General features: G+C 44.6%; 4 protein-coding genes and 2 pseudogenes across 4 annotated transcripts; 3 read left to right on the top strand and 3 right to left on the bottom strand.

The window, feature by feature from the left end:
- Positions 1-68,833: 68,833 nt before the first annotated feature.
- Positions 68,834-71,215, bottom strand: LOC129379956 (snake venom serine protease Dav-PA-like). Its single transcript, XM_055060918.1, has 6 exons — positions 71,167-71,215; positions 70,748-70,940; positions 70,480-70,665; positions 70,105-70,166; positions 69,879-70,003; positions 68,834-69,783 (listed from the first exon to the last, which is right to left on the bottom strand). Exons 1-6 carry the CDS (start codon positions 71,198-71,200, stop codon positions 69,628-69,630), a joined length of 756 nt encoding a protein of 251 aa, XP_054916893.1. The 5' UTR covers positions 71,201-71,215; the 3' UTR covers positions 68,834-69,627.
- Positions 71,216-74,736: 3,521 nt separating this feature from the next.
- LOC129380044 (kallikrein 1-related peptidase b22-like) lies at positions 74,737-76,739 on the top strand. Its single transcript, XM_055061015.1, is given in 8 exon segments — positions 74,737-74,806; positions 74,969-75,138; positions 75,141-75,160; positions 75,239-75,421; positions 75,557-75,618; positions 76,090-76,137; positions 76,140-76,237; positions 76,338-76,739. Coding segments are annotated over 8 exon segments (789 nt in total). The 5' UTR covers positions 74,737-74,766; the 3' UTR covers positions 76,506-76,739.
- Positions 76,740-83,106: 6,367 nt separating this feature from the next.
- Positions 83,107-98,979, top strand: LOC129380028 (mucin-5AC-like). Its single transcript, XM_055060994.1, is given in 15 exon segments — positions 83,107-83,332; positions 86,233-86,295; positions 86,385-86,520; positions 86,595-86,721; positions 89,029-89,145; positions 89,380-89,494; positions 89,574-89,720; positions 90,650-90,761; positions 91,654-92,492; positions 92,495-94,903; positions 94,988-95,199; positions 97,231-97,342; positions 97,433-97,489; positions 98,056-98,178; positions 98,300-98,979. Coding segments are annotated over 14 exon segments (4,797 nt in total). The 5' UTR covers positions 83,107-83,332; positions 86,233-86,253; the 3' UTR covers positions 98,549-98,979.
- Positions 98,980-99,045: 66 nt separating this feature from the next.
- On the top strand, positions 99,046-102,443 carry LOC129380027 (ras-related and estrogen-regulated growth inhibitor-like protein; annotated as a pseudogene).
- Positions 102,444-104,408: 1,965 nt separating this feature from the next.
- On the bottom strand, positions 104,409-120,373 carry LOC129380005 (perilipin-2-like; annotated as a pseudogene).
- An 8,564-nt stretch (positions 120,374-128,937) lies between these two features.
- On the bottom strand, positions 128,938-137,806 carry LOC129351041 (synaptotagmin-11-like). Its single transcript, XM_055019811.1, is given in 6 exon segments — positions 128,938-129,989; positions 129,991-130,037; positions 130,039-130,187; positions 130,950-131,070; positions 132,818-133,758; positions 137,524-137,806. Coding segments are annotated over 6 exon segments (1,404 nt in total). The 5' UTR covers positions 137,558-137,806; the 3' UTR covers positions 128,938-129,877.
- Positions 137,807-144,179: the final 6,373 nt, after the last annotated feature.

Below are 144,179 nucleotides of genomic sequence, written 5' to 3'. Positions count from 1 at the left end.
TCAGTATTTCGCCAGTAGGTGTCAGTGTTCCTCCACCAATGACAGATCCACGGGCGGATGGGCGCGAAAACTTTGTGAGAGCGTTGCCATGAAATTTCTAAAAGGATAGAAATGTCTCAGATAATTTTTGTTGAATTAAATCATGCAGTAAATGTAGCGTTTTTTCTTACTTCTTACAAACCATTTCAGTAATTCGCCACTCTGAGTAAGAATTACTCCAACAATGAAATAGAGTGCTTTAGAAACACAGCTGAAAATGATGAAAAATGACAAACTGCAGTACTTCGCCATGTGCATATGATCGGCTGTAAATTACACGTGGATCTTCCGACTGACGCCAAATTGGATACGTATGACCTTTGTTGATCTCTAAAGAGAACAACAGCATTGAAATATATTTTGGCTCCACTGCGCGTCCTACATTAATCCGCCAGCTATATTTCCTCGCTAAACCAATGAATCTGCAACACATTTTTTGCATCGTCAAGGAGCGCCTCCGAACGCATCAGTGCGTACCGCCTGGTGGACGGGCGCGGAAACTGCGCAACAACTTCTGTGTTAGCACGTGGCAAGCGTTGATGGAAACTGAGCAACAGCTTCCGCGGTGCGGGCGGAGGAGCTGAAAACTGCGTGAGAGCTTCTGTGGTGGCTGACGTGAGGCGACGGTTGCTAGTACCCCGGGGTGGCAATAGGCCGGAGCGGCGCTTGGCTGCGAGGGCCGTTCGAGGCTGCTTGCAGCTTTAATTAGGCCCGAGCAGCTAAGCGCTGCGAAGGCCTATTGTTTTCCTATTGTTTCTTATTATTATTAGGCCCGAGCAGCTAAGCGCTGCGAAGGCCTATTGTTTTTCTGTACTGTTTCTTATTATTATTATTATTATTCTGCCCCCCTAAAGAGGGGCCTTTTTGGGGGCTTTATCATTTTCAAAAACTCACCAAACTTGGCGGACGCGTAAAGGGAGTTTCAAAATTTTGTATTTAAGGTCATTGCAAAAATCCCATAAAAAATGGCTCAATAGCGCCACCTACAAATTTTCAAAGGACCCTTTGCTATTCACTTACTTTATCCTAGAGACATGAAATTTGGTACACTTGTAGAGCTCCCCAAGATGCTCAAAATTTACAATTAATGTCATAGTGCAAGTATCACAGGAAGTCAGCCATTTTGGATTGAAGGTCCAATTTTGGGGCCATTTTTGCCGTTTACAGCCTTCGTATTTGATCGAACTCCTCCTAGGGATTTCGATTGATCGGCTTCAAACTCGGTCAGTCTGTTCATAAGGCATGTCCCATCTAAAGTTATCAAAACGGTGAGTTTTTGAGTATGCTGAAGGGGGGTTAGCAGGGGTCAAAGTTCACCTACTCGCCATAAAAAAATAAACTGCTATATCTCTACACAGAAACTCACAGAGGCACCAAAGTTTCTGTGATTGATCATTATCGGGTCTCCTACAATACCCTATGGTCGAATGATGACATCACTTAGGCCACGCCCCATGAGAACAGGAAGTGTCATGTTTTACTGTGGACGGTCGCTATCTGACCCCTTTGACCTCATCAACATGAAACTGTGCCCAGACACAGAAGACATGTTGGTGTATTGAGGATTCCAAGCCCGACCAGCTTCAATGGAGCAGGTGGGCGTGGCGGCGTGGCGAAGTGACCTCTAACGCCATCGCCATACGTTTGGCTCTCAATTCCACATTTTCGGGCCCAACTGCTCCAAACTCACAAGGATGGATCCTCATCCACTCCCCGACAGGAATCCATCACAATATTTGGTGGGCGTGGCCTAATTTCTCTATAGCGCCCCCTAGAAAACTTTAAATGATCAGCCCCAAGCCATGCTTTAACCTACAATTACGAAACGTTGTACACATGTGTACCATGTCAGGACTTACAAAAAGTCTCTTGGAGCCATGGTCTAAACCCCACAGGAAGTCGGCCATTTTAGATTGAAGTTCAAATTTTGACCCCATTTTTGCCATTTACAGCCTTCGTATTTGATCGAACTCCTCCTAGGGATTTCGATTGATCGGCTTGAAACTCGGTCAGTCTGTTCATAAGGCATGTCCCATCTAAAGTTATCAAAACGGTGAGTTTTTGAGAATGCTGAAGGGGGGTTAGCAGGGGTCAAAGTTCACCTACACGCCATAAAAACATAAACTGCTATATTTCCTACACAGAAACTCACAGAGGCACCAAATTTTCTGTGATTGATCATCATCGGGTGTCCTACAATACCCTATGGTCGAATGATGACATCACTTAGGCCACGCCCCTGAGAAAAGGAAGTGTCATGTTTTACTGTGAATGGTCGCTATCTGACCCCTTTGACCTCATCAACATGAAACTGTGCCCAGACACAGAAGACATGTTGGTGTGTTGAGGATTCCAACCCCGACCAGCTTCGATGGAGCAGCTGGGCGTGGCGGCGTGGCGAAGTGACCTGTAACGCCATCGCCATACGTTTGGCTCTCAATTCCACATTTTTGGGTGCAGCTGCTCCAAACTCACAAGGATGGATCTTCATCCACTCCCCGACAGGATCCATCACAATATTTGTAGGGTGTGGCCTAATTTCTCTATAGCGCCCCCTAGAAAATTTTAAATGATCAGCCCCAAGCCATGCTTTAACCTACAATTACGAAACTTTGTACACGTGTGTACCATGTCAGGACTTACAAAAAAGTCTCTTGGAGCCATGGTCTAAACTCCAGAGGAAGTCGGCCATTTTTGATTGAAGTTCAGATTTTCATCCCATTTTTGCCGTTTATAAACCATTTCAGTAATTCGCCACTTGGGGTCAGTATTGCTCCACAAATGAAACAGCAGATAAACAGGATGAAGAACAATATCAGTATTTCGCCAGTAGGTGTCAGTGTTCCTCCACCAATGACAAACAGATCCACGGGCGGATGGGCGTGAAAACTTTGTGAGAGCGTTGCCATTAATTTCTAAAAGGATAGAAATGTCTCAGATAATTTTTGTTGAATTAAATCATGCAGTAAATGTAGCATTTTCTTACTTCTTCCAAACCATTTCAGTAATTCGCCACTCTGAGTAAGTATTACTCCAACAATGAAATAGAGTGCTTTAGAAACACAGCTGAAAATGATGAAAAATGACGAACTGTAGTACTTCGCCATGTGCATACAATCGGCTGTAAATGACACGTGGATCATCCGACTGACGCCAAATTGGATACGTATGACCTTTGTTGACCTCTAAAAAGAACAACAGCATTGAAATATATTTTGACTCCACTGCGCGTCCTACATTAATCCGCCAGCTATATTTCCTCGCTAAACCAATGAATCTGCACCACATTTTTTGCATCGTCAGGAGCGACTCCGAACGCATCAGTGCGTACCGCCTGGTGGACAGGCGCGGAAACTGCGCAACAACTTCTGTCTTAGCACGTGGCCAGCGTTGATGGAAACTGAGCAACAGCTTCCGCAGTGCGGCCGGAGGTGCTGAAAACTGCGTGAGAGCTTCTGTGGTGGCTGGCGTGAGGCGACGGTTGCTCGTACCCCGCGGTGGCAATAGGCCGGAGCGGCGCTTGGCTGCGAGGGCCGTTCGAGGCTGCTTGCAGCTTTAATTATTATTATTATTCTCCCTCCAAATGAATTGGCTTTTTGGGGGCTTTATCATATTCAAAAACTCACCAAACTTGGCGGAGGGCTTAAGCCTGTTTCAAATTTACGTATTTTAAAGTCGTCGCAAAAATCCCACAAGAAATGGCTCAATAGCGCCACCTAGAATTTTCAAAGGACCCTTTGCTATTCACTTACTTTATCCTAGAGACATGAAATTTGGTACACTTGTAGAGCTCCCCAAGATACTCAAAATTTACAATTAATGTCATAGTGCAAGTATCACAGGAAGTCGGCCATTTTGGATTGAAGGTCCAATTTTGAGGCCATTTTTGCCGTTTACAGCCTCCGTATTTCATCGAACTCCTCCTAGGGATTTCCATTGACCGGCTTCAAACTCGGTCAGTCTGTTCATAAGGCATGTCCCATCTAAAGTTATCAAAACGGTGAGTTTTTGAGTATGCTGAAGGGGGTTAGCAGGGGTCAAAGTTCACCTACTCGCCGTAAAAAATAAACTGCTATATCTCCTACACAGAAACTCACAGAGGCACCAAAGTTACTGTGATTGATCATCATCGGCTGCCCTACAATAAACTATGGTCGAATGATGACATCACTTAGGCCACGCCCCTGAGAACAGGAAGTGTAATGTTTACTGTGAACGGTTGCTCTCTGACCCCTTTGACCTCATCAACATGAAACTGTGCCAAGACACAGAAAACATGTTGGTGTATTGAGGATTCCAACCCCGACCAGCTTCGATGGAGCAGATGGGCGTGGCGGCGTGGCGAAGTGACCTGTAACGCCATCGCCATACGTTTGGCTCTCAATTCCACATTTTTAGGCCCAGCTGCTCCAATTTCACAAAGATGGATCCTCATCCACTCCCCGACAGGAATCCATCACAATATTTGGTGGGCGTGGCCTAATTTCTCTATAGCGCCCCCTAGAAAACTTTAAATGATCAGCCCCAAGCCATGCTTTAACCTACAATTACGAAACTTTGTACACGTGTGTACCTTGTCAGGACTTACAAAAAAGTCTCTTGGAGCCATGGTCTAAACCCCACAGGAAGTCGGCCATTTTGGATTGAAGTTCGGATTTTGACCCATTTTTGCAGTTTGCAGCCTTCGTATTTGATCGAACTCCTCCTAGGGATTTCGATTGATCGGCTTCAAACTCAGTCAGTTGTTCATAAAGCATGTCCCATCTAAAGTTATCAAAACGGTGAGTTTTTGAGTATGCTGAAGGGGGGTTGGCAGGGGTCAAAGTTCACCAACTCCCCATAAAAAATAAACTGCTATATCTCCTACACAGAAACTCACAGAGGCACCAAAGTTACTGTGATTGATCATCATCGGCTGCCCTACAATACCCTATGGTCGAATGATGACATCACTTAGGCCACGCCCCCTGAGAACAGGAAGTGTAATGTTTTTACTGTGAACGGTCGCTATCTGACCCCTTTGACCTCATCAACATGAAACTGTGACCAGACACCGAAGACATGTTGGTGTATTGAGGATTTCAACCCCGACCAGCTACGATGGAGCAGGTGGGCGTGGCGGCGTGGCGAAGTGACCTGTAACGCCATCGCCATACGTTTGGCTCTCAATTCCACATTTTTGGGCCCAGCTGCTCCAAACTCACAAGGATGGATTCCCATCAACTCCCCGACAGGAATCCATCACAATATTTGGTGGGCGTGGCCTAATTTCTCTATAGCGCCCCCTAGAAAACTTTAAATGATCAGCCCCAAGCCATGCTTTAACCTACAATTACGAAACTTTGTACACGTGTGTACCTTGTCAGGACTTACAAAAAAGTCTCTTGGAGCCATGGTCTAAACCCCACAGGAAGTCGGCCATTTTGGATTGAAGTTCGGATTTTGACCCCATTTTTGCAGTTTGCAGCCTTCGTATTTGATCGAACTCCTCTCAGGGATTTCGATTGATCGGCTTCAAACTCGGTCAGTCTGTTCATAAGGCATGTCCCATCTAAAGTTATCAAAACGGTGACTTTTTCAGTATGCTGAAGGGGGTTGGCAGGGGTCAAAGTTCACCTACTCCCCATAAAAAATAAACTGCTATATCTCCTACACAGAAACTCACAAAGGCACCAAAGTTTCAGTGATTGATCATCATCGGGTGTCCTACAATACCTTATGGGTCGAATGATGACATCACTTAGGCCACGCCCCTGAGAACAGGAAGTGTCATGTTTTACTGTGAACGGTCGCTATCTGAACCTTTTGACCTCATCAACATGAAACTGTGACCAACACCGAAGACATGTTGGTGTATTGAGGATTTCAACCCCGACCAGCTTCGATGGAGCAGCTGGGCGTGGCGCCGTGGCGAAGTGACCTGTAACGCCATCGCCATACGTTTGGCTCTCAATTCCACATTTTTGGGCCCAGCTGCTCCAAACTCACAAGGATGGATCTTCATCCTCTCCCCGACAGAAATCCATCACAATATTTGTAGGGTGTGGCCTAATTTCTCTATAGCGCCCCCTAGAAAATTTTAAATGATCAGCCCCAAGCCATGCTTTAACCTACAATTACGAAACTTTGTACACGTGTGTACCATGTCAAGACTTACAAGAAAGTCTCTTGGAGCCATGGTCTAAACCCCAGAGGAAGTCGGCCATTTTAGATTGAAGTTCAGACTCCACTGCGGGTCCTACATTAATCTGCCAGCTATTTTTCCTCGCTAAACCAATGAATCTGCACCACATTTTTTGCATCGTCAAGGAGCGCCTCCGAACGCATCAGTGCGTACCGCCTGGTGGACGGGCGCGGAAACTGCGCAACAACTTCTGTGTTAGCACGTGGCCAGCGTTGATGGAAACTGAGCAACAGCTTCCGCGGTGCGGGCGGAGGAGCTGAAAACTACGTGAGAGCTTCTGTGGTTGCTGACGTGAGGCGACGGTTGCTAGTACCCCGCGGTGGCAATAGGCCGGAGCGGCGCTTGGCTGCGAGGGCCGTTCGAGGCTGCTTGCAGCTTTAATTATTATTATTATTATTCTCCCTCCAAATGAATTGGCTTTTTGGGGGCTTTATCATATTCAAAAACTCACCAAACTTGGCGGAGGCCTTAAGCCTTTTTCAAATTTACGTATTTTAAAGTCGTCGCAAAAATTCCACAAGAAATGGCTCAATAGCGCCACCTAGAAATTTTCAAAGGACCCTTTGCTATTCACTTACTTCATCGTAGACATGAAATTTGGTACACTTGTAGAGCTCCCCAAGATGCTCAAAATTTACAATTAATGTCATAGTGCAAGTATCACAGGAAGTCGGCCATTTGGGATTGAAGGTCCAATTTTGAGCCCATTTTTGACGTTTACAGCCTCCGTATTTGATCGAACTCCTCCTAGGGATTTCCATTGACCGGCTTCAAACTCGGTCAGTCTGTTCATAAGGCATGTCCCATCTAAAGTTATCAAAACGGTGAGTTTTTGAGTATGCTGAAGGGGGGTTAGCAGGGGTCAAAGTTCACCTACTCGCCGTAAAAAAATAAACTGCTATATCTCCTACACAGAAACTCACAGAGGCACCAAAGTTACTGTGATTGATCATCATCGGCTGCCCTACAATACCCTATGGTCGAATGATGACATCACTTAGGCCACGCCCCCTGAGAACAGGAAGTGTCATGTTTTACTGAGAATGGTCGCTATCTGACCCCTTTGACCTCATCAACATGAAACTGTGCCCAGACACAGAGAACATGTTGGTGTGTTGAGGATTCCAACCCCGACCAGCTTTGATGGAGCAGGTGGGCGTGGCGGCGTGGCGAAGTGACCTGTAACGCCATCGCCATACGTTTGGCTCTAAAATCCACATTTTCGGGCCCAGCTACTCCAAACTCACAAGGATGGACCTCATCCACTCCTCGACAGGAATCCATCACAATATTTGGTGGGCGTGGCCAAATTTCTCTATAGCGCCCCCTAGAATACTTTAAATGATCAGCCCCAAGCCATGCTTTAACCTACAATTACGAAACTTTGTACACATGTGTACCATGTCAGGACTTACAAAAAAGTCTCTTGGAGCCACGGTCTAAACCCCACAGGATGTCGGCCATTTTTGTATTGAAGTTCGGATTTTGACCCCATTTTTGCCGTTTACAGCCTCCGTATTTGATCGAACTCCTCCTAGGGATTTCCATTGATCGGCTTCAAACTCGGTCAGTCTGTTAATAAGGCACGTCCCATCTAAAGTTATCACAATGGTGAGTTTTTGAGTATGCTGAAGGGGGCTTAGCAGGGGTCAAAGTTCACCTACTCGCTGTAAAAAAATAAACTGCTATATCTCCTACACAGAAACTCACAGAGGCACCAAAGTTTCTGTGATTGATCATCATCGGGTGTCCTACAATACCCTATGGTCGAATGATGACATCACTTAGGCCACGCCCCCTGAGAAAAGGAAGTGTCATGTTTTACTCTGAATGGTCGCTATCTGACCCCTTTGACCTCATCAACATGAAACTGTGCCCAGACACAGAAGACATGTTGGTGTGTTGAGGATTCCAACCCCGACCAGCTTCGATGGAGCAGCTGGGCGTGGCGGCGTGGCGAAGTGACCTGTAACGCCATCGCCATACGTTTGGCTCTGAATTCCACATTTTTGGGCGCAGCTGCTCCAAACTCACAAGGATGGATCTTCATCCACTCCCCGACAGGAATCCATCACAATATTTGTAGGGTGTGGCTTAATTTCTCTATAGCGCCCCCTAGAAAATTTTAAATGATAGGCCCCAAGCCATGCTTTAACCTACAATTACGAAACTTTGTACACGTGTGTACCATGTCAGGACTTACAAAAAAGTCTCTGGAGCCATGGTCTAAACCCCAGAGGAAGTCGGCCATTTTTGATTGAAGTTCAGATTTTCATCCCATTTTTGGCGTTTATAAACCATTTCAGTAATTCGCCACTTGGGGTAAGTATTGCTCCACAAATGAAACAGCAGATAAACAGGATGAAGAACAATATCAGTATTTCGCCAGTAGGTGTCAGTGTTCCTCCACCAATGACAAACAGATCCACGGGCGGGCGTGAAAACTTTGTGAGAGCGTTGCCATGAAATTTCTAAAGGATAGAAATGTCTCAGATAATTTTGTTGAATTAAATCATGCAGTAAATGTAGCGTTTTCTTACTTCTTACAAACCATTTCAGTAATTCGCCACTCTGAGTAAGTATAACTCCAACAATGAAATAGAGTGCTTTAGAAACACAGCTGAAAATGATGAAAAATGACGAACTGTAGTACTTCGCCATGTGCATATGATCGGCTGTAAATTACACGTGGATCTTCCGACTGACGCCAAATTGGATACGTATGACCTTTGTTGACCTCTAAAGAGAACAACAGCATTGAAATATATTTTGGCTCCACTGCGCGTCCTACATTAATACGCCAGCTATATTTCCTCGCTAAACCAATGAATCTGCACCACATTTTGCATCGTCAAGGAGCGCCTCCAAACGCATCAGTGCGTACCGCCTGGTGGACGGGCGTGGAAACTGCGCAACAACTTCTGTGTTAGCACGTGGCCAGCGTTGATGGAAACTGAGCAACAGCTTCCGCGGTGCGGGCGCAGGAGCTGAAAACTGCGTGAGAGCTTCTGTGGTGGCTGACGTGAGGCGACGGTTGCTAGTACCCCGCGGTGGCAATAGGCCGGAGCGGCGCTTGGCTGCGAGGGCCGTTCGAGGCTGCTTGCAGCTTTAATTATTATTATTATTTTTCTTCCCACCTCTTTGGGGGGCTTTTTGGGGGCCTTATCATATTGGAAAACTCACCAAACTTGGCGGAGGCCTTAAGCCTGTTTAAAAATTTTGATTTTTAAGGTCATCACAAAAATCCCACAAGAAATGGCTCAATAGCGCCACCTAGAAATTTTCAAAGGACCCTTTGCTATTCACTTACTTTATCCTAGAGACATGAAATTTGGTACACTTGTAGAGCTCCCCAGGACGCTCAAAATTTACAATTAATGTCATAGTGCAAGTATCACAGGAAGACAGCCATTTTGGATTGAAGGTCCAATTTTGAGGCCATTTTTGCCGTTTACAGCCTTCGTATTTGATCGAACTCCTCCTAGGGATTTCGATTGATCGGCTTCAAACTCGGTCAGTCTGTTCATAAGGCATGTCCCATCTAAAGTTATCAAAATGGTGAGTTTTTGAGTATGCTGAAGGGGGTTAGCAGGGGTCAAAGTTCACCTACTCGCCGTAAAAAATAAACTGCTATATCTCCTACACAGAAACTCACAGAGGCACCAAAGTTTCTATGATTGATCAACATTGGGTGTCCTACAATACCCTATGGTCGAATGATGACATCACTTTGGCCACGCCCCCTGAGAACAGGAAGTGTAATGTTTTACTGTGAACTTTCACTATCTGACCCCTTTGACCTCATCAACATGAAACTGTGCCCAGACACAGAAGACATGTTGGTGTGTTAGGATTCCAACCCCGACCAGCTTCGATGGAGCAGGTGGGCGTGGCGGCGTGGCGAAAGTGACCTGTAACGCCATCGCCATACGTTTTGCTCTCAATTCCACAGTTTCTGTTCCAGCTGCTCCAACCTCACAAGGATGGATCTTCATCCACTCCCCGACAGGAATCCATCACAATATTTGGTGGGCGTGGCCTAATTTCTCTATAGCGCCCCCTAGAAAACTTTAAATGATCAGCCCCAAGCCATGCTTTAACCTACAATTACGAAACGTTGTACACATGTGTACCTTCTCAGGACTTACAAAAAGTCTCTTGGAGCCATGGTCTAAACCCCACAGGAAGACGGCCATTTTAGATTGAAGTTCAGATTTTGACCCCATTTTTGCCATTTTTCAGCCTTGGTATTTGATCGAACTCCTCCTAGAGATTTCCATTGATCGGCATGAAACTCGGTCAGTCTGTTAATAAGGCATGTCCCATCTAAAGTTATCAAAACGGTGAGTTTTTGAGTATGCTGAAGGGGGGTTGGCAGGGGTCAAAGTTCACCTACTCCCCATAAAAAATAAACTGCTATATCTCCTACACAGAAACTGACAAAGGCACTAAAGTTACTGTGATTGATCATCATCGGCTGCCCTACAATACCCTATGGTCGAATGATGACATCACTTAGGCCACGCCCCCTGAGAACAGGAAATGTAATGTTTTACTGTCAATGGTCGCTATCTGACCCCTTTCACCTCATCAACATGAAACTGTGCCGAGACACAGGAGACATGTTGGTGTATTGAGGATTCCAACCCCGACCAGCTTCGAAGGAGTAGCTGGGCGTGGCGCCGTGGCGAAGTGACCTTTAACGCCATCGCCATACGTTTGGCTCTCAATTCCACATTTTTTGGCGCAGCTGCTCCAAACTCACAAGGATGGATCTTCATCCACTCCCCGACAGGAATCCATCACAATATTTGTAGGGTGTGGCCCAATTTCTCTATAGCGCTCCCTAGAAAATTTTAAATGATCAGCCCCAAGCCATGCTTTAACCTACAATTACGAAACTTTGTACACATGTGTACCATGTCAGGACTTACAAAAAAGTCTCTTGGAGCCATGGTCTAAACCCCAGAGGAAGTCGGCCATTTTTGATTGAAGTTCAGATTTTGATCCCATTTTTGGCGTTTATAAACCATTTCACTACTTCGCCACTTGGGGTCAGTATTGCTCCACAAATGAAACAGCAGATAAACAGGATGAAGAACAATATCAGTATTTTGCCAGTAGGTGTCAGTGTTCCTCCACCGATGATAAACAGATCCACGGGCGGATGGGCGTTTAAAACTTTGTGAGTGTGTTGCCATGACATTTCTAAAAGGATAGAAATGTCTCAGATAATTTTTGTTGAATTAAATCATGCAGTAAATGTAGCGTTTTCTTACTTCTTACAAACCATTTCAGTTATTCGCCACTCTGAGTAAGTATTACTCCAACAATGAAATAGAGCGCTTTAGAAACACAGCTGAAAATGATGAAAAATGACGAACAGTAGTACTTCGCCATATGCATATGATCGGCTGTAAATTACACGTGGATCATCCGACTGACGACAAATTGGATACGTATGACCTTTGTTGACCTCTAAAGAGAACAACAGCATTGAAATATATTTTGACTCCACTGCGCGTCCTACATTAATCCGCCAGCTATATTTCCTCGCTAAACCAATGAATCTGCACCACATTTTTTGCATCGTCAAGGAGCGCCTCCGAACGCATGAGTGCGTACCCCCTGGTGGATGGGCGCGGAAACTGCGCAACAACTTCTGTGTTAGCACGTGGCCAGCGTTGATGGAAACTGAGCAACAGCTTCCGTGGTGCGGGCGGAAGAGCTGAAAACTGCGTGAGAGCTTCTGTGGTGGCTGGCGTGAGGCGCCGGTTGCTAGTACCCCGCGGTGGCAATAGGCCGGAGCGCGCTTGGCTGCGAGGGCCGTTCGAGGCTGCTTGCAGCTTTAATTATTATTATTTTTCTTCCACCTCTTTGGGTGGCTTTTTGGGGGCCTTATCATATTGGAAAACTCACCAAACTTGGCGGAGGCCTTAAGCCTGTTTAAAAATTTTGATTTTTAAGGTCATCACAAAAATCCCACAAGAAATGGCTCAATAGCGCCACCTAGAAATTTTCAAAGGACCCTTTGCTATTCACTTACTTTATCCTAGAGACATGAAATTTGGTACACTTGTAGAGCTCCCCAGGACGCTCAATTTACAATTAATGTCATAGTGCAAGTATCACAGGAAGTCGGCCATTTTGGATTGAAGGTCCAATTTTGAGGCCATTTTTGCCATTTACAGCCTTCGTATTTGATCGAACTCCTCCTAGGGATTTCGATTGATCGGCTTCAAATTCGGTCAGTCTGTTCATAAGGCATGTCTCATCTAAAGTTATCAAAACTGTGAGTTTTTGAGTATGCTGAAGGGGGTTTAGCAGGGGTCAAAGTTCACCTACTCGCCAAAAAAACATAAACTGCTATATCTCCTACACAGAAACTCACAGAGGCACCAGAGTTACTGTGATTAATCATCATAGGCTGCCCTACAATACCCTATGGTCGAATGATGACATCACTTAGACCACGCCCCCTGAGAACAGGAAGTGTCATGTTTAACTGAGAAAGGTCGCTATCTGACCCCTTTGACCTCATCAACATGAAACTGTGCCAAGACACAGAGAACATGTTGGTGTGTTGAGGATTCCAACCCCGACCAGCTTTGATGGAGCAGATGGGCGTGGGGGCGTGGCGAAGTGACCTGTAACGCCATCGCCATACGTTTGGCTCTCAATTCCACATTTTCAGGCTCAGCTGCTCCAAACTCACAAGGATGGTCCCTCATCTACTCCCTACATGAATCCATCACAATATTTGGTGGGCGTGGCCTAATTTCTCTATAGCGCCCCCTAGAAAATTTTAAATGATCAGCCCCAAGCCATGCTTTAACCTACAATTACGAAACTTTGTACACATTTGTATCATGTCAGGACTTAAAAGAAAGTCTCTTGGAGCCATGGTCTAAACCCCACAGGAAGTCGGCCATTTTGGATTGAAGTTCAGATTTTGACCCCATTTTTGCCGTTTACAGCCTTCCTATTTGATCGAACTCCTCCTAGGGATTTCGATTGATCGGCTTCAAACTCGGTCAGTCTGTTCATAAGGCATGTCCCATCTAAAGTTATCAAAACGGTGAGTTTTTGAGTATGCTGAAGGGGGTTAGCAGGGGTCAAAGTTCACCTACTCGCCATAAAAAAATAAACTGCTATATCTCCTACACAGAAACTCACAGAGGCACCAGAGTTACTGTGATTAATCATCATTGGCTGCCCTACAATACCCTATGGTGGAATGATGACATCACTTAGACCACGCCCCCTGAGAACAGGAAGTGTCATGTTTTACTGAGAACTGTCGCTATCTGACCCCTTTCACCTCATCAACATGAAACTGTGCCAAGACACAGAGAACATGTTGGTGTGTTGAGGATTCCAACCCCGACCAGCTTTGATGGAGCAGATGGGCGTGGCGGCGTGGCGAATTGACCTGTAACGCCATCGCCATACGTTTGGCTCTCAATTCCACATTTTCAGGCCCAGCTGCTCCAAACTCATAAGGATGGACCCTCATCTACTCCCCGACAGGAATCCATCACAATATTTGGTGGGCGTGGCCTAATTTCTCTATAGCGCCCCCTAGAAAACAGCAGCCCATAGGTTATGTATTTATTAATTATTTAAATATACATTATTATAACTTTTTATATATATATAACTTTATTTTGTGGGTTAAAGTACAAACATTCATTCATTTTTGCTAGAAATAATACCAACAAAGTCATTCAGCAAAACTTATGACACAGAGAAGTAAGAACACACTGGGGTCAGTGTTGATGGAGTACCACTGGCACCTTGTGGCGATATACTGGTACTGCTAGTGCAATACCAGTATTGCCCCAGCAGGAGGCAGTGGTACTCCATCAATGAGAAAACAGATCAACGCTACGTAATAACAGTCAGCCGGCGACAGCTGGAGCTGCGAAGTTTTCCTGAACATTTTGCCTGCTTTTTGGAGCCACAGAACTGGACTACGCTCAACATTTTGCTTGGATTTTGGAGTTGCAAATCCGAACCACGCTTTTGAGCAAGAAGGCTCTGTTGGACCGGAGTTGGAGAAGTTTAAACTGAGCAACAGCTTCCGCGGTGCGGGCGGAGGCGCTGAAAACTGCGTGAGAGCTTCTGTGGTGGCTGGCGTGAGGCGGCGGTTGCTCGTACCCCGCGGTGGCAATAGGCCGGAGCGGCGCTTGGCTGCGAGGGCCGTTCGAGGCTGCTTGCAGCTTTAATTATTATTATTCTTCCACCCAAATGAATTGGCTTTTTGGGGCTTTATCATATTCAAAAACTCACCAAACTTGGCGGAGGCCTTAAGCCTGTTTAAAATTTACGTATTTTAAAGTCGTAGCAAAAATTGCAACAGAAATGTCTCTACGGCGCCACCTAGAAATTGGAAAAACACCCTTTTTTACCCTCTGCTATTCACTTACTTTATCGTAGACACATGAAATTTGGTACACTTGTAGAACTCCCCAAGACGCTCAAAATTTACAATTAATGTCATAGTGCAAGTATCACAGGAAGTCAGCCATTTTTGATTGAAGTTCCCATTTTGACCCCATTTTTGCCGATTTTTGCCGTTTACAGCCTTTGTATTTGATCTATCTCCTCCTAGGGATTTTGATTGATCGACTTCAAACTCGGTCAGTCTGTTCATAAGGCATGTCCCATCTAAAGTTATCTAAACGGTGAGTTTTTCAGTATGCTGAAGGGGGGTTAGCAGGGGTCAAAGTTCACCTACTCGCCATAAAAAAATACTGCTATATCTCTTACACTGAAACTCACAGAAGCTCCAAAGTTTCTGTGATTGATCATCATCGGGTCTTCTACAATACCCTATGGTCGAATGATGACATCACTTAGGCCACGCCCCCTGAGAACAGGAAGTGTAATGTTTTACTGTGAACTGTCGCTATCTGACCCCTTTGACCTGATCAACATGAAACTGTGCCCAGACACAGAGAACATGTTGGTGTATTGAGGATTCTAACCCCGACCAGCTTCGATGGAGCAGGTGGGCGTGGTGGCGTGGCGAAGTCACCTGTAACGCCATCGCCATACGTTTGGCTCTCAATTCCACATTTTCGGGCCCAGCTGCTGCAAACTCATAAGGATGGACCCTCATCCACTCCCCAACAGGAATCCATCACAATATTTGGTGGGCGTAGCCTAATTTCTCTATAGCGCCCCCTAGAAACTTTAAATGATCAGCCCCAAGCCATGCTTTAACCTACAAATACGAAACTTTGTACACATGTGTACCTTGTCAGGACGTACAAAAAAGTCTCTTGGAGCCATGGTCTAAACCCCACAGGAAGTCAGCCATTTTGGATTCAAGTTCGGTTTTTGACCCCATTTTTGCAGTTTACAGCCTTCATATTTGATCTATCTCCTCCTAGGGATTTCGATTGATCGGCTTCAAACTCGGTCAGTCTGTTCATAAGGCATGTCTCATCTAAAGTTATCTAAACGGTGAGTTTTTGAGTATGCTGAAGGGGGGTTAGCAGGGGTCAAAGTTCACCTACTCGCCATAAAAACATGAACTGCTATATCTCCTACACAGAAACTCACAGAGGCACCAAAGTTTCTGTGATTGATCATCATCGGGTCTCCTACATTACCCTATGGTCGAATGATGACATCACTTAGGCCACGCCCCCTGAGAACAGGAAGTGTAATGTTTTACTGTGAACGTTCGCTATCCGACCCCTTTGACCTCATCAACATGAAACTGTGCCCAGACACCGAAGACATGTTGGTGTATTGAGGATTCCAACCCCGACCAGCTACGATAGAGCATGTGGGCATGGCAGTGTGGCGAAGTTACCTGTAACGCCATCGCCATACGTTTGGCTCTCAATACCACATTTTCGGGCTCAGCTGCTGCAAACTCACAAGGATGAATATTTATCCACTCCCCGACTGGAATCCATCACAATATTTGTAGGGCGTGGCCTAATTTCTCTATAGCGCCCCCTAGAAAACAGCAGCCCATAGGTTATGTTGTTATTAATTATTTAAATATACATTATTATAACTTTTTATATATATATAAATTTATTTTGTGGGTTAAAGTACAAACATTCATTCATTTTTGCTAGAAATAATACAAACAAAGTCATTCAGCAAAACTTATGACACAGCGAAGTAAGAACACACTGGGGTCAGTGTTGATGGAGTACCACTGGCACCTTGTGGAGAAATACTGGTACTGCTAGTGCAATACCAGTATTGCGACAGCAGGAGGCAGTGGTACTCCATCAATGAGAAAACAGATCGACGCTACGTAATAACAGTCAGCCGGCGACAGCTGGAGCTGCAAAGTTTTCCTGAACATTTTGTTTGCTTTTTGGAGCCACAGAACTGGACTACGCTCAACATTTTGCTTGGATTTTGGAGTTGCAAATACGAACCACGCTTTGGAGCAAGAAGGCTCTGTTGGACCGGAGTTGGAGAAGTTTAATGGGCTCTTTGCACCTCAGCTTACACGTTCGGGAAACACGGCTGAAATGTTTTTCCAAGGTAACAATTAATAATGTACATCGATCCGAAACCCCAACAAGTAAGGCAAAGAAAGGTTTTAAGATGTTCGCCTCGTTATACATTCACAGATATGAAGGTGAGTTTTATTTTCTTTAAACTGCTAGCACAAGCCTGCTAGCTTTCTAGGAAAAATCTGCTATTTAATTATCTAAAGATTTCTCAGCCATTCTAACGGACACTGTTTGTGCCTTATTTTCAAGCATATTACGTGTGTTTATTGTTAACGACAATAAAGCAGCGGGGAGGGGGAGGGGGAGCAGATTACAGTTCAGACTTTTTGCTTGAAGTATGACGAAGAAAAACGAGCACAGAGCTTACTCTGGTATCGGAGTTCTAGTTCAGCTGACTGTTCAGATGCAGAGTTATTACTTTTAGAAAAATATGGGCGTGTTGCTTAAGGTTTCTGTGTTATTTCGTTTTATTACTTTTGCATGCTTGTTGTGAATGGCTCATTAAGACGGTGTTTAGAGCGGTGTGTACGGCGTTAGCTTCAAGTGGTAGCTTTAACTTGTAGCAACGAATATTTACAAGCTCTCTTAATTGAGGGTGGCTTGGAAATCCATGAAAACTTAAACAAAGTACATAGTATTGTTTTATTTGTGTCTTAAGTACGACTTTGTCTTTTATAGCAGTCATAGTTTCTGAAAGTGGAAAAAAGACCCAGCATTCGGGTATACAGTTGTGACGTCAGCGGCAGGTGCAAAGAGCCCATTGCTGTTCGTTTACTTTAAACAGTCGTAACTCGCGGTGCGGTGAGTAATTTATTCCTTCCTGCTGGTTCTGGAAGCCGTCATGTTTGGAACAGTTATTCTGAGGAGGATGCTAACCCAATGCCTGAGGCCTGCAACGTTTTTAATGCTAACGAAGCGCTTTACTAATTCAATAAACTGAATAGTGTGTTTGATACATCCAGTTTCATACATTCAGAGTTGTTTGTTATTATGTATAGAAGATGTTTAAAATGTCGTTTGAAAGAGCTCTGAGAAAATGCTAAGTATCTTTTTACAGATCCATTGGGGTTGTAATATTTAGTGCAGCACTTCCTGTGATTAATACCTAATTAATGGATGGGATTCAGTCTGTGCTATTGTTCTAAAGTGCTGAAAGTTAACTGTGCTCTGTTATTGTGCATTGCCCTTGGTTTATTACTGAACAGTGCGGTTTATTAAACTGATACATCTTAACCTTCACCATTTTCCTGACTCATTTCACGATAACGTTAAAGTTGCACTGCATTTACATCTCAGTTGTAGTTAACATCAAGCATGTGGGTGTGGCTTAGTGTAAAACTTTCACTATTTACCATGAAACATCAACATTAAATGACTTCCAAATGCAAGATCACAGCTGCATCATCACACTTCCTCTGTCTTTCTAGAGAACAGCCCTGAACACATTTCCATGGTCACTTGATGACCTCACTGTAGCCCCGCCCACTTTTAAGAGCAGTCACATGTTTTTTCTGCTGTATGTTTTACTGTTATTCTATAATTTATATGGGTTTCATCATGTGAATACTGACTAAAAACGATAACATGATGAACTCTATGAATGCTGGCTGCTGACCGAACCGCATTGGGGTGTAGAAATGACGAAATGCATTACTTCGCCATGTGCATATGATCGGCTCTAAATGACACGTGGATCATCGGACTGGCGCCAAATTGGATACGTATGACCTTTGTTGACCTCTAAAGAGTAAAACAGCATTGAAATGTATTTTGGCTCCACTGCGCCCTACATTAATCCGCCAGCTATATTTCCTCGCTAAACCAATGAATCTATACCACATTTTTTTGCATCGTGAAGGATAGCCGCCGAACGCATAGATGCGTACCGCCTGGTGGACGGCGCGGAAACTGCGCAACAACTTCTGTCTTAGCACGTGCGCAGCGTTGATGGAAACTGAGCAACAGCTTCCGCGGTGCGGGCGGAGGCGCTGAAAACTGCGTGAGAGCTTCTGTGGTGGCTGGCGTGAGGCGGCGGTTGCTCGTACCCCGCGGTGGCAATAGGCCGGAGCGGCGCTTGGCTGCGAGGGCCGTTCGAGGCTGCTTGCAGCTTTAATTTATTATTATTATTCTTCCCCCAAATGAATTGGCTTTTTGGGGGCTTTATCATATTCAAAACTCACCAAACTTGGCGGAGGCCTTAAGCCTGTTTAAAATTTACGTATTTTAAAGTCGTAGCAAAAATTGCAACAGAAATGTCTCTACGGCGCCACCTAGAAATTGGAAAAACACCCTTTTTTACCCTCTGCTATTCACTTACTTTATCGTAGACACATGAAATTTGGTACACTTGTAGAACTCCCCAAGACGCTCAAAATTTACAATTAATGTCATAGTGCAAGTATCACAGGAAGTCAGCCATTTTTGATTGAAGTTCCCATTTTGACCCATTTTTGCGATTTTTGCCGTTTACAGCCTCCGTATTTGATCTATCTCCTCCTAGGGATTTTGATTGATCGACTTCAAACTCGGTCAGTCTGTTCATAAGGCATGTCCCATCTAAAGTTATCTAAACGGTGAGTTTTTTGAGTATGCTGAAGGGGGGCAGGGGTCAAAGTTCACCTACTCGTCATAAAAAAATAAACTGCTATATCTCTTACACAGAAACTCACAGAAGCACCAAAGTTTCTGTGATTGATCATCATCGGGTCTTCTACAATACCCTATGGTCGAATGATGACATCACTTAGGCCACGCCCCCTGAGAACAGGAAGTGTAATGTTTTACTGTGAACTGTCGCTATCTGACCCCTTTGACCTCATCAACATGAAACTGTGCCCAGACACAGAGAACATGTTGGTGTATTGAGGATTCCAACCCCGACCAGCTTCGATGGAGCAGGTGGGCGTGGTGGCGTGGCGAAGTCACCTGTAACGCCATCGCCATACGTTGGCTCTCAATTCCACATTTTCGGGCCCAGCTGCTGCAAACTCATAAGGATGGACCCTCATCCACTCCCCAACAGGAATCCATCACAATATTTGGTGGGCGTGGCCTAATTTCTCTATAGCGCCCCCTAGAAAACTTTAAATGATCAGCCCCAGCCATGCTTTAACCTACAAATACGAAACTTTGTACACATGTGTACCTTGTCAGGACGTACAAAAAGTCTCTTGGAGCCATGGTCTAAACCCACAGGAAGTCAGCCCATTTTGGATTCAAGTTCGGTTTTTGACCCCATTTTTGCCGTTTACAGCCTTCATATTTGATCTATCTCCTCCTAGGGATTTCGATTGATCGGCTTCAACTCGGTCAGTCTGTTCATAAGGCATGTCTCATCTAAAGTTATCTAAACGGTGAGTTTTTGAGTATGCTGAAGGGGGTTAGCAGGGGTCAAAGTTCACCTACTCGCCATAAAAACATAAACTGCTATATCTCCTACACAAACTCACAGAGGCACAAAGTTTTCTGTGATTGATCATCATCGGTCTTCTACAATACCCTATGGTCGAATGATGACATCACTTAGGCCACGCCCCTGAGAACAGGAAGTGTAATGTTTTACTGTGAACGTTCGCTATCCGACCCCTTTGACCTCATCAACATGAAACTGTGCCCAGACACCGAAGACATGTTGGTGTATTGAGGATTCCAACCCCGACCAGTACGATAGAGCAGGTGGGCATGGCGGCGTGGCGAAGTTACCTGTAACGCCATCGCCATACGTTTGGCTCTCAATACCACATTTTCGGGCTCAGCTGCTGCAACTCACAAGGATGAATATTTATCCACTCCCGACTGGAATCCATCACAATATTTGTAGGGCGTGGCCTAATTTCTCTATAGCGCCCCTAGAAAACAGCAGCCCATAGGTTATGTTGTTATTAAATATTTAATATACATTATTATAACTTTTTATATATATATAAGTTTATTTTGTGGGTTAAAGTACAAACATTCATTCATTTTGCTAGAAATAATACAAACAAAGTCATTCAGCAAAACTTATGACAGCGAAGTAAGAACACACTGGGGTCAGTGTTGATGAGTACCACTGGCACCTTGTGGAGAATACTGGTACTGCTAGTGCAATACCAGTATTGCGACAGCAGGAGGCAGTGGTACTCCATCAATGAGAAAACAGATCGACGCTACGTAATAACAGTCAGCCGGCGACAGCTGGAGCTGCAAAGTTTTCCTGAACATTTTGCTTGCTTTTTGGCCACAGAACTGAATTACGCTCAACATTTTGCTTGGATTTTGGAGTTGCAAATACGAACCACGCTTTGGAGCAAGAAGGCTCTGTTGGACCGGAGTTGGAGAAGTTTAATGGGCTCTTTGCACCTCAGCTTACACGTTCGGGAAACACGGCTGAAATGTTTTTTCCAAGGTAACAATTAATAATTTACATCGATCCGAAACCCCAACAAGTAAGGCAAAGAAAGGTTTTAAGATGTTCGCCTCGTTATACATTCACAGATATGAAGGTGAGTTTTATTTTCTTTAAACTGCTAGCACAAGCCTGCTAGCTTTCTAGTAAAAATCTGCTATTTAATTATCTAAAGATTTCTCAGCCATTCTAACGGACACTGTTTGTGCCTTATTTTCAAGCATATTACGTGTGTTTATTGTTAACTGGAGAGGGGGTGGGGGCAGATTACAGTTCAGACTTTTTGCTTGAAGTATGACGAAGAAAAACGAGCACAGAGCTTACTCTGGTATCGGAGTTCTAGTTCAGCTGACTGTTCAGATTCAGAGTTATTACTTTTAGAAAAATATGGCCGTGTTGCTTAAGATTTCTGTGTTATTTCGTTTTATTACTTTTGCATGCTTGTTGTGAATGGCTCATTAAGACAGTGTTTAGAGCGGTGTGTACGGCGTTAGCTTCAAGTGGTAGCTTTAACTTGTAGCAACGAATATTTACAAGCTGTCTTAATTGAGGATGGCTTGGAAATCCATGAAAACTTAAACAAAGTACATAGTATTGTTTTATTTGTGTCTTAAGTACGACTTTGTCTTTTTATAGCAGTCATAGTTTCTGAAAGTGGAAAAAAGACCATTCGGGTATACAGTTGTGACGTCAGCGCGGCAGGTGCAAAGAGCCCATTGCTGTTCGTTTAAACAGTCGTAACTCGCGGTGCGGTGAGTAATTTATTCCTTCCTGCTGGTTCTGGAAGCCGTCATGTTTGGAACAGTTATTCTGAGGAGGATGCTAACCCAATGCCTGAGGCCTGCAACGTTTTAATGCTAACGAAGCGCTTGACTAATTCAATAAACTGAATAGTGTGTTTGATACATCCAGTTTCATACATTCAGTTGTTTGTTATTAGTATAGAAGATGTTTAAAATGTCGTTTGAAAGAGCTCTGAGAAAATGCTAAGTATCTTTTTACAGATCCATTGGGGTTGTAATATTTAGTTGCAGCACTTCCTGTGATTAATACCTAATTAATGGGTGGGATTGAGCCTGTGCTATTGTTCTAAAGTGCTGAAAGTTAACTGTGCTCTGTTATTGTGCATTGCCCTTGGTTTATTACTGAACAGTGCGGTTTATTAAACTGATACATCTTAACCTTCACCATTTTCCTGACTCATTTCACGATAACGTTAAAGTTGCACTGCATTTACATCTCAGTTGTAGTTAACTCAAGCATGTGGGTGTGGCTTAGTGTAAAACTTTCACTATTTACCATGAAACATCAACATTAAATGACTTCCAATGCAAGATCACAGCTGCATCATCACACTTCCTCTGTCTTTCTAGAGAACAGCCCTGAACACATTTCCATGGTCACTTGATGACCTCACTGTAGCCCCCCCACTTTTAAGAGGCAGTCACATGTTTTTTCTGCTGTATGTTTTACTGTTATTCTATAATTTATATGGGTTTCATCATGTGAATACTGAGTAAAAACGATAACATGATGAACTCTATGAATGCTGGCTGCTGACCGAACCGCATTGGGTGTAGAAATGACGAAATGCATTACTTCGCCACGTGCATATGATCGGCTCTAAATGACACGTGGATCATCGGACTGGCGCCAAATTGAAAACGTATGACCTTTGTTGACCTCTAAAGAGCAAAACAGCATTGAAATGTATTTTGACTCCACTGTGCCCCTACATTAATCCGCCAGCTGTATTTCCTCGCTAAACCAATGAATCTATACCACATTTTTTTGCATCTTGAAGGACAGCCGCCGAACGCATAGATGCGTACCGCCTGGTGGACGGGCGCGGAAACTGAGCAACAACTTCTGTCTTAGCACGTGCGCAGCGTTGATGGAAACTGAGCAACAGCTTCCGCGGTGCGGGCGGAGGCGCTGAAAACTGCGTGAGAGCTTCTGTGGTGGCTGGCGTGAGGCGGCGGTTGCTCGTACCCCGCGGTGGCAATAGGCCGGAGCGGCGCTTGGCTGCGAGGGCCGTTCGAGGCTGCTTGCAGCTTTAATTATTATTCTTCCACCCAAATGAATTGGCTTTTTGGGGGCTTTATCATATTCAAAAACTCACCAGACTTGGCGGAGGCCTTAAGCCTGTTTAAAATTTACGTATTTTAAAGTCGTAGCAAAAATTGCAACAGAAATGTCTCTACGGCGCCACCTAGAAATTGGAAAAAACACCCTTTTTTACCCTCTGCTATTCACTTACTTTATCGTAGACACATGAAATTTGGTACACTTGTAGAGCTCCCCAAGACGCTCAAAATTTACAATTAATGTCATAGTGCAAGTATCACAGGAAGTCAGCCATTTTTGATTGAAGTTCCCATTTTGACCCATTTTTGCCGATTTTTGCCGTTTACAGCCTTTGTATTTGATCTATCTCCTCCTAGGGATTTTGATTGATCGACTTCAAACTCGGTCAGTCTGTTCATAAGGCATGTCCCATCTAAAGTTATCTAAACGGTGAGTTTTTGAGTATGCTGAAGGGGGGTTAGCAGGGGTCAAAGTTCACCTACTCGCCATAAAAAAATAAACTGCTATATCTCTTACACAGAAACTCACAGAAGCATCAAAGTTTCTGTGATTGATCATCATCGGGTCTTCTACAATACCCTATGGTCGAATGATGACATCACTTAGGCCACGCCCCCTGGGAACAGGAAGTGTAATGTTTTACTGTGAACTGTCGCTATCTGACCCCTTTGACCTCATCAACATGAAACTGTGCCCAGACACAGAGAACATGTTGGTGTATTGAGGATTCCAACCCCGACCAGCTTCGATGGAGCAGGTGGGCGTGGTGGCGTGGCGAAGTCACCTGTAACGCCATCGCCATACGTTTGGCTCTCAATTCCACATTTTCGGGCCCAGCTGCTGCAAACTCACAAGGATGGACCCTCATCCACTCCCCAACAGGAATCCATCACAATATTGGTGGGCGTAGCCTAATTTTTCTATAGCGCCCCCTAGAAAACTTTAAATGATCAGCCCCAAGCCATGCTTTAACCTACAAATACGAAACTTTGTACACATGTGTACCTTGTCAGGACGTACAAAAAAGTCTCTTGGAGCCATGGTCTAAACCCCACAGGAAGTCAGCCATTTTGGATTCAAGTTCGGTTTTTGACCCCATTTTTGCAGTTTACAGCGTTCATATTTGATCTATCTCCTCCTAGCGATTTCGATTGATCGGCTTCAAACTCGGTCAGTCTGTTCATAAGGCATGTCTCATCTAAAGTTATCTAAACGGTGAGTTTTTGAGTATGCTGAAGGGGGGTTAGCAGGGGTCAAAGTTCACCTACTCGCCATAAAACATAAACTTCTATATCTCCTACACAGAAACTCACAGAGGCACCAAAGTTTCTGTGATTGATCATCATCGGGTCTCCTACATTACCCTATGGTCGAATGATGACATCACTTAGGCCACGCCCCCTGAGAACAGGAAGTGTAATGTTTTACTGTGAATGTTCGCTATCCGACCCCTTTGACCTCATCAACATGAAACTGTGCCCAGACACCGAAGACATGTTGGTGTATTGAGGATTCCAACCCCGACCAGCTACGATAGAACAGGTGGGCATGGCGGCGTGGCGAAGTTACCTGTAACGCCATCGCCATACGTTTGGCTCTCAATACCACATTTTTGGGCCCAGCTGCTCCAATTTCACAAAGATGGATCCTCATCCACTCCCCGACAGGAATCCATCACAATATTTGGTGGGCGTGGCCTAATTTCTCTATAGCGCCCCCTAGAAAACTTTAAATGATCAGCCCCAAGCCATGCTTTAACCTACAATTACGAAACTTTGTACACGTGTGTACCTTGTCAGGACTTACAAAAAAGTCTCTTGGAGCCATGGTCTAAACCCCACAGGAAGTCGGCCATTTTGGATTGAAGTTCGGATTTTGACCCATTTTTGCAGTTTTCAGCCTTCGTATTTGATCGAACTCCTCCCAGGGATTTCCATTGATCGGCTTAAAACTCAGTCAGTCTGTTCATAAAGCATGTCCCATCTAAAGTTATCAAAACAGTGAGTTTTTGAGTATGCTGAAGGGGGGTTGGCAGGGTCAAAGTTCACCTACTCCCCATAAAAAATTAACTGCTATATCTCCTACACAGAAACTCACAAAGGCACCAAAGTTTCAGTGATTGATCATCATCGGGTGTCCTACAACATCCTATGGTCGAGTGATGACATCACTTAGGCCACGCCCCCTGAGAACAGGAAGTGTCATGTTTTACTGTGAAAGGTCGCTATCTGAACCTTTTGACCTCATCAACATGAAACTGTGACCAGACACCGAAGACATGTTGGTGTGTTGAGGATTCCAACCCCGACCAGCTTCGATGGAGCAGCTGGGCGTGGCGGCGTGGCGAAGTGACCTGTAATGCCATCGCCATACGTTTGGCTCTCAATTCCACATTTTTGGGCGCAGCTGCTCCAAACTCACAAGGATGGATCTTCATCCACTCCCCGACAGGAATCCATCACAATATTTGTAGGGTGTGGCCTAATTTCTCTATAGCGCCCCTAGAAAATTTTAAATGATCAGCCCCAAGCCATGCTTTAGCCTACAATTACGAAACTTTGTACACGTGTGTACCATGTCAGGACTTACAAAAAGTCTCTTGGAGCCATGGTCTAAACCCCAGAGGAAGTCGGCCATTTTAGATTGAAGTTCAGATTTTGATCCTATTTTTGGTGTTTATAAACCATTTCAGTAATTCGCCACTTGGGGTCAGTATTGCTCCACAAATGAAACAGCAGATAAACAGGATGAAGAACAATATCAGTATTTCGCCAGTAGGTGTCAGTGTTCCTCCACCGATGATAAACAGATCCATGGGCGGATGGGCGCGAAAACTTTGTGAGAGCGTTGCCATGAAATTTCTAAAAGGATAGAAATGTCTCAGATAATTTTTGTTGAATTAAATCATGCAGTAAATGTAGCGTTTTCTTACTTTTTACAAACCATTTCAGTAATTCGCCACTCTGAGTAAGAATTACTCCAACAATGAAATAGAGTGCTTTAGAAACACAGCTGAAAATGATGAAAAATTACGAACTGTAGTACTTCGCCATGCATATGATCGGCTGTAAATTACACGTGGATCTTCCGACTGACGCCAAATTGGATACGTATGACCTTTGTTGACCTCTAAAGAGAACAACAGCATTGAAATATATTTTGGCTCCACTGCGCGTCCTACATTAATCCGCCAGCTATATTTCCTCGCTAAACCAATGAATCTGCACCACATTTTTTGCATCGTCAAGGAGCGCCTCCAAACGCATCAGTGCGTACCGCCTGGTGGACGGCGTGGAAACTGCGCAACAACTTCTGTGTTAGCACGTGGCCAGCGTTGATGGAAACTGAGCAACAGCTTCCGCGGTGCGGGCGGAGGAGCTGAAAACTGCGTGAGAGCTTCTGTGGTGGCTGACGTGAGGCGACGGTTGCTAGTACCCCGGTGGCAATAGGCCGAGCGGCGCTTGGCTGCGAGGGCCGTTCGAGGCTGCTTGCAGCTTTAATTTATTATTATTATTAGGCCCGAGCAGCTAAGCGCTGCGAAGGCCTATTGTTTTCCTATTGTTTATTATTATTATTCTTCCACCCAAATGAATTGGCTTTTTGGGGGCTTTATCATATTCAAAAACTCACCAAACTTGGCAGAGGCCTTAAGCCTGTTTAAAATTTACGTATTTTAAAGTCGTCGCAAAAATTGCAACAGAAATGTCTCTACGGCGCCACCTAGAAATTGGAAAAACACCCTTTTTTACCCTCTGCTATTCACTTACTTTATCGTAGAGACATGAAATTTGGTACACTTGTAGAGCTCCCCAGGACGCTCAAAATTTACAATTAATGTCATAGTGCAAGTATCACAGGAAGTCAACCATTTTTGATTGAAGTTCCCATTTTGACCCCATTTTTGCCAATTTTGCCGTTTACAGCCTTTGTATTTGATCTATCTCCTCCTAGGGATTTTGATTGATCGACTTCAAACTCGGTCAGTCTGTTCATAAGGCATGTCCCATCTAAAGTTATCTAAACGGTGAGTTTTTGAGTATGTTGAAAGGGGGTCAGCAGGGGTCAAAGTTCACCTACTCGCCGTAAAAAAATAAACTGCTATATCTCCTACACAGAAACTCACAGAAGCACCAAAGTTTCTGTGATTGATCATCATCGGTCTTCTACAATACCCTATGGTTGAATGATGACCTCACTTAGGCCACGCCCCCTGAGAACAGGAAGTGTAATGTTTTACTGTGAACTGTCGCTATCTGACCCCTTTGACCTCATCAACATGAAACTGTGCCCAGACACAGAAAACATGTTGGTGTATTGAGGATTCCAACCCCGACCAGCTACGATGGAGCAGGTGGGCGTGGCGGCGTGGCGAAGTGACCTCTAACGCCATCGCCATACGTTTGGCTCTCAATTCCACATTTTCGGTCCCAGCTGCTCCAAATTCACAACGATGGATCCTCATCGACTCCCGACAGGAATCCATCACAATATTTGGTGGCGTGGCCTAATTTCTCTATAGCGCCCCCTAGAAAACTTTAAATGATCAGCCCCAAGCCATGCTTTAACCTACAATTACGAAACTTTGTACACATGTGTACCTTGTCAGGACGTACAAAAAAGTCTCTTGGAGCCATGGTCTAAACCCCACAGGAAGTCGGCCATTTTAGATTGAAGTTCAGATTTTGACCCCATTTTTGCCGTTGACAGCCTCCGTATTTGATCGAACTCCTCCTAGGGATTTTGATTGATCGTCTTCAAACTCGGTCAGTCCGTTAATAAGGCATGTCCCATCTGAAGTTATCAAACGGTGAGTTTTTGAGAATGCTGAAAGGGGGTTAGCAGGGGTCAAAGTTCACCTACACGCCATAAAAACATAAACTGCTATATTTCCTACACAGAAACTCACAGAGGCACCAAAGTTACTGTGATTGATCATCATCGGGTGTCCTACAATACCCTATGGTCGAATGATGACATCACTTAGGCCACGCCCCCTGAGAAAAGGAAGTGTCATGTTTTACTCTGAACGGTCGCTATCTGACCCCTTTGACCTCATCAACATGAAACTGTGCCCAGACACAGAAGACATGTTGGTGTGTTGAGGATTCCAACCCCGACCAGCTTCGATGGAGCAGCTGGGCGTGGCGGCGTGGCGAAGTGACCTGTAACGCCATCGCCATACGTTTGGCTCTCAATTCCACATTTTTTGGGCGCAGCTGCTCCAAACTCACAAGGATGGATCTTCATCCACTCCCCGACAGGAATCCATCACAATATTTGTAGGGTGTGGCCTAATTTCTCTATAGCGCCCCCTAGAAAACTTTAAATGATCAGCCCCAAGCCATGCTTTAGCCTACAATTACGAAACTTTGTACACGTGTGTACCATGTCAGGACTTACAAAAAAGTCTCTTGGAGCCATGGTCTAAACCCAGAGGAAGTCGGCCATTTTAGATTGAAGTTCAGATTTTGATCCTATTTTTGTGTTTATAAACCATTTCAGTAATTCGCCACTTGGGTCAGTATTGCTCCACAAATGAAACAGCAGATAAACAGGATGAAGAACAATATCAGTATTTCGCCAGTAGGTGTCAGTGTTCCTCCACCAATGACAAACAGATCCATGGGCGGATGGGCGCGAAAACTTTGTGAGAGCGTTGCCATGAAATTTCTAAAAGGATAGAAATGTCTCAGATAATTTTTGTTGAATTAAATCATGCAGTAAATGTAGCGTTTTCTTACTTCTTACAACCATTTCAGTAATTCGCCACTCTGAGTAAGAATTACTCCAACAATGAAATAGAGTGCTTTAGAAACACAGCTGAAAATGATGAAAAATGACGAACTGTAGTACTTCGCCATGTGCATATGATCTGCTGTAAATGACACGTGGATCTTCCGACTGACGCCAAATTGGATACGTATGACCTTTGTTGACCTCTAAAGAGAACAACAGCATTGAAATATATTTTGGCTCCACTGCGCGTCCTACATTAATCCGCCAGCTATATTTCCTCGCTAAACCAATGAATCTGCACCACATTTTTTGCATCGTCAAGGAGCGCCTCCAAACGCATCAGTGCGTACCGCCTGGTGGACGGGCGTGGAAACTGCGCAACAACTTCTGTGTTAGCACGTGGCCAGCGTTGATGGAAACTGAGCAACAGCTTCCGCGGTGCGGGCGGAGGAGCTGAAAACTGCGTGAGAGCTTCTGTGGTGGCTGACGTGAGGCGACGGTTTGCTAGTACCCCGCGGTGGCAATAGGCCGGAGCGGCGCTTGGCTGCGAGGGCCGTTCGAGGCTGCTTGCAGCTTTAATTATTATTATTATTATTAGGCCCGAGCAGCTAAGCGCTGCGAAGGCCTATTGTTTTCCTATTGTTTATTATTAGGCCCGAGCAGCTAAGCGCTGCGAAGGCCTATTGTTTCTGTACTGTTCTTATTATTATTATTATTATTCTGCCCCCCTAAAGAGGGCCTTTTTGGGGCTTTATCATTTTCAAAAACTCACCAAACTTGGCGGACGCGTGAAGGGAGTTTCAAATTTTGTATTTTAAGGTCATTGCAAAAATCCCATAAAAAATGGCTCAATAGCGCCACCTAGAAATTTTCAAAGGACCCTTTGCTATTCACTTACTTTATCCTAGAGACATGAAATTTGGTACACTTGTAGAGCTCCCCAGAATGCTCAAAATTTACAATTAATGTCATAGTGCAAGTATCACAGGAAGTCGGCCATTTTGGATTGAAGGTCCAATTTTGAGGCCATTTTTGCATTTACAGCCTCCGTATTTGATCGAACTCCTCCTAGGGATTTCGATTGATCGGCTTCAAACTCGGTCAGTCTGTTCATAAGGCATGTGCAATCTAAAGTTATCAAAACGGTGAGTTTTTGAGTATGCTGAAGGGGGGTTAGCAGGGGTCAAAGTTCACCTACTCGCCATAAAAAATAAACTGCTATATCTCCTACACAGAAACTCACAGAGGCACAAAGTTTCTGTGATTGATCATCATCGGGTTGTTCTACAATACCCTATGGTTGAATGACGACATCACTTAGGCCACGCCCATGAGAACAGGAAGTGTAATGTTTTACTGTGGACTGTCGCTATCTGACCCTTTGACCTCATCAACATGAAACTGTGCCCAGACACAGAAGACATGTTGGTGTATTGAGGATTCTAATCCCGACCAGCTACGATGGAGCAGGTGGGCGTGGCGGCGTGGCGAAGTGACCTGTAACGCCATCGCCATACGTTTGGCTCTCAATTCCACATTTTCAGGCCCAACTGCTCCAAACTCACAAGGATGGATCTTCATCCACTCCCCGACAGGAATCCATCACAATATTTGGTGGGCGTGGCATAATTTCTCTATAGAGCCCCCTAGAAAACTTTAAATGATCAGCCCCAAGCCATGCTTTAACCTACAATTACGAAACTTTGTACACATGTGTATCATGTCAGGACTTACAAAAAAGTCTTTTGGAGCCATGGTCTAAACCCCACAGGAAGTCGGCCATTTTAGATTGAAGTTCAAATTTTGACCCCATTTTTGCCATTTACAGCCTTGGTATTTGATCGAACTCCTCCTAGGGGTTTCGATTGATCGGCTTGAAACTCGGTCAGTCTGTTCATAAGGCATGTCCTATCTAAGTTATCAAAACGGTGAGTTTTTGAGTATGCTGAAGGGGGGTTAGCAGGGGTCAAAGTTCACCTACTCGCCATAAAAAAATAAACTGCTATATCTCCTAAAAAGAAACTCACAGAGGCACCAAAGTTTCTGTGATTGATCATCATCGGGTGTCCTACAATACCCAATGGTCGAATGATGACATCACTTAGGCCACGCCCCATGAGAACAGGAAGTGTCATGTTTTACTGTGGAGGGTCGCTATCTGACCCCTTTGACCTCATCAACATGAAACTGTGCCCAGACACAGAAAACATGTTGGTGTATTGAGGATTCCAACCCCGACCAGCTTCGATGGAGCAGCTGGGCGTGGCAGCGTGGCGAAGTGACCTCTAACGCCATCGCCATACGTTTTGGCTCTCAATTCCACATTTTTGTGCGCAGCTGCTCCAAACTCACAAGGATGGATCTTCATCCACTCCCCGACAGGAATCCATCACATATTTGTAGGGTGTGGCCTAATTTCTCTATAGCGCCCCCTAGAAAATTTTAAATGATCAGCCCCAAGCCATGCTTTAACCTACAATTACGAAACTTTGTACACATGTGTACCATGTCAGGACTTACAAAAAAGTCTCTTGGAGCCATGGTCTAAACCCCAGAGGAAGTCGGCCATTTTAGATTGAAGTTCAGATTTTGATCCCATTTTTGGCGTTTATAAACCATTTCAGTAATTCGCCACTTGGGGTCAGTATTGCTCCACAAATGAAACAGCAGATAAACAGGATGAAGAACAATATCAGTATTTCGCCAGTAGGTGTCAGTGTTCCTCCACCAATGACAAACAGATCCACGGGCGGATGGGCGTGAAAACTTTGTGAGAGCGTTGCCATGAAATTTCTAAAAGGATGGAAATGTCTCAGATAATTTTGTTGAATTAAATCATGCAGTAAATGTAGCGTTTTCTTACTTCTTACAAATCATTTCAGTAATTCGCCACTCTGAGTAAGTATTACTCCAACAATGAAATAGAGTGCTTTAGAACACAGCTGAAAATGATGAAAATGACGAACTGTAGTACTTCGCCATGTGCATATGATCGGCTGTAAATGACACGTGGATCATCCGACTGACGCCAAATTGGATACGTATGACCTTTGTTGACCTCTAAAGAGAACAACAGCATTGAAATATATTTTGACTCCACTGCACGTCCTACATTAATCCGCCAGCTATATTTCCTCGCTAAACCAATGAATCTGCACCACATTTTTTGCATCGTCAAGGAGCGCCTCCGAACGCATCAGTGCGTACCGCCTGGTGGACGGGCGCGGAAACTGCGCAACAACTTCTGTGTTAGCACGTGGCCAGCGTTGATGGAAACTGAGCAACAGCTTCCGCGGTGCGGGCGGAGGAGCTGAAAACTGCGTGAGAGCTTCTGTGGTGGCTGACGTGAGGCGACGGTTGCTAGTACCCAGCGGTGGCAATAGGCCGGAGCGGCGCTTGGCTGCGAGGGCCGTTCGAGGCTGCTTGCAGCTTTAATTATTATTATTATGATTCTCCCTCCAAATGAATTGGCTTTTTGGGGGCTTTATCATATTCAAAAACTCACCAAACTTGGCGGAGGCCTCAAGCCTGTTTAAAATTTACGTATTTTAAAGTCATCGCAAAATTCCACAAGAAATGGCTCAATAGCGCCACCTAGAAATTTTCAAAGGACCCTTTCCTATTCACTTACTTCATTGTAGAGACATGAAATTTGGTACACTTTAGAGCTTCCCAAGATGCTCAAAATTTACAATTAATGTCATAGTGCAAGTATCACAGGAAGTCGGCCATTTTGAATTGAAGGTCCAATGTTGAGGCCATTTTTGCCGTTTACAGCCTTGGTATTTGATCGAACTCCTCCTAGGGATTTTGATTGATCGGCTTCAAACTCGGTCAGTCTGTTCATAAGGCATGTCCCATCTAAAGTTATCAAAACGGTGAGTTTTTGAGTATGCTGAAGGGGGGTTAGCAGGGGTCAAAGTTCACCTACTCGCCATAAAAAAATAAACTGCTATATCTCCTACACAGAAACTCACAGAGGCACCAAAGTTTCTGTGATTGTTCATCATCGGGTGTCCTACAATACCCTATGGTCGAATGATGACATCACTTAGGCCACGCCCCATGAGAACAGGAAGTGTAATGTTTTACTGTGGACCTTCGCTATCTGACCCTTTGACCTCATCAACATGAAACTGTGCCCAGACACAGAAGACATGTTGGTGTATTGAGGATTCCAACCCCGACCAGATTCGATGGAGCAGGTGGGCGTGGCGGCGTGGCGAAGTGACCTCTAACGCCATCGCCATACGTTTGGCTCTCAATTCCACATTTTCGGGCCCAGCTGCTGCAAACTCACAAGGATGGATCCTCATCCACTCCCCGACAGGAATCCATCACAATATTTGGTGGGCGTGGCCTAATTTCTCTATAGCGCCCCCTAGAAAACTTTAAATGATCAGCCCCAAGCCATGCTTAACCTACAAATACGAAACTTTGGACACATGTGTATCATGTCAGGACTTACAAAAAAGTCTCTTGGAGCCATGGTCTAAACCCCACAGGAAGTCGGCCATTTTAGATTGAAGTTCAGATTTTGACCCCATTTTTGCCGTTTACAGCCTCCGTATTTGATCGAACTCCTCCTAGGGATTTCGATTGATCGGCTTCAAACTCGGTCAGTCTGTTCATAAGGCATGTCCCATCTAAAGTTATCAAAACGGTGAGTTTTTGAGAATGCTGAAGGGGGTTAGGAGGGGTCAAAGTTCACCTACTCGCCGTAAAAAAATAAACTGCTATATCTCCTACACAGAAACTCACAGAGGCACCAAAGTTTCTGTGATTGATCATCATCGGTCTCCTACAATACCCTATGGTCGAATGATGGCATCACTTAGGCCACGCCCCTGAGAAAAGGAAGTGTCATGTTTTACTTTGAATGGTCGCTATCTGACCCCTTTGACCTCATCAATATGAAACTGTGCCCAGACACAGAAGACATGTTGGTGTGTTGAGGATTCCAACCCCGACCAGCTTCGATGGAGCAGCTGGGCGTGGCGGCGTGGCGAAGTGACCTGTAACGCCATCGCCATACGTTTGGCTCTCAATTCCACATTTTTGGGCGCAGCTGCTCCAAACTCACAAGGATGGATCTTCATCCACTCCCCGACAGGAATCCATCACAATATTTGTAGGGTGTGGCCTAATTTCTCTATAGCGCCCCCTAGAAAATTTTAAATGATCAGCCCCAAGCCATGCTTTAGCCTACAATTACGAAACTTTGTACACATGTGTACCATGTCAGGACTTACAAAAAAGTCTCTTGGAGCCATGGTCTAAACCCCAGAGGAAGTCGGCCATTTTAGATTGAAGTTCAGATTTTGATCCCATTTTTGCCGTTTATAAACCATTTCAGTAATTCGCCACTTGGGGTCAGTATTGCTCCACAAATGAAACGGCAGATAAACAGGATGAAGAACAATATCAGTATTTCGCCAGTAGGTGTCAGTGTTCCTCCACCAATGACAAACAGATCCACGGGCAGATGGACGCGAAAACTTTGTGAGTGTGTTGCCATGAAATTTCTAAAAGGATAGAAATGTCTCAGATAATTTTTGTTGAATTAAATCATGCAGTAAATGTAGCGTTTTCTTACTTCTTACAAACCATTTCAGTAATTCGCCACTCTGAGTAAGAATTACTCCAACAATGAAATAGAGTGCTTTAGAAACACAGCTGAAAATGATGAAAAATTACGAACTGTAGTACTTCGCCATGTGCATATGATCGGCTGTAAATTACATGTGGATCTTCCGACTGACGCCAAATTGGATACGTATGACCTTTGTTGACCTCTAAAGAGAACAACAGCATTGAAATATATTTTGGCTCCACTGCGCGTCCTACATTAATCCGCCAGCTATATTTCCTCGCTAAACCAATGAATCTGCACCACATTTTTTGCATCGTCCAGGAGCGCCTCCGAACGCATCAGTGCGTACCGCCTGGTGGACGGGCGTGGAAACTGCGCAACAACTTCTGTGTTAGCACGTGGCCAGCGTTGATGGAAACTGAGCAACAGCTTCCGCGGTGCGGGCAGAGGAGCTGAAAACTGCGTGAGAGCTTCTGTGGTGGCTGACGTGAGGCGACGGTTGCTAGTACCCCGCGGTGGCAATAGGCCGGAGCGGCGCTTGGCTGCGAGGGCCGTTCGAGGCTGCTTGCAGCTTTAATTATTATTAGGCCCGAGCAGCTAAGCGCTGCGAAGGCCTATTGTTTTCCTACTGTTTCTTATTAGGCCCGAGCAGCTAAGCGCTGCGAAGGCCTATTGTTTTCCTACTGTTTCTTATTATTATTATTCTCCCTCCAAATGAATTGGCTTTTTGGGGCTTTATCATATTCAAAAACTCACCAAACTTGGCGGAGGCCTTAAGCCTGTTTCAAATTTACGTATTTTAAAGTCGTCGCAAAAATTCCACAAGAAATGGCTCAATAGCGCCACCTAGAAATTTTCAAAGGACCCTTTGCTATTCACTTACTTCATCGTAGAGACATGAAATTTGGTACACTTGTAGAGCTCCCCAAGATGCTCAAAATTTACAATTAATGTCATAGTGCAAGTATCACAGGAAGTCGGCCATTTTGGATTGAAGGTCCAATTTTGAGCCCATTTTTGCCGTTTACAGCCTCCGTATTTGATCGAACTCCTCCTAGGGATTTCCATTGACCGGCTTCAAACTCGGTCAGTCTGTTCATAAGGCATGTCCCATCTAAAGTTATCAAAACGGTGAGTTTTTGAGTATGCTGAAGGGGGGTTAGCAGGGGTCAAAGTTCACCTACTCGCCATAAAAAAATAAACTGCTATATCTCCTACACAGAAACTCACAGAGGCACCAAAGTTTCTGTGATTGATCATTATCGGGTCTCCTACAATACCCTATGGTCGAATGATGACATCACTTAGGCCACGCCCCATGAGAACAGGAAGTGTAATGTTTTACTGTGGACTGTCGCTATCTGACCCCTTTGACCTCATCAACATGAAACTGTGCCCAGACACAGAAGACATGTTGGTGTATTGAGGATTCCAACCCCGACCAGCTACGATGGAGCAGGTGGGCGTGGCGGCGTGGCGAAGTGACCTCTAACGCCATCGCCATACGTTTGGCTCTCAATTCCACATTTTCGGGCCCAACTGCTCCAAACTCACAAGGATGGATCCTCATCCACTCCTCGACAGGAATCCATCACAATATTTGGTGGGCGTGGCCTAATTTCTCTATAGCGCCCCCTAGAAAACTTTAAATGATCAGCCCCAAGCCATGCTTTAACCTACAAATACGAAACTTTGTACACATGTGTATCATGTCAGGACTTACAAAAAGTCTCTTGGAGCCATGGTCTAAACCCCACAGGAAGTCGGCCATTTTAGATTGAAGTTCAGATTTTGACCCCATTTTTGCCGTTTACAGCCTCCGTATTTGATCGAACTCCTCCTAGGGATTTCGATTGATCGGCTTGAAACTCGGTCAGTCTGCTCATAAGGCATGTCCCATCTAAAGTTATCAAAACGGTGAGTTTTTGAGAATGCTGAAGGGGGGTTAGCAGGGGTCAAAGTTCACCTACTCGCCGTAAAAAAATAAACTGCTATATCTCCTACACAGAAACTCACAGAGGCACCAAAGTTTCTGTGATTGATCATCATCGGGTCTTCTACAATACCCTATGGTCGAATGATGACATCACTTAGGCCACGCCCCCTGAGAACAGGAAGTGTAATGTTTTACTGTGAACTGTCGCTATCTGACCCCTTTGACCTCATCAACATGAAACTGTGCCCAGACACAGAAGACATGTTGGTGTGTTGAGGATTCCAACCCCGACCAGCTTCGATGGAGCAGCTGGGCGTGGCGGCGTGGCGAAGTGACCTGTAACGCCATCGCCATACGTTTGGCTCTCAATTCCACATTTTTGGGCACAGCTTCTCCAAACTCACAAGGATGGATCTTCATCCACTCCCCGACAGGAATCCATCACAATATTTGTAGGGTGTGGCCTAATTTCTCTATAGCGCCCCCTAGAAAATTTTAAATGATCAGCCCCAAGCCATGCTTTAACCTACAATTACGAAACTTTGTACACATGTGTACCATGTCAGGACTTACAAAAAGTCTCTTGGAGCCATGGTCTAAACCCAGAGGAAGTCGGCCATTTTAGATTGAAGTTCAGATTTTGATCCCATTTTTGGCGTTTATAAACCATTTCAGTAATTCGCCACTTGGGTCAGTATTGCTCCACAAATGAAACAGCAGATAACAGGATGAAGAACAATATCAGTATTTCGCCAGTAGGTGTCAGTGTTCCTCCACCAATGATAAACAGATCCACGGGCGGATGGGCGCGAAAACTTTGTGAGAGCGTTGCCATGAAATTTCTAAAAGGATAGAAATGTCTCAGATAATTTTTGTGGAATTAAATCATGCAGTAAATGTAGCGTTTTCTTACTTCTTCCAAACCATTTCAGTAATTCGCCACTCTGAGTAAGTATTACTCCAACAATGAAATAGAGTGCTTTAGAACACAGCTGAAATGATGAAAAATGACGAACTGTAGTACTTCGCCATGTGCGTATGATCGGCTGTAAATGACACGTGGATAATCCTACTGGCGCAAAATTGGATACGTATGACCTTTGTTGACCTCTACAGAGCAAACAGCATTTAAATGTATTTTGACTCCACTGCGCCCCTACATTAATCCGCCAGCTATATTTCCTCGCTAAAAATGAATCTGCACCACATTTTTGCATCGTCAAGGAGCGCCGCCGAACGTATCGATGCGTACCGCCTGGAGGACGGGCGCGGAAACTGCGCAACAACTTCTGTCTTAGCACGTGGCCAGCGTTGATGGAAACTGAGCAACAGCTTCTGCGGTGCGGGCGGAGGAGCTGAAAACTGCGTGAGAGCTTCTGTGGTGGCTGGCGTGAGGCGGCGGTTGCTCGTACCCCGCGGTGGACAATAGGCCCGAGCGGCGCTTGGCTGCGAGGGCCGTTCGAGGCTGCTTGCAGCTTTAATTATTATTATTATTCTCCCTCCAAATGAATTGGCTTTTTGGGGGCTTTATCATATTCAAAAACTCACCAAATTGGCGGAGGGCTTAAGCCTGGTTCAAATTTACGTATTTTAAAGTCGTCGCAAAAATCCCATAAGAAATGGCTCAATAGCGCCACCTAGAAATTTTCAAAGGACCCTTTGCTATTCACTTACTTTATCCTAGAGACATGAAATTTGGTACACTTGTAGAGCTCCCCAAGATACTCAAAATTTACAATTAATGTCATAGTGCAAGTATCACAGAAAGTCGGCCATTTTGGATTGAATGTCCAATTTTGAGCCCATTTTTGCCGTTTACAGCCTTCATATTTGATCGAACTCCTCCTAGGGATTTCCATTGACCGGCTTCAAACTCGGTCAGTCTGTTCATAAGGCATGTTCCATCTAAAGTTATCAAAAACGGTGAGTTTTTGAGTATGCTGAAGGGGGGTTAGCAGGGGTCAAAGTTCACCTACTCGCCGTAAAAAAATAAACTGCTATATCTCCTACACAGAAACTCACAGAGGCACCAAAGTTACTGTGATTGATCATCATCGGCTGCCCTACAATACCCTATGGTCGAATGATGACATCACTTAGGCCACGCCCCCTGACAACAGGAAGTGTAATGTTTTACTGTGAACGGTCGCTATCTGACCCCTTTGACCTCATCAACATGAAACTGTGCCAAGACACAGAAAACATGTTGGTGTATTGAGGATTCCAACCCCGACCAGCTTCGATGGAGCAGATGGGTGTGGCGGCGTGGCGAAGTGACCTGTAACGCCATCGCCATACGTTTGGCTCTCAATTCCACATTTTTGGGCCCAGCTACTCCAAACTCACAAGGATGGATCCTCATCCACTCCCGACAGGAATCCATCACAATATTTGGTGGGCGTGGCCTAATTTCTCTATAGCGCCCCCTAGAAAACTTTAAATGATCAGCCCCAAGCCATGCTTTAACCTACAATTACGAAACTTTGTACACGTGTGTACCTTGTCAGGACTTACAAAAAAGTCTCTTGGAGCCATGGTCTAAACCCCACAGGAAGTCGGCCATTTTGGATTGAAGTTCGGATTTTGACCCATTTTTGCAGTTTGCAGCCTTCGTATTTGATCGAACTCCTCCCAGGGATTTCGATTGATCGGCTTCAAACTCAGTCAGTCTGTTCATAAAGCATGTCCCATCTAAAGTTATCAAAACGGTGAGTTTTTGAGAATGCTGAAGGAGGGTTAGCAGGGGTCAAAGTTCACCTACTCGCCATAAAAACATAAACTGCTATATTTCCTACACAGAAACTCACAGAGGCACCAAAGTTACTGTGATTGATCATCATCGGGTGTCCTACAATACCGTATGGTCGAATGATGACATCACTTAGGCCACGCCCCTGAGAACAGGAAGTGTAATGTTTTACTGTGAAAGGTCGCTATCTGACCCCTTTGACCTCATCAACATGAAACTGTGCCCAGACACAGAAGCCATGTTGGTGTGTGAGGATTCTAATCCCGACCAGCTACGATGGAGCAGGTGGGCGTGGCGGCGTGGCGAAGTGTCCTGTAACTCCATCGCCATACGTTTGGCTCTCAATTCCACATTTTGGGCGCAGCTGCTCCAACCTCACAAGGATGGATCTTCATCCACTCCCCGACAGGAATCCATCACAATATTTGGTGGGCGTAGCCTAATTTCTCTATAGCGCCCCCTAGAAAACTTTAAATGATCAGCCCCAAGCCATGCTTTAACCTACAAATACGAAACTTTGTACACATGTGTACCTTGTCAGGACGTACAAAAAAGTCTCTTGGAGCCATGGTCTAAACCCCACAGGAAGTCGGCCATTTTGGATTCAAGTTCGGTTTTTGACCCCATTTTTGCCGTTTACAGCCTTCATATTTGATCTATCTCCTCCTGGGGATTTCCATTGATCGGCTTCAAACTCGGTCAGTCTGTTCATAAGGCATGTCTCATCTAAAGTTATCTAAACGTGAGTTTTTGAGTATGCTGAAGGGGAGTTAGCAGGGGTCAAAGTTCACCTACTCGCCGTAAAAAATAACTGTTATATCTCCTACACAGAAACACACACAGGTACCAAAATTACTGTTGTTGATCATCATCGGGTCTACTACAATACCCTATGGTCAAATGATGACATCACTTAGGCCACGCCCCCTGAGAACAGGAAGTGTCATGTTTTACTGTCAATGGTCGCTATCTGACCCCTTTGACCTCATCAACATGAAACTGTGCCCAGTCACAGAAGACATGTTGGTGTATTGAGGATTCCAACCCCGACCAGCTTCGATGGAGCAGGTGGGGCGTGGCGGCGTGGCGAAGTGACCTGCAACGCCATTGCCATACGTTTGGCTCTCAATTTTATTTTTAAAGTTTTATTTTTTTTTAATAATTTTGTTTTGTGGGTTAGAGTACAAACATTCATTAATTTTGGCTAGAAATAATACAAACATCGTCATTCAGCAAAACCTTTATTGTGTTACTCAGCTCCGCTGAGTAACACATTCTGGTCAGTGTTGATGGAGTACGACTGGCCCCTGGTGGCGCAATAGTGGTACTGCTGGCGCAATACCATTATTGCGCCAGCAGGAGTCACTGGTACTCCATCAATGAGAAAACAAATCAAGTTCGGTTTTTTTCGGACGGCCGTGAAAACGTTTCCAGCGCGTCTGCCGTGAGATTTCCAAAAGGACAGCGATTACATTTAACCTGAAATGTTATATGTAAGCCCTAAGATAATTTTGTTGGCTTAAAACACGGAGTAAATGTAGCGTTTTGTTAATAACTGTTATTTCCTACCGCAAGTAAATGCATCATTTCCCTCGTCTCTGCCTTAATGGCCAGTCAAGGGCAAAAACAAATTTAAGCAATTTGATTGGTTGAGAAGGACTGCACGTTCTGTAGCTGTGCTAATACTTACTGTAAGTACTGGCAGTCGGCAGGAGATCGTACATGGTTGAGGTTCGGGCATTACGCTGTGGACTGTACATTTTTTTGCTAAACTGTTGGAGCAGCTAAGTTTTCCTGAACATTATGCCTGGTTTATGGAGCCACAGAACCGGACCACGCTAACGTTTGCTTCGGTTTTGGAGCTGCAGACCCGAATGACGCTCATGAGCCGGAACTGTCTGTTGGAGAGGAGTTTTATTGCCGTTCGTCTTAAAAGTGGTAACTGGAGATGCGGTGAGTGAAGCTCAGTTCACACTACACGATTTTAGAAAAGTCGGCCAATTCTGAAAACGTGAGAGAACACACACTAGCCTATTTAAAATCGTAGGTGTAACGGGTTCGTTCTAAGAGTGTGAGGTTTCACTCGAACACATTCTAATACCAGCTACGAAATACCTTCAAATTAAATTCTGCACTACCACAGCTGAATTTGGAGTAAACAAACAAACATGGACAACGACGTTGAAGTGGTAACTTTAGTTTGCGGACTTATTTTAACCCAAAAAAGACATAACCAAAAATCAAAGCCTTGGATTAAGAACTGGAGATATCGTAAGCAAGGATTATATTTGTTGCATCGCAACATGGAGGTGAGTTTTTTTTTTTTCATAAAAAATACTGTTTTCAATGTTTTTAGAAAATCAAATGGGAGTTATCCTTTCTCCCCAACTGACCGCGAAAGCTTAACGTAGCCTATTCCAGCTCCTTTCATTGAAACTTATTATATTGTTTAAAATTGTATTATGACTGCAGAATAAAATCAAATGCGCCATTTCAACCAAAGATTGGAATGTGCTTCTCAACCAGATGTACTCTGTGCAATAATTTTATAATTATCTTTCATTAAAAGATAAAAAAAAAAGTCGGAGGAACACCACAGAGAATGGATGAATGAGCAAAGATGATTAAAGACAGTCAATATCCCCGATTTTAGATCAAAGCGGTCCCGATGTTCCACCGACTGGACCCGATCGGTCGTAACACACCACACACTACAGGATGATCGGTTACGATTGTTGAGAGCGACAATCTTACAACGTTCTGAGTTCTTAAGACTGATACATTGGGGTTGTAATATTTACTTGGACCACTTGCTGTGATTAATACCTAATTATTGAGAGAGATTAAACCTGTGCTTTTGTTCTAATGTACTGAAAGTTAACTGTGCTCTCTGAATGTGCATTGCCCTTGGTTTATTACTGATCAGAAGGGTTTATTAAACTGATACATCTTAACCTTTACCATTTTCCTGACTCATTTTAGGAAAATGTTAAAGTTGCACTGCATTCAGTTGCAGTTAACATCAAAGCATGTGGGTGTGGCTTAGTGTAAAACTTTCACTATTTGCCATGAAACATAAACATCAAAAAACTTCCAAATGCAAGATCACAGCTGCATCACACTTCCTGTGTTTCTCTATTGAACAATCCTGAACACATTTCCATGGTCACTTGATGAAATCACCCTAGCCCCGCCCACTTTTCAAAGGCAATCACCAGTTTTTTCTCCTGTGAGTTTTACTGTTATTCTATCATATATATTTGTTTCATCATGTGAATACTGACTTAAAACGACAAGATGATGAACTCTGTGAATGCTGGCTGCTGACCAAACCGCATTGGGGTGTAGAAATGGCGAACTGCAGTTCTTCACCATGTGCATATGATAGGCTCCAAATGATACGTTGATCATCCGACTGGCGCCAAATTGGATATGTATGACCTTTGTTGACCTCTAAACACCCCAACAACATTGAAATGTATTTTGACTCCACTGCGCCAACTACATTAATACGCCAGCTATATCTCCTCGCTATATCAACGAATCTGCACCACATTTTTTGTGCGTCGTCAGGAAGTGCCGCCGAACGCATCGATACGTACCGCCTGGTGGACGGGCGCGGAAACCGCGCAACAACTTCTGTGTTAGAACGTGGGGAGCGTTGATGGAAACGAAGCAACAGTTTCCGCGGTGCGGGCGGAGGTGCTGAAAACTGCTGAGAGTATCTGTGGTGGCTGGCGTCGGGCGGCGGTTGCTAGTACCCTGCGGTGGCAATAGGCCGGAGCGGCGCTTGGCTGCGAGGGCCGCTCGAGGCTGCTTGCAGCTTTAATTAGGCCCGAGCAGCTAAGCGCTGCGAAGGCCTATTGTTTTCCTACTGTTTCTTATTAGGCCCGAGCAGCTAAGCGCTGCGAAGGCCTATTGTTTTCCTACTGTTTCTTATTATTATTATTATTATTATTATTATTCTCCCTCCAAATGAATTGGCTTTTTGGGGGCTTTATCATATTCAAAAACTCACCAAACTTGGCGGAGGCCTTAAGCCTGTTTCAAATTTACGTATTTTAAAGTCGTCGCAAAAATTCCACAAGAAATGGCTCAATAGCGCCACCTAGAAATTTTCAAAGGACCCTTTGCTATTCACTTACTTCATCGTAGAGACATGAAATTTGGTACACTTGTAGAGCTCCCCAAGATGCTCAAAATTTACAATTAATGTCATAGTGCAAGTATCACAGGAAGTCGGCCATTTTGGATTGAAGGTCCAATTTTGAGCCCATTTTTGCCATTTACAGCCTCCGTATTTGATCGAACTCCTCCTAGGGATTTCCATTGACCGGCTTCAAACTCCGTCAGTCTGTTCATAAGGCATGTCCCATCTAAAGTTATCAAAACGGTGAGTTTTTGAGTATGCTGAAGGGGGGTTAGCAGGGGTCAAAGTTCACCTACTCGCCGTAAAAAAATAAACTGCTATATCTCCTACACAGAAACTCACAGAGGCACCAAAGTTACTGTGATTGATCATCATCGGCTGCCCTACAATACCCTATGGTCGAATGATGACATCACTTAGGCCACGCCCCCTGAGAACAGGAAGTGTCATGTTTTACTGTGAACTGTCGCTATCTGACCCCTTTGACCTCATCAACATGAAACTGTGCCCAGACACAGAAAACATGTTGGTGTATTGAGGATTCCAACCCCGACCAGCTTCGATGGAGCAGGTGGGCGTGGCGGCGTGGCGAAGTGACCTGTAACGCCATCGCCATACGTTTGGCTCTCAATTCCACATTTTGGGCCCAGCTGCTCCAATTTCACAAGGATGGATCCTCATCCACTCCCGACAGGAATCCATCACAATATTTGGTGGGTGTGGCCTAATTTCTCTATAGCGCCCCCTAGAACACTTTAAATGATCAGCCCCAAGCCATGCTTTAACCTACAATTACGAAACTTTGTACACGTGTGTACCTTGTCAGGACTTACAAAAAAGTCTCTTGGAGCCATTGTCTAAACCCCACAGGAAGTCAGCCATTTTGGATTAAAGTTTGGATTTTGACCCATTTTTGCCGTTTACAGCCTTCGTATTTGATCGAACTCCTCCTAGGGATTTCGATTGATCGGCTTCAAACTCCGTCAGTCTGTTCATAAGGCATGTCCCATCTAAAGTTATCAAAACGGTGAGTTTTTGAGTATGCTGAAGGGGGGTTAGCAGGGGTCAAAGTTCACCTACTCCCCATAAAAAATAAACTGCTATATCTCCTACACAGAAACTCACAGAGGCACCAAAGTTACTGTGATTGATCATCATCGGCTCTCCTACAATACCTTATGGTCGAATGATGACATCACTTAGGCCACGCCCCATGAGAACAGGAAGTGTAATGTTTTACTGTTAACGGTCGCTATCTCAAGCCTTTGACCTCATCAACATGAAACTGTGCCCAGACACAGAAGACATGTTGGTGTGTTGAGGATTCCAACCCCGACCAGATTCGATGGAGCAGGTGGGGGTGGCGGCGTGGCGAAGTGACCTGTAACGCCATTGCCATACGTTTGGCTCTCAATTCCACATTTTTGGGCCCTGCTGCTCCAATTTCACAAAGATGGATCCTCATCCACTCTCCGACAGGAATCCATCAAAATATTTGGTGGGCGTCGCCTAATTTCTCTATAGCGCCCCCTAGAAAATTTTAAATGATCAGCCCCAAGCCATGCTTTAACCTACAATTACGAAACGTTGTACACATGTGTGCCATGTCAGGACATACAAAAAAGTCTCTTGGAGCCATGGTCTAAACCCCACAGGAAGTCGGCCATTTTAGATTGAAGTTCAGATTTTGACCCCATTTTTGCCATTTACAGCCTTCCTATTTGATCGAACTCCTCCTAGGGATTTCGATTGATCGGCTTCAAACTCGGTCAGTCTGCTCATAAGGCATGTCCCATCTAAAGTTATCAAAACGGTGAGTATTTGAGAATGCTGAAGGGGGGTTAGCAGGGGTCAAAGTTCACCTACTCGCCGTAAAAAAATAAACTGCTATATCTCCTACACAGAAACTCACAGAGGCACCAAAGTTTCTGTGATTGATCATCATCGGGTGTCCTACAATACCCCATGGTCGAATGATGACATCACTTAGGCCACGCCCCATGAGAACAGCAAGTGTCATGTTTTACTCTGAATGGTTGCTATCTGACCCCTTTGACCTCATCAACATGAAACTGTGCCCAGACACAGAAGACATGTTGGTGTGTTGAGGATTCCAACCCCAACCAGCTTCGATGGAGCAGCTGGGCGTGGCGGCGTGGCGAAGTCACCTGTAACGCCATCGCCATACGTTTGGCTCTCAATACCACATTTTTGGGCGCAGCTGCTCCAAACTCACAAGGATGGATCTTCATCCACTCCCCGACAGGAATCCATCACAATATTTGTAGGGTGTGGCCTAATTTCTCTATAGCGCCCCCTAGAAAATTTTAAATGATCAGCCCCAAGCCATGCTTTAACCTACAATTACGAAACTTTGTACACGTGTGTACCATGTCAGGACTTACAAAAAAGTCTCTTGGAGCCATGGTCTAAACCCCAGAGGAAGTTGGCCATTTTTGATTGAAGTTAAGATTTTCATCCCATTTTTGCCGTTTATAAACCATTTCAGTAATTCGCCACTTGGGGTCAGTATTGCTCCACAAATGAAACAGCAGATAAACAGGATGAAGAACAATATCAGTATTTCGCCAGTAGGTGTCAGTGTTCCTCCACCAATGACAAACAGATCCACGGGCGGATGGGCGTGAAAACTTTGTGAGAGCGTTGCCATTAAATTTCTAAAAGGATAGAAATGTCTCAGATAATTTTTGTTGAATTAAATCATGCAGTAAATGTAGCATTTTCTTACTTCTTACAAACCATTTCAGTAATTCGCCACTCTGAGTAAGTATTACTCCAACAATGAAATAGAGTGCTTTAGAAACACAGCTGAAAATGATGAAAAATGACGAACTGTAGTACTTCGCCATGTGCATATGATCGGCTGTAAATGACACGTGGATCATCCGACTGACGCCAAATTGGATACGTATGACCTTTGTTGACCTCTAAAGAGAACAACAGCATTGAAATATATTTTGACTCCACTGCGCGTCCTACATTAATCCGCCAGCTATATTTCCTCGCTAAACCAATGAATCTGCACCACATTTTTTGCATCGTCAAGGAGCGCCTCCGAACGCATCAGTGCGTACCGCCTGGTGGACGGGCGCGGAAACTGCGCAACAACTTCTGTGTTAGCACGTGGCCATCGTTAATGGAATCTGAGCAACAGCTTCCGCGGTGCGGGCGGAGGAGCTGAAAACTGCGTGAGAGCTTCTGTGGTGGCTGACGTGAGGCGACGGTTGCTAGTACCCCGCGGTGGCAATAGGCCGGAGCGGCGCTTGGCTGCGAGGGCCGTTCGAGGCTGCTTGCAGCTTTAATTAGGCCCGAGCAGCTAAGCGCTGCGAAGGCCTATTGTTTTCCTACTGTTTCTTATTATTATTATTATTATTATTATTCTGCCCCCCTAAAGAGGGGCCTTTTTGGGGGCTTTATCATTTTCAAAAACTCACCAAACTTGGCGGACGCGTAAAGGGAGTTTCAAAATTTTGTATTTTAAGGTCATTGCAAAAATCCCATAAAAAATGGCTCAATAGCGCCACCTACAAATTTTCAAAGGACCCTTTGCTATTCACTTACTTTATCCTAGAGACATGAAATTTGGTACACTTGTAGAGCTCCCCAAGATGCTCAAAATTTACAATTAATGTCATAGTGCAAGTATCACAGGAAGTCAGCCATTTTGGATTGAAGGTCCAATTTTGAGGCCATTTTTGCCGTTTACAGCCTCCGTATTTGATCGAACTCCTCCTAGGGATTTCCATTGATCGGCTTCAAACTCGGTCAGTCTGTTCATAAGGCATGTCCCATCTAAAGTTATCAAAACGGTGAGTTTTTGAGTATGCTGAAGGGGGGTTAGCAGGGGTCAAAGTTCACCTACTCGCCATAAAAAAATAAACTGCTATATCTCCTACACAGAAACTCACAGAGGCACCAAAGTTTCTGTGATTGATCATCATGGGGTGTCCTACAATACCCTATGGTCGAATGATGAAATCACTTAGGCCACGCCCCATGAGAACAGGAAGTGTCATGTTTTACTGTGGACGGTCGCTATCTGACCCCTTTGACCTCATCAACATGAAACTGTGCCCAGACACAGAAGATATGTTGGTGTGTTGAGGATTCCAACCACGACCAGATTCGATGGAGCAGGTGGGCGTGGCGGCGTGGCGAAGTGACCTCTAACGCCATCGCCATACGTTTGGCTCTCAATTCCACATTTTTGGGCCAAGCTGCTCCAAACTCACAAGGATGGATCGCCATCAACTCCCCGACAGGAATCCATCACAATATTTGTGGGGCGTGGCCTGATTCTCTATAGCGCCCCCTAGAAAATTTTAAATGATCAGCCCCAAGCCATGCTTTAACCTACAATTACGAAACGTTGTACACATGTGTACCTTGTCAGGACTTACAAAAAAGTCTCTTGGAGCCATGGTCTAAACCCCACAGGAAGTCGGCCATTTTAGATTGAAGTTCAGATTTTGACCCCATTTTTGCCGTTTACAGCCTCCGTATTTGATCGAACTCCTCCTAGGGATTTCGATTGATCGTCTTCAAACTCGGTCAGTCCGGTAATAAGGCATGTCCCATCTGAAGTTATCAAAACGGTGAGTTTTTGAGAATGCTGAAAGGGGGTTAGCAGGGGTCAAAGTTCACCTACACGCCATAAAAACATAAACTGCTATATTTCCTACACAGAAACTCACAGAGGCACCAAAGTTACTGTGATTGATCATCATCGTGTGTCCTACAATACCCTATGGTCGAATGATGACATCACTTAGGCCACGCCCCTGAGAAAAGGAAGTGTCATGTTTTACTCTGAAAGGTCGCTATCTGACCCCTTTGACCTCATCAACATGAAACTGTGCCCAGACACAGAAGACATGTTGGTGTGTTGAGGATTCCAACCCCGACCAGCTTCGATGGAGCAGCTGGGCGTGGCGGCGTGGCGAAGTGACCTGTAACGCCATCGCCATACGTTTGGCTCTCAATTCCACATTTTTGGGCGCAGCTGCTCCAAACTCACAAGGATGGATCTTCATCCAGTCCCCGACAGGAATCCATCACAATATTTGTAGGCTGTGGCCTAATTTCTCTATAGCGCCCCCTAGAAAATTTTAAATGATCAGCCCCAAGCCATGCTTTAGCCTACAATTACGAAACTTTGTACACGTGTGTACCATGTCAGGACTTACAAAAAAGTCTCTTGGAGCCATGGTCTAAACCCCAGAGGAAGTCGGCCATTTTAGATTGAAGTTCAGATTTTGATCCTATTTTTGGTGTTTATAAACCATTTCAGTAATTCGCCACTTGGGGTCAGTATTGCTCCACAAATGAAACGGCAGATAAACAGGATGAAGAACAATATCAGTATTTCGCCAGTAGGTGTCAGTGTTCCTCCACCGTTGATAAACAGATCCATGGGCGGATGGGCGCGAAAACTTTGTGAGAGCGTTGCCATGAAATTTCTAAAAGGATAGAAATGTCTCAGATAATTTTTGTTGAATTAAATCATGCAGTAAATGTAGCGTTTTCTTACTTCTTACAAACCATTTCAGTAATTCGCCACTCTGAGTAAGAATTACTCCAACAATGAAATAGAGTGCTTTAGAAACACAGCTGAAAATGATGAAAAATTACGAACTGTAGTACTTCGCCATGTGCATATGATCGGATGTAAATTACACGTGGATCTTCCCACTGACGCCAAATTGGATACGTATGACCTTTGTTGACCTCTAAAGAGAACAACAGCATTGAAATATATTTTGGCTCCACTGCGCGTCCTACATTAATCCGCCAGCTATATTTCCTCGCTAAACCAATGAATCTGCACCACATTTTTTGCATTGTCAAGGAGCGCCTCCAAACGCATCAGTGCGTACCGCCTGGTGGACGGGCGTGGAAACTGCGCAACAACTTCTGTTTTAGCACGTGGCCAGCGTTGATGGAAACTGAGCAACAGCTTCCGCGGTGCGGGCGGAGGAGCTGAAAACTGCGTGAGAGCTTCTGTGGTGGCTGACGTGAGGCGACGGTTGCTAGTACCCCGCGGTGGCAATAGGCCGGAGCGGCGCTTGGCTGCGAGGGCCGTTCGAGGCTGCTTGCAGCTTTAATTATTATTATTAGGCCCGAGCAGCTAAGCGCTGCGAAGGCCTATTGTTTTCCTACTGTTTATTATTATTATTATTATTATTTTTCTTCCCACCTCTTTGGGGGGCTTTTTGGGGGCCTTATCATATTGGAAAACTCACCAAACTTGGCGGAGGCCTTAAGCCTGTTTAAAAATTTTGATTTTTAAGGTCATCACAAAAATCCCACAAGAAATGGCTCAATAGCGCCACCTAGAAATTTTCAAAGGACCCTTTGCTATTCACTTACTTTATCCTAGAGACATGAAATTTGGTACACTTGTAGAGCTCCCCAGGACGCTCAAAATTTACAATTAATGTCATAGTGCAAGTATCACAGGAAGACAGCCATTTTGGATTGAAGGTCCAATTTTGAGGCCATTTTTGCCGTTTACAGCCTTCGTATTTGATCGAACTCCTCCTAGGGATTTCGATTGATCGGCTTCAAACTCGGTCAGTCTGTTCATAAGGCATGTCCCATCTAAAGTTATCAAAATGGTGAGTTTTTGAGTATGCTGAAGGGGGGTTAGCAGGGGTCAAAGTTCACCTACTCGCCGTAAAAAAATAAACTGCTATATCTCCTACACAGAAACTCACAGAGGCACCAAAGTTTCTATGATTGATCAACATTGGGTGTCCTACAATACCCTATGGTCGAATGATGACATCACTTTGGCCACGCCCCCTGAGAACAGGAAGTGTAATGTTTTACTGTGAACTTTCACTATCTGACCCCTTTGACCTCATCAACATGAAACTGTGCCCAGATACAGAAGACATGTTGGTGTGTTGAGGATTCCAACCCCGACCAGCTTCGATGGAGCAGGTGGGCCTGGCGGCGTGGCGAAGTGACCTGTAACACCATCGCCATACGTTTTGCTCTCAATTCCACAGTTTCTGTTCCAGCTGCCAACCTCACAAGGATGGATCTTCATCCACTCCCCGACAGGAATCCATCACAATATTTGGTGGGCGTGGCCTAATTTCTCTATAGCGCCCCCTAGAAAACTTTAAATGATCAGCCCCAAGCCATGCTTTAACCTACAATTACGAAACGTTGTACACATGTGTACCTTGTCAGGACTTACAAAAAAGTCTCTTGGAGCCATGGTCTAAACCCCACAGGAAGTCGGCCATTTTAGATTGAAGTTCAGATTTTGACCCCATTTTTGCCGTTTACAGCCTCCGTATTTGATCGAACTCCTCCTAGGGATTTCGATTGATCGGCTTCAAACTCGGTCAGTCTGTTCATAAGGCATGTTCCATCTAAAGTTATCAAAACGGTGAGTTTTTGAGAATGCTGAAGGAGGGTTAGCAGGGGTCAAAGTTCACCTACTCGCCATAAAAACATAAACTGCTATATTTCCTACACAGAAACTCACAGAGGCACCAAAGTTACTGTGATTGATCATCATCGGGTGTCCTACAATACCGTATGGTCGAATGATGACATCACTTAGGCCACGCCCCCTGAGAACAGGAAGTGTAATGTTTTACTGTGAAAGGTCGCTATCTGACCCCTTTGACCTCATCAACATGAAACTGTGCCCAGACACAGAAGCCATGTTGGTGTGTTGAGGATTTCAACCCCGACCAGCTACGATGGAGCAGCTGGGCGTGGCGGCGTGGCGAAGTGTCCTGTAACGCCATCGCCATACGTTTGGCTCTTAATTCCACATTTTTGGGCGCAGCTGCTCCAACCTCACAAGGATGGATCTTCATCCACTCCCCGACAGGAATCCATCACAATATTTGTAGGGTGTGGCCCAATTTCTCTATAGCGCCCCCTAGAAAATTTAAAATGATCAGCCCCAAGCCATGCTTTAACCTACAATTACGAAACTTTGTACACATGTGTACCATGTCAGGACTTACAAAAAAGTCTCTTGGAGCCATGGTCTAAACCCCAGAGGAAGTCGGCCATTTTAGATTGAAGTTCAGATTTTGATCCCATTTTTGCCGTTTATAAACCATTTCAGTAATTCGCCACTTGGGGTCAGTATTGCTCCACAAATGAAACAGCAGATAATCAGGATGAAGAACAATATCAGTATTTCGCCAGTAGGTGTCAGTGTTCCTCCACCGATGATAAACAGATCCACGGGCGGATGGGCGTGAAAACTTTGTGAGTGTGTTGCCATGACATTTCTAAAAGGATAGAATGTCTCAGATAATTTTTGTTGAATTAAATCATGCAGTAAATGTAGCGTTTTCTTACTTCTTACAAACCATTTCAGTAATTCGCCACTCTGAGTAAGTATTACTCCAACAATGAAATAGAGTGCTTTAGAAACACAGCTGAAAATGATGAAAAATGACGAACTGTAGTACTTCGCTATGTGCATATGATCGGCTGTAAATGTCACGTGGATCATCCGACTGACGCCAAATTGGATACGTATGACCTTTGTTGACCTCTAAAGAGAACAACAGCATTGAAATATATTTTGACTCCACTGCGCGTCCTACATTAATCCGCCAGCTATATTTCCTCGCTAAAGCAATGAATCTATACCACATTTTTTTGCATCGTCAAGGATAGCCGCCGAACGCATAGATGCGTACCGCCTGGTGGACGGGCGCGGAAACTGCGCAACAACTTCTGTCTTAGCACGTGCGCAGCTTTGATGAAAACTGAGCAACAGCTTCCGCGGTGCGGGCGGAGGAGCTGAAAACTGCGTGAGAGCTTCTGTGGTGGCTGACGTGAGGCGGCGGTTCCTCGTACCCCGCGGTGGCAATAGGCCGGAGCGGCGCTTGGCTGCGAGGGCCGTTCGAGGCTGCTTGCAGCTTTAATTATTATTATTATTCTGCCCCCCTAAAGAGGGGCCTTTTTGGGGGCTTTATCATTTTCAAAAACTCACCAAACTTGGCGGACGCGTAAAGGGAGTTTCAAAATTTTGTATTTTAAGGTCTTTGCAAAAATCCCATAAAAAATGGCTCAATAGCGCCACCTACAAATTTTCAAAGGACCCTTTGCTATTCACTTAATTTATCCTAGAGACATGAAATTTGGTACACTTGTAGAGCTCCCCAAAATGCTCAAAATTTACAATTAATGTCATAGTGCAAGTATCACAGGAAGTCAGCCATTTTGGATTGAAGGTCCAATTTTGAGGCCATTTTTGCCGTTTACAGCCTCCGTATTTGATCGAACTCCTCCTAGGGATTTCGATTGATCGGCTTCAAACTCAGTCAGTCTGTTCATAAGGCATGTCCCATCTAAAGTTATCAAAACGGTGAGTTTTTGAGTATGCTGAAGGGGGGTTAGCAGGGGTCAAAGTTCACCTACTCGCCATAAAAAAATAAACTGCTATATCTCCTACACAGAAACTCACAGAGGCACCAAAGTTTCTGTGATTGATCATCATCGGGTCTACACAATACCCTATGGTCGAAGGATGACATCACGTAGGCCACGCCCCATGAGAACAGGAAGTGTAATGTTTTACTGTGGACGGTCGCTATCTGACCCCTTTGACCTCATCAACATGAAACTGTGCCCAGACACAGAAGACATGTTGGTGTGTTGACGATTCCAACCCCGACCAGCTTCGATTGAGCAGCTGGGCGTGGCGGCGTGGCGAAGTGACCTGTAACGCCATCGCCATACGTTTGGCTCTCAATTCCACATTTTTGGCCACAGCTGCTCCAAACTCACAAGGATGGATTATCATCCACTCCCCGACAGGAATCCATCACAATATTTGTAGGGTGTGGCCTAATTTATCTATAGCGCCCCCTAGAAAATTTTAAATGATCAGCCCCAAGCCATGCTTTAACCTACAATTACGAAACTTTGTACACGTGTGTACCATGTCAGGACTTACAAAAAAGTCTCTTGGAGCCATGGTCTAAACCCCACAGGAAGTCGGCCATTTTAGATTGAAGTTCAGATTTTGACTCCATTTTTGCCGTTTAAAGCCTCTGTATTTGATCGAACTCCTCCTAGGGATTTCGATTGATCGGCTTGAAACTCGGTCAGTCTGCTCATAAGGCATGTCCCATCTAAAGTTATCAAAACGGTGAGTTTTTGAGAATGCTGAAGGGGGGTTAGCAGGGGTCAAAGTTCACCTACTCGCCGTAAAAAAATAAACTGCTATATCTCCTACACAGAAACTCACAGAGGCACCAAAGTTTCTGTGATTGATCATCATCGGGTGTCCTACAATACCCTATGGTCGAATGATGACATCACTTAGGCCAAGCCCCCTGAGAAAAGGAAGTGTCATGTTTTACTTTGAATGGTCGCTATCTGACACCTTTGACCTCATCAACATGAAACTGTGCCCAGACACAGAAGACATGTTGGTGTGTGTTGAGGATTCCAACCCCGACCAGCTTCGATGGAGCAGCTGGGCGTGGCGGCGTGGCGAAGTGACCTGTAACGCCATCGCCATACGTTTGGCTCTCAATTCCACATTTTTGGGCGCAGCTTCTCCAAACTCACAAGGATGGATCTTCATCCACTCCCCGACAGGAATCCATCACAATATTTGTAGGGTGTGGCCTAATTTCTCTATAGCGCCCCTAGAAAATTTTAAATGATAAGCCCCAAGCCATGCTTTAACCTACAATTACAAAACTTTGTACACGTGTGTACCTTGTCAGGACTTACAAAAAAGTCTCTTGGAGCCATGGTCTAAACCCCACAGGAAGTCAGCCATTTTGGATTGAAGTTTGGATTTTGACCCATTTTTGCCGTTTACAGCCTTCCTATTTGATAGAACTCCTCCTAGGGATTTTGAATAATCGGCTTCAAACTCCGTCAGTCTGTTCATAAGGCATGTCCCATCTAAAGTTATCAAAACGGTGAGTTTTTGAGAATGCTGAAGGGGGGTTAGCAGGGGTCAAAGTTCACCTACTCCCCATAAAAAATAAACTGCTATATCTCCTACACAGAAACTCACAGAGGAACCAAAGTTTGAGTGATTGATCATCATCGGGTCTCCTAGAATACCCTATGGTCGAATGATGACATCACTTAGGCCACGCCCCCTGAGAACAGGAAGTGTAATGTTTACTGTGAACGTTCGCTATCTGACCCCTTTGACCTCATCAACATGAAACTGTGCCCAGACACAGAAGACATGTTGGTGTATTGAGGATTCCAAGCCCGACCAGCTTCGATGGAGCAGCTGGGCGTGGCGGCGTGGCGAAGTGACCTGTAACGCCATCGCCATACGTTTGGCTCTCAATTCCACATTTTTGGGCGCAGCTGCTCCAAACTCACAAGGATGGATCTTCATCCACTCCCCGACAGGAATCCATCACAATATTTGTAGGGTGTGGCCTAATTTCTCTATAGCGCCCCCTAGAAAATTTTAAATGATCAGCCCCAAGCCATGCTTTAGCCTACAATTACGAAACTTTGTACACGTGTGTACCATGTCAGGACTTACAAAAAAGTCTCTTGGAGCCATGGTCTAAACCCCACAGGAAGTTGGCCATTTTAGACTGAAGTTCAGATTTTGATCCTATTTTTGGTGTCTATAAACCATTTCAGTAATTCGCCACTTGGGGTCAGTATTGCTCCACAAATGAAACAGCAGATAAACAGGATGAAGAACAATATCAGTATTTCGCCAGTAGGTGTCAGTGTTCCTCCACCAATGACAGATCCACGGGCGGATGGGCGCGAAAACTTTGTGAGAGCGTTGCCATGAAATTTCTAAAAGGATAGAAATGTCTCAGATAATTTTTGTTGAATTAAATCATGCAGTAAATGTAGCGTTTTCTTACTTCTTACAAACCATTTCAGTAATTCGCCACTCTGAGTAAGAATTACTCCAACAATGAAATAGAGTGCTTTAGAAACACAGCTGAAAATGATGAAAAATGACAAACTGCAGTACTTCGCCATGTGCATATGATCGGCTGTAAATTACACGTGGATCTTCCGACTGACGCCAAATTGGATACGTATGACCTTTGTTGATCTCTAAAGAGAACAACAGCATTGAAATATATTTTGGCTCCACTGCGCGTCCTACATTAATCCGCCAGCTATATTTCCTCGCTAAACCAATGAATCTGCAACACATTTTTTGCATCGTCAAGGAGCGCCTCCGAACGCATCAGTGCGTACCGCCTGGTGGACGGGCGCGGAAACTGCGCAACAACTTCTGTGTTAGCACGTGGCAAGCGTTGATGGAAACTGAGCAACAGCTTCCGCGGTGCGGGCGGAGGAGCTGAAAACTGCGTGAGAGCTTCTGTGGTGGCTGACGTGAGGCGACGGTTGCTAGTACCCCGCGGTGGCAATAGGCCGGAGCGGCGCTTGGCTGCGAGGGCCGTTCGAGGCTGCTTGCAGCTTTAATTATTATTATTATTATTCTCCCTCCAAATGAATTGGCTTTTGGGGGCTTTATCATATTCAAAAACTCACCAAACTTGGCGGAGGCCTTAAGCCTGTTTCAAATTTACGTATTTTAAAGTCGTCGCAAAAATTCCACAAGAAATGGCTCAATAGCGCCACCTAGAAATTTTCAAAGGACCCTTTGCTATTCACTTACTTCATCGTAGAGACATGAAATTTGGTACACTTGTAGAGCTCCCCAAGATGCTCAAAATTTACAATTAATGTCATAGTGCAAGTATCACAGGAAGTCGGCCATTTGGGATTGAAGGTCCAATTTTGAGCCCATTTTTGACGTTTACAGCCTCCGTATTTGATCGAACTCCTCCTAGGGATTTCCATTGACCGGCTTCAAACTCGGTCAGTCTGTTCATAAGGCATGTCCCATCTAAAGTTATCAAAACGGTGAGTTTTTGAGTATGCTGAAGGGGGGTTAGCAGGGGTCAAAGTTCACCTACTCGCCGTAAAAAAATAAACTGCTATATCTCCTACACAGAAACTCACAGAGGCACCAAAGTTACTGTGATTGATCATCATCGGCTGCCCTACAATACCCTATGGTCGAATGATGACATCACTTAGGCCACGCCCCCTGAGAACAGGAAGTGTCATGTTTTACTGAGAATGGTCGCTATCTGACCCCTTTGACCTCATCAACATGAAACTGTGCCCAGACACAGAGAACATGTTGGTGTGTTGAGGATTCCAACCCCGACCAGCTTTGATGGAGCAGGTGGGCGTGGCGGCGTGGCGAAGTGACCTGTAACGCCATCGCCATACGTTTGGCTCTAAAATCCACATTTTCGGGCCCAGCTACTCCAAACTCACAAGGATGGACCCTCATCCACTCCTCGACAGGAATCCATCACAATATTTGGTGGGCGTGGCCAAATTTCTCTATAGCGCCCCCTAGAATACTTTAAATGATCAGCCCCAAGCCATGCTTTAACCTACAATTACGAAACTTTGTACACATGTGTACCATGTCAGGACTTACAAAAAAGTCTCTTGGAGCCACGGTCTAAACCCCACAGGATGTCGGCCATTTTGTATTGAAGTTCGGATTTTGACCCCATTTTTGCCGTTTACAGCCTCCGTATTTGATCGAACTCCTCCTAGGGATTTCCATTGATCGGCTTCAAACTCGGTCAGTCTGTTAATAAGGCACGTCCCATCTAAAGTTATCACAATGGTGAGTTTTTGAGTATGCTGAAGGGGGCTTAGCAGGGGTCAAAGTTCACCTACTCGCTGTAAAAAAATAAACTGCTATATCTCCTACACAGAAACTCACAGAGGCACCAAAGTTTCTGTGATTGATCATCATCGGGTGTCCTACAATACCCTATGGTCGAATGATGACATCACTTAGGCCACGCCCCCTGAGAAAAGGAAGTGTCATGTTTTACTCTGAATGGTCGCTATCTGACCCCTTTGACCTCATCAACATGAAACTGTGCCCAGACACAGAAGACATGTTGGTGTGTTGAGGATTCCAACCCCGACCAGCTTCGATGGAGCAGCTGGGCGTGGCGGCGTGGCGAAGTGACCTGTAACGCCATCGCCATACGTTTGGCTCTGAATTCCACATTTTTGGGCGCAGCTGCTCCAAACTCACAAGGATGGATCTTCATCCACTCCCCGACAGGAATCCATCACAATATTTGTAGGGTGTGGCTTAATTTCTCTATAGCGCCCCCTAGAAAATTTTAAATGATAGGCCCCAAGCCATGCTTTAACCTACAATTACGAAACTTTGTACACGTGTGTACCATGTCAGGACTTACAAAAAAGTCTCTTGGAGCCATGGTCTAAACCCCAGAGGAAGTCGGCCATTTTTGATTGAAGTTCAGATTTTCATCCCATTTTTGGCGTTTATAAACCATTTCAGTAATTCGCCACTTGGGGTAAGTATTGCTCCACAAATGAAACAGCAGATAAACAGGATGAAGAACAATATCAGTATTTCGCCAGTAGGTGTCAGTGTTCCTCCACCAATGACAAACAGATCCACGGGCGGATGGGCGTGAAAACTTTGTGAGAGCGTTGCCATGAAATTTCTAAAAGGATAGAAATGTCTCAGATAATTTTTGTTGAATTAAATCATGCAGTAAATGTAGCGTTTTCTTACTTCTTACAAACCATTTCAGTAATTCGCCACTCTGAGTAAGTATAACTCCAACAATGAAATAGAGTGCTTTAGAAACACAGCTGAAAATGATGAAAAATGACGAACTGTAGTACTTCGCCATGTGCATATGATCGGCTGTAAATTACACGTGGATCTTCCGACTGACGCCAAATTGGATACGTATGACCTTTGTTGACCTCTAAAGAGAACAACAGCATTGAAATATATTTTGGCTCCACTGCGCGTCCTACATTAATACGCCAGCTATATTTCCTCGCTAAACCAATGAATCTGCACCACATTTTTTGCATCGTCAAGGAGCGCCTCCAAACGCATCAGTGCGTACCGCCTGGTGGACGGGCGTGGAAACTGCGCAACAACTTCTGTGTTAGCACGTGGCCAGCGTTGATGGAAACTGAGCAACAGCTTCCGCGGTGCGGGCGCAGGAGCTGAAAACTGCGTGAGAGCTTCTGTGGTGGCTGACGTGAGGCGACGGTTGCTAGTACCCCGCGGTGGCAATAGGCCGGAGCGGCGCTTGGCTGCGAGGGCCGTTCGAGGCTGCTTGCAGCTTTAATTATTATTATTATTTTTCTTCCCACCTCTTTGGGGGGCTTTTTGGGGGCCTTATCATATTGGAAAACTCACCAAACTTGGCGGAGGCCTTAAGCCTGTTTAAAAATTTTGATTTTTAAGGTCATCAAAAATCCCACAAGAAATGGCTCAATAGCGCCACCTAGAAATTTTCAAAGGACCCTTTGCTATTCACTTACTTTATCCTAGAGACATGAAATTTGGTACACTTGTAGAGCTCCCCAGGACGCTCAAAATTTACAATTAATGTCATAGTGCAAGTATCACAGGAAGACAGCCATTTTGGATTGAAGGTCCAATTTTGAGGCCATTTTTGCCGTTTACAGCCTTCGTATTTGATCGAACTCCTCCTAGGGATTTCGATTGATCGGCTTCAAACTCGGTCAGTCTGTTCATAAGGCATGTCCCATCTAAAGTTATCAAAATGGTGAGTTTTTGAGTATGCTGAAGGGGGGTTAGCAGGGGGGGTAAAGTCATATCTCCTAACAAAACTGTATATCTCACAGACACACAGAGGCACCAAAGTTTCTATGATTGATCAACATTGGGTGTCCTACAATACCCTATGGTCGAATGATGACATCACTTTGGCCACGCCCCCTGAGAACAGGAAGTGTAATGTTTTTACTGTGAACTTTCACTATCTGACCCCTTTGACCTCATCAACATGAAACTGTGCCCAGACACAGAAGACATGTTGGTGTGTTGAGGATTCCAACCCCGACCAGCTTCGATGGAGCAGGTGGGCGTGGCGGCGTGGCGAAGTGACCTGTAACGCCATCGCCATACGTTTTGCTCTCAATTCCACAGTTTCTGTTCCAGCTGCTCCAACCTCACAAGGATGGATCTTCATCCACTCCCCGACAGGAATCCATCAATATTTGGTGGGCGTGGCCTAATTTCTCTATAGCGCCCCCTAGAAAACTTTAAATGATCAGCCCCAAGCCATGCTTTAACCTACAATTACGAAACGTTGTACACATGTGTACCTTCTCAGGACTTACAAAAAAGTCTCTTGGAGCCATGGTCTAAACCCCACAGGAAGACGGCCATTTTAGATTGAAGTTCAGATTTTGACCCCATTTTTGCCATTTTCAGCCTTGGTATTTGATCGAACTCCTCCTAGAGATTTCCATTGATCGGCATGAAACTCGGTCAGTCTGTTAATAAGGCATGTCCCATCTAAAGTTATCAAAACGGTGAGTTTTTGAGTATGCTGAAGGGGGGTTGGCAGGGGTCAAAGTTCACCTACTCCCATAAAAAATAAACTGCTATATCTCCTACACAGAAACTGACAAAGGCACTAAAGTTACTGTGATTGATCATCATCGGCTGCCCTACAATACCCTATGGTCGAATGATGACATCACTTAGGCCACGCCCCCTGAGAACAGGAAATGTAATGTTTTACTGTCAATGGTCGCTATCTGACCCCTTTCACCTCATCAACATGAAACTGTGCCGAGACACAGGAGACATGTTGGTGTATTGAGGATTCCAACCCCGACCAGCTTCGAAGGAGTAGCTGGGCGTGGCGCCGTGGCGAAGTGACCTTTAACGCCATCGCCATACGTTTGGCTCTCAATTCCACATTTTTTGGCGCAGCTGCTCCAAACTCACAAGGATGGATCTTCATCCACTCCCCGACAGGAATCCATCACAATATTTGTAGGGTGTGGCCCAATTTCTCTATAGCGCTCCCTAGAAAATTTTAAATGATCAGCCCCAAGCCATGCTTTAACCTACAATTACGAAACTTTGTACACATGTGTACCATGTCAGGACTTACAAAAAAGTCTCTTGGAGCCATGGTCTAAACCCCAGAGGAAGTCGGCCATTTTTGATTGAAGTTCAGATTTTGATCCCATTTTTGGCGTTTATAAACCATTTCACTACTTCGCCACTTGGGGTCAGTATTGCTCCACAAATGAAACAGCAGATAAACAGGATGAAGAACAATATCAGTATTTTGCCAGTAGGTGTCAGTGTTCCTCCACCGATGATAAACAGATCCACGGGCGGATGGGCGTTTAAAACTTTGTGAGTGTGTTGCCATGACATTTCTAAAAGGATAGAAATGTCTCAGATAATTTTTGTTGAATTAAATCATGCAGTAAATGTAGCGTTTTCTTACTTCTTACAAACCATTTCAGTTATTCGCCACTCTGAGTAAGTATTACTCCAACAATGAAATAGAGCGCTTTAGAAACACAGCTGAAAATGATGAAAAATGACGAACAGTAGTACTTCGCCATATGCATATGATCGGCTGTAAATTACACGTGGATCATCCGACTGACGACAAATTGGATACGTATGACCTTTGTTGACCTCTAAAGAGAACAACAGCATTGAAATATATTTTGACTCCACTGCGCGTCCTACATTAATCCGCCAGCTATATTTCCTCGCTAAACCAATGAATCTGCACCACATTTTTTGCATCGTCAAGGAGCGCCTCCGAACGCATGAGTGCGTACCCCCTGGTGGATGGGCGCGGAAACTGCGCAACAACTTCTGTGTTAGCACGTGGCCAGCGTTGATGGAAACTGAGCAACAGCTTCCGTGGTGCGGGCGGTAGAGCTGAAAACTGCGTGAGAGCTTCTGTGGTGGCTGGCGTGAGGCGCCGGTTGCTAGTACCCCGCGGTGGCAATAGGCCGGAGCGGCGCTTGGCTGCGAGGGCCGTTCGAGGCTGCTTGCAGCTTTAATTAGGCCCGAGCAGCTAAGCGCTGCGAAGGCCTATTGTTTCTGTACTGTTTCTTATTATTATTATTATTATTATTATTATTCTTCCACCCAAATGAATTGGCTTTTTGGGGGCTTTATCATATTCAAAAACTCACCAAACTTGGCAGACCCGTAAAGGGAGTTTCAAAATTTTGTATTTTAAGGTCATCGCAAAAATCCCATAAGAAATGGCTCAATAGCGCCACCTAGAAATTTTCAAAGGACCCTTTGCTATTCACTTTCTTCATCGTAGAGACATGAAATTTGGTACACTTGTAGAGCTCCCCAAGATGCTCAAAATTTACAATTAATGTCATAGTGCAAGTATCACAGGAAGTCGGCCATTTTGGATTGAAGGTCCAATTTTGAGCCCATTTTTGCCGTTTACAGCCTCCGTATTTGATCGAACTCCTCCTAGGGATTTCCATTGACCGGCTTCAAACTCGGTCAGTCTTTTCATAAGGCATGTCCTATCTAAAGTTATCAAAACGGTGAGTTTTTGAGTATGCTGAAGGGGGGTTAGCAGGGGTCAAATTTCACCTACTCGCCGTAAATAAATAAACTGCTATATCTCCTACAAAGAAACTCACAGAGGCACCAAAGTTACTGTGATTGATCATCATCCGCTGCCCTACAATACCATATGGTCGAATGATGACATCACTTAGGCCACGCCCCCTGAGAACAGGAAGTGTCATGTTTTACTGTGAACTGTCGCTATCTGACCCTTTGACCTCATCAACATGAAACTGTGCCCAGACACAGAAAACATGTTGGTGTGTTGAGGATTCCAACCCCGACCAGCTTCGATGGAGCAGCTGGGCGTGGCGGCGTGGCGAAGTGACCCGTAACGCCATAGCCATACGTTTGGCTCTCAATTCCACATTTTTGGGCGCAGCTGCTCCAAACTCACAAAGATGGATCTTCATCCACTCCCCGACAGGAATCCATCACAATATTTGCAGGGTGTGGCCTAATTTCTCTATAGCGCCCCCTAGAAAATTTTAAATGATCAGCCCCAAGCCATGCTTTAACCTACAACTACGAAACTTTGTACACGTGTGTACCATGTCAGGACTTACAAAAAAGTCTCTTGGAGCCACGGTCTAAACCCCATAGGAAGTCAGGCATTTTAGATTGAAGTTCAAATTTTGATCCCATTTTTGCCGTTTACAGCCTTCCTATTTGATCGAACTCCTCCTAGGGATTTCGATTGATCGGCTTCAAACTCGGTCAGTCTGCTCATAAGGCATGTCCCATCTAAAGTTATCAAAACGGTGAGTTTTTGAGAATGCTGAAGGGGGGTTAGCAGGGGTCAAAGTTCACCTACTCGCCGTAAAAAAATAAACTGCTATATCTCCTACACAGAAACTCACAGAGGCACCAGACTTTCTGTGATTGATCATCATCGGGTGTCCTACAATACCCTATGGTCGAATGATGACATCACTTAGGCCACGCCCCCTGAGAAAAGGAAGTGTCATGTTTTACTCTGAACGGTCGCTATCTCACCCCTTTGACCTCATCAACATGAAACTGTGCCCAGACACAGAAGACATGTTGGTGTGTTGAGGATTTCAACCCCGACCAGCTACGATGGAGCAGGTGGGCGTGGCGGCGTGGCGAAGTGACCTGTAACGCCATCGCCATACGTTTGGCTCTCAATTCCACATTTCTGGGCCCACCTGCTCCAAACTCACAAGGATGGATTCCCATCAACTCCCCGACAGGAATCCATCACAATATTTGGTGGGCGTGGCCTAATTTCTCTATAGCGCCCCCTAGAAAACAGCAGCCCATAGGTTATGTTGTTATTAATTATTTAAATATACATTATTATAACTTTTTATATATATATAAGTTTATTTTGTGGGTTAAAGTACAAACATTCATTCATTTTTGCTAGAAATAATACAAACAAAGTCATTCAGCAAAACTTATGACAGCGAAGTAAGAACACACTGGGGTCAGTGTTGATGGAGTACTACTGGCACCTTGTGGAGAAATACTGGTACTGCTAGTGCAATACCAGTATTGCCCCAGCAGGAGGCAGTGGTACTCCATCAATGAGAAAACAGATCGACGCTACGTAATAACAGTCAGCCGGCGACAGCTGGAGCTGCGAAGTTTTCCTGAACATTTTGCCTGCTTTTTGGAGCCACAGAACTGGACTACGCTCAACATTTTGCTTGGATTTTGGAGTTGCAAATCCAAACCACGCTTTTGAGCAAGAAGGCTCTGTTGGACCGGAGTTGGAGAAGTTTAAACTGAGCAACAGCTTCCGCGGTGCGGGCGGAGGCGCTGAAAACTGCGTGAGAGCTTCTGTGGTGGCTGGCGTGAGGCGGCGGTTGCTCATACCCCGCGGTGGCAATAGGCCGGAGCGGCGCTTGGCTGCGAGGGCCGTTCGAGGCTGCTTGCAGCTTTAATTATTATTATTATTCTTCCACCCAAATGAATTGGCTTTTTGAGGGCTTTATCATATTCAAAAACTCACCAAACTTGGCGGACGCGTAAAGGGAGTTTCAAAATTTTGTATTTTAAGGTCATTGCAAAAATCCCATAAGAAATGACTCAATAGCGCCACCTAGAAATTTTCAAAGGACCCTTTGCTATTCACTTACTTTATCCTAGAGACATGAAATTTGGTACTCTTCTAGAGCTCCCCAGGACGCTCAAAATTTACAATTAATGTCATAGTGCAAGTATCACAGGAAGTCGGCCATTTTGGATTGAAGGTCCAATTTTGAGGCCATTTTTGCCGTTTACAGCCTTCGTATTTGATCGAACTCCTCCTAGGGATTTCGATTGATCGGCTTCAAATTCGGTCAGTCTGTTCATAAGGCATGTCCCATCTAAAGTTATCAAAACTGTGAGTTTTTGAGTATGCTGAAGGGGGTTTAGCAGGGGTCAAAGTTCACCTACTCGCCATAAAAACATAAACTGTTATATCTCCTACACAGAAACTCACAGAGGCACCAGAGTTACTGTGATTAATCATCATTGGCTGCCCTACAATACCCTGTGGTCGAATGATGACATCACTTAGACCACGCCCCCTGAGAACAGGAAGCGTCATGTTTTACTGAGAACGGTCGCTATCTGACCCCTTTGACCTCATCAACATGAAACTGTGCCAAGACACAGAGAACATGTTGGTGTGTTGACGATTCCAACCCCGACCAGCTTTGATGGAGCAGATGGGCGTGGCGGCGTGGCGAAGTGACCTGTAACGCCATCGCCATACGTTTGGCTCTCAATTCCACATTTTCAGGCCCAGCTGCTCCAAACTCACAAGGATGGTCCCTCATACTCCCCTACAGGAATCCATCACAATATTTGGTGGGCGTGGCCTAATTTTTCTATAGCGCCCCCTAGAAAACTTTAAATGATCAGCCCCAAGCCATGCTTTAACCTACAATTACGAAACTTTGTACACATTTGTATCATGTCAGGACTTAAAAGAAAGTCTCTTGGAGCCATGGTCTAAACCCCACAGGAAGTCAGCCATTTTGGATTGAAGTTCAGATTTTGACCCCATTTTTGCCGTTTACAGCCTTCCTATTTGATCGAACTCCTCCTAGAGATTTCGATTGATCGGCTTCAAACTCGGTCAGTCTGTTCATAAGGCATGTCCCATCTAAAGTTATCAAAACGGTGAGTTTTTGAGAATGCTGAAGGGGGGTTAGCAGGGGTCAAAGTTCACCTACTCACCGTAAAAAAATAAACTGCTATATCTCCTACACAGAAACTCACAGAGGCACCAAAGTTTCTGGGATTGATCATCATCGGGTGTCCTACAATACCCTATGGTCAAATGATGACATCACTTAGGCCACGCCCCCTGAGAACAGGAAGTGTAATGTTTTACTGTCAATGGTCGCTATCTGACCCCTTTGACCTCATCAACATGAAACTGTGCCCAGACACAGAAGACATGTTGGTGTGTTAAGGATTCCAACCCCGACCAGCTTCGATGGAGCAGCTGGGCGTGGCGGCGTGGCGAAGTTACCTGTAACGCCATCGCCATACGTTTGGCTCTCAATTCCACATTTTTGGGCACAGCTGCTCCAAACTCACAAGGATGGATCTTCATCCACTCCTCTACAGGAATCCATCACATATTTGTAGGGTGTGGCCTAATTTCTCTATAGCGCCCCCTAGAACACTTTAAATGATCAGCCCCAAGCCATGCTTTAACCTACAATTACGAAACTTTGTACACGTGTGTACCTTGTCAGGACTTACAAAAAAGTCTCTTGGAGCCATGGTCTAAACCCCACAGGAAGTCAGCCATTTTGGATTAAAGTTTGGATTTTGACCCATTTTTGCCGTTTACAGCCTTCGTATTTGATCGAACTCCTCCTAGGGATTTCGATTGATCGGCTTCAAACTCCGTCAGTCTGTTCATAAGGCATGTCCCATCTAAAGTTATCAAAACGGTGAGTTTTTGAGTATGCTGAAGGGGGTTAGCAGGGGTCAAAGTTCACCTACTCCCCATAAAAAATAAACTGCTATATCTCCTATACAGAAACTCACAGAGGCACCAAAGTTACTGTGATTGATCATCATCGGCTCTCCTACAACACCCTATGGTCGGATGATGACATCACTTAGGCCACGCCCCCTGATAACAGGAAGTGTAATGTTTTACTGTTAACGGTCGCTATCTCACCCCTTTGACCTCATCAACATGAAACTGTGCCCAGACACAGAAGACATGTTGGTGTATTGAGGATTCCAACCCCGACCAGCTTCAATGGAGCAGCTGGGCGTGGCGGCGTGGCGAAGTGACCTGTAACGCCATCGCCATACGTTTGGCTCTCAATTCCACATTTTTAGGCCCAGCTGCTCCACACTCACAAGGATGGATCCTCATCCACTCCCTGACAGGAATCCATCAGAATATTTGGTGGGCGTGGCCTAATTTCTCTATAGCGCCCCCTAGAAACTTTTAAATGATCAGCCCCAAGCCATGCTTTAACCTACAATTACGAAACTTTGTACACATGTGTACCATGTCAGGACTTACAAAAAAGTCTCTTGGAGCCATGGTCTAAACCCCACAGGAAGTCCGCCATTTTAGATTGAAGTTCAGATTTTGACCCCATTTTTGGCGTTTATAAACCATTTCAGTAATTCGCCACTTGGGGTCAGTATTGCTCCACAAATGAAACAGCAGATAAACAGGATGAAGAACAATATCAGTATTTCGCCAGTTGGTGTCAGTGTTCCTCCACCAATGACAGATCCATGGGCGGATGGGCATGAAAACTTTGTGAACGTTGCCGTGAAATTTCTAAAAGGATAGAAATGTCTCAGATAATTTCTGTTGAATTAAATCATGTAGTAAATGTAGCATTTTCTTACTTCTTACAAACCATTTCAGTAATTCCCCACTCTGAGTAAGTATTACTCCAACAATGAAATAGAGTTCTTTAGAAACACAGCTGAAGATGATGAACAATGACGAACTGCAGTACTTCGCCATGTGCATACGATCGGCTGTAAATGACACGCGGATCATTCGACTGGCGCCAAATTGAATATGTATGAACTTTGTTGACCTCTAAAGAGCAAAACAGTATTGAAATGTATTTTGACTCCACTGCGCCCCCTACATTAATCCGCCAGCTATATTTCCTCGCTGAACCAATGACTCTGCACCACATTTTTTAGCATCGTCAAGGAGCGCCGCCGAACGCATCGATGCGTACCGCCTGGTGGACGGGCGCGGAAACTGCGCAACAACTTCTGTGTTGGAACGTGTGAAGCGTTGATGGAAACTCAGCAACAGCTACCGCGGTGTAGGCGGAGGCGTTGAAAACTGCGTGAGAGCTTCTGTGGTGGCTGGCGTGAGGCGACGGTTGCTAGTACCCCGCGGTGGCAATAGGCCGGAGCGGCGCTTGGCTGCGAGGGCCGTTCGAGGCTGCTTGCAGCTTTAATTGGATTTTAATACTTAATAACTCTCTGTCACAGCCTCTAACCCGCTGGTGATCCACTTGGGCCTGGAGTCTCCTGGCTGGATTCTCCAGGTTGGTCACTGCTGCAGGGTTCTGTCTGGTCCTGGTCACTGCTGCAGGGTTCTGTATGGTCCTGGTCACTGCTGCAGGGTTCTGTCTGGTTCTGTCTGGTCCTGGTCACTGCTGCAGGGTTCTGTCTGGCCCTGGTTTTTGCCTCTTTCAGAAGAACTGGGAGATATTCCCTTTTCTCTTCATTTGGGCTCTACACAAAATAAGAGCCTGGTATTTAGACTCCATGACTGTTTGGCAGAGACACTATTTCAACTATTATTTAAACTATAGTTTTTAGTTTTCTGTAGCTAGCTAAAATAATACTAAATTAAAAATATATTAATTAAAATTAATTAATATAACTAGTCAGGTTATAATTCAAAGCTTTCATTTGACATAGCCTACTTACATTTCAGTCATTATAAAACTTAATGGTTTTTCTCATATTCTTACCACACATTTCAAGCAAGAGCTGGGAGATATAAAACATTAGAGGGCAGCATGTCACTAAAACATATGTTAAAAGAATCTGTCTAAAACACGATCTACCAGCACTAGCATGGCTAATATAATAAACGAGGCACTACGCAGCGGTGCACAACCATTTTTTTTTTCTTTTTAGAAATGTATGACAAGTGCCGCCTCTCATTAGGAAGGTAACAGCGGTTACTGCTGAGCGGTAAAATGTCGTAAATACCTGCAAAACTCCCGGTGTAACTCTAAAGCCGCGGATGTGTTTTGGATCAAGCAGGAACCACATGTCAGTTTAACCAATGAACAGCGTCGGGCATCGAGCTGCCTTCAGGGACAGTCGGAAATTACAGTTTTCCTGGCAAATCTTTGCTGATATCATACGTATTATATTTAAAAATTACCATTTCTAGTGGGGTGGCACTAGGGGTGGCCAGGGGTCTGTTGGGGGTGGCAAGTGCCACCCCGGCCACCCCTCTGGCTCCGCCAATGATCCAAACTCAACATAAAGCGATAATAATAATCAAGCTAAAATCACAGTAATAAACTGAATCCATCATAGCAAAATGTTCTGTACCATATCAGCCTCAGGAGATGGTTGAGGATGAAGAGATTCTGGTTCTGTAGGTTCTGGACGGGTCTGCGGTTCCTCCTGGTCCATTCAGTCTGTTACACAGCAGCGCCATGACGGACACATTGTTTTATCTTTCTATGTTCAGCTTATAATACGCGTCTTTTACTCACGTCTGTATTTTTGAGGCGTTTTTTCTTCGACGAACATGGATTCAGGGAGAGGACGTTTTAAAAAGACGCGGGTTGATAGCAGCTCACTGCGGCTGCGCAGTGTCCGTCTCTAGGCAACTGTGACGTCCAGCGTTGGTCTGTAGCGTTCAGGGGTCCTTCTGCTCCCGCCAGTACAGTGCAGCTGACCTTAATATTGCCTGTCATATTTTGACCATTATTGTTAAACTTAGTATTGATGTTTATTATTGGTGCGTCTATCGGACAGTTATGTATTGGTTCAATACATTTAACGGCCAAATATGAGACGAGCCCTGTTGAAAATATAATTTTAATCAGCACAATCGTAGACAAGCTAACCTTTATGGATATGAAATATACCATGAACATTTGGAGTAGCCTTTACGTTAAGAGAAACTTAGATATAGATCCAAACTAAAACAACTGGTGGCTCTCTGAACTTACATAAATCTCTAGGGAGGGTTTTGCAGATAGACAGGACTGTAACTCCTTTAACTGCTATACAGACAGGGAGTCTGTCTGCTATCAGGACAATAAATTCTTTAGTGTCGGTTCAAAAGTTCAGTGGAACATTAAAACTTTTTTAAAAAAAATCTTATCCATACTAGAATTAAATATATATTAAGATATTTCCTTAAGCATTAAACAACATGTTTTGAATTATTTTGTAATCACACTATTTGCATGCATTTTATATTACTTAAATACAATAGAATTAGCAAATATATTTTACTTTAAAAATATTTCAGGTATTCTCAAAAAGAGCTTTTCTTAAAATAGAAAACATTTTAGTTCTTAGATCCAAACTTATAGTTATTATTTAGCATTAGATTTTGTTGAATCAGTTGAGGCAGAGATAACATTCCAGCTGCACGTCATAAATTACGGTCTGGGCAAGAGGCTGGCCAGAGAAGATCTGGGTGTTTCAGTAGGACTCAAAGGTAATAAAATTAACATTAAGACAGGCCCCACAAAGGGAAAAACACACCTTCTAATGCATATATTTAACTTTAGGGATGATCTCGAGTAGTAACATCGACAGAGGAAATTTGATTTCATGATAAATTTGAAAATTTGATTTCATGACACTTCATGTTTTGAGTTTAAGCCCAGTTGATTTGCTTATCCACTCCATGTATTCACACACATCCATGATAAAAGCTGCTCTCTGACATGCATTGATTCCACCTGCAGAAATCACACCATAAAGCTGCTTGTTGAAGATCACTCCTCCACCAGAGTCACCCTGTAGAAAAATGTGGATCAATAATTATTTATTTATGTTGTAAAAGAGAAAGGTCTTCCAGTCACTGTAGAGAGATATTGAAGAAACAAACTTACAGCACAAGCATCCTTGTTCGGTGATGCAGCACGGAATATAAACCCACGTGTCGAATCGAAGTAGGAAACAGCAGCAACATTCATGTCGACACACTGAAGATGTGATGAAACAGCATCATAGGGTACTGCAGAGAAACAGGAGAATCATAAACATGTTCTTCACTCGGCCTTTTCTGTAGAGACAGAAACAAAGATTTTATTCTCATAACTTTAATATTTCTCTCACGTCGCTCATTATTGGGTCCGATTATCGTTGCTCCCTCTCCTGCCAGCTGAACTGCATCACCACTGAAAGACAATTAGAATAAATGTCAGTAAGGCAACAATGCAGAAAATGAATCGCAAGAAGGAACAATGAAACAACATAACTAAATCCATGAAGGTCTTCATCCACTGAGACAGGAGTGTCCAACTCCAGTCCTCAGTGATGTGTCCTGCGTCCTTTACATGTGTCTCTGATCCAACACACCTGAGCTAAATGGGTTCTGGTTCTGCTGGTGGCATGATTACCTGACTCAGGTGTCCTGAAGCAGAGTTAGCAGGACTGTGGCAGTGGAGACAGAAAACCTAAACTCAAGCTTTTGATCAGAAAAAGACTTACTTTTTAAGACGGTTACTGCATCTTGGTAGCAGAGCAGGTGGGATATTTCTGACTGGTGTCTGAAGCTTCAGCAACATGATGTCATGCAGCTGGCCATCTTTAACATAAATCACAGGATTGTGTTGGATTATCTGATCCTCCTGTTTAGCAGTCTGTGGATGAACTCCAAACAATGCTGTAAAAGTCCTGCAGAAAAGGTTAGATTATAATGAATAGTTAGAAAACCTGATCAACTGCAGATAAAAATGTCTTAATGTCTCTTTCCTACCATCCTGACTCCATCTCAGAGCAGTGACCTGCAGTGAGGATCCACTCAGGATGGATCAGAGATCCGCCACACTGGGTCGTGGCAGTACCTTTCCTGCCTGATAGCCGAACATAATGAAGATGCTCATTGTTATCACAATCATGACCTCTGATGATTCTCTTCTGCAGAGAAACACCCGAGTTCACTGAAACACCTGAAGAAGAAAAAGGTGGACTTACTTTACTCAGAAATCAGATGCAAACATGACTGCTGGAATAGAAGAAGAATAAACAGTTAAAGATTGAAAAGCATCAGTATTTACATTCAAAAAAAGTTTCAGTGTGAAAAAGAATCAGAGGGAAGTTTGAGGGTCACAGAGAGCAGCAGCCTCTCTGGAACCAGTGGAAGTGTCACCAGTGTCTCCAGTGAGTCCAACTCACCCAGTAGCAGCAGCAGAACCTTCAGCAGAGCCATTGCTGGTCCAGCTTGCTGTGAATGTCTGCAGTCCTGCTGCAGCTTTTAAACTCTCTTCACAAGTTCCAGTTTGACAGGAAGCCACCAATCATAGGACGACACTGATGTGCGCTGTCAGGTGCATAGAGATGAAATTTAACATCTCATTGTCCAAAAGAAACTTTTAAAAAGTTCTAGTTGCATTGACAGATTATTTCACTAATAACGAAACATTTCCACCTCTTATAACTTAAATAAACAGCCATTGAAACACGATCCTTTTGTTTCATAAGTCAATTCCTTTTCAGTAATATTAAGGAACTTATGACAAGCAATTCCCATATTTTGCTGTAGTTACTTGTATGTTAGTTTTGCTTTATTCCAAGTGAACTGAGAGATTTGTTCTAGAAACTAAAGTAAAAATTATTTTCTGTTTTTGCAGAGTTTTGCTCAAAGGAAAACTTGATTGTAATCTTAATGAAATAAAATGACTTTCTGAAGAAAGAGAGACTCGTCATTGTTTTCAGGTTGTTTTTTAAGAAAAACCTGTTTGGTTTCCAATCTACATGAATTCACATCTGCCAAATATTTTGACTGTGAAAATATTCTTATATTTTAGTTCTTAAATTGAAAATTTAAGAAAAAAGTCCATTGTTCCCATTTTATTTTGTAACAATGTTATTGTGCTTCTGAAAAGCATGTCTTATTTATATTGAAATGTTTACATTATATGAATTACAAACTGACCATGGCCACATTAAAGCCACAGAGTGGCTTTAAAGTTCGATGCATTTCCAGCGTCTGTCATGATGTCTGTGGTTGAAGTGTGGACCCAACGCAGCAGGCAGGAGACGTGTTACTGTCACCAGTCTGAACTGCTATGGTTATGTCAGCGTGCAGCCGTGTGCGCGTGAGCAGATAAAACAGATAGAGAAAAGACAAAGAGTCCTTTTGTCCATTACAGACTGTTCCTTATGAATCACTTGAAACATTTTTGGTCTATAAAGTTACAAGATTCATAATTTCCTTTATGAAGGACATTTTAGTTCCATTAGTCTTTCTGTTTTTTCAGAACGTCACATCACAGGCTTTTTTCAGTTTTTTTTAGTGTTTTTCTTCTTAACTTGATCTTTGTTAGCACATTAACTCCTCTTTACACCAAACTAAATTTTAGCAACATGAAACAGATGTTTTTAATAGCTGAATATGTGATCACATTTCTAATTGGTCAAATCACAGACTGTTAAATTGAACATTTGTACATTTGATTTTTGTATTTTTGCCATCTTAGAAATATGGCAATGTTCACAGAGTAAGCTGTGTCTGTTGCAAAACAGAAAAAAAGTTTTCAAAAGTAAAGTCTTGATATAATGTTTGTTTTACTCGACTGAACATGTGTGATTACAATGAATTTTGCTCTGTATACAAGTCAAAACAAAAGACTTTTGAACAGTCAAATATCTCTAGCAATGAATTTTATACATTTAAAATCATTTTTTTGTTGTTGTAGTTGTACTTATTAGCAGCACACATGCCTAAGCAGTGACCAGTCCCACCATTTTGGATGTCCAGGTTACGACACAGGTACTGCCCCAAATCTCAAATTTTTCTACGTTTGTAACCTTCAAACCTTTATGTGCACTTTGACTTCACCCTACACCCTTCATAGAAGGGTGTAGGGTGCAGCAGTATGGGGTCTGGCTGTGGAAACACACACACTCATACATGCACATATATACACCTGTAAATTTTAGAAAATGACATGTTAGGAAATGTCCTCTATAGAGCAGAGTTTAGATATAAACCAAGAAAATGAACGAGGAACTGCTGCTAGGAACCATTTGCTTTGTTCTCCCATCAGGAAACATGGTGATGGACCAGCTCTGTATTTTGGTCTTAATATGTAAGATTGATGATTTCAACTCACCGACTCTTCTTGAACCTCATTCATTACGAACCAAGCTGGAGAAAAGATCATCTCCAACACTGTAATGTTACAGTCTCGAGGTTCATTTTCAATCATATTTTCAACATGTTATGCATTCATTGGGAAATGTCACAGTTTCAAATGAAATATTTGTTTAGCAAACTGACTCTATAAACTTCTGAACTAGATAGTTAACACTGATATAGCAAAATATTTATTTCTAGCTTGCTAACTGTTACATTTACAGGTGATTTGCACAGAAATAACTATTAAGCTTATATGCAAATTTTCTTTTATATAAGGAAAATTTATTTTGTGTTTAAACTTGTCAAGAAACAAAACACAATGTATTAAAGGTTTCTATGAGTTTGAAAGTATATAAGAGAAGGATGGTAATGCATTGGACATTAAAGTCACTGTCATGAATTTCAGTTATGGAGATGGTGGGGAAGACGCAGTGGACCCAGGAGAGCGAGTGATGGAGGAAGTCTCCTTTTTGCTCACCGCTTTAAGCTTGTCTGATGTTTAGTTTTTCATCACTTAATAAAAAATCAAAAAAGTTTAAAGGAATCCTACAAATCCTCACTTGATTTAAAAAAATCAAGTGAAGCAAAGACTGAAGCTCTCTGCTCTCTCTCAGGTTTTGCCTTCCTTAATCTGTTATTGTTCATGTGTTACTGTCACCAGTCTGAACTGCCATGGTTATGTCAGCGTGCAGCCGTGTGCGCGTGAGCAGATAAAACAGATAGAGAAAAGACAAAGAGTCCTTTTGTCCATTACAGACTGTTCCTTATGAATCACTTGAAACATTTTTGGTCTATAAAGTTACAAGATTCATAATTTCCTTTATGAAGGACATTTTAGTTCCATTAGTCTTTTAGTTTTTCACAATGTAACATCACAGGCGTTTCTCTATTTTTTCATACGCTGTGTGTTTGTCCTTAACTTGATCTTTGTTAGCATTTTAGCTCCTCTTTACACCAAACTAACTTTTAGCAACATAAAACAGATGATTATGAGCAGCAGATGAATATATAATCACATCTCTAATTGGTCAAATCACAGACTGTCACTCGCCGCTTCGTCTTGCTACTGCTCCTCTTCCTTTTTCCCTGCTTTCCTCATGGTCTCTACTTTTCCCTGGTTTGGGTTTATTTTTATTCTTTGGACTTTGTTGTTTTTTTTGTAAGTTGGATTTTTAATCTACATCAAAACTTTTACGTCTCCTGCCAGATGAATAATTCTCAGGTTTTGTGAAATTTAATTTATTGAATGTTTTCATAATTCTTAAAGACATAAATTTCATACACTGGTAACTCTGCCATATTTTATCCTTTTGATCGGCCAAATTTAAAGGAATCCTACAAATCCTCAGCTCACATTGTTCTTTACTTTGTCATGAAAACATCTGTACTGAAACTGATGGACTACACAGCCAGAAAAAACTGCTTGTCGTACAAACACCCTGGAGGACCATAATTCAGAAGTTAGGGACTGTCCAGCAAGTCCCTAACTTGCTGGACAGAGCTGGGTGACTCCCTGTGATTGGACAGACCGGCGTCCGTCCTGTAATTGGTGGCTTCTTATCCAACAGGAAATTGTGAACAGAGTTTAATAGCTGCTGCAGGACTGCAGACATTCACAGGAAGCTGGACCAGCAATGGCTCTGCTGAAGGTTCTTCTGCTGCTGCTGGGTCTGGGTGAGTCGGACTCACTGGAGACACTGGAGACACTTACACTGGCTCTGAATGCTATGAATTATGTTGATCTGTGTTTTATTTTATCCTTTTCATTATGAGCTGTCATGTTGTTTCTTTGTTTCTACTGTTTGAAATTGCTAAAACAGCAACTTTCTTCTCCAGGTGTTGCAGTGAGCTCAGTGTCTCTGCAGAAGAGAATTGTTGGAGGTGAGAAATGTAGAGACGATGAGCGTAGGTATCATGTGAAGATCTATGGACATAATAAGGTACAGGATTATATTTGTGGAGGATCTCTGATCAGCCATCGTTGGGTTCTGACTGCAGCTCACTGCTGGGGGAGTCAGATCCAGGATGGTGAGTCAGGAAACATCTTACTGACAAATCACCAATAACTTAATTTGTTTCTCTATTAATTATGTTTTATTTTCCTAGGATTATTGAGGCACATGTCGGAGTTCATCCTAAATGGCTTCCCACAACGACGTATAGAATTACTCATCATGAGATTTATAGAGACAGCAACGGCCGTAAACATGACATCATGCTCCTCAAGCTGCCAGTACTAACAACAATCGAACCAGTCAAACTAGCTGCCTGTCCAGATACTCTCCTACTGTAAGTTTTAGCTTCTCAAATTTAAGAATTTTGCTTCTTGATCTGCAAAATGAGAAAAAGTTCATCCAGGAAAATTTGAGCTCTGGTTGTTTTTCTTAATGTGATTTATTTTTAGTTTTGTTTTTTGTGTTTCAGCGGCACCAAGGTTCAGATTGCAGGTTATGGAGGATCAAAACTTGGCCTGTTTAACAAAAGAAGTGAGATGGATGTTTATGTTTTTCTTGTTGAAGTTTTGATCATCAAAAACTCTCTGAGATAAACTGCTTAAAGCTGAAATAGGAAGTGCTGAAAAAACTGTAACCTTAGCCTGAAAATTCAAACCAACAAATTAGTCCTCCCCTGTATAGTGAGCAGGGTTTACACGAGCATTGATTGACAACACTAAGACCCTCCTCTTTGCTCTGATTGGGTGTTTTTGACCTGGACTGGTGCATTTCTGCAGATATCTAGGACAACAAGGAGGAAGTGGAGGAAATCAATGCTTCCATTGATTATCTGTCTCATATTTACCATGAGGACATAGTCACAGTTTTCATTAAAAAAAAAAAACTATTTGTACAAGTAACATACTGCAGTTTAATAACCACAGACAACAAGGTGATATTCTGAGCAAAATGTGACAACACTTAAATTGACCTAAACATGTTTATGCTGCTTTTCATCTACAGTCCATCATCGTTCAGATGATCTGCAGTGTGCAGAGATTAAGATTGATAAACTCACAAGATGGAACTGCTCATGTCTAAACATGAGTTCTTTGAGTACAGTTTCCAGAAGTGGTACAGTGCACAAAGCTCTAAGAAGGACATATCTGAAGTACGTCAGTCTTTAAACCATTTTCTGCACAAAAACTCGGTGTCTATTTTATTGGATAATCACAGCAGAATATAAACTGAAAGCTCTGTGTTTGTGACAGGGTGACAATGGTGGAGGATGGGTGTTCCAGGACAGGCTGTATGGAGTTTGTTCCTTCTCTGGACATCCGGAGTATGCACTCAGTGCACCAAGCGCTTTCATTGACATCTGTGGCTACAAGGATTGGATAGAAAAAACAATTCGTCAGCCAGAAGAAAGATTAATCTGAATTATGACTAAATGTTCCCAGCATAATAAAATTACAAAGTTCAAGTTAAATTTTACATTTAAATTTTCCAGTTGATTCATTTTGTGATTTGCAGCTGAATTATTAAGGGATTAAAGTTTGTGTACAAATTAATCTGTGACAATATCTTATTTTCAATAAGTAAAGCTGCTGCTTGTAATAATCAAATATAATATCCACTGTCAAATGACTGGAAAATAAATGGCTATTTTCTGACCTGATTGATTGTCTGGTGCTTATTTCGGTTATTACTGAAGAAAATAACAGAATTTAAAATATTTAACACAGTTTTAGTTTTAAAGGCTGTTAAACTCATCATCAAAAACTAAAAACCTGCAGGTTTTCATCAAGCAGTTTAGAGAACAATGTTATCAGTTTCGCACCATCTGTGATTGGATCTTTTCTGGGAAATCCTGACAGTTTTGAACAAAACATTTTAAATGATGAAATGAATTTCAGAAACTTTCCAAGAACAGTCATGAAAACCTTTTCAGAAATCAGACAATTGGGGTCAGGATAAAAAGTTGTCCCAGCATAATAAAGTTACAAAGTTAATTATTTTAATCAATTTTAATTAAAATATATACTTGTAAAATTATATATATATATATATATATATATATATATATATATATATATATATATATATATATATATATTATATATATATATATAATAATAAATAAAAATTCCCTTCTCACCCACCGCGGGTGGTTCTTATCCTCTGAGCTCGGGTCCTCTACCAGAGGCCTGGGAGCTTGAGGGTCCTGCAGTATCTTGGCTGTGCCAAGGACTGCACATTCTGGACTGAGATGTCTGATGTTGTTCCTGGGATCTGTTGTAGCCACTGCTCCAGTTTGGGGGTTACTGCCCCGAGGGCACCGATGACCACAGGCACCACTGTGGTCTTCACCTTCCAGGCCCTCTCCAGTTCCTCCCTGAGGCCCTGGTATTTCTCTAGTTTCTCCTTTTTCCTGATGTTGCAATCACTTGGTATTGCTACATCTACCACAACGGCTTTCCTCTGATGTTTATCCACTACGACAATGTCTGGTTGGTTCGCCATTACCATTTTGTCTGTCTGGATCTGGAAGTCCCACAGGATCTTAGCTCTGGTGTTCTCTACCACCTTTGGGGGTGTTTCCCACTTTGATCTCGGGGTTTCCAGTCCATATTCTGCACAGATGTTTCTGTACACTATGCCTGCCACTTGGTTATGTCGCTCCATGTACGCTTTCCCTGCCAGTATCTTGCCCTGCTGTGATGTGCCTGGACTGTCTCAGGGGCCTCCTTGCACAACCTACACCTTGGGTCTTGTCTGGGGTGGTAGATCTGGGCCTCTATTGCTCTGGTGTTTAGGGCCTGTTCCTGGGCGGCCAGGATGAGGGCCTCTGTGCTGTCCTTGAGTCCAGCTTTTTCCAGCCATTGGTAGGATTTACTGATATCAGCCACTTGGGTTATTTGCTGGTGGTACATCCCATGTAGGGGTTTGTCCTCCCATGATGGTATCTCTGGCACCTCAACCTCCGTTCCCTGTTGTCTGAGACATTCACTGAGCACATTGTCTGTTGAGGCTTTGTCCCTGATGTATTATGGATCTTAGTTGTTTCGTCCTGGACAGTGGTTCTCACACTCACTAGTCCTCTGCCTCCTTCCTTGCGGCTCGTGTACAGTCTCAGGGTGCTGGATTTGGGATGGAACCCTCCATGCATTGTTAGTAGCTTTCTGGTCTTAATATCTGTGGCTTTTATCTCCTCCTTTGGCCAGCTAATTATTCCAGCAGGGTATCTGATTACTGGCAAGGCATAGCTGTTTATCGCACAGATTTTGTTCTTGCCATTGAGCTGGCTTCTCAGGACTTGCCTTATTCGTTGGAGGTATTTAGCTGTGGCTCCTTTCCTTGTGACCTCATCGAGGTTGCCATTTGCTTGTGGTATACCTAGGTACTTGTAACTGTCCTCTATGTCTGCTATTGTTCCTTCTGGGAGTGAGACCCCTTCTGTGGATGACCTTCCCCCTCTTTGTGACCAGCCGACCACATTTCTCTAGTCCGAATGACATCCCAATGTCAGTGCTGTAGATCCTGGTGGTGTGGATCAGTGAGTCGATGTCTCGCTCACACTTGGCGTACAGCTTGATGTCATCCATGTAGAGTAGGTGACTGATATTGGCCCCATTTTTGAGTCTGTATCCGTAGCCAGTCTTGTTGATAACTTGGCTGAGGGGGTTCAGGCCTATGCAGAACAGTAGCGGGGACAGAGCATCTCCTTGGTATATGCCACATTTGATGGACACTTGTGCAAGTGGTTTGCAGTTGGCTTCAAGGGTGGTTTTCCACAGCCTCATCGAGTTTGCAATGAAGGCTCTCAGAGTCCTGTTGATGTTATACATCTCTAAGCATTCAATGATCCAAGTATGCGGCATTGAGTCATAGGCTTTCTTGTAATCAATCCAAGCCATGCACAGGTTGGTGTGTCGGGTTTTGCAGTCTCGGGCAACTGTGCGGTCTACGAGGAGTTGGTGTTTGGCTCCTCTGGTATTTACACCAATACCCTTCTGTGCCGTGCTCATGTGTTTATCCATGTGTTTGCTTATCTTGGCCGCTATGATGCCTGACATGAGCTTCCAGGTTGTGGAGAGGCAGGTTATTGGTCGGTAGTTGGGTGGGACTGGACCCTTTGATGGATCCTTCTGGATTAGGATTGTCCGCCTTCAGTTAACCATTCAGGGTGAGTCCCACTTTGTAGCAGCTGGTTCATTTGGGCTGCCATTCGCTCATGGAGAGCAGTGAGTTTCTTTAGCCAGTAGGCATGGATCATGTCAGGCCCTGGTGCTGTCCAGTTTTTCATACCTGAGACTCTTTCTTGGACATCTGTCACAGTGATGGTTACCGGGGCTTGCTCAGGGAGGTTGCTGTGGTCCTCTCGTAGAGAGATCAGCCACTGTGCATTGTTGTTGTGGGACGCCTCCCTTTCCCATATGCCTTTCCAGTATTGTTCCGTCTCCAGCCTTGGTGGGTCTGCTCTGTTGTTATTGTTACCCTGCCATTGAGAGTACACCTTAGCTGGTTGAGTGGAGAAGAGCCGGTTAATCCTTCTGGATTCATTCTCCCTTGTGTATCTCTTTAGGCGGCTGGACAAGGCTTGGAGCCTCTGTTTGGCAGTCTCGAGTGCTTCAGGTATGGGCATCTGCCTGTACTTTCTGGGTACTGGTCTTTTCATTGCACCCTTGTGGAGCTCTGACAGTTGGCTCACTTCCCTCCTTGTTACCTTGATTTTAGCCTCTAACCGTCTTTTCCATGTGGGTATTGGGTCTCATGGTTGCTCTTATAGCCAAGTATCTCAAGGATCACTGATGCTGAGTTGTAGATCAGCTCATTGGTTTCTGTTATGGTGTTGGTAGGGATCGTTCTCAATGCTGCATTCACATTCTCAATGAGACTTTCAGATGGTACTTCACTCAGCCGTTGTAATTGGCGCCGGGGAGGCCTGGTTGTCATTCGGGTCATGATTCTCTCTCTCAGGTCAGCAGCTGTCTCGTTCAGCTCTGTTTCGCTCATTGGGGCCGTGTATCCCCTCACTGGGTGGGGACTTGTAGTTAAGTCCCCACAGTCCTGACATCCGGGTTCCTCCCTTTTGCCGTAGCATTTGTGTTGTATCTCGTCAATCTCAAGTTGTGATAGCAGTTGCCGTTGCGGATGTTGGAACACTGAGCTACTAGTTGTTTAGCGCTTAGTGTTGACTGGGGATGTCGAAGTAACCATTCCTTCCCCAGTCTTTGCATGTAACCTCTCTCACTAGGGTTACTTGAGTAGTAGCATTCCAACAGATCCACATTTTCATCTCTCGCCCATTTCCGTCTTGTTCCAGTAGCCCATTTGTCATCAAGGTGCTCTGGTTCCCCAACACCTGACGCAGACCTTGTTTGGCCGGGCGACGTCTGAGCCGGCATGTTATGCAACTTAGTATCTCTCATGGTATGAGGTAGGCAGTAGCTTGAAGGGTCTTGCCTAAGGACCCAGACTGGATTCGAACCCTGCCCTCTCGGGTGATATACTGATGCCTTATGTATTGAGCTATCCAGTCAGCTATATATATATATATATATATATATATATATATATATATATATATATATATATATATATATATATATATATATATAAGACGGAAATGGGCGAGAGATGAAAATGTGGATCTGTTGGAATGCTACTACTCAAGTAACCCTAGTGAGAGAGGTTACATGCAAAGACTGGGGAAGGAATGGTTACTTCGACATCCCCAGTCAACACTAAGCGCTAAACAACTAGTAGCTCAGTGTTCCAACATCCGCAAACGGCAACTGCTATCACAACTTGAGATTGACGAGATACAACACAAATGCTACGGCAAAAGGGAGGAACCCGGATGTCAGAACTGTGGGGACTTAACTGTGGGGACTCAACTGAAGACCATCAAAGGGTCCAAATTATCAGGATACAGCACTAACATTGGGATGTCATTCGGACTGGTCGGCTGATCACTGGTCGGCTGATTTCTGGACTGAGACATCTCAGTCCAGAAATGTGCAGCAGTCCTTGGCACAAGATACTGCAGGACCCTCAAGCTCCCAGGCCTCTGGTAGAGGACCATATATATAGATCTATATATATAGATCTATATAACCTCTGGTAGAGGACCCGAGCTCAGAGGATAAGAAGGGAATGAGAAGGCAATTTTATACATATATATATATACAATTTTATAATTGTATATTATAAAATGTAATGATTATTATATTTAGAATGATTAGATATTAAAAAGACTTTGTTTGTACTAAATGAATATGAAATATAAGTTACATATAGCTTGACTCAGATGTCACATAAACTCACAGTAAACTCATTTGCTACAGGGTGAAGTCAGCAGGGAGGCTAACAAGGTGCTAGCATTGCGGTTAGCATGGAGACTTGCAGGAGGTTAATACTAGGTGCCGACAGGCAAATTTATTTCTTAGATTTTTAGTAAGCAAATATTTTGGCTGTAAAAATATTCATATATTTATTTTTTAAATTGAGGATTTAAGGAAAAAGTCAATTGTGGCCATTTTATTTTGCAACAAAGTTATTGTGCTTCTGAAAAGCAAGTTTTATATTTATTTAAATGTTTACATATATGAATTACAAACTGACCATGGTGGACAGAGTGACTTTCAAGTTCAATGCATTTCCACCGTCTGTCATGATGTCTGTGGTTGAAGTGTGGACCCAAATGCAGCAGGCAGGAGACGTAAAAGTTCTGATGTAGATGTAATTAAAAATCCAACTTACAAAAAAACAATAAAGTCCAAAGAATAAAAATAAACCCAAACCAGGGAAAAGTAGAGACCATGAGGAAAGCAGGGAGAAAGGAAGAGGAGCAGTAGCAAGACGAAGCGGCGAGTGACAGTCTGTGATTTGACCAATTAGAGATGTGATTATATATTCATCTGCTGCTCATAATCATCTGTTTTATGTCGCTAAAAGTTAGTTTGGTGTAAAGAGGAGCAAAAATGCTAACAAAGATCAAGTTAAGGACAAACACACAGCGTATGAAAAAATAGAGAAACGCCTGTGATGTTACATTGTGAAAAACTAAAAGACTAATGGAACTAAAATGTCCTTCATAAAGGAAATTATGAATCTTGTAACTTTATAGACCAAAAATGTTTCAAGTGATTCATAAGGAACAGTCTGTAATGGACAAAAGGACTCTTTGTCTTTTCTCTATCTGTTTTATCTGCTCACGCGCACACGGCTGCACGCTGACATAACCATACCAGTTCAGACTGGTGACAGTAACACATGAACAATAACAGATTAAGGAAGGCAAAACCTGAGAGAGAGCAGAATGAGGAGAAAATAAAGCTTCACTCTTGGTGTCCCCCTAAGGTGGGCTCAGTGGCCCGGTGCTGGACGGTGAATATAACTCTGGTTCTGATCCATTTGGATGACATGTACAGCTTGTAAAGTTTAATCATTTTCCGGCATTAAAGCCTGTTTTTTATATCACCAAATCTCATCATTTCTGAAGCTAATTTACACTGAGGGGTTCTGGTCAGGTACTTAAACGTGTTCAGGTGAATGAATGAACTCCAACAAATCCATTCCATACTGATCATACCGCCCATTTTCAAACATCTGTTATAGACAGCCAGCTGAGAACCCATGCATAGAAAATAAATGCCGTCAGTAGGTTGAATAAGTCATTGATCATAACGAGACTTTATTTTTTATTTTAGTTCAGATCAAACGTGAATACACATGCAATTTTATTTATAACCCCATAAAGAAAATGCAGTGAGCCAAGTGATGGCTGTACATAACTTTGCTTTCTGTACTGGGAAATGCTTCTTATAATTTGAGACGATGCAAATAAATAACCTTACAGACCATCTTGGACAAATTTCTCAGTCAGATTTCATGTCAATAAATGGCTGAAACTTTATTTTTACTAAACAATCTGAGACTTCAACTTGTTTCGGTTTTGGATACTAAATAAATATTTAACTTCATCCACATGAGAGCTTTTTGTCTGAACCGGACAGAACCGGACCGGAAGTTGAGGACTGGACTGGTTTCAGGGTTTCTTGCTCCAAAACTGAGCATGCGCAGTCGGCCTTCAGCAGTTTTGTTGTTCAGCCACCTGATGTCAGATCAGAACCGAGCCAGAACTCTAAACGTGAAGCTGTGGGAGCTGAATCGGTCCGAGAGGAGCAGCGGGAGGAAGAAGCGGCAGATGGTGGACAGAGGATCCGGGCGGAGCGGCGCGGAGAGGCGGAAGTAGCAGGAGGTGAGTCCGTTAGAAGCCGAACTGCTCCTGGTCTCCATGTCTATAAACGGCAAACAGGGAGATTTCCACCGGATGTCAGGGAAATGTGAACCTGCCGCTAGTTAGCTGAAGGTTTGCTGAGGAGGAAGAGCAGAAACACCCGAGAGGTTCTGCTGGGTTGGTTCTGTAGCTCTGGGCGCCAGAATTAGCTCGTGTTCGTCCCGTTAGAGGAGATTCACAACAAGCAGTTCCAGCAGAAAAACTCATGTTCTTCAGACTGAGCAGCGACCCCTGCTGGAGGGAACCGGCCTGCTCGGTTCTGTTGGCCCAGTTTGGACCTACTTTCAGGTGCTGGACAAATATGGACTAATGTTTCATTCGAGAATGTTCCGGCCTACAGAGAACATCTCGGTCCACTTAGTGGCCCACATCAGCACCGGACTTATGAGTGAACGGCTTGCAGCACGCATGCGCAGCAGCGGTCGTTCATGACGGGAAAGATGGCCGCCGCCGTCTGTGGACGGAATGTGAAGTTGTTGAGGTCCATCACAGTTTCATCCCTGACTTTATCCAGCTCTGCGGCTTGAACTCGCTGCTCCTCTGAGGTTTGAAGGTTTGTCAGACTTCCATGAACAAGTATTGCTGTATTGGAAAATGATAGATGATAGAGTCGAGGGAGATGACCTGCCCCAAGTGGAGGAGTTCAAGTATCGGGATCTTGTTCACGAATCAGGGAAGAAGGGAGCGGGAGGTCGGCAGGCGGATTGGCGCAGCGTCCGCCGTGAAGCGGCGCTGTACCGGTCCGTCATGGTGAAGAAAGAGCTGAGTCAAAAAGCGAAGCTCTCGATTTACCGGTCGATCTACGTTCCTACCCTCATCTATGGTCATGAACTTTGGGTCATGACCGAAAGAACGAGATCTCGGATACAAGCGGCTGAAATGAGTTTTCTCCGTAGGGTGGCTGGGCTCTCCCTTAGAGATGGGGTGAGAAGCTCGTCATCCGGGAGGAACTCAGAGTAGAGCCGCTGCTCCTCCACATCGAGAGGAGCCAGTTGAGGTGGCGCGACCCGACCTCGGATAAGCGGATGGATGGATGGATGGATGGATGGATGTGTGTGTGTGTGTGTGTGTGTGTGTGTGTGTGTGTGTGTGTGTGTGTGTGTGTGTCATAATTTGTCCTCAATCTGAACAATAATAGTTTTTGGTCTGTTATTAAATGGTAAAAATAGGAACGTTATTTTGTGTCTAACTGTTTTATTCTACACTTTCCCCTGCATTAATTTAATGTTTCTTCTTATTATTATTTGTATTATTTTTTCCTGTGTTGTATCTACATTGCCCACTCTGAAAAATGTAAGATCGCATTGTTTTTCATGCCCAAGTCTGCTGTAATAGTGACATTTGATGTATAAATTAATTGCAAAGAATGAATCACAATCGATCATTATTAAAATAATTGTCAATTAATTTAATAATCCGTTGATTAACTGGAGTATTCAGGCTCAAAAAAGTTTAGCTGAAAATGCAATATTCAGAGCAATAAATAAGCCAATATTGCATTAAGATGAAAAACTACTTTTTGAAACTATGATTTATCCAGACATCTTCAGGTGGCAGTTTTAACTTTACCAGGTTCAGATTCACCAATATGGAGTGAAAATTGTCTCAAAATACATGTGCAAAATACTTACTGGATTTGTAATCTTGTAAGGATCTTTGTGTGAAACTTTGGATAGTTTTACATGAGACACATGATTTGTAAACCGTAAATCGAAAACTTAAGTATAACTCTGGGTACTTGTACAAATGAGATCAATACAAAGTAAAAGTACACACATACAATTACAATTTCCACAAACATAAAATTTGTACACAGTTTTTTTTTTTACTTCAACTTCACAAATCTGATAATTATGAATTCAGAGCTTCTCCTACTTCCACAAAGGTTAAATAAGTAACACAAGTTGCCTGATACACACAGACAAAACTGCATTTACGCACAGATCAGGTTACGATGCGTGAGGATTTTTGAGACTCATTTCACGCTTCAGTCAGCCTCAGCTTTGTGCATAAGTGGTGCGTTTAAATGCTGGTGGGAAGCTGGGTTATCTGATTTTTGCTCCGAGTCCAGTGTTTTCATCCTCTGAAAGTTTCTCACTGTGCGGAAAAAACGTTAAGTTGGAAAACAAAATATTACAAGACTTCTTTTCAATTCTGCAAAATTATTTATAGACATATTGTGCAATTTTGAGCAATACAGATGATATTATTGTTATTACATTTATTATTTTTGAAGAATTGTATTATGTGTTTATTTGCGTCTTTTAATTTGTTGTCTCTCTAATATTGATATGTCTTAAGTGGTTAATTGATAAATGTGCTAATAGTGTTTTTTTGATGTGTTTTTATTGATTATCAGGATAATAGAAAAACCAATTACTAAAATATTTGCTAGTTACAGTCGGGGATCCCGACCAACATGTCAACACCAGTTACAGTCCCAATTTGCATTATATGTGTAACATACCAACTGATGATGTAATTATCTTACATCATACCAGGGTTTGTTATGGTTCTTGGTTTTCACCTTAGATGCTCTAATTAATTAGCATTTTGAAATGCAGAGTGTTGAGGCAAACTGACTACTTGATGGTAATATATTAAAACAAACACAGAGTTCACGTTTAACAAGTTAGCAAGTTTAATATCTTTGTATGTACTGTGTACAAAACATGCAACCTATCACTTTCAAGTACGATCAAATGATGCTCTTGGGGGCCCCCTGGTGGCGTTGGGAGCCTAAGCAGCCGCTGGGCTCACATTGTCTTGGGCCGGCTCTGGTCACAGCCTCGATTGGGTCGTGTTCTCCTGCAGCGGATGCAGCCTCACTGCTGATTTTACTGATGTTTGGTGTGTCTCAGGTGGAGACCTCTCTGCTCGTCATGGAGACAGCTGGAGACCCAGGAGATGTCCAGGTCCGGCAGGTAAAGCTCTGATCTCTGCTGTTCAAGTGGGGACAGAGACAGGAAGTGGCTCCAGACCTGACGCTCTTCCTCCTCCTCTTCTTCCTCAGTGCGGGACCTGTGACGGCGCCTCGGCCTCCTGCTGGTGTGTGAACTGCAACGAAGCTCTGTGCGACGCCTGCCTGGCGGCGCACCGCCGGGTCACTTTGACCCGATCTCACAGAGTTCTGAACCGGCAGCCTGAAGGTCCGCCAGCCCGGTTCCTCCTGGTTTATGGCTCGTTCCCTCCAGACTTGCTGATGTTTCTGTTTCCTCCCCAGGACCCAGTTTGGTTTTTCCCATCAAGTTCTGCAGAATCCACCCGTCTGAGGAGCTGAAGCTGTTCTGCTTCAGCTGCTGCCAGCTCACCTGCAGGGACTGCCAGCTGGCGGACCACCAGAGCCACAGGTGCTCCTCCACCCTCCATCAAACTGGGAATGGAAGGAAAAGGCTGGGTTGTCAGGAGAGTAGCTGTCAGTAGCTTACCAGGAGTTGTCTTTCTGTCCAAAACGCAACAAACGAGTCAGGCTGGACAATAAATAAATAACAATATTTAGCTCAATAAACACGTGATCAATATCAATTGATAGTATGTGTGATAGAATATTCAATATATTGAATTTTCACTGAACTTTGGTCCAGAAATGCACAGAATTCTGGGAGATGTAGGCAGAGGAAATACTTCAGTTGCTCAATCTGTCATGGCTAGCTAAGCTAGCATGGTAGCTTGTCAACACCTGTTGATCATTGTTGTGATTAATGGAGTAATTGGATCAAATAATAATAAATCTAACATAACAGCAGAATTACTATTGTATATCAACATCAGTCCAGTTTTTCACAGTTGAGTTTCCTTAACAGTTATTTTTCTGTAGTTTAGAAAATTAACTCGTAACAATAACAGCTCACTTTCTAAGTTGACCTGAAGAAAAGTTATATGAAAATATATTCAATTCAATAACAAAGAGGCAGGCTCACAAATGCGCTTATAAGATCAAAGGTCCAGCTTTTATTTTCTGTATTCATCTTCAGTCAACTTAATAGATGAACTCTGACCTTTCCCAGAATTTTAATAGCTTTTGTGTTTATGTTAGTGACGAGATTTAACTCCTTCATTCATCACACACAGAAACTCATCTCCCAGCTACGTGCCGCCACAACGTGCTCCGTTTGTTGAGACCAGGATGATATGAAATACATTTTCCGGTTCGTCTGTAAAGCTACACTTGCTTGAATCATCTAATGCGCAGCCGGCCTCAGTGTATCCGCTCACCTGCTTAACTACACCTGCAGGCTCTGAACCGCCACCAGGCAGCAGCTCTGGGAGGAGAAAAGCTGCCGTAGTCCAGGCATCTTCAGGATACTGATTGGTCCCCAGGAAAATGACGAAGACCCAGACATCATATCAATCAATAAAATCCCCATGGGCCGAACTTGAAAACCAGACATAATGCTGCTAACAGCTTTCATCAACGACTCAGAGGTGAAGTGAGGGCGCTGGGCAATGCAAGTAATAACCTGGTCGGAACACGGCGCATTAAATTATAAAACAAATTAACGAAGCTTCCTCGAGGGATTTTAGTAATGGAGGGATTTTAGTAATGGAGGGATTTTAGTAATGGAGGAACTCGAATCACTCATTGAATCGTTTCAGCCCTGGTCTGGTTGCATAGCAACAACCTGCACAACATAAAACTGTTGTGCAGCAACAGTTTCATGTTTTGCCCCAAAACTGCTTAAAAATAAAAACTGCATAGAGTGAAAACTGAGGATGAATCAGGCCTCCAGTTTGACAGGATTTCAGATATTTAAAACAAAAAACTAATCAATAATTAACATTTACTGATATGAAATGCTTACATTGTATGTTTTTTACCGATATTGTCCAGCCTGACAAAAATATCCATGAATGTCTCACAGCAGATACGTTTCTCCTCAACAGCAGCAAAGTGATGGGAAATGAAAGCCAGTAGATTCACACAGATAGGAATCTGCAAAATTCATAAAAACAGAATAAGCAACAAAATGCTGCACAGCAATGTACACAGTTCTGGTCCTCGCGTCCCCTGTCCTACACGTTTCTGCCACACACCTGGATTGAATATTTTGGTGATTAACATCTTTAATTTCCTGAGGGAGTCTTCCCAAGGGATCAATAAAGTACAAGTCTAAGTCTAAGGCTTCTGCAGGACCTGATGGTCATGCAATCATGTGAATAGAGGCTCATCTGAAACATGCAGACTGGAATTAAGCACTGCTGTACAGTAAGGGCAATATTTCATCAACACTGAGCTGTTATTATAACAGTCCAAAGAAACAGCCCACTGATTATTAAAACAAATTATTTACAATTAGTGACAATAAAAGCAGTGCAGAAACCAGCAGGGGAGTGAATATGTGGTTTGTTTGCAGCAGTAATGCCGGGAGGAAGGATCTGCATGATGCTCCTCTTAGGGCTGAAATCATTCACCTACTAAACTACAAATAACATTTAGCATTTAAAAAACCTTGTATATTCTGCAAAGAGCTGTTTTAGCTAAAAGAAAACTGTCCTGTTGAGTTAATCCAAAAATAATCCCCAGATCAGCCTTCCACTGTACGGCTGTTAAGTCAACTAGAAAGGCCTAAACTGTTTTCAATGCTCAATCTTTCAAAAAAAATGAAAAAAAGAAGCTGAGTGCGTCATGACCTTTGACCTCTCCCTGGCCTGTCTAGGTTCGACTTTGTCAGCAAAGCGGTGGCAAGTGTGAAGAAGCAGCTGGACGCCTGCATGCAGCCATTCAGAGCGCAGATGGACGCGTCCAGGAAGAGCCTGCAGGACATGGAGGCCAGGTAGGGTTGCCTGGAGACCGTCCCCAGGATGAAGAGCAGCCTCCTCATCTCCTGCTGTCCAGAGCAGTTAGGAGGACGTGACGTCTCCAGGGGGCGCTGCAGGGCGGCAGGCCTGGGACGATGTCATTCAATTGACCCAATAAAATCCTCCGGAGAGCTAGCAGGTCTCCAGGTTCTAACCCGATCTGACCCGACTCGGCTTGATCCGGCGCTAAGCCCTGCTGTTGTGTCCAGGCTGGAGGTTCTGGCCCGCTGCGAGTCCTTCATGACCTCCAAGCTGCAGAAGCACGTCGACATGCTGATAGAGCTGCTGAAGAAAAGGTTTGATGACATCACCAGACAGATCCAGGTAACTCCACCCAGCCTGGTTCTACCTCCAGGAATCAGCTGCTTCCTGCTGGACCTCACGGTTTTGTTCCTGTGTGCAGGTCGTCTACAACGTGGAACGTAACCTGATCAGCAGGAAGATGGAGACTGTGAAGCAGCTGCAGCAGAGCCATGTCTCTCTGACTGAAGCAGCAGAAAAGGCCAGAAACACCACCAACCTGCCCACCCTGGTGGGCTGCATATCCCAGGTACGACCCGCCCTCATCGCCTCCCTGACCGCGCCAAGCCACACAGACCAACCCAACGGCCCAGTCAAAGCCTCACTTTGAGGATTAGCTTTGTGACAGCAGGACAGGAAATGTTTGTTTCTGTTCCTCCGCGTCATGTAGCCTGATAGTTGGTATATTTGCTACAGAAAGCTGACTTTAAAGCTAACTAGAAAGTCAGCTTTGCTAACCCTATAGCTCTAATCATAAACATTAGCTTTGCTAATGCTGAAGTGTTACATTTAGTGGAAGCTAATGATAAATTGCTAACTACAACAGTCTTGATACCCTTCATGTGCCAATAACACAACATGTGCTACAACATAGAATATTATTAAATTCAAATCTGTTATGCACCATTAGGAAGCACCCTTCCTCTAATCGTCTAATAGCAGCTAATCTTCTGCTTAGTGCTTTTGTTCACTTTAAAAATGTTTAGCACACTTAGCTTCCCCTAAAATACTGACGCTCTAATTTACTTGGCTGTTTTGAAAACTTTCAGTTGAATAAAGTTCAATGTCTGTGTTAAAGTTTTGGTTATTGACTGTTAAAAATTCATCAAATATTCAGATGTTTATATTCACGCTCTTATTTTGAAATCTGTTTACAAAGCAGTTCTGTTTTTCTTCTTTTTTTTTCTTACCAAGAAACTTTAATCAACAACTTAATTTAGGGGAAGCTAAGTGTGCTAAAAGTTGTCAATGTTAGCAAAAGTGCTAAGCTAAAATTTAGCTTTGCTAGTTAGCACACTAGCTGCAGGGATTCCTGGATGAACAGTCTTCCATTTTCCATCATTAATTTGTATTCAACACCTGAGATGTTGATGATATTAATTAGTTGGTTAATAAGTTAAATGAGTCATTAAACTCAAACATGGACGCTGTAACCAGGCGCGTTTCCTGTCCTGGCAGATCACCTCCCAGATGAAGGACCTGGTGGACGAGGACTCCCGTCCTCCTTCCAAGATGATCGACGTGAAGGTCACCACCAACAGAAACTCCGTGGAGGGAATCCTGAATTTCGGTAAGATTCGGATCGGATGTGGTTGATTTGGCTCGTCTGGATCTTTAATTTCTGTCTGATGAGAAGCAGAAAGAAATAATTTTAAAACCAACAGCAGAGATTCAGTGGATTCAGTTCTGGTTGTTGTTTAGATCAGGAGGTTATAAAAACCAAACATGTCCTCTGGATTCATTCATTCTGATTGAACTGAACCAGAACCAGCAGAACTGTGAAACAGTTCTGCTGGTTCTGGTTCACACAGAAAAATATCCAATCAGATCAATAAAAACATTTTGGACAGAAATGTTTGTGACTCAGTTCTGATCTGGACTCCATCTGCATGAATTACTGCATCAATGCGGCAAAGCGCAGAGGTTCTGTTGAAGTTCTGGAAGTCCAGCTTGCTTCGGATCTCTGGTTCTGGTGTCGCTCATTTTCCCCTTGGTGATACTTCATAGATTATCTGAGGTTCTGGTTCGGCCCATTTGCTGGCCCATAAAGCCCAATATTCCCAGGGGTATTAGACCAGTTTCTGGTACCGTTTGCACTTTGGGTCGGTACCAGGTCCTGCTGAAAAATGAAACCAGATTCTCCGTGAAGCTGTAAAATGTTCTGGTAGAGGCTACGTTGGCTATTGGCTTCAGAGTCCCAGTGGACCAGAACCAGCAGACATGGTGACCCAGATCCTTCAGCAGGGTGGGTTCTGGTTCTGATCCACTCCATTCCTCCAGACTCTGGGATCATGAGGTCCTAGTGAAGTCAAAACTTCCACAGAAGTCCTTAAACCACCTGAAGTTTTGGTCCAGATGGTTCTGATTAGTCGGGTTCAGGAACTGGACTGCAGCAGCCCAGAGAATCCGTGGGTCGGACCTGGTTTTGTCTAGAGATTCTGACCTGTTGTTTCTGATTCCAGGTAAACTCCAGGTCGCCTGGATCCCCTTCTCCAGTCCACCATCCTCTTCCACCATGCGTCCTGCTCCGCCCACCTCCACCTGCCAACCCTTGACCTGCAGCACTGCCACTACCAACAGCGGTTCTGTTGGTGTTGCTGCTCCTCCAGCTGGCTCCACCAGCACCTTCATCAGAACTGGGTCTGGTACCGCTGCTTCCTCGGCTCCATCCGTCAGTATTAGCTGCTCTACTCCTCCACCCTACCCTTCCTCATCTGGGGACGCCATGATGGACTTCATAGTGAACAATAAGGCAGTTCTTCCTCTCAAGTCTTCCTCCGTCAGTAATCTGGACCCAAGCTGTGGTTCCTGGGGACCAGCCCAGATACCCAGGGTTCCCTCTTCGAACAACTCATTTCCAGTTCCTGCTTCCACCTCACTTCCTGTTTCTGGCTCGACATCACTTCCTGTTCTTTCTTCCACCTCACTTCCTGTTCCTGCTTCCACATCAATTCCTGTTCCTGCTTCCATCTCACTTTCTGTTCCTGGCTCGACATCACTTTCTGTTCCTGGCTCGACATCACTTTCTGTTTCTGGCTTGACATCACTTCCTGTTCCTACTTTTACCTCAGTTCCTGTTCATGCTTCCACCTCACTTCGGTTTCTGCTGCAGCCTCATTTTCTGTTCATGCTTTCGCTTCACTTCCTGTTCATGCTTTTGCCTCACTTCCTGTTCACGCTTTTGCCTCACTTCCTGTTCATGCTTTCACCTCACTTCCTGTTCATGCTTTCACCTCACTTCCTGTTTCTGCTTCCACCTTACTTCCTGTTCCTGCTTCCACCTCACTTTCTGTTCCTTTTACCTCAGTTCCTGCTTCTGTCTCACTTCCTGTCCATGCTTCCACCTCACTTCCTGTTTCTGCTTCCACCTCACTTCCTTTTCCTGCTTCCACCTCACTTTCTGTTCCAGATTTTACCTCAGTTCCTGCTTCTGTCTCACTTCCTGTTTCTGCTTCCACCTCACTTCCTGTTTCTGCTTCCACCTCACTTCCTGTTTCTGCTTCCACCTCACTTCCTGTTCCTGCTTCCACCTCACTTCCTGTTCCTGCTTCCACCTCACTTTCTGTTCCTGCTTTTACCTCAGTTCCTGCTTCTGTCTCACTTCCTGTCCATGCTTCCACCTCACTTCCTGTTTCTGCTTCCACCTCACTTCCTTTTCCTGCTTCCACCTCACTTTCTGTTCCAGATTTTACCTCAGTTCCTGCTTCTGTCTCACTTCCTGTTTCTGCTTCCACCTCACTTCCTGTTTCTGCTTCCACCTCACTTTCTGTTTCTGCTTCCACCTCACTTCCTGTTCCTGCTTCCACCTCACTTCCTGTTCCTGCTTCCACCTCACTTTCTGTTCCTGGCTCGACCTCACTTCCTGTGTCTGGCTCGACATCACTTCCTGTTCTTGCTTCCACCTCACTTCCTGTTCCTGTTTTTACCTCAGTTCCTGCTTCTGTCTCACTTCCTGTTTCTGCTTCCACCTCACTTCCTGTTCCTGCTTTTACCTCAGTTCCTGCTTCCACCTCACTTCCTGTTTCTGCTTCCACCTCACTTCCTGTTTCTGCTTCCACCTCACTTCCTGTTCCTGCTTCCACCTCACTTTCTGTTCCTGGCTCGACATCACTTCCTGTTCTTGCTTCCACCTCACTTCCTGTTCCTGTTTTTACCTCAGTTCCTGCTTCTGCCTCACTTCCTGTTCATGCTTCTGCCTCAAGTCCTCCTGTGGCTTCGACTTCACTTCCTGTTCCTGCGCCTGTTAAGTTCAGAGCCGCTCAGGACATTGAGGCCAGAAACCCGTTCCTCTGGAGCCTCCTCAGTCAGTCGTCCTCTTCGTCTCCGGCCAGTCCGTCTCCGGCCAGTCCGTCTCCGGCCAGTCCGTCTCCGGCCAGTCCGTCTCCTCCTTCCTCAGGTCCGGTTCATGGTCAGAGTTCATCCAGTTGCTCCTCTTCCTCGTTGACATCAGACGTTCAGCTCCAAACAACCACCACCAAAGGTCCTGAAAGGGTGGCAGACCGATCTGAAGGAGCAAAGCCTCCTGGGAAACGGGACATGGGGCCCTCCAGAGGTCAGGATTCTGCGGTCAGGATCAATGTTCTGACCAAGTCCCAGCTGGAGTCCAGCTCAGATAAACTGTTTGTCAAGTTTCAGTGGATGAAGAAGAAGAACTCTAAGTCTTCCAAGTCCAGCAGCTCTTTGCTACCCAGTTCTCCAAAAAGAAAGAGGTCACTCTCTGGGAAACAGCAGCTTCAGAGGATTCAGAACCAGCCTGGCAGTCCAGTCGGAAAACTCAACCGCCAGGCTGGAGGCGTGGAGTCTTCGCCCTCCGTTCCTCCGTTCTCATCCACCAATCTGGTCTTCCCTAAGGTGGATTCCACAGCAGCTTCGCCTGCCAACATTCAGCCGATGGTACCTGCCACTGCCATTGGTTCTGGTTCCCCCTCTGCCGTCTCGGCCGGTCCTCAAACTCTTCCAGGGAATGACCCGTCTGTCTGGTGGAGTCCAGAGCTCCAGAACCTTCCTGAATCCAACAACCTGCAGCTCCTAGAATGTCTCATCTCCGAGGTGGGACGTCCTTCCTCTGCCTTGAAAGACCAGCAGCAGAATCCTGCTTCAAGGCAGACGGGCAAACGAAAGAAACCAAACAGACTGGAACAAGGTTCTTCAGCTGGAGTTGATCCACCATCAGAGTGCAGATCATCTGACCCAACCAGGACTGGAGCTTCGGACCAGGACCTCATTGTGGTGCTGTCAGACGACGAGTCGTTGCCTGACGTGTATGAGGTTCCACCCAGCGTTGAGGACGTCCAGTCGGTTCTTCCTCCAGTTACTGTTGGAGGTTCAGATGACGAGATCAGTATCGTTGAGCCCAAACCTCCCGGGGACGAGTCCAAAGCGAAAACATTTACATTTATAGAAAGGGACATCTTTGATGAACCAGCTTCACCGGCAGCGTCAGAGGACAGGATGTCCACTGCCTTGTCTGAAGTACCTGAACTGGGACTCAAACTGTCTTCCTCTGAAACATCTGATAGTGACGATGAAGACTTGCAGAGCATTAGGACTGAACAGCAGGACTACAGTCAGCTCCGCTGGCAGCCCACCGTGTCTCTGCTGAGACTTCCCCTGTCCCTACCCGGACATGGACGGCTCCTGCCTCGCTACCATTTCATCCTTGGAGAGAAGCAGGACGAGCTGTACCTGCAGGAGATGGAGGAGAACGATCAGGTTGGTTCGACATCGTAATGGACTCAAACGACAGTATCTGCTCAGATCAGGTCCTGTTATGTTTGTTGTTCTGCTGTCCCACAGTCCAGCAATGAGGACATCTCAGAAATCATCACTGACCACGACTCTGATGTCACCGAAGACTTCACCATTCTTCACTCTACAGAGTCTCCACTGTCCCTGGAGGTCATTTCCTGTGCTGCTTGTGGAGCATCCAGTGCATCAAAGATCTGCACCGTCTGCGGTCGGGGGTACCACAGAGACTGCCACGTCCCTCCGTTTGGACCGGACATCTGGTAGGACTTACCTTCATCTGCTGATGGAGCTGATCTTGAGTTTCTTGGTGCAATTTAGACGTAGCGTACGTCATCTGCAGATCTATAATCCTAGAAACTATTTGGTGATTTAAGAAAAAAGTCTGAGCAGCCATCCCTGCAGTGAGCCACTGGATCTCTATCTGGAGCCTGGTTCAGATGTAGCATCTGGGCTGAAGAAGAGGACGTCATAAAAGTCCAATAAAGCTTTCTGCAACATCTGTGACCCCGGGGTCAACGCTGAACCCTGAAAACAGCGAGTGAGAACTTCCTTAAAAGCTTTAGTATTTAATCAGTGATGGTCAAAACTAACTGCACAGCTCATTGCGCTAGCACTAAACATAAATGTTAGTTCCACTAATGCTAAACAGTTATGTACACACAGTATTTAGCAAAGGCTAACTCTAAACAGCTACAGCAACAAGGTATCATCAGAAGCTACAGTAAGTAAGTCATCTCACCACCATGAGCTCCAACATCGTCGCCCTCGTCTGGTTTAAATTTATTATTATCAATCTATCGAGTTTTTTTGCATTGCATATTTCAGCAATAAGGCATTCTTTCAAAGAGATTTAAAAACACACAAAACACAAAGTCATGCAACAGAATCAAGATTCGAAACATTACATTTAATCAAGTGCCATCATTCATCATTAATCAATAACGTTTCAAAGGCATCTGAGTTTCTAGTCTAGATTTAAAGGCACTCGGTGTTTTCAGTGAGTAGATTTATCCCATGTTCATGAAGAGGCTCTCGCCTCGTCCAAAGAGCTGAAAGAGCTGCCAATAGATCCAGAGGTCATCGCTGAGACGGCAGGACAGGTTTTAATCAGCCAGTTGTTTGTCATGTCCAGCCTGGAGTGACCAATATCTGGCTGATGAGTGGACACAGAGGACTGAGTTACATCAGGTGCAGAAGAAATCAGGCTCGTTTTCTTGGCATTGCAACAGCGACTGATTCCATTTACTTTATCTCCAACAATTAGCGCTTTTATCATACTTTTCTGTTTCATGGTGTTCAGTTTGGGCTGGGTGTGTTGGTTGACGTTTGAAGGTGAGGTTTCCCTCAGACAGGCTCAGACTGAAGTGCAGAAAGTCAGTTTTTCAGTGGGATTTCCACAGTCAGTGTTTTGGGCTGGTCGCTTCTTCAGTTCCAGCTGCTTGATTATTTCTCTTTGGTGGTTGAAGCTGAATGTGGGTTTTGGTTCAGAGCCGGCCAGGCTGAGTCGTCCAGGCGAGGAGTTCTCCCTGTTGGTCGTCTCACAGGATCTGCAGTGTGAGACTTTTGTTTCGGCTTGGCAGCCGGAGCCACCAGGCTGAGCTGCTCTGTGCGGAGCGTACCATCTCTCCCTGGATTTCAGGAAGAGTTGTTTCATTTCCACAGGCAGCGTTTATCTAAAACTGGTCATGGTTTTGAGCATTTGTAGAGTTGAATCTGGGTTGGTCTCCATATTCCTCTGCAGAATATTAACCTTTGCTTCTGTCGATTGGAGTCGTTTGCGTTTGTGGCGTCGGCCAGGAGCGTCTTGCCCTGGTTCAGCTTGGAAGTGGAAAAAGAAAGTAACAGTAAGAAACTCCCATCATAATCCAGTTATGATGTCAGCAATGTAAATATTTTTGGTGAAAACTGAGGGAGAGCAGGGTGTGAGACTCACTGCACCCACATCTGTGGTTTTTGCTTCAGGAAGTGATTGTCAGCAGCAGACGACTCACCAGGTTTCAGTTTTACCGTTGGATGTTGTTGGGTAAATCAGCACTTTAGAAGTTATCTGGAAAAATTAATTTAGGGGAAGCTAAATGGGCTAAGAGTTTTAAAAGTTAGCAAAAATGCTAACACAGCAAATGAACGATTAGCTTTGGTATTAGCGCATTAGCGGGTTAGTGAAGTGTGCCCACCACTGAATAAGAAAGTTCTTGATAGATGGGTCTGTCAAGAACTGGGTCGGGTCCAGATGGGCGGAGTTCCATGTTGTTGTTGACTCTCAAAGGTTTTCCCTGATCTCTGTCTTGCAGGTCAGAGCTGGTCTGCTCGCTCTGTCAGGACCTGTCAGACCTGTCGGACCCCTACAGCTCCGACAGACCCAAGAGTCCACACGGTTCTTCCCTCAGCCTGCATGACCAGCGGGTCAGAACCCTGTAGACTTCACGGCGGGGGGGTCATGTGCCCCGATCAGGTTGGGTTCTGGTTGTTTAAACCCGGTTCTGTGTGTTTCAGAGATGTGAGACTCTCCTGCTGCACCTGAAGGTCAAAGGCTGCAGACACTTCTCTCAGGTCAGTTCTGGTGCCTGTCGGTTACAACCGGACCTCCAGTGTCCTTGGTGAAATAATCATTTTTAAAAATTGTATTTTATTCATGTTTTAACCTCTTCATGGCTGAAACACATTAAAAATATTCTACTTTCGAGAAAATTTCAAATCTTGTATTTTTCTTTTTCAAAACAGAAAAAAACTATATACATGTAGGTTATTTATTTATTTATTTATATATTTTTTTCCGGATCATGAAGGACCATAGTTAAGTTGGTTCTTCAGCGCTATTACATTGAGTTCAGGCGCAGAAGACGACGTTGGAACTCAGACATGTAAATCTTTTTAAATAAAAACCTTGAGGTTCAACACAAACTATTTATTTTTTCTTAATGTTTTTACGTTCATTGAAATTCCCCATCAAGCGGATGAACTTTGACTCGGAAGCCTTTATTCAACATGAATAAGTGTAAGAAAATAAACCTTGCATGAAAACAGTCGGGATGTTTTCAGCCAGAGGTTCTGGATTTTATCTAAGCCCGACCTGCAGATGGCGCTGTACGGACTCGTTGTCTCTGCTGTTGTTTCAGTTGGACCTCTGGTCTGACCTCATGCTCGTATCGGAGCGTCTGAGCCACCATCTCTCCCCTCCTTATCAAACGCCTGCGCAGGTCGTCTCGGACCTCTGGGGTTTGTTCAGCGACGCCTCACAGGTACGAACGACGAGCTGCAGCTTCAGAGCAGATAAACATGCTGACAGCAGAACCTTTGTGGGTCCAGCGGACTGGACCGTCGGGTTCTGTAGGTCTGATGGCCTGTCTCTGCCATTTCCAGGACGACGCTCTACTGGAGCTGCAGCAGAGCTTCCAGAAGAGGCTGGTGGAAACGCTGGGATCCCAACTTCCTCCCTCTCTGCTGGCGGCCCCGCCTCGCCGCGGCGCCCCCTTGCATCCGGGGGAGAACTTGCTGTCCGATTCACAAGTGAAGGTTCTGAAGAAGAGACTGAAGGACCTGCTGAAGGGTCCGGCTGCAGCCAAGAGGCCAAAGAACGTAAATCCTGAAGACCAGAAGCATCAGATGTGAAAAATTGAACTTATCCATCATCTGATATTCTGCAAGTTCTGCTTACTGGGCCAGCCCCAGCAACGTTTCTGAGTAACTGGTTTTGAGTGGAACCGAACCGCTCTGGCGATGCGGGTCGGGTTCTGAGTGCCTTTAGGTTTGCTCTGTTTGCAGATCAGTTAGTTATTTATATGTGAAACTTCACAGCTTCTCTCAGGGAGTAAACTATGAAACTAATATTCAAACTAACAACTTTAAACCAAAAGTTTGTTTATTTTTCTGTTCTGAAATTATTTTGTACACATTTAGATTGAAAGTGTTTTTCAGTAGAAATGTTTGCTGATGAATCAGACTGAGCTGATTGTGACGATCCATTTATACGGATCCAGTAAAGTATTAAAACTGCCTTAAAAAGCCAAAACTTTAGTTGAAGAATAAAATATTTGTTGGTACAGCTGCACCTCATAGAAGCATTTCTGTTTCATGTATATCTGCAGTCCGTCGATGTGGAGAAGTGAAATGAAGTCACTGTGAACATCTTTCCACCTTTGACTCTGCGGCATAAAGAGATTATTTCAGATATTATTCTCCTTAATACGGAGAAACCAGTCTGGAAGTTGAAACCAGCCTGGAAGTTGAAACCAATCTGGAAGTTGAAACCAGTCTGGAAGTTGAAACCAGTCTGGAAGTGGTAGGACAGCTTTCAGACTGTAACCACAGCAACATTGATGTAGTTCAGTTGAGATTGTAGGAAGTGTGAACAGCAGCCTCCATTTCCTCCTGCATCTCTAAGCTACATACGTTAGCATGCTAAGTGTGTTGTTTCCAGACTAAATATTTAGTTGGATACCTAAATATTTGATTTAAACTAAAATGTACTAAATAGTTAAGCTTAATATTTAGCTTCAGATTAAAGTTAAGCTCAATTTAGTTGGTGAGGTTTAACTTCTAACTAGTTAGCAAGTTAAATATTGAGGTTGAACGTGCCCACATTTTTAAATTATTCTGACATGCTGAAAAACCCAAATTATTGCTGCTTTTTTGGCAGTAACTTTACCAACAGCACCGCCCGCGTACACCAGAGGGGAATCGAACATTTACTGGAGAGCATTCTGCTCTCTTCACAGAAACCAGACCAGGTTAAAAACTGACTGATGCTCAGTCTGACTGCTGATTGTTTAGCTTGAGAACAGAAACAATCATGATGAGACTTGAGTTCTGCCAACAGAGGGCAGCAGAGAGCTGTCTCATCTCACACCCATCAGTTCTGTTCATCAAACTGACCAACAGAATCTGTTTATAGACGCCATCAAACATTCAGGAATGGCTTTATACATGTGAAAGCTAGAATAACCGACCAGCTTCACTGGAAAACCAGGAAATAAATTCAGCAAACTGCAGTTCTCAAGTTGAGTCACCAGAGGGCAGCGCAGTGAAACCAGGGCTGGAAAAAAATTTAGTGACAATTTTTTTAAATGATAATTTATTAATTTGAAGATGTTGGTTTAACCCAGACAGATTTTTATTTATTGCATCTAACTGCAATCTTCACTGCTCACTCAACCAAAGCTGAGTTGGAAACTGTTATTTTATATCATTCAATGCAGAAACAAACAGCCACTGATTTCCACTGCGCAGCAGAAATATGTGAAAAACAAATGAGACACACAGCAGGGCGGTGCTCACAGACCTAAAACTCCACCCAGTGGCTTCATCTCAACATCTAAAGGACCAAACATCCTCCACTCAGACATCAGACAAGCCCAGTCCACCAATCAGAGCGGCTCCAGGCCGAGGCCACGCCCCCGCCGCTGTATAAGAGGAGCCGACCTGCAGCCGGAGCTGCACGTCATTTACGTTCCCAGACAAACCAGATCCAGATCCGATTCCTGATGGTGGTGGAGGTGAACCAGCAGAGGGTGGAGGCCAATCCTGCTGCTGGGGGCGCACAGCGTGGGCAAAACCGGTGAGGAAACCGTCATCTGTGCTTCTGTTACTGGGGAAAGTTCAGGGACGTCTTCCATGAACAACAGTTCAAGGGTTAAAAGATCTTTTACTGTTGGATTTGTTCCAAACCTGAGACTGAAGTGTTTTTATCATTTTAATGTTAAACTGTTTTTTCAGCTCTAACCGTCAGATTTCTAACCAGACGGTTCATCGGAGAGTACGGCGACATCGGTGAGACCTTCAGCTGATGTTCAGCACCAGTTCACATCCAGGCTGTTTTCAATCCATTTCTGGGTTTATTTATGATCATGTAAACGCGTCTTAATCTGCTTCCTGCTCTTAGAGTCGATTTACAGCCGAGTGGACCGAGTCGATGGTCAGGAAATCTGCATCAACATCTGGGACTCACAGGTACGGCCTTGCTGAAAGCAACATAAATAATCAGTGTCTTACCTGCATTACGATATCTTAATCTGGAGCCATAACTATTGTGATTTGAACACATTTCCATTACAAATGCGTACAAATCTTTCTCTATGTTTTGCTGATGTCGAAAAACACATTTGTGATTCTGGTGTTTCCTTTAAATAGGAAATGAAATTAAAATTGTGTGTGAATAAGCTTTCAAAACAGAATAACTTTTTAAAGATCCTGGCATAATTCATAATTCAGCTGTGGCACAAATGCTCATTATCTATCAACCTATCAGAAGAGAAGTGACAAGCCCCGCCTACTAGGGCATGAAATTGTAGTGGGCTGTTTTACAGAAGAGCTATGGATTCAAAATGTTTGAATGACAGGACTTTTTATGTCCTGTGTTTTTCTGAGACTTTGTCCAGAAAAACAAACTACAAACCAGGAAGAAGACGACTTCCTGTCATCTTCTTTGTTGTTTCCGCCAGTAGTAATGTCCAGCTGTTCATGTTTTTTTATGCCTGAAAAATCACCTCTTTCCTGCACAACAACTTGCGTTTTGAAATTCCATTAAGCAAATGTATTTTCACATTTCATTTCTGCAGTTCTATGGCTGACAGAAACGCAGCCAGAAATATTCAGTTTGGACAAAAGTCTGGTTTCTCTTCAGGCAGGCGGGAAAAGCTGCTCCATTAGTGACAAGCAGCTGCAGTGGGCTGACGGGATGGTCCTGGTCTACGACATCTGTGACCGCGCCAGCTTCCAGGTGGTCCGCCAGCAGCTGCAGCTGATCCGCCGCAGCAGGAAGATGTCGACGACGCCTGTCGTCATCGTGGGAAACAAACGGGACCTGCGGCACCGCCGCAGCGTCTCTGGCGAGGAGGGCCACCTGCTGGCTATGACGGAGCGCTGCGGCTTCTTCGAAGTGTCGGCGGCGGAGACGTACCACGGCGTGCTGCTGGTGTTCCACCGGCTGGTCGACCTGGTCAGGGAGACGCGGGCGCTGAGGAAGAGCATGGCGGGCGTCCGAGGCATCGTCCGGAGCGTGTCGGCGGTGTTCGGAAGAAACGGGCCGATTGAATCGCCAGAGCGTTTTTACCGGTTTAGGTGAAACAGAAGCAAGACTTCCTGTCCGAGTCCTTCTGAGGCGAGCCGGGCTGGAAAAGGTTCAGAGAATGATTCTTTGTCTGAAAGTTGAAGTTGGAGACATAAGTTGTGTAGCAATAGGAAGCTGGAAATAGAAGCGTGGGTGGAGGAAGAGACGGAGGTTGGTTGAAGTTGTTCAGAGGAAGAAGGTGCTGCTCCAGACTGAGGACCGGCTGAACAGAATGAAGCTGATTTATTGGTGCTTGTTGTGTTTTAAAGAAACCACATCAATAAAAACAGCCATGAGCTCTGCAGGCAGCAGGTGGCGCTAGTTTCCAGTTGTTAAAGGGGTGGGAATGATATAACCCACAAGAATGTTGACGGATTCTGACTGCGATCAGCCGTAAATGTTTTCATGTTTGTTGTAAAAAATCAGTTTAAACCATGAATAAAATGAGTTTCCCATCTGGATCTGTGCTTTATTTCATCACATCTACAAATATTTTATTCACTCAGAAACATCCTGTCTGTGACTGAAGACTGACAACAAATAAAATCTGAAATATTTGAGCATATGAAGTAGAAATTTTAATTCATTCCACTAAGTTTCAACAAAAAACAACCTGCTATTTTCTCCAGCATGTTTATTTCAGTTCATCTTCAAAACTTCCTCTCAGCAGAAACATCTTCAGATTACACCTTTAAAGGTACATTTACTCAGTCCAAAATGTTGTAAACTTTAATATTTGATTTAATGGACATTTCATTTCTTAAAACTCTTACAAAGATCCCTGGTTCTACAGAGGAATCACTTCCATAAAAATCTCAGAGCCAGTGATGGGCACACAGCCGCTAACCTGCTAATGCTAATAGCAGAGCTCATTTTTAGCTTAGCGCTTTTCCCAACTTTGAAAACATTTAGCACACGACATCTGCTAAACGAAATAGATAAATTTCGATCAATAGATAAATTGATTGATGCTCAATCAATTTACTGATTGAGCATCAGTAAAGCTCAATCTGATGCTTTAGCATCTGATGCTTTAGCATCAGATTGAGCTGGATACTGTTTCTGAAGTGCTTTACTGTTAGCAGAACTAAGTTTCCATTCAGCAGTGCCCACCACTGGTTGGAGTTAATGTAAAGCATACTGAAATAAATACCGATAAATTCATATTAAAATTCTGACACAATGAATCCCAGAGATCAGAGGATCGGCTCGTCCCTCAAGCTTAAATTCTGCTTCTTATGAAAAACAACCAAGACTGAGGCTAACACTCCTGTTTTGATCTAGTTTTAAGATTTAGGAGGCGTCCCAGCAGGCTGTGTACTCGGCCCACTTCTAATACTCTGATTCCATGATCCAGATAAGGATAGTAGAATAAAACAAGATTACTACAGCGATCCTCCATTGAGAAGCTACAGTCCTGTTGAAAATCCAGGTTTTATGAGTTTCGGCATTCAGACTTCTTGGGTTCAGAGCTAATATCATTTATAGTGAATAATAATCTAAGCTCTTCTAGTTGAATTTTTCTCATATTTGGGTATTTTAGCTAAAGCCAGTTTGCAGAAATGTCACAAAATATATCATACCTAAAAGAAAAAAGTCAGGAAAAAGGTGCACAGAAATTAACAGTTTTACGTTTGACTCATCAACACCTGGACAGAAACTACGGAAGAGGATTAGGGCCAATAAAATACAAAACGAAAGATGACTTTTCACTCAGAATGTTGACATTAAGGCAGCAACCAGATTCAATGAGAAGCAAGTAAAGCAGAAGGAGATTTTACTGCCTGCAGGAACATGTCAGGTTCAAGTCATTGTTTTTATGAGGCTGAAAAACCAAAACATTCTGAGAGTTGTGAGAAAGAAATTCCCAAAAATCAGATTTCTGGATAAAAGTCCAAATTCTGACAAAAAATTGTTAAACTAAACTAGGTGATGAAAAAATCCCCTAAAAAGATTTCTGATGAAGAAGATCAACATATGAAGATGCCACATGAAATGCATGATGGAAAAAACATTTCTGCTACAGAAAACATCTGAGCTAAAATCTACCAAATTTTGTCGGAGAACCAAGTTTCTGTTCTGATGAAACCAGAAACTCAAAAGCAGAACACGGTGGTGGCAGCATCATGACCTGGGGTTACGGTTCTTCTACAGTCAGTTTGAATCCAGGCCTTCAGGCCGGAGAGATGGTTAAGAAAATGTTTTTGATCATTTTTGTGCATCATAAAGAACCTGGTGCTTCAACAGGACTGGGGTCCGTTTCTCCATCCACTGCAGAGAGCAGCTCATGATCGGGTTTTTCCGGTTTCTCTCGGTTTGTGTGAAGCAGAATTGCAGCGTCAGTGACTGAGCGCTAATTTGGTGATGCCTCTGCGGTTCAGCGAAGGCGCAAACCAGCACCAGCCGAGGCAGAGGCGCGTCGTCGGGGCATGCGGTGAACCGCGGCGCGCCGGGAGGCGGACTCGGCGGACCCGGCCCAGTCCGCGGGCGGTGGGTGTTTAAGAATCGTCTGTTTCCGTGAAGATGGCGGTGCCGTCGCTGGAGTTGGGGCTCAGATACTCCAAAGCCTTCTGGCTCTGGGCCACGAACTGTTTGAGCGGCGTAAGCAGCAGCTCGGTGGCGGACGGCCGGCGGAGCGCGTTGCCTTCGGACTGCAGGGCCGCGCCGTCCCTCTCCGGGGTGGACGGCTCCTTGGTGCTCGAGCGCCGCCCGTTGGGCGGTCGGGACTCTGCGGGCCTCCGGCCGCCCGGGCGGCGCGCGAGTAGATGCTGCGACGGCGGCGGCGCCGGCCGTCCATGGCCTTGAGGAAGAGGCTGCTCGCTGAGCTGCGGCGCGACGAGCTGTCTGAGAAATCCTCCTTGTTCAGGAAATCCTCCACCTGCTGGCGCGACGGCTGCTGCAACTGGGACAGACAGAGCAGGAGTTAATGCTGCACCACCTGAGGACTGAGGCTTTGGGTCCAAACACCAGGACAAGAGACATGGACAACATCTCTGCAGTTAGTCAGCCTAGACAAACCGAGACAAACCGAGCCTGGAGAAAGTCATGAAGTTGCTTCTGTGTCCTCAACATCCTCGGGTCTGGGAATGATCTCCCTCCGAACCAGATCAAAATCCATTTGGTAGCACTCAGTTACAAAGCTAACCACTGTTAGCATTTCTAAAAACCAGGACAGTCTGCAGTCCATCAACACAGAGATGGACTGCATGTTTGAGCTGTGTTTCCAGGTGTGTGACTGGTGTTTTCCAGGTGTGTGTCTGTGTGTTTCCAGGTGTGTGACTGGTGTGTTTCCAGGTGTGTGTCTGGTGTGTTTCCAGGTGTGTGTCTGGTGTGTTTCCAGGTGTGTGTCTGGTGTGTTTCCAGGTGTGTGTCTGGTGTGTTTCCAGGTGTGTTTCCAGGTGTGTGTCTGGTGTGTTTCCAGGTGTGTGTCTGGTGTGTTTCCAGGTGTGTGTCTGGTGTGTTTCCAGGTGTGTTTCCAGGTGTGTGTCTGGTGTGTTTCCAGGTGTGTGTCTGGTGTGTTTCCAGGTGTGTGTCTGGTGTGTTTCCAGGTGTGTTTCCAGGTGAGTGTCTGGTGTGTTTCCAGGTGTGTGTCTGGTGTGTTTCCAGGTGTGTGTCTGGTGTGTTTCCAGGTGTGTTTCCAGGTGTGTGTCTGGTGTGTTTCCAGGTGTGTGTCTGGTGTGTTTCCAGGTGTGTGTCTGGTGTGTTTCCAGGTGTGTTTCCAGGTGTGTGTCTGGTGTTTTCCAGGTGTGTCTGTGTGTTTCCAGGTGTGTGTCTGGTGTGTTTCCAGGTGTGTGTCTGGTGTGTTTCCAGGTGTGTGTCTGGTGTGTTTCCAGGTGTGTCTGGTGTGTTGCCAGGTGTGTGTCTGGTGTGTTTCCAGGTGTGTGTCTGGTGTGTTTCCAGGTGTGTGTCTGGTGTGTTTCCAGGTGTGTGTCCGGTGTGTTTCCAGGTGTGTTTCCAGGTGTGTGTCTGGTGTGTTTCCAGGTGTGTGTCTGGTGTGTTTCCAGGTGTGTTTCCAGGTGTGTGTCTGGTGTGTTTCCAGGTGTGTGTCTGGTGTGTTTCCAGGTGTGTGTCTGGTGTGTTTCCAGGTGTGTTTCCAGGTGTGTGTCTGGTGTGTTTCCAGGTGTGTGTCTGGTGTGTTTCTAGGTGTGTGTCTGGTGTGTTTCCAGGTGTGTGTCTGGTGTGTTTCCAGGTGTGTGTCTGGTGTGTTTCCAGGTGTGTGTCTGGTGTGTTTCCAGGTGTGTGTCTGGTGTGTTTCCAGGTGTGTGTCTGGTGTGTTTCCAGGTGTGTGTCTGGTGTGTTTCCAGGTGTGTGTCTGGTGTGTTTCCAGGTGTGTGTCTGGTGTGTTTCCACGTGTGTTTCCAGGTGTGTGTCTGGTGTGTTTCCAGGTGTGTGTCTGGTGTGTTTCCAGGTGTGTGTCTGGTGTGTTTCAGGTGTGTGTCTGGTGTGTTTCCAGGTGTGTTTCCAGGTGTGTGTCTGGTGTGTTTCCAGGTGTGTCTGGTGTGTTTCCAGGTGTGTGTCTGGTGTGTTTCCAGGTGTGTGTCTGGTGTGTTTCCAGGTGTGTGTCTGGTGTGTTTCCAGGTGTGTGTCTGGTGTGTTTCCAGGTGTGTGTCTGGTGTGTTTCCAGGTGTGTGTCTGGTGTGTTTCCAGGTGTGTGGCTGGTGTGTTTCCAGGTGTGTGTCTGGTGTGTTTCCAGGTGTGTTTCCAGATGTGTGTCTGGTGTGTTTCCAGGTGTGTGTCTGGTGTGTTTCCAGGTGTGTGTCTGCTCTGTTTCCAGGTGTGTGTCTGGTGTGTTTCCAGGTGTGTTAGGCGTACCATGCTGTAGAGCGGCGTGGTGTTGATTGCGAACTGCAGCAGGATCTTGGAAAGCTGCTGCAGGTCCTGGAGCAGCTGCTGGATCTGAACCGGCAGTTCTCGGACCTGCCGAACTGGGCTCACCTCGGCCAACATGGCCGCTCGCTCCACCAGTTCCCTCAGTGCGGCCTCTCTCAGGCTCTCTGTGCGGAACAACAGCGCCACCAGGAGGCTCTGGAAGTACTGCAGCACCTCACCTGTTAACTCCAGGACCCGAGTCAGACCCACCTGCAGGAACCAAATAAGTTAGACGATTTACTCTGCTTTCTGTCCTGATAGACATCAAAATGCATCTTGGGAAATGTAGTTTAGTTACCTAAAAATCTTTAAAGGAACAAAAATATAATTTCTTTTCACTTATTTGGTAGTAATTAAAAACAAAAAAAGATGAGTTTAATAAAAAATTTAAACAGTTATACTTGGAATAAAAATCTGATTTAATGAAGCTTTTATTATTTTATTGATCCTAAAACAAAGAAAGTCGATCAGAGGAAACGATGGGATTGTAAAGTGACAGAGTCAAAATGATTAGTTTGTTATCTGATATTTAGTTTGACGCTAAATATTTAGCTAGCAAGCTAAAGACTGTTGTGTGTTCTGTGGGTTTGCATGTGACCTGACAGACTCGCTTCATATTTGTGTGCCAGAAAACACAAAGCTGAGCTCTGATTGGGTTCATCGGACCCGTCAGCTATCTGGATCAGCTGTAAACGCTTATCCTGATGATCCGTGCGGTTCTGATCCGAGGCCAGTTTCCCAGAAGGCGCGTGAGGAAAAGACCTGGACCGGAACCAAGTCCCAGCTGGCAGCGGATCCCGACACGTGAGGACAGCAGAGGACGACACTCCGCAGGAGGGACGGGGACAACAATGGATTCTTCTGTCACAAAGGTCCAGGAACGGATCCAGAACGCTCCTGACATGAAGCATGATGGGAAATATTAACGCCACTCAGCTCTGAGTGTCACAGAAAAAACTTAAGATACAAGTCGCCTGATTAACACGGAGCCAGAGTGGAATGGGAAGGTCAAAGGTCATCTCCACACCACCTGAAGTCCAACATCTTTCAGAGAGGAAAAATGATTCAGAATTGAGAAAGAAGGTCAAAGGTCATGAAGCTCATCCAGTATGGCTGCTTGGGTTTTCTAGAAACAAGATGGCCGCCAGACTGCGGTTAGCAATGCGGCACCTGGACAGACTGGGACAATGTCCCCTGGACAGAGTGGACACGATGGACAGGACCAGGCAGCTGGAGGTCCTGCCGGACCACACGGGCTTTTGGACCTGAAGGATTCCTCTGCTGATGGCCGGGTCGGTTCTGGGACACTCCCCGGGCCTTGCTCGGGTATTTGGGTCGCAGCGAGGCAGCGGACCGGGACCTCTGACTTGCTGACACACAATCAAACGACACGAAACAAGAACAGGAGCGGCATGTTGCTGTGCTGATTGGACCTCGTTAGCGGAGCAGCATCCTGCTGTTCTTCCTCTACAGAAACGTGAGCAGAACAATGGATCCATCTGGAGCCAAGACAGAACCAGAACCGTCTCACTGGATCGCTGATGAAAGAACCCGTTTGATCCATCATGTGTTGTTTTTCTGTTGATCTCCAGCTGATAAACGCTTGATTATTTTTTTATTGTGCCGTCTGATCCATCATCCATCCATCATCCATCAATCATCCATCATCTATCCATCATCCATCATCTATCCATCATCCATCATCTATCCATCATCCATCCATCATCCATCCATCCATCCATCATCCATCCATCCATCCATCCATCATCCATCCATCATCATTCCATCCATCCATCATCCATCCATCCATCCATCATCCATCCATCCATCCATCATCCATCCATCCATCCATCTCCATCCATCATCCATCATCATCCATCATCATCCATCATCATCCATCATCATCATCATCCATCATATCCATCATCCATCATCATCCATCATCCATCCATCCATCCATCCATCATCCATCCATCCATCCATCCATCATCCATCCATCATCATTCCATCCATCCATCATCCATCCATCCATCCATCATCCATCCATCCATCCATCATCCATCCATCCATCCATCCATCCATCCATCCATCCATCATCCATCATCCATCCATCATCCATCCATCATCCATCCATCCATCCATCATCCATCATCCATCCATCATCCATCCATCATCCATCCATCCATCATCATCATCCATCCATCCATCCATCCATCCATCATCCATCCATCCATCATCCATCCATCCATCCATCCATCCATCATCCATCCATCATCCATCCATCTATCCATCATCCATCCATCCATCATCCATCCATCCATCCATCATCCATCCATCCATCATCCATCATCCATCCATCCATCCATCCATCCATCCATCAACCATCCATCCATCATCCATGCATCCATCATCCATCCATCATCCATCCATCATCCATCCATCCATCCATCATCCATCCATCCATCCATCCATCAACCATCCATCCATCCATCCATCATCCATCCATCCATCCATCATCCATCCATCATCCATCCATCAACCATCCATCCATCCATCCATCCATCCATCCATCCATCCATCATCCATCCATCATCCATCCATCATCCATCCATCCATCATCCATCCATCCATCCATCCATCATCCATCCATCCATCCATCCATCATCCATCCATCATCCATCCATCATCCATCCATCCATCCATCCATCCATCCATCATCCATCCATCATCCATCCATCCATCCATCATCCATCCATCATCCATCCATAATCCATCCATCCATCCATCATCCATCCATCCATCCATCCATCCATCCATCATCCATCCATCATCCATCCATCATCCATCCATCCATCATCCATCCATCCATCCATCCATCCATCATCCATCCATCCATCATCCATCCATCCATCCATCCATCATCCATCCATCATCCATCCATCCATCATCCATCCATCCATCCATCCATCCATCATCCATCCATCCATCATCCATCTATCATCCATCCATCCATCATCCATCCATCCATCATCCATCCATCATCCATCCATCCATCCATCCATCCATCATCCATCCATCCATCCATCTTCCATCCATCATCCATCCATCCATCCATCCATCATCCATCCATCATCCATCCATCATCTATCCATCATCCATCCATCATCGATCCATCATCCATCCATCATCCATCATCATCCATCCATCCATCCATCATCCATCATCTATCCATCATTCATCCATCCATCCATCATTCATCATCCATCATCCATCCATCCATCATCCATCCATCCATCCATCCATCATACATCATCCATCCATCCATCATCCATCCATCATCCATCCATCATCCATCATCCATCCATCCATCATCCATCCATCCATCCATCATACATCATCCATCCATCCATCATCCATCCATCATCCATCCATCATCCATCCATCATCCATCCATCCATCCATCATCCATCATCTATCCATCATTCATCCATCCATCCATCATCCATACATCATCCATCCATCATCCATCCATCATCCATCCATCCATCCATCATCCATCATCTATCCATCATTCATCCATCCATCCATCCATCCATCCATCATCCATCATCCATCCATCCATCATCCATCCATCCATCCATCCATCCATCATCCATCCATCATCCATCCATCCATCCATCATCCATCCATCATCCATCCATCATCCATCATCCATCCATCCATCCATCATCCATCATCCATCCATCATCCATCCATCATCCATCCATCATCCATCCATCCATCATCCATCCATCCATCCATCCATCATCCATCCATCATCCATCCATCCATCATCCATCCATCCATCATCCATCATCCATCCATCATCCATCCATCCATCATCCATCCATCCATCCATCATCCATCATCCATCCATCATCCATCCATCCATCATCCATCCATCATCTATCCATCATCCATCCATCATCGATCCATCATCCATCCATCATCCATCCATCATCCATCCATCCATCCATCATCCATCATCTATCCATCATCCATCCATCCATCCATCATTCATCATCCATCATCCATCCATCCATCATCCATCCATCCATCCATCCATCATACATCATCCATCCATCCATCATCCATCCATCCATCATCCATCCATCCATCCATCATCCATCCATCATCCATCCATCATCCCTCCATCCATCCATCATCCATCCATCATCCATCCATCATCCATCCATCCATCCATCATCCATCCATCATCCATCCATCATCCATCCATCCATCCATCCATCATCCATCCATCATCTATCCATCATCCATCCATCATCCATCCATCCATCATCCATCATCCATCCATCCATCCATCCATCCATCCCATCCATCATCCATCCATCCATCATCCATCCATCCATCTATCCATCCTCCATCCATCCATCCATCATCCATCCATCATCCATCCATCATCCATCCATCATCCATCCATCCATCATCCATCCATCCATCCATCCATCATCCATCCATCCATCATCCATCCATCCATCATTCATCCATCCATCCATCCATCATCCATCCATCATCCATCCATCCATCCATCATTCATCCATCCATCCATCCATCATCCATCCATCCATCCATCCATCATTCATCCATCCATCCATCCATCCATCATCCATCCATCATCCATCCATCCATCCATCCATCATCCATCCATCATCCATCCATCCATCATTCATCCATCCATCCATCCATCATCCATCCATCCATCCATCCATCCATCCATCATTCATCCATCCATCATTCATCCATCCATCCATCCATCATCCATCCATCATCCATCCATCCATCATTCATCCATCCATCCATCCATCCATCCATCCATCCATCCATCCATCATCATTCATCCATCCATCCATCCATCCATCCATCCATCATCCATCCATCATCCATCCATCATCCATCCATCATCCATCCATCATCCATCCATCATCTATCCATCATCCATCCATCATCCATCCATCATCCATCCATCATCCATCCATCCATCCATCATCCATCATCTATCCATCATCCATCCATCCATCATCCATCCATCCATCCATCATCCATCATCCATCCATCCATCATCCATCCATCCATCCATCTATCATCCATCCATCATCCATCCATCATCTATCCATCATCCATCCATCATCACTCCATCCATCCATCCATCATCCATCCATCATCCATCCATCATCCATCATCCATCCATCATCCATCCATCCATCCATCCATCATCCATCCATCATCTACCATCATCCATCCATCCATCCATCATCCATCCATCATCCATCATCCATCCATCCATCATCCATCATCCATCCATCAATCCATCCATCATCCATCATCCATCCATCATCTATCCATCATCTATCCATCATCCATCCATCCATCCATCATCCATCATCCATCCATCCATCCATCATCCATCCATCCATCCATCATCCATCCATCCATCATCCATCATCTATCCATCCATCATCCATCATCCATCCATCCATCATCCATCATCCATCCATCCATCATCCATCATCCATCCATCCATCATCCATCATCCATCCATCCATCCATCCATCATCCATCCATCATCCATCCATCCATCATATATCATCCATCCATCCATCATCCATCCATCCATCCATCATCCATCCATCCATCCATCATCCATCCATCCATCCATCCATCCATCCATCCATCATCCATCCATCATCCATCATCCATCATCCATCCATCCATCCATCATCCATCATCCATCCAACCATCCATCATCCATCCATCCATCCAAAATGCTCCCTGGACCCAAGGCGACCCAAATTATGATGTAGTAAAAACACTTCTAACAGTACATTTTAGAAGTCCATCTACAACAGAAGAAGTTTCCAGTTCTGGCCGATTTGGACCTCATTGAGAATTTTTCTGGGACAGAACCAGAACATGTTGGGTTTCAATTACAGCAAGGGAACAGATCCAGACTGCTGACCCTGGAGCCGTCCCGCCAGCGGGCCGACCCAGCGGGCCGCGCTGCCAGCTTCCCGTTATCGCAGAGATCGTTACGGATGCTGCGAGCGGCACGTAGGCAGAGCTGGGCACCGCCAGGCCCGTTATCTGACCCAGACGCTCTTCCTGCAGGCGCCGTCTGAAGGCGGCGCTACGTGGAAAATGAGCAGAACCAGCTGATAGTGATCTGAGCTCAGAAACAAAACCCATCCGGATCCTCCGGCCGGTAATCACAATAAAACCTTTTATCACTTTCAATCCAGGACTTTCAACATTTCTGCAGAACGTTTAGGGGAATGATGCAATATTTGTAGTTTTTTTTCTTTAAATAAAAAAATTCCAAAAATATTTTTGAGAGAAAACAACTAAAATGTTTGTAAACGTATATTGTCTTCATGTTTCTATTTGGACAATTGGAGTTATTCTACTAATGCAAATTACAGTAATCCATATTTATTCCCAAACAATGTGCTATAACTTCATAATTTAAAATAATTTATATTCATAAAAATCCCACAATATTCAGTTGATAAAACAATGCAAAACACATTCATGTATCAAAGAAGCTTCGGATGGAAAACTGGATTTATTCAGATAATTTTGTCTCATCTGCTGCAGTTTGTTACGTTTCTGTTTGTTTTTATCTTGAAATGCTTTTTAGGTTTTTAGTTTGTTAGGTTTTTAGGGTTTTAGTTTTTTAGGTTTTGGGGTTTTTAGTTTTTTAGGTTTTTAGTTTTTTTAGGTTTTTAGGGTTTTAGTTTTTTAGGTTTTGGGGTTTTTAGTTTTTTAGGTTTTTAGGGTTTTAGTTTTTTAGGTTTTTAGTTTTTTTAGGTTTTTAGGGTTTTAGTTTTTTAGGTTTTGGGGTTTTTAGTTTTTTAGGTTTTTAGGGATTTAGTTTTTTAGGTTTTGGGGTATTTAGTTTTTTAGGTTTTTAGGGATTTAGTTTTTTAGGTTTTTAGGGTTTTAGTTTTTTAGGTTTTGGGGGTTTTAGTTTTTTAGGGATTTTGTTTTTTAGGTTTTGGGGGTTTTAGTTTTTTAGGTTTTCATTTCCTTCTCAGCTTAATTATTTGAAAGGTTTTGACTGAAAAAGACCAAAGTATCTTATTTTTCCCACCAGTGTTTCCTGCTGGTCAGGTTGGACCGATCAGAACGACCCGTCCAGAACGGAGCCAAACCCTGAAATCCCAGGGACAAACTTTGTTTTACGTCAGGTTGATGGTTCCAATCCCAACTTCGATCTCATCTGCTTTATTTCAGGTTTCTGAGCTTTTAATGAGACGAAACATCAAATATCTCTGTGACACCAAATTAAAATCAGTTTAATGTGGAAATGACAGCCCCAGGATTTGATTAAGCCGTTTCTGATGAAAGGACTCTGACTGGTTCTGATCAGTTCTGGTTTCTCTCCTGGATCCTCTCTGGACTTCAGCTCCACTGCAGACAGTTCTGGGTTTGGTTCTGGATGTTTTTCATTATTTTCTGGCCTCAACATGTGAAGCATTAAAACCCAGAATGTATTTTCCTTCAGAAAAGTTCTGGTTCTGGTTCTGCTACTGACTGTTTAGATGTGTTTGTTCTGCCTCTCAGCCCACCGGTCCTCAGGGAGCGGCCGGGTCACGTCGACCCGTCTGTTTGTTGCTGCAGGATGATGGTGTGTGTGTGTGTGTGTGTGTGTGTGTGTGTGTGTGTGTGTGTGTGTGTGTGTGTGTGTGGGTGTGTGTGTGTGTGTGGACAGAAAGGCTGCAGTGAAGCTCGTCTTCTGTCTGTCCTAAATATAGAAATGTATTTTATATCATCTGGGATCATAAACCAGATTCCTCTGAGACGATAAACTCAGGATGAAATATTTCCACAGTTGTAACATTTTCACTCACTTTCTGCTATATTTAATGCTAATTAAATTAAATTTTATTTGTATAGCACATTTCAAAGGGCTTTACATCATAAACACAAAGTCATAGAATCAACAATACATTGTTCCATATTACATTTCAAATCAAACTCTAATCAGCTGGTTTTTAGTCAAGATTTAAAGGAAGTCAGGGTTTCTGCTGTTTTACAGTTTTCTGGAAGTTTGTTCCAAAGTTTTGGTGCATAGATGCTGAAAGCTGCTTCTCCTCTCTTGGTTCTGGTTCTGGGGATGCAGATCAGAACCAGAACCAGAACCTGAGAGTCTGGAAGGTTGATACAGCAACAGCAGATCTTTGATGTATTGTGGTGCTAAACCATTCAGTGATTTATAAACTAACAACAGGATTTTAAAATCTATTCTTTGAGCTACAGGGAGCCAGTGGAGGGACTTTAAAACTGCTGTTATGTCTCTGTCTTCCTGGGTCTAGTGAGAACAGGAAAAAGGCTAAAGAATGTGTAAAAATGTAACATTATTTTTATATTACAATATTATTATGTAATAATAATTTCTTACTACATAACAATACAGTAAGCAATGACTGTAAATATTGTAGCTATTATAATTATAATTTTATTATAAATATCATAGCCATAGTAAAACTATAATCAGTATTAATATTTTATTAATTTTACAATAAAATGATCAAAAATTAAATATTACTAATAAGGTTGATAACAATAATAAAAAGAACATTATTACATCAATATAACTGTAAATATGTTGAGTTTAGTTATTGTTAGAAAACAGTTTTCTTACAATAATAATTATCAGTTTTAATCAAATGATTTTCCAGCTTTTTTCTTCTTTCTGAACTGGAGCAGCTGAAGTTTACGACTGGGATTGAACGCATCACCACAGATGAGTTTTAACTGAAACCGACCAGAACCAGAACCACTGGACTGGACCAGGAATGAAGCAGCAGCGCCATCTAGTGGCAAGAAAAGTTTTGAATTCACTTGAAGTAAATATTCAGGTTTTTTTGTTCTGAAATGAATTTCAGTTTTAAATGATGATTCCTGTGGAAGTCCTGCCTCACCTGCTCAGCGGCGCCCCCCAGTGTCCGGCGGCTCCCTGCAGCTGCTCCCTGGCCTTCAGCATGCGGTGATAGAGCTGCAGGCTGAGGGTCAGCAACAGGCTGCGGACTCTGGTCCAGAGGCCCGGCTCGTCTCCGTCATCCTCATCCTCGTACTGCTGGACCTTCATCTCCCACTCCCGGCCTGGAGGACGACCAGAACGCCAGAATCTCTCTACGGGTCCAACCGGACCCAACCGGATCCAACCGGAACCAGAGCAGCACCACACACAAACACACTCTTCTTCTTTGTAGCTGATCTTTATGTTTACCAGCTTCCTTCGTTTGTTCAGCTTTAAATTATGTCCAGAAAACACGGCGGCCATCTTTGTTGCCATAGTCAGAGCACGGTGGCGGCCATCTTTACTGCTGTGAACAGATCATATTTCTGCTTTTCCATCTAATATAACCTTTAACCTCAAGGAAAAAAAACACCTAAAGCAGAATTATTTAATCTCCATGGCAACCATTCAGCTGTTAAAATGGTTGCCATGGACCTAGGCACCGCCTCCAAGGTGTAGCTCCTCCCCCACTTTGCTCCTTCAGACTAACCAGCAGCAATTAGCAAACACCTGCTGAGCTCATGAAAGGAGCTGCTGGTCAGAGCGAAAAAGTGTTAAAGGGTTAATAGAGGAGCCATGTTGGGACGAGGTCCTGCAGGCGGAGCCTCAGAAGCAGCAGGAGTTTTTAAAGAGACGGAGGCCCAATTTGTTCAATCAACAGGGGGCGATAGAAGCTGCTTCTCACACAGCAGAATAAGGAGTCAATAAAACCAGAAGTGGTTTCAGTTGTTGCTATTTGATGGTTTCTGAGCTGCACAGTTAATAAATCAGATGTTTAAACTGGTTTTATGAAGCAGGAACGGGAGGATTTGGCTGAACTCACGCAGTGTAGGAGGGAGGGGTAAGTAGTAGGCGGCGGAGTCCTCCAGGAGACTCAGGACGTTGTCCAGTCCCGCCGCCGCCGCCCGGCCCGCCTGCGTTTCCTGCAGCCGCCGCCCGGCCGTCCGGACCGACTCAGCGGCTCGCTCCAGCTGGTCCAGAGCTCCGTCCAGGCCGTCCACCGCCCACACCTGGACATCATCCAGAGTCACAAAGAAGGCGTCCTTCAAGTGAGTCATCACCTGAGGATGGAGACAGCAGTTTAAGTCCAGGACGCTGCTGGTCCACTGCTAGGGGAGCTACTTCTTTGGTTTGAGCTTTAAGACTTTTTGAACTTTGAAAACATTTAGTTTATCAAAAGTCATCCCAAAGAATCACTTCCTGAAAACCAAACCGCACAGCAAGACGTGTAATAACACACCTGGCCATGTGGAGGCGACATGGAGCATGTTGTATCATTGACAGCACTTCAGTGTTAATCTAGTTAGCTCCCACATATCACTGTCTTAATGCATCACGTTAGCATTAGCTTCTGCTACCTACTATGTTGGTGCCTGGTGTGGAGGTTCCTCCATCTTCTCAGTGTTAGTATTTAGCTAATGTTTTATATTGGTAATATTTATATTGGTAATATTTATATTGGTAATATCACTTTTTCTTTGGTGGGTTTTTGGTATTAAGTTGTTTACTAGATTGGGTGCACACATTTTAGTAAACGCTTGGCTTATTTAGAATATTAATATTTTGTTCTTGGTTGAGTTGAAGGACTGGCTGGGAGGAGTCGATCGTCTCAAACCAGTAACTGGAACGAACCATCAGGCTGCAGGAAGCAGGAAATTTGATGTGGAAGATTCCTCCTCTCGCTCTATTGTTATAATATTTATGGTGTTAGGTTGTTCTGTTTTATAGTTGTGTTAAAGTAAAATGTTGTGATTTGAATTTATTTATGTTTATGTATTGGTTGTTTTTGTTTTCTCCCCCACCCCTCCTTGTGTGTGTGTGTGTGTGTGTGTGTGTGTGTGTGTGTGTGTGTGTGTGTGTGTGTAGGTGTGTGTGTGTGTAGGTGTGTGTGTGTGTAGGTGTGTGTGTGTGTGTGTAGGTGTGTGTGTGTGTGTGTGTGTGTAGGTGTGTGTGTGTAGGTGTGTGTGTGTGTGTAGGTGTGTGTGTGTAGGTGTGTGTGTGTGTGTGTGTGTGTGGGTGGGTGTAGGTGTGTGTGTGTAGGTGTGTGTGTGTGTGTGTGTAGGTGTGTGTGTGTGTGTGTGTAGGTGTGTGTGTGTGTGTGTGTGTGTGTGTGTGTGTGTGTGTGTGTGTGTGGGTGGTGTAGGTGTGTGTGTGGTGTGTGTGTGTAGGTGTGTGTGTGTGTGTAGGTGTGTGTGTGTGTGTGTGTGTGTGTGTAGGTGTGTGTGTGTGTGTAGGTGTGTGTGTGTGTAGGTGTGTGTGTGTGTGTAGGTGTGTGTGTGTGTGTGTGTAGGTGTGTGTGTGTGTGTGTGTGTGGGGGTGTGTGTGTAGGTGTGTGTGTGTGTGTGTGTGTAGTGTGTGTGTGTGTGTGTGTGTGTGTGTGTGTAGGTGTGTGTGTGTGTGTGTGTGTAGGTGTGTGTGTGTGTGTGTGTGTGTAGGCTAGCGTTTCTATATAAATTGTGTTCATTGAGGAGAGTCAGTTAGTTTTATTTGTTGAGTTGATTGCTTTAGTTGATTATTTTTTGGGCCCATTTTTCTTATATTTCTTTTTGAAATTTGTTGTAAAAACATCTTTAAACTCTTTTGAAAAATTAAATAGTTATTTGTATATGCCTTTGTCCATCACACTAGCTACAGCATTAGCGGAGCTATGCTTGTTGTTAGCCTTTAGGTTTAGCACCGCTAACCTTTAGCCTGCTACCTGATCTCAGTAGCATCTCTGCAGCGTTTCAGAGTTTTTACTGCCTGATCCCAGATTGTTAAAACTGAGGAATTTAAAGGAGGAGTGAGAGTTTTACAAAGGCTGGTTCTGTTCCGGGTCTCCAGCAGGTTCTGGAGAACTCACCTCCTCTGTGGACTGGTTCAGGATGGGAAACGTCCTCTCCAGACCGTCCAGACCAGTCAGAGCCAACCTGTTGGCGAGGTCAACTGGACAAGACGCCATTACAGTCAGAGAAACCGGTTTCATGGGCTTCATGCATTCATCAACAGAACCAACAGAACCGGGCTCACTTTGGGGCTCCAGACTCTGGAGGAGGGGCGTGGCCCGTCTCAGGACTTCCTCAGCCACGCCGCGAACTCCGACCTCTGCCACGCCCCCCACAAAGCCCAGCAGGGGGTAGCGCTCTTTGACCCCGGAGACGAGCGAAGACACGGACCGGAACGTGGAGCGGACCAGAGGCAGATGGGAGGCTCTGAGCAGAGCGCTGGTCTGAAACGGGTCAGAGAGCCGTCACAGCAAGAACCGGAACCGGAGCCAGTACCGGAACCGGAGCCAGAACCAGAACCGGAGGCAGAACCGGAGCCAGAACCGGAACCAGAACCGGAGCCAGAACCGGAACCGGAGCCAGTACCGGAACCAGACCCGGAGCCAGAACCGCAGCCAGAACCGGAACCAGAACCGGAGCCAGAACCGGAACCGGAGCCAGTACCGGAGCCAGAACCGGAGCCAGAACCGGAACCGGAGCCAGTACCGGACCGGAACCGGAGCCAGAGCCAGAACCGGAACCAGAACCAGAGCCGGAACCGGAACCAGAACCGGAACCAGAACCAGAGCCGGAACCGGAACCAGAACCAGAACCAGAACTGGAGCCAGACCTACGCAACTGGAAACAGAACCAAACAGAACCATCCATCCATCTGAACTGACCTTGTGATCTGGACTATCTGCCATTTCTTCGTCTGCTGCTGAAGGGAAACAAAATGGACGTCAGATCTCCACCAGAACCACCAGAACCAGAACCGGATTAAATCACCTCAGAAAGATTCATCAACATTTTCTGACCAAAGTTTGTAACGATGTTATTGTGAACCTGGAAAAACCAAAACGTCCAAAATTCACTCAGATTTCAAAGTTTTATGTTTTTTCATCCGACCAAAAGAAAACTGATCAAATTATATCAGATGGAAAATCAGATCTGATCTGATCAACTGGAGGTTGATCAGATCAGATCTGGACTTTATTACCATGTTGCTGTTAGAATGACTGAGGCCACACCCAAAGACCAACCGAATCAGAACCAGAACCAGGTGTTCAAATCTGGATTCAGTGATTTCTGATAAACCAAACGTCTGCTTTACCTGAGGAGCTTTTAGTTTTTTTACTCTGATCCTTCATCACTCTGAGCCGTTTCAAACTTCACACACAACTTCTTCAAGTTTGAACTAACTTTCCTCTTTCCCTGAATTTTCAAAATGCTTCCTGAAGAATTCAGCTTTGAATCTGAGCCGGTTTGGGTCGCTGGGTCATGAGCCAATCATCGGTTCCTGTTTCCAAAATGAATTCATAAAGTAGCAGAGAAGGAAAGCAGAAGCACAAACCGAATCCTTTCTGAAGTGAAATGCTTCCTGCTGCTCTTCAGGTGAAGCCGCACCGCTCGACGCTTCAGCCGAGGACGGAAAGTTTAAAAAATCGCGGACAGAAGCCGAGAAAAGCTGCTTCAACCAGCTGAGTCCAGTGGGAATAACAAGGATGATGGAAGAAGATTAAGAAAATCCATCTGGGTTCAGGGGGAAGATATCAGCGTCCTGATTGGCTGGGGCCCGTGTGATGTCAGCTTCCTGTTTCTCTGACAAATCATTAACCTTGAATGAAAGGAAACATTTAGGAGGAAAGAGCTGGAAACTCCAGGGAGCCGTTCGTTAACTTCCACAATATTAGCAACAAGTTGGATTATTTTAGAAAAAACTGAGCTTCATTTTTCACTCATGTTTTCAACATTTTCTTCATTCATTTATAAAAGTATGTAAAATAATAGTTTTAAAATAAATATTTTGTAAGCAAGCTAAATATTTAGTTTTATCGAAATATTTAATTCTTAATTTAATGTTAAGTATTCAGTCAGTAAAGTAAATGTTTGTTTTTTTAAAGCAAATCTTTAGTTACAAACTAAAAATGTAAATGTTTAGATTAAAGCAAAAATATTTACCTTAGAACTCAATATTGACAAAATGCTAATCTCCAAACTAAATATTTAGCTAACGTTAAATATTTAACTAAATAACTGTCTTAGAACTAAATATTTAGCTGAAAACTAACTAAACATTTTGTTTGCCAACTAATTATTTAGCTCTGAAGGTGTGAAGGGACTCAGTACTGAACCCTGAGGGACTCCATGGAACAAGAGACAGATTTTATAAATAAACATGGAACCGAAACGTCTCTCCTCCCACCCTGCCGTTCATCCGAACCAGAACCAGTGAACCAAACGCGCCGTCCTGTCGGTCTGCGGTTCAGTCCAGACGGTCTGCGGTTCAGTCCAGACGGTCTGCGGTTCAGTCCCGACGGTCTGCGGTTCAGTCCCGACGGTCTGCGATTCAGTCCTGTCTGTCTGCGGTTCAGTCCTGTCGGTCTGCGGTTCAGTCCCGACGGTCTGCGGTTCAGTCCCGACGGTCTGCGGTTCAGTCCCGTCGGTCTGCGGTTCAGTCCCGACGGTCTGCGGTTCAGTCCTGTCGGTCTGCGGTTCAGTCCTGTCGGTCTGCGGTTCAGTCCTGACGGTCTGCGGTTCAGTCCCGTCGGTCTGCGGTTCAGTCCCGACGGTCTGCGGTTCAGTCCTGTCGGTCTGCGGTTCAGTCCTGTCGGTCTGCGGTTCAGTCCTGACGGTCTGCGGTTCAGTCCCGACAATCTGCGGTTCAGTCCTGTCGGTCTGCGGTTCAGTCCTGTCGGTCTGCGGTTCAGTCGCGACGGTCTGCGGTTCAGTCCCGACGGTCTGCGGTTCAGTCCCGACGGTCTGCGGTTCAGTCCCGACGGTCTGCGGTTCAGTCCCGACGGTCTGCGGTTCAGTCCCGACGGTCTGCGGTTCAGTCCTGTCGGTCTGCGGTTCAGTCCTGTCGGTCTGCGGTTCAGTCCTGTCGGTCTGCGGTTCAGTCCTGTCGGTCTGCGGTTCAGTCCCGACGGTCTGCGGTTCAGTCCCGACATTCTGCGGTTCAGTCCCGTCGGTCTGCGGTTCAGTCCAGTCGGTCTGTGGTTCAGTCCTGTCGGTCTGCGGTTCAGTCCTGACGGTCTGCGGTTCAGTCCCGACGGTCTGCGGTTCAGTCCCGATGGTCTGCGGTTCAGTCCTGTCGGTCTGCGGTTCAGTCCCGACATTCTGCGGTTCAGTCCCGTCGGTCTGCGGTTCAGTCCAGTCGGTCTGTGGTTCAGTCCTGTCGGTCTGCGGTTCAGTCCTGACGGTCTGCGGTTCAGTCCTGTCGGTCTGCGGTTCAGTCCTGTCGGTCTGCGGTTCAGTCCTGACGGTCTGCGGTTCAGTCCCGTCGGTCTGCGGTTCAGTCCCGACGGTCTGCGGTTCAGTCCTGTCGGTCTGCGGTTCAGTCCTGTCGGTCTGCGGTTCAGTCCTGACGGTCTGCGGTTCAGTCCCGACAATCTGCGGTTCAGTCCTGTCGGTCTGCGGTTCAGTCCTGTCGGTCTGCGGTTCAGTCGCGACGGTCTGCGGTTCAGTCCCGACGGTCTGCGGTTCAGTCCCGTCGGTCTGCGGTTCAGTCCCGACGGTCTGCGGTTCAGTCCCGACGGTCTGCGGTTCAGTCCTGTCGGTCTGCGGTTCAGTCCCGACATTCTGCGGTTCAGTCCCGTCGGTCTGCGGTTCAGTCCAGTCGGTCTGTGGTTCAGTCCTGTCGGTCTGCGGTTCAGTCCTGACGGTCTGCGGTTCAGTCCCGACGGTCTGCGGTTCAGTCCCGACGGTCTGCGGTTCAGTCCTGTCGGTCTGCGGTTCAGTCCCGACATTCTGCGGTTCAGTCCCGTCGGTCTGCGGTTCAGTCCAGTCGGTCTGTGGTTCAGTCCTGTCGGTCTGCGGTTCAGTCCTGACGGTCTGCGGTTCAGTCCCGTCGGTCTGCGGTTCAGTCCCGACGGTCTGCGGTTCAGTCCTGTCGGTCTGCGGTTCAGTCCTGTCGGTCTGCGGTTCAGTCCTGACGGTCTGCGGTTCAGTCCCGACAATCTGCGGTTCAGTCCTGTCGGTCTGCGGTTCAGTCCTGTCGGTCTGCGGTTCAGTCGCGACGGTCTGCGGTTCAGTCCCGACGGTCTGCGGTTCAGTCCCGTCGGTCTGCGGTTCAGTCCCGACGGTCTGCGGTTCAGTCCCGACGGTCTGCGGTTCAGTCCTGTCGGTCTGCGGTTCAGTCCCGACATTCTGCGGTTCAGTCCCGTCGGTCTGCGGTTCAGTCCAGTCGGTCTGTGGTTCAGTCCTGTCGGTCTGCGGTTCAGTCCTGACGGTCTGCGGTTCAGTCCCGACGGTCTGCGGTTCAGTCCCGACGGTCTGCGGTTCAGTCCTGTCGGTCTGCGGTTCAGTCCCGACATTCTGCGGTTCAGTCCCGTCGGTCTGCGGTTCAGTCCAGTCGGTCTGTGGTTCAGTCCTGTCGGTCTGCGGTTCAGTCCTGACGGTCTGCGGTTCAGTCCTGTCGGTCTGCGGTTCAGTCCTGTCGGTCTGCGGTTCAGTCCTGACGGTCTGCGGTTCAGTCCCGTCGGTCTGCGGTTCAGTCCCGACGGTCTGCGGTTCAGTCCTGTCGGTCTGCGGTTCAGTCCTGTCGGTCTGCGGTTCAGTCCTGACGGTCTGCGGTTCAGTCCCGACAATCTGCGGTTCAGTCCTGTCGGTCTGCGGTTCAGTCCTGTCGGTCTGCGGTTCAGTCGCGACGGTCTGCGGTTCAGTCCCGACGGTCTGCGGTTCAGTCCCGTCGGTCTGCGGTTCAGTCCCGACGGTCTGCGGTTCAGTCCCGACGGTCTGCGGTTCAGTCCTGTCGGTCTGCGGTTCAGTCCCGACATTCTGCGGTTCAGTCCCGTCGGTCTGCGGTTCAGTCCAGTCGGTCTGTGGTTCAGTCCTGTCGGTCTGCGGTTCAGTCCTGACGGTCTGCGGTTCAGTCCTGTCGTCTGCGGTTCAGTCCTGTCGGTCTGCGGTTCAGTCCTGACGGTCTGCGGTTCAGTCCCGTCGGTCTGCGGTTCAGTCCCGACGGTCTGCGGTTCAGTCCTGTCGGTCTGCGGTTCAGTCCTGTCGGTCTGCGGTTCAGTCCTGACGGTCTGCGGTTCAGTCCCGACAATCTGCGGTTCAGTCCTGTCGGTCTGCGGTTCAGTCCTGTCGGTCTGCGGTTCAGTCGCGACGGTCTGCGGTTCAGTCCCGACGGTCTGCGGTTCAGTCCCGTCGGTCTGCGGTTCAGTCCCGACGGTCTGCGGTTCAGTCCCGACGGTCTGCGGTTCAGTCCTGTCGGTCTGCGGTTCAGTCCCGACATTCTGCGGTTCAGTCCCGTCGGTCTGCGGTTCAGTCCAGTCGGTCTGTGGTTCAGTCCTGTCGGTCTGCGGTTCAGTCCTGACGGTCTGCGGTTCAGTCCCGACGGTCTGCGGTTCAGTCCTGACCGTTAACAAGTCGTTCTCTGAAACCGAACCAGGAGATCATGAGCTGCTGGCCACCAACTTCTCCACAATCTGAGCAGGAAGAGTCAGTTTTGATTTTGGTCAATTATTGACACCGGGGTCAAAATTAGGCTTTTTGTTTCCAACAGAACATAAACTGTCAGGTTTGACTCGACCCAGTAAAAACTAAAGCATGGCGCCATGTTTGACTCGTTGAAGTCTTTGGGTAGAACAACAAAGCTGCAAATAGTTTTGTACCTTCCTGTATTTTGATGATTCATAATGACGATGATCTGGTTCTGACACCCAAGAACTTGGAAGAACTTTTTCAGAAAACCATTAAAGTGGAACAGGAAGGTTTTACTGCCTTCCTGTTCCTTTTAACGGAGACGTTTCCCAACTCGCTGCAGGTTTCAGGACTTCAGCTTCAAAACTTACAGGCTACAGTAAATGACTTATGTTTCATAAAGTTCACTGTAAATATTTAAGAGATGTTGACAGAATAGTTAGAGTTGATCTGTATGAAACCCTGTTTCTCCTCAGTGTTTCAGGATTTCATTGATGGTTCTTAACAAACATCCGTTGAGATTCTGCAGATCCTCTTGTCTTAATCAGGCTGAGATGAGCGATGAGGAATCAAGTTTATGACTTTAATCACAAGGTTGAGGAGTTCTCCAAAACGTGACGCTTCTTTGGGAAGAAATGACCTTCGGTAACGAGCTTGAAATGCCAAGTTCCCCAACATACCAGGGGGATTGTTCGCTTCCCTGAAGGTAGCAAACAGATGAAGACGGGTCGGCTGAAGTCTCATGTACCCTCAGATGTCCTCCTACGGGTGAAACGCTGGTTCAACGTTTCACTGACGGGAGAAAAAACACTTAGTTCCTCCAGAACAGCCCACAGAAACTCCAGCAACCAGATTCTGAGGCTCCTGGGCGTTACGACAACTCTCAGGTCGTAACGCTCGGTTTGGTCCGTTTCTAAAAACTAACCAAGCAGCCAAAGGTCAGGGTCGATGACAGGTCGCTCTGGGCGACCCTCTGACCCAGTCCTGCAGGGTCAGAGGCCTCATTCAATCCCCAGACTGGAGCTATTTAACCTGCTAACTAAATGTTTAGTTAGCATGCTAATTATATTGCTCCATTATAAATATCAACAAGCTAAATGTTTAGCTTCAAACTAAATATTTAACCTGAGCACATTTCTGATAATATTGGGCTAATATACAAATTCACTGGCTGATGATCTGATGTGTAAAAGTAACAAATATTTGTTTAAATAAATATTTAGTTAGCTTGATAGCTAAATATTTCATTTCAAACTAAATATGTAGTCAGCAAATTAAATATTCAGCATGGTAACAAAATATTTTGTTTCAAACTATAAAGTTAGCAAGTTTAATTTTTAGTTTAAAGCTATATATTGACCTTGCTAACTAAATATCTTGATAGCTAGCTAAATATAATTTGAAAGCAAATGTCAACTCAGCTAAATATTTTGCTAAAATGCTAATGTACTTGCTAATAACCGGAAGTGAAGTATGAAAATAAAAGTGGTCTTGTTTCCTGCCGTTTCAGTTGAACCAGGTTGAGCCGTTTTAAAGGCAACCCAGACATTGAGCAACGGATCTGCAGCAACATATTGTGAATAAACTGATGTTTTGGGGGCATGAGGTTATTTTTATGGTGTTTTCTTTTCCTGGTCGGACTCCATCTTGTCTCTATCGGGTCCGATCTACGAGTTGAGGTGAACCAGACGCAGTGAGATCCGCCGGCCTGAGTTCCCCTCCAGGCCGTTCCCGTGATGAAGGCCTCAGTATTCCAGGCTTCATGTGATCGCCGCCTCATTCACCACACTGGCATCGGTGGTTTTCAGGCCTGAGTCAACCCTCAGCTGCTCAGGGTCGACTGTAATCATCACCGTCACGATGCGGTGACTCGCGGATTTTCTCCTTCCAGTCAACAAAGCCTGTTTACAGTCACAGCAGGTCAGGATGCATCCTCTGACGTCCGGCGGTCGGAGATGACTGACTTTCATTATTTAGCTCTTAATATCGAAATGAAGTTGGAAGTGAGGAACTTTTACTTCCTGACTTCATTGCTTTTTATTTTCGTTCCAAGTAAACGGCCTTTCTAATAATCCTTCAGCTGATTAACACTCTTCATGCTTTTCTCCAGGTTTTCTGTGGAAGTGTCTGGCAGTTGGAGTGTCTGACCAGCATGTGTGGCAGCTGCTGGTTTGACTGGGACCAGCCTGTCTGGACGGTCGGGCTCCTACTGACAGAACCAGCTTATATCAGCGGATCTTTGGGTTCCAACGCCGTTTGGTTTTACTGGCTGCTCAGATTCGCAGAACATCGAAACGAACATTTAGAACCAAAGCTTCAGTAACTATCAGCCATTATTACTGATGGAGATTTGAGTCATAAAAATAAATAAACTGAGACAAGTTGAGTTTAAACCGCCAGTGACGTTGGCAGATTATTATGGGATGTTAATGCTGCTATTCATCCTTTCATCTAATGAGCGTCTCTCCAGCTGAATGCTGCATTAAATGGGTTTGATCATTTCAGAAAGAAATAAACTTAACTGACCTCTGACCTTCTCTCCTGTTAAACTAGGGGCTGCATTAAAATGAGACTTCCTGTGTGAAATGTCAAAATAAGAGCACCGTTCATTCAGAAGTTCGATCAGTAGTGCTGAGCTTCTGAATCTCTGAATTATTGACATGCCAGACTCCCATCTTGCACATTTATTGATATTTGATCCGTTTTTGGATTATAGTCTGAGTTTTGGATCCGATTTGTATCAGAATATTACATTTTGCTGTAACTTAAATCTGAACAGTTGGTTCAATCCTGGTCCTGTCAGAGTTTAGCATCTTAATGCTAAACATGCTAACAGCTAAAGTCAGAGTCTTCATTTCTAGAAGCTCCATTGAAAATCTAAATATCCTTGTTTTTATTTAGTATGTTAATGTATTCAATAATTTAGCAGAAAATTGGATTTTGGATTGAAAATATTTCTTATTTTGGATTAAAATGCGATTAAAATAAATAAATATTAGACAGGACTTGAAGAAAAATGTTATTTTTTTATAAATGTAGACAAACTAAACATGTTAGTGTGTTTAACTGCTATTCCTCCATCTTTAGTTATTTAGCTCATTTCTGCTCAGCTCTGAGTGCTTATGTTCTGGTTCTGACCCATTTGGACCAACCTGGAGATTTTTTCTGTTGGAAAATCATTAAAAATAAACCAGGAGAAAATAGAAAAAGGACGCAGCCCTCGTACATAACTTGTTTTTTATTTGCACGTCCACTGAGTGTTAACAAGCCCGACACAGAGGTTAGCATCCAGGTCTACAGCAGGGGGCGCTCAAACACACGAAAGCTCTGAGGACAACAGACAGGAAGGAAACCAGCGAACAAATTCACATCTGTACAAATCTACAGTCTGTCGGTCTGCAGGCAGCTCCGCTCAGAGGAAAGCCGTCCGGCGTCAAAACGTTCAGGTGATGCGCAGATTTACACGAGTTAATGTTTGTGGAGCAGCTGCGGTGGATGGACGTCAAACTCAGACTGACCTGCGTCAGCAGGGAGCGCTAAGCCCAAACTGCGGCTCCCTGTTCAGAGCCGAGGAAACAGAACCAAGCGGGGAAACGGCGCCATCTGGTGGCGGATCGCTCACAGGGACAAACAGGGAGGCGTGAAGCAGAGAACAGAGAGGCTGCGCCGCAGGGACAGGTCAAAGGTCAGACCCGGACACTACAAAACAAACACAATGAGCTGCTAGTCTGAAAAAGCCTGATTAAAACCGGAAACAGCCTGATTAAAACCGTAAACAGCCTGATTAAAACCGGAAACAGCCTGATTAAAACCTGAATGCATTCAGGAGCTTGTGAATCGTTAGTAATGAAGGGCGCCCTCTGGTGGGCTGGTTTGTTAATGGACTGGGATGGGAGCAGGAAACAGCCAGAGGTTTTGCTTTAACTCTTTATGTCACTGAACATGAAGGAGTCTTCAGAAATGTCCATGACTGTTGCCATAAGCGTGAAAAGTGTCAACTTTGCATCAAAGTTGTAATTTTTTTTCCATAACAAAGTTGATTTTGTGGAAAATCAACTGTTTCCGTCATACTATAATTTAATTCTCGTCAGAAACAAATATGGAGTGTTGCTTTGATTCTTTCACGAATCTATTAATCTCCATGGCAACCATTCAGCTGCACAAAACACCTGGGTGGACCTAGCCCCGCCCCCAAGGCGCAGCTCCTCCCCCACTCAGCTCCTTCAAACTAGCCAGCGCCAATTAGCAATCACCTGCTGACACTGGTAAAAATGCTAAAGGTTAACAGAGGAGCCATGTTGGGATGACTTCCTGGGGCGGAGCTTCAGGAAGAAGAGGAGTTTTTAAAGAGACAGAGGCGTAATTTCAAGGGGTTAAATCTGGAAGTTAAATTTAAATTTCTATTCGACAGCATTTTGACAACTTAACGTAACAAAGTTACTTGATTATATAAAGTGCACCGGATGCCCTGAAAATACGTAGTACCGCCCCTAAATAAAAAACAGCAACTCTCTCACTGTATTTTACAGTTTCACTGTTTTCTACATTATCAACCCAAAAACAGACTGATGGATGGTGTCTGAATCCTGACACCATCCATCAGTCCCCCAGGTTCTTATGGTTGCTTTGTCATTCTTTGCAATCAAAACAGCAAAATTTCTGATGCTAGTTTTTTTTCCTTCCAAAAACTATTTATAGAAGAAAAAACCCAATAAGAGGCAAACGGTTCGCACCGGAAACGTCTGTATCTGTTAGAACTTTAAAAAAGGGATTTTTCTGACAACCTGACATCGAGTAAGAAACACCGCCCCCTGCAGGTGGAGTTAGCATCACTTAAACCCCATGTGTATGATCTTCTTTTTGCAGAAAATTTTCAACAAACTCTTGATTAGAGAGAAAGTATGTGAGGATCTGATGATTTAGTGTGAATCAGTTAAACAGATTAGAAGCAGATCTGAGAGATTTTGGTGGAACATCTGGCCTCTGCTTCAGCCTCCAGGATAAATCAGGTATGTTACATGAGCTGGGATCAGTCTGCAGGTTTTCTCTGCAGTACTTTGGGGCCGGGACGAAACCCGGCATCTTCAGGTTTCTGGGAAAGTTCTGGAGCGGGACAGAACCCGGACCGTCGCAGGCGCGGAGCATGCTGAAAACAGAGCAAGTTTTCTCTGCGCGGTGGAGCGTCGCAGCGTCAGAGGATCTCTGCAGCTCGGAGCTTCAGAGACATGGCAGCTGCAGGAGAAGGGGAGGCGTGTCTTCTTCTTCTTCTTTTTAAAGCGCGTTGGACCCGCCCTCTTTTCTTTTCAAATGAAACTTTAGGATTTTTCTTAAACTTGCAAAACGTTTTGGTGGATAATAGAGACGGAGAGTTGGACTATCATCACAGCGGTGTGTGTGTTGCAGATCTGGTAACGTGTGTGTGTGTGTGTGTGTATGTGTGTGTGTGTGTGTGTGTGTGTGTGTGTGTGTGTGTGTGTGTGTGAGAGAGCTGTACACTGAGTCTTTGTTTCCCAGTAGGGATCACTGGTAGAGTCTCAGCTGCTTCCTCCTCTTCCTCAGAAGTCGCTCAGGTTGTGCCACTTGGAGATCTGCCTGCGCGGGTTTTCACACACCTCCCGCCAGTGGGAGGCGCCAGAGGGGCAGGGGCTGTGCAGGCCCAGCAGCAGGGCCCAGGACCTCGTTCTTGGTGGTCCGGTCGAAGTCCACCACCAGGAAACTCCACGGAGACGTCGGGCAGCAGTTCGGGCGGGATGTCGTAGATGAAGGACTCGTTGAAGACCGGGTTCAGCGTGCATTTCTTCACGTGCGTCTTCTTCTTGGCGATGCGCTTACGGCCGTAGAAAACGTTCACCTTCACATACGGATCTGAGCGTAGGAGAAGAAGAAGAAGATGAGCTGCAGAGGGTCAGCATAACGCGATCTGCACTTCCTCTATATTTATTACAGCCTCACTAGACAGAAAAACTGCTTTTACTTTAGTAGATATTTATATTTTAAATGTCAAAATTGAATCAAAGTAGAAAACATGTTACGCCTTTTTGACAAAAATGGAATAAAAACCAAACTAATGAAGAAATTATATATATTAAGGTGAAACAAAATGTTTATTTTTCTTACTGGATTTTGATTTATATTAATTTATGGAAGAATAAAGTCACAAAATATGAGCAGTCATAATTTAAGTTGCAATAGAGATTAAAGAAAAATAAGAGCATAAAATTGAAATGTTATAAGAATAATGTGAAACTATAGATTAAGATGTAAAACCAGAATAAAGTCATAATAATGCAAGAAAGAAATATTATTATTATGAGAATTATGTCGTAATTATAGGAAAATAAAGTCGCAATTTCTCTTTAAAATAACTTTTCTCACAATCTATTTTCTGCCAATATTAGGAGTTTATTCTTGTAATATAAAAATAATCTCCTAATCTGGCTTCGTCTTGAAAAACCTTCATTGTTCCTAAAATAAAAAGGCATCAGAATCAACCAGCCTTGAATTCTACTGGCTGGTTTGGTGCCGACGGCGCCTGGACAGATGGATGAGGAATAGAAACGTCCATTCATGTGTGAGGGAGAAGAACGGGCCGCGTTTCGCTGCAGAGCGTCTCCTGGTTGCACTCACTGGCTGACAGGCCCGTCATGTCCATCTTGGGCAGATGTCTGGCCTTCAGGACGACCACGCTGAGGCGGTGGGACACAGGCTGGTAGGACAGCGAGGCCAGCAGCTCGCCGCGGCTCTCGCACTGAGAACACAGACAGAGAGCAGGGGACCGAAAATCAGCCTTCATTACAAATAATCAGCCTTCATTACCAATAATCAGCCTTCATTACCAATAATCAGCCTTCATTACCGATAATCAGCCTTCATTACCAATAATCAGCCTTCATTACCAATAATCAGCCTTCATTACCGATAATCAGCCTTCATTACCAATAATCAGCCTTCATTACCAATAATCAGCCTTCATTACCAATAATCAGCCTTCATTACCAATAATCAGCCTTCATTACCAATAATCAGCCTTCATTACCAATAATCAGCTTCATTACGATAATCAGCCTTCATTACCAATAATCAGCCTTCATTACCGATAATCAGCCTTCATTACCGATAATCAGCCTTCATTACCAATAATCAGCCTTCATTACCAATAATCAGCCTTCATTACCGATAATCAGCCTTCATTACCAATAATCAGCCTTCATTACCGATAATCAGCCTTCATTACCAATAATCAGCCTTCATCACCGATAATCAGCCTTCATTACCAATAATCAGCCTTCATTACCAATAATCAGCCTTCATTACCGATAATCAGCCTTCATTACCGATAATCAGCCTTCATTACCGATAATCAGCCTTCATTACCAATAATCAGCCTTCATTACCAATAATCAGCCTTCATTACCGATAATCAGCCTTCATTACCGATAATCAGCCTTCATTACCAATAATCAGCCTTCATTACCAATAATCAGCCTTCATTACCGATAATCAGCCTTCATTACCAATAATCAGCCTTCATTACCAATAATCAGCCTTCATTACCAATAATCAGCCTTCATTACCGATAATCAGCCTTCATTACCAATAATCAGCCTTCATTACCAATAATCAGCCTTCATTACCGATAATCAGCCTTCATTACCAATAATCAGCCTTCATTACCGATAATCAGCCTTCATCACCGATAATCAGCCTTCATCACCGATAATCAGCCTTCATTACCAATAATCAGCCTTCATTACCGATAATCAGCCTTCATTACCGATAATCAGCCTTCATTACCGATAATCAGCCTTCATTACCAATAATCAGCCTTCATTACCAATAATCAGCCTTCATTACCAATAATCAGCCTTCATTACCGATAATCAGCCTTCATTACCAATAATCAGCCTTCATTACCAATAATCAGCCTTCATTACCGATAATCAGCCTTCATTACCGATAATCAGCCTTCATTACCGATAATCAGCCTTCATTACCGATAATCAGCCTTCATTACCGATAATCAGCCTTCATTACCAATAATCAGCCTTCATTACCGATAATCAGCCTTCATTACCAATAATCAGCCTTCATTACCGATAATCAGCCTTCATTACCGATAATCAGCCTTCATTACCAATAATCAGCCTTCATTACCGATAATCAGCCTTCATTACCAATAATCAGCCTTCATTACCGATAATCAGCCTTCATCACCGATAATCAGCCTTCATCACCGATAATCAGCCTTCATTACCGATAATCAGCCTTCATTACCGATAATCAGCCTTCATTACCGATAATCACTTTTACCACCAATAATCTTCCAGTGAAGAATGAAAATGTGAAGTTGTTTGATGGGTTTATGTGTTGTAATGTTGGTCCAGTTCCTGATGTGACCCAGTTGGTTCTGATCAGAGGATTAAAGAATATTTCTGTGTGAAGCGGAGCGGCCTGCCTCCATGCTAACGCTAAGCTAACAGCAGCTTCCTGCTCACCTGCATGTTCCTCTTGGTGATCTGCTGGCTCAGGTGGACCCGGCCGGTGCTCGGGTCCACGCCCTTCAGCGGCACCACGGCCTCCCCGATGACGTCATCGCGGGCGAAGCGGTCGAAGCTGAGCACCAGGAAGTGCAGCGTGAGGTCGGGCAGCGCGCTGTAGGCCACGCCGTAGAAGGTGAAGGTCTCGTCGAAGACGGGGTCCAGCGTCTTGCGCAGCACGCGGGTTTTGACGCGGTGCTTCTTCTCCGGCAGGATGGTCATCTTCACGTAGGGGTCGGAGCTGCCGGCCTGCTCGTCCACGGCGGGGAGGCCCCGGGCCCCCACCACCGTCACCACCAGCGCCTTCTTGGGGAAGTTGTAGTCGACGCTGAGGCCGATGGAGCCCAGGTCGGGTTCCGGTTCCGGTTCGGAGGAGGCGGGGGTAAAGGGCGACGCCGTCTTGCTGCTGGTCTGGCTGCTGCCGGCCGAGCTGCTGTCCAGGCAGCAGTAGTCGGCGCGGACCGGCAGCGCCCGCTCCAGCCGGGCCTGGCTGTGGGCGGGGCCCGACCCGGAGGGTGGGACCAGGTGACTCATCTGCAGCTGGCCCGGGACGTCCAGGATGTTGTTCTCCGCATCCACCAGGACCATTCCCCGGCCCGCCGCGCCGCCGGCCGGACCGCCCCGCTCGCCGTCACGCTCCGACCGGTCGGCGCGGCGGATTCCTCGGACGATGCGCTTGCTGCCGCTGAGGGATTCTGGGTAAATGCTGATCCCCTTCAGCATGTGGATGAATTTGTACGGGGGGTCCTCTGCGTCGCAGTATCGGTCGCCGTGCAGCTTGTAGCGCCCGGTGACCCGGAGGTACCGGCGCTGACAGAACGACCAGAGCAGGACCAGAACCACCACCACCAGAACCAGGACTCCAGCTCCAAGGAAGCCCGCCAGCACCGGGGACATGGCTGGACGGAGACACAGAGGACAGGAAGAGGTCATTCACTCCATCTGTGTTCAACCCCAAAGTATCCTCCACTGACATTATCAGAGGCGACGCCCATCAGAGCATCATCAGCGTAGAGACGCGGTGGACGGTCTGTCAACGCCGCTGAGACCTGACGCCGTGACCCGACGCTGAGACCCGACGCCGAGGCCCGACGCCGAGGCCCGACGCCGTGACCCGACAGCTTGACCCGACGCCGAGACCCGACGCTGAGACCCGACAGCTTGACCCGACGCTGAGACCCGACGCTGAGACTCGACGCTGAGACCCGACGCTGAGACTCGACGCTGAGACCCGACGCTGAGACCCGACGCTGAGACTCGACGCTGAGACCCGACAGCTTGACCCGACGCTGAGACCCGACGCCGAGACCCGATGTCACGGGTCTCTGTGGATGATATCAGCGTATCATCAGCATAGTAACAGTTTCCTTTAATGAAATGAAGGAAGCTGGAAGAATTTATTGTTGCTCCTGATATAATAACAGGAGATCTTTGGATGTTTTGGTTAAAGCTACCTTGAGTTGACCTTTGACCCAGGCTTTAGCCTTGAAAATCATGTCACAGCTCTGGTTCCATCCTGTCTTTGGAAATCTTATCTCCTGGTTTTGTTTATTTTCATTAGTAATGAACAAAGCTTCCCAAAGCTCTGGTCCATAATTAATTAGTGAATTAATATCAATATCTCAGAAACACCAGAACCGGTTGGTTCTGTATGTTGGTACCAGAGTCTCTGTTGAGTTGTGTGGATGAAAAGGACACCAGGTGATGAAGATCCATCATCAATAATAATGATAACAACTTCGGCATGAAATGAAGAAACTGGGAAGATTTTTGTGTTGAAAACAGGAAAATGAACCAAACTGATGGAATCGACCAGCGAGGATTTAACTGCTCAGAGGTGAGGAAGATGGTGATGATGAAGAGGAGAGCAGGCCTTTGTTTGCAGCACACAGTGCTGCCTTGTTGCCCTGATGCGTCCCATGAGACTCACTGCTGCAGCTTCATTCAGTCCTGCAACAACCCGACTGCAGCGTGGCAAGAAAACCCAGAAACGGACGATTTAAACGTCTAAAAAACACTAAACTGCAACGTTTCAAACTCGTCTGCAGGATCAGACGGGTGACAACACGACGAATGTGCCTCAGAATAAAACACACCCCAAAGTATCCTCCACTGACAGCTGATTGCTGTGTTGCTGCTGCTGATTGCTGCGTTGCTGCTGCAGCCATTAAAGCCTGAAAGCTTTCCTCCGTTTCCGGCTTCCATTCAGACTCCAGCGGATGATGTCACGGCTCAGATCACTGCTTAGCAACACACACATCAGCTGTATGCGTGTGTGAGTGTGAGTGTGTGTGTGTGTGTGTGTGTGTGAGTGTAAGTGTGTGTGTGTGTGTGAGTGTGAGTGTGTGTGCGTGCGTGCGTGCGTGCGTGTGTGTGTGTGTGTGTGTGTGTGTGAGTGTGAGTGTGTGTGCGTGCGTGTGTGTGTGTGTGATTTACTGATTCTGCTGCTGAAAATCCTCCTGATTCTCTGGAATATTTTGTTTGAGTGAAGCAGTTCCTGATTGGTTGGATGCTTCTGCAAAATGTTATTTTTTCTCAAAAGACGATAAAAACATCAGAAATATAATTTTACATCAACAAGATGATTTTCACAGACCTATCAGCTGAAAAGTTGTGATATTTCAGAATTTTTTCACCTTATTTATAGTGAATTATTCAAAACATTTCCTGAAAATGATTTTGTTTTGGCTGGACGGAGACACAAACTGGACTTTATTCTGACTGAGAGGATGTGAAAAGTTTCTGCACTCGGTCCAGAATCGATCAGTAACCTGTTAAATATCGGATTTTCCTTCTTGTTCCCTGAATGCATCAGAACTCCCAGGTTCCTCCTGGTCAGTAAACGCATCATTAAACAGCTTCCACTTAAAGCAGGGGAGCAAAAACTTTTAGTTTTAGGCAATAATGTGCAGAAATATTCACACCCCATAAACCTTTTCACATTTTCTCTCATTTTGGTGGAAGTTCATTTCCACCATGAAAGAAAAGATAAAACCCCAACAAAAAGTCACCATTTTGAGATTTAAAGCCATAATTAGAGACATTATGAGATGATTTAGACCACAGCAGATTAATAGGTTAGAATGACCTAGTCAAAGTCCAGACCTGAGCGGATGTTCTGCTTCAAAGTTTTGTTAAATTTACTGTAACAAACACTTAAACTATTCATCGCTCTGAAGTCTGGTGGGAAGACTATTCGTGTTGCACGACAATGCTAACGACAATGCTAACGCCTGTGGTGATGACACATATGCTAAGCTAAGTGCTATTTTTAGCTGTGGAAGGAGAGGTAGAGTTACAAAGTGAAGCTTGCAAAAATGACAGAAACTATCAAAGTGTGTTAGCATGTTAAGCTCAGCTGGAACAGCAGCTCCGCAGAGTTAGCTTCTGTGAAACTAGTGTGAAATAAAGCAACAGATTTGAGATTAAACTTTTTATTTGTTGCTTTTATCTTAATTTAAATTAATTATGTAGAGTTTATATATCAAGTTTTAAGTATTTCTTGTAGTTGGTTGGGTTTAATCAGAGTTGCAACATTTTAAACAATAAAATCTAAAAACAGAATTAATTTACTTAAATTTTCTTGTTTGTATATATATTTTTAAGTCCTAAAAAGAGTTTGTACTTTAGCAGAACCTGACTTTATTATTTCGTCCAATTAGTCGATCACTAAAATCATCGACAGCAGCGCTTTGCTAAACTACTACAATAAACTGAACGTTCTGGTTCTGGAGAGCTGCAGGTTCTTCTGGGCTTCTACTTCAACACCCCAAATCTCCCAATCCAGGGAGGATTAATCATCCATTGCTTAATAATCCAGGCTTTATCTTTTCTTTAGCAGCTTCAACGTCAGAAATGAGTCACTTTAACCTGATCATAGATCAGAAAGCCAAAGCTAGAACTGGACCCAGGCCCGGACAGGCCCAGATTCCCTGGTTTTAACCCAGATGCCTCCACAGGCTGGTTTGGATTAAATGGTCCCTAATCTCAAGTCCGGCCAATGTCTCCAAAGACCTGGCAGCAACGACTTCATGGGACCAGAAGTTGAGTTAATATCAGTGTTCACTGCAGTTTGAAGAGAATCTGCAGGCCCGGTCCTGGCCCGGTTCTGGCCCGGTCCTGGCCCGGTCCTGGCCCGCATCTTCCCCGGGAACTGATCGGTCCTGCGGGAAGCAGCGACAACTCCGGCGGGACAAAGATGGGTTTATAAGGACAGATCATTCCTCTGTCGCAGGGAACAGACATGACGTCAGCCTCTACCCACCCGTTACTGGCACGCGACGCGCACGCACGAGAGGGCGGCAGACTGCGTGGGAACGCGCCCTGTTTTCTTTCAACCCACCCGAGTTCGGGCTGTTTTTAACCATCCGCGGGTTCGGATTGACACGAACAATCACGTCACAAATGAATAAAGGTTTCATGTTTAATTGTTGCGGAATGATGACGGAGGGGAGCGTCCGCGACCCCGCTGTTAGCGACACGCAGGGAGACATTCTTATTTTGACAGTGTAAATGTTTCAAGTCAAAGTCAGACGGACACCCGACACGGATCGTTTCCCTCCTCACAGCTGCCCCAAAACCTCCCAAACACAAACTACACATCTGGACAAAGCAGAGCTCTGCTGGTACATCGGGAAAAGGTTCGGACTCCGGTCCGGTCTCACCGTAGGCGGGTCCCAGCTCGATGATGTCCGCCATTTTGTGGTTCAGAGGAGGTTTGGATCCTGGCCGAAAGAAGCGCAGAGATGGAGGGGGAACCGACTCGCTGCCGCCGCTGTTACTTCACATCCATAAAGGAGGGAAACCAGCGGGGAGGAATCACCGAAAACACGCCTCTGACCCGGGGAGGAAGCCTTCAGGTGCCCGCTGACGGAGCCGCGCTCGGTGCGTCTCGCTGGGTCGGTCAGTCTGATTCACTGCGCAGGGATGCTGGGGATGCAGGGAGGCTGCACGAAGATCGTCTGTGCGGGGTAATGACTCACTGCGTGGAGAACGACACGGTTGTTTTTCTAAAATGAAGTTAGAATAAAAATGTTTTTTTTAAATATAGGTTTTAGTTAAATGATTAAGCTTATAGTATATAATATTAAATTAAGAATTCTGAATTAATGAGTTACAACATTTAATTTCCCTTTGGAATAAAGTATTTTTGAATCGAATTATCCAACAATTAGTGTTTGTGTCGATTGATATATTTTTATTCATGAATGTGTTTTAGTGATGACATATACCGAAACACTAATATTAATTTATTTTAAAACAATCGGTAAGTTAATAGAAAAGACAATGTACAAAATTATGTTTCTGTTTTCTGCTTTTTTCCTGGATAAACTTGACATTATATAGGTTATTAGGTCATTTCTTGTTAAACAATTGGGCTGTTGCTTTCTTCCTTAAAGCCAGGATCGATCTGCATAGTTTCCCCTCCTTCATAAATTAAGCCATCAATTGAAAACAGTTTTTGTATTCTTGAACCAATATTTATATTTATTTGATCGTCTGAAATATAAAGGGAAACATCACTCTTTCACAGGTTTGTATGAAAGAGTGATTCTATCATTATTTCTTTGATAATGCAGCTCCAATCAATTTGTAGATTATTGATTTATGACATTTATGAGACGTGTTTGATGTAAAACCTTCTCTTCTTACTTATATTTGTAAAAAGCTATTTTTATTTTGTAAAACCCTTTTTATGGATAATGTTTATGTTGGTGATCGGTGTCTGTGGTCTTCAGAAATGTGGTTGTAGTGAGACATCCCGAGATCCTCCTTGAAATGGTCCTCCAGGAGGAGGAGACTCCGCCCCCTAGTGGCCTCACGGATGTTAGATAATGACCAGGACTTCCTGTTATTTGTCCATGAACGGGATTTCACTGCTGCAGAAATGTTCCTGGTCCTTTATTAAAAAATAAAAACAATAATAAATAAACAAACTCACTTTAATTTACTGAAATATGCTACAAAAGACTGAAATAATCCAAATTTAGAGTCTGAAATCAACCAAAAAAAAAAAAAACATCTAAGCTTTTATTGCTTTAATGTTCAGAGTGTTTAAGGAGGCAAAATAAACCTAAAAGGTACCAAATATCTGCTAACATGAAAACATCAGACATGCAAGAGTGAAAAAATATATTTTACACCAATTCAAAACATAAATGTTTCTGATTCATCTCCTGTTGCAGGTTTTTATGAGTTTTGATGTTTGAGTAAAACTAGAACAATCATACCTTTATAGATGTTTCTCTTCTTTGGATCAAACATTTATCTGCAGCGAACATGCAGCAAATTCATGAAGGATGCAAACTCAAAAATACCAATGCAAACAAAAAAATGCTACAAAAAAGACACAAAAAAAAACAACAACAAATTACAAAATTATCAAACGTTGCAAAACCTCCAGACCACCAGGGGGAGTCACTGTCTGGAATATTATCTTTGTAAATATTCTGCTGTTGTATGATAAACAACATGAAGTACAGTTGATCTTTTATTTCTTCATTTCATCTGCGAATCCTGTTTTTACTGAGTCACTAGTGGTTGGCTCCCCCTAGTGGCTTTTATTTGTTTTATTAGTGTTTTGTGTTTGTGTGTTTTGGAGTTTGAGTCATTCATGTTTTTGCTGCAGTTTTCTACTTGTCAACCATCATATTTATCAGCTGTATTTTCTCTTCAAATACATTTAAAACAGTCAGAAGTGGTATCACTGTCTCATCAGTTTCTAACAGTGTTCAGTGAGTTGGGCGGGAGTTCAGGTTTCACATCATATTTTCTTGTTTCCGTCCGAGCTGCCGGTCTTCTGGTAGAGGTAAAGGCTCCGGGTCACATACACCGGGCCCTCGTCCCGCCTGCTGGCCTCCACCTGAGGGTTCAGCATGTAGCGCGCCACCTGCTGGACGACGACTCGACTCCACAGCCCGTCATCCTCCAGCAGCTGCAGCTCTCGCTGCAGTTGTGTCCCAACGTCTTCCTCTGCTGGACTCGTGTGGTTGCCTCTCGCCAAGCAGATTAAACCTCCTGTTTTTGGGTTTCCAGCGTTCATGCTGGTGCTAAATGATGTCAGTACCTGGTTTGGCTGCATCGCAGAGCTCCCTGATGACGCTGAACGGAGCGAAACCAACGCCGAGGCCCCCGACCAGAATCACCAGATCAAACGTGCCTGGAACCAGCAAAGAGAGTCTGTGAAACCTGAGCCCTGCTGGGTGTGTGTGAAGCAGGAAGGAGCTCAGCAGTCACCAGTCTGGGCAGGAAGTGGTTCTGTTCCCAGCAGGGCCCGTTGGAGCTCTCCGTAGAGTTTGGTCTTTGCAGCTTCTGCCAGCATTTGTTCGCTGCAGTCCACCCAACAAAGTTCCTGAATCCCAACTGAAACATCTGAAACGAGTCATTAAAGTTTGACATCATAAAACTGAGATCAGGAAATAGAAATCATCCAAACGGTTTCAATGCAAACGTCTTCTTCCGGTGGAAAATCTGTTTTTACAGTGGCAGGATAAAATCAAAGGAAGATGAGTTTTCCTTGACCTTTAACCTCCAGATGTTGGTCGGTTTGAGTTATCCAGGTGCAAAGTCACTGCAGCAGGATGGACACGCTCTCCGTCGGTTTTACCTTGAGGAGCTTTAGGCGGATTCTTCCTCGTCTCCGTTTGTCTGCAGAGCAAACCGTCAGTGACGAAAGGTGCAGATGTTGGAGGATAAGCCGTAACTCACCTGAGTTCCTGATTGACTGATCGGACTGGTTCAGGTGGTTCTGGCTCTGTTTCTACACACTGCAGGGTTTTCAACACTGCAGGGTTTTCAACAAAAAAATCTTCAGGTCCCGACTCAGTCTGATTGGATTCCTTTGACTTTCTGAAACAATTTCCCACATGGCGGCATTTCCTGCTGAGGAGCAGGAAATGGATCCAACTCAAAGTTCCTGCTTGGCTCAGGAGATCGTCCAAAACCCATAAGGTTTATGAAAACACCACAAACTGTCGGCCCTGGAGTCCAGTTTGGTCTGAGTTCTGTTCTCAGGACGTGTTCATGTGTTTGGTTTCTGTCCTCTCCTGTTTCTGCTGGACTGGAGGTGGGAAACGCTCCAACAGCAGCAGGTTCTGACCCGGCTGGCGCTCTCACAGCCAGCATTCAGTCCACGTTTCAAGCCGTTGTCCTCTCTCCAAGCGTCATGAGTCGGAGGAGGTGATGCGACGCTGACTGCTGCAGAGAAGGGTCGACCTTTTTACATTATTATATCTTTAAGATTAACTTTTTGCTCCTTTTGTTTTATTGATTCAATAATTATTTTAAAAATCTGTGATTTTATTGAAAGCAAGAAAAAAGTCCGATTGTATTTTAAGATGTAGATGCAGAACAAAGTCAACGGTTCGGATCCGTCCCAGCCTCAGGCCTGCACACAAATCAGAAACACAATCATTTTAGCAACATCGAGCAGCTCATCACTTCTGAACGTCATTTACTGACAACAATCAGCTCAAAAAATGATTTTCTATCATGTTTCAGAAAAGCTGAACTGCAGGCGGTTTGGGTGATTAATTCAATTTAATTTAAAATGCAGAGAGAAAAAAATACAGCAGGAAGTCAGAGAGCATGAACAGGAAGTTCAACTCTTCATTGCTCACTACTGCCACCTGCTGTTGCATTTCAGCCACATCACTGAAATAAATCATAATGTTACATCACAGAGCCCATAATGAGTTCTGCAATGTTATCACAACACAGACCATGTCGTCTATTTATAGTTCTTAAATGATTCATATTTCCTCTACATATAATCTTGTTTTTTGAGCAGAAACCAGCCAGTATGGCAGGCAGTTTTACCATAAAATGAGTTTCTTCTGCCTGACTGTGTTTACGTTCCGGTTTTGATTTGACAGAAACATTTTGACTATTGTGAATGTTAATTTAAGATAATAGAGATATCTTTATAAACTAGCATGTCCAGTCAATGAATTGTGTGGCAAAATGCAGCATAATTTAAATGTTTCTGTCATTTAAACGTTCACATGTTTAATAGCATTACTAAAGATAATTACATTTTTTAACAACAAGAGGTTGTGATGTAAGGTGGGCTGATCTAAGATCAATAATCAAATCTGCTTGATCAGGTAAAATCAATTCATACTGGTTAATTTTACTGCAACTGAAAACATTTTAATAGAAGTCTGAGTTTAAAGAGAATTATATGTAAATATACAGAATATAAATCTCGTTTCCTGTTCTGCTTTTTCATGAATATTTAGCTTAAAAAAGACAAAAAGTTATAATTGTCTTCCTGTTTTAAATCAGTGTTACTTCTGTCATCAGGATATATCAAACTTCTGCTTTTCATCGGTTCCTGGCGTTCACTTTTTAACCTGCTTGGTTAATATTTATTTTTATTGTTGTCATTAAATACACACTGCAGTTCTGATTGTTGGAAAAAAAACGATGGCTCCACTTTCTGCTGCTGGATAAAAACCAGGAAGCTCAGATCCACGTTTCCACTTCCTGCCTTGTTTCTTCACATAACGCAGGAACTCATCTCACCTGAGAGCTTCTGACAGCCGAGCTGCAGTCGGCCAGTTTCTCCACGCAGGAGGAGTTACTGGAAAAACAAATAAAGCAGGAAAGTGAGAGAGAGAAAACAGGAAGTCATCGTCGCTGATCAGTTTTCTGACAGAACGATGAAGAGTCTGGAAGCTCAGGATGGAGCCTGGAGGTGAAAAGGTTTCTGGAGCTTCATGTTCCTGCTGGCAGGTGAGAAGTTTGATCTTCATCAGGAGGAAAAACCCTGGAAGCAGGAAATAAATCTGTAAATCATTTCTGAATTTAATTGACAGCAGAGTTTCCTCCTTCATCTCTGAGTTCGGACAGAAAGATGAAAGTTTGCAGGTTGATGGAAACTTGTGTTTGTAATTTCTTTGCTTTTCCTGCTGATTCCAAATAATGAGTCACATTATTATTTAAAGCATTCACTTTGTGTTAAAAATCAGAACGACCTGATTAAATGAAGCATCATTTTATAACATCTCAATATTTTGCTGTGAAATAAAAAAAAAAACAATTAACTTAATATGATTAAAATTTGATGATAATTTTCATTTGCATGACGCACCAGGAACATGTTTGATGCATTATTCTGAAAGTTAGTATTTGTAGATCAAACTGACTGATGTCAGTTATATTAACGTCCGACTTCCTGCCAGCTGTTTGCCTGGAAAAGTTCAAATCTGATTTTTACATTGAAAAGTGAAATAGCTGAAACACAAAAACAAATTATTAAAAATATAAACTCAAAACGCAACAGAATCCAAGTCCCTGAAAGTTTTTTTCTTTCTGACTGGCTCCTTTAAAGCACAGAGTGAGTAACAACAAGGCAGCCGGCCACTTCTTCACCTTTCAGTATTTCAGTATTTCCAGTTCGGTGCAGAGGAGTTGCTCCAGTGTAGATTTATTGCAACATGAACCATCAAACATCTCGTTAAAATGAGGTAAACAACCGAAACATTTTCAGTAAAATAAAGATCACATCATGTTTTCCAGGAAGTGGCTCCATCACGACTCAGATTTCATAGATATGAGGACATAAGTTGCAGATTCTTTACAACAGAAGAAGATCCTTTTCTGAAATGTCAAACGTGGTGCACAGACGGTTAGAGGAGCGTTTCCCAGCCCGGCCCTCACGGCTCCTGTTCAACTGACTGCAGTTTAACAAACGCCTGTTAATCAGATGGACTGATCAGATTTAAGACCATTACAGGTGAGCCTGGAGGCCGGAAAACACTGGTTACAGAAATATTGCTCTGTTCTCTGCGGGTTTATTCACACTTTCTACTGAAAGCGTTCTAAAGACGCAGCGATCCGTTTCAGATCCGGTTCATAATCCTGATGATTCCCTGAATGAGTCTGGCGGCAGCTCACTGTGGCTGCTGCATCTTTCTTTGACTGTAACACATTATAGGGCGTTGAGTCATAAAAATATTCCAATATGCAGCTTTATGCTACGTTGCTCCAACACCACAATTTGTCAACTTGGTTGATCAGTTTTTCACCAGTTCATCATCCTGTTGGTTTTTGGCGTTTGCATTTTTCTCTTCTTCCATCTGGTTGAGACTTTTTAACTTTACATCAGAGTCGGGAAATAAATCAAGCTGCCAGTGGAGGCGTTTTGTGACGTTAGCATGTTCCTGGTTTGAGTTGATGGAGCCGATAACAAGAAGAAGAATTTACTCAGTTTCTAACTCGCAGCACAATATCAGGGCTCACACGTTGGGGGTGCCCCTAGTGGTCACAGGACTACAACAAGTACAGCTGAAGCAGACGCAGGCGGCCCAATGGACAG

This window comes from Poeciliopsis prolifica, unplaced genomic scaffold (genome assembly GCF_027474105.1).
Source record: "Poeciliopsis prolifica strain line A6 unplaced genomic scaffold, Auburn_PproV2 SCAFFOLD063, whole genome shotgun sequence".
Taxonomy (NCBI): domain Eukaryota; kingdom Metazoa; phylum Chordata; class Actinopteri; order Cyprinodontiformes; family Poeciliidae; genus Poeciliopsis; species Poeciliopsis prolifica.
Note: the sequence above shows the minus strand (reverse complement) of the source record. Positions and strands in the feature narration are given on the sequence as shown.

Coding starts and splice junctions, on each gene's coding strand:
- LOC129379956 (XM_055060918.1), bottom strand. CDS start 71,200: ATGGCTCTGCTGAAGGTTCTGCTGCTGCTACTGG. Junction 70,941..71,166: donor GGTTCTGCTGCTGCTACTGG/GTGAGTTGGACT, acceptor TTTCTTCTTCAG/GTGTTTCAGTGAACTCGGGT. Junction 69,784..69,878: donor CGAACAAGGATGCTTGTGCT/GTAAGTTTGTTT, acceptor ATTTTTCTACAG/GGTGACTCTGGTGGAGGAGT.